At 42.3% G+C, this 138,739-nt stretch overlaps 7 protein-coding genes and 1 non-coding gene across 19 annotated transcripts; 4 read left to right on the plus strand and 4 right to left on the minus strand.

Annotated features, from left to right (window-relative positions):
* Positions 1-17,969: 17,969 nt before the first annotated feature.
* Positions 17,970-27,865, minus strand: SOD2 (superoxide dismutase 2). Its single transcript, XM_075036053.1, has 5 exons — positions 27,724-27,865; positions 26,388-26,590; positions 22,410-22,526; positions 19,865-20,044; positions 17,970-18,484 (listed from the first exon to the last, which is right to left on the minus strand). The coding sequence occupies exons 1-5, from the start codon at positions 27,750-27,752 to the stop codon at positions 18,339-18,341; spliced, it is 675 nt and encodes a 224-aa protein (XP_074892154.1). The 5' UTR covers positions 27,753-27,865; the 3' UTR covers positions 17,970-18,338.
* Positions 27,866-31,829: 3,964 nt separating this feature from the next.
* Positions 31,830-60,450, minus strand: WTAP (WT1 associated protein). Of its 2 annotated transcripts, XR_012651688.1 has the most exons (9): positions 60,180-60,450; positions 56,161-56,198; positions 56,023-56,078; positions 48,124-48,182; positions 46,234-46,361; positions 39,317-39,495; positions 38,759-39,105; positions 34,353-34,507; positions 32,403-32,425 (listed from the first exon to the last, which is right to left on the minus strand). XR_012651688.1 is itself a non-coding variant. In XM_075036054.1 (8 exons), the coding sequence occupies exons 2-8, from the start codon at positions 56,188-56,190 to the stop codon at positions 31,842-31,844; spliced, it is 1,191 nt and encodes a 396-aa protein (XP_074892155.1). In that variant the 5' UTR covers positions 56,191-56,198; positions 60,180-60,441; the 3' UTR covers positions 31,830-31,841. The 2 variants fall into 2 exon arrangements, 1 of the variants encoding a protein (XP_074892155.1); XM_075036054.1 differs by lacking the exon at positions 38,759-39,105 and having other exon boundaries at positions 31,830-32,425; positions 60,180-60,441.
* A 7,646-nt stretch (positions 60,451-68,096) lies between these two features.
* On the plus strand, positions 68,097-76,268 carry ACAT2 (acetyl-CoA acetyltransferase 2). 2 transcript variants are annotated; one of them, XM_075036058.1, is made up of 10 exons: positions 68,097-68,279; positions 68,344-68,459; positions 68,542-68,676; positions 69,896-70,077; positions 70,495-70,612; positions 71,387-71,530; positions 72,595-72,717; positions 73,443-73,597; positions 75,299-75,409; positions 76,023-76,268. In XM_075036058.1, exons 2-10 carry the CDS (start codon positions 68,411-68,413, stop codon positions 76,188-76,190), a joined length of 1,185 nt encoding a protein of 394 aa, XP_074892159.1. In that variant the 5' UTR covers positions 68,097-68,279; positions 68,344-68,410; the 3' UTR covers positions 76,191-76,268. The 2 variants fall into 2 exon arrangements, with proteins under 2 accessions (XP_074892159.1, XP_074892158.1); XM_075036057.1 differs by having other exon boundaries at positions 68,097-68,459.
* Positions 76,269-76,453: 185 nt separating this feature from the next.
* Positions 76,454-85,023, minus strand: TCP1 (t-complex 1). Its single transcript, XM_075036056.1, has 12 exons — positions 84,863-85,023; positions 83,215-83,300; positions 82,356-82,484; positions 81,967-82,064; positions 81,506-81,616; positions 80,636-80,817; positions 79,873-79,999; positions 79,367-79,542; positions 78,499-78,622; positions 77,474-77,666; positions 76,996-77,159; positions 76,454-76,755 (listed from the first exon to the last, which is right to left on the minus strand). Exons 1-12 carry the CDS (start codon positions 84,933-84,935, stop codon positions 76,542-76,544), a joined length of 1,677 nt encoding a protein of 558 aa, XP_074892157.1. The 5' UTR covers positions 84,936-85,023; the 3' UTR covers positions 76,454-76,541.
* LOC142035134 (small nucleolar RNA SNORA29) lies at positions 83,871-84,006 on the minus strand. The gene has a single exon (XR_012651807.1). It is a non-coding gene; the product is annotated as a small nucleolar RNA SNORA29 (small nucleolar RNA).
* Positions 85,024-85,830: 807 nt separating the features above from the next.
* On the plus strand, positions 85,831-88,595 carry MRPL18 (mitochondrial ribosomal protein L18). The gene is made up of 4 exons (XM_075036059.1): positions 85,831-85,998; positions 86,695-86,875; positions 87,894-88,128; positions 88,388-88,595. Exons 1-4 carry the CDS (start codon positions 85,935-85,937, stop codon positions 88,457-88,459), a joined length of 552 nt encoding a protein of 183 aa, XP_074892160.1. The 5' UTR covers positions 85,831-85,934; the 3' UTR covers positions 88,460-88,595.
* A 335-nt stretch (positions 88,596-88,930) lies between these two features.
* PNLDC1 (PARN like ribonuclease domain containing exonuclease 1) lies at positions 88,931-101,314 on the plus strand. Of its 10 annotated transcripts, none has more exons than XM_075036060.1 (19): positions 88,949-89,320; positions 89,898-89,955; positions 90,074-90,147; positions 91,113-91,146; positions 91,270-91,393; positions 92,114-92,202; positions 92,495-92,595; positions 93,895-93,971; positions 94,838-94,975; positions 95,930-95,999; positions 96,255-96,340; positions 96,566-96,621; positions 97,705-97,769; positions 98,637-98,690; positions 98,904-98,946; positions 99,519-99,618; positions 100,100-100,275; positions 100,448-100,546; positions 101,122-101,314. In XM_075036060.1, exons 1-19 carry the CDS (start codon positions 89,245-89,247, stop codon positions 101,192-101,194), a joined length of 1,593 nt encoding a protein of 530 aa, XP_074892161.1. In that variant the 5' UTR covers positions 88,949-89,244; the 3' UTR covers positions 101,195-101,314. The 10 variants fall into 10 exon arrangements, 9 of the variants coding, with proteins under 9 accessions (XP_074892161.1, XP_074892162.1, XP_074892163.1 ...); XM_075036061.1 differs by having other exon boundaries at positions 88,950-89,320; positions 97,708-97,769; XM_075036063.1 differs by lacking the exon at positions 88,949-89,320 and adding an exon at positions 89,340-89,489.
* Positions 101,315-125,888: 24,574 nt separating this feature from the next.
* Positions 125,889-126,878, plus strand: MAS1 (MAS1 proto-oncogene, G protein-coupled receptor). The gene has a single exon (XM_075036824.1). The coding sequence runs from the start codon at positions 125,889-125,891 to the stop codon at positions 126,876-126,878; it is 990 nt and encodes a 329-aa protein (XP_074892925.1).
* Positions 126,879-138,739: the final 11,861 nt, after the last annotated feature.

Consider the following 138,739-nt stretch of genomic DNA (forward strand, 5'->3'; position numbering starts at 1 on the left):
GGCAGGAAACCACCACATTGACTTAATAAAACATAACATTAACTGACACCAAAAAGCAACCTATTTAAGAAGTAGAAAACTTTACAACCTCAGTTATTTGAAAAATACAGAGGTAGCCCAGCTATTAAATCAAAAGGGATCATTAGGGTAATTTGCACTATTTGGTTCACTGCTATTAAACATGATGCCATGAATGCATTGGGTTGGAATTTCTTTGACTCTGTTATTCTCCTGACTACTCCTGCTTGAAAAATAGTAAAAGACTAATTCCCATTTTAAAACCGTACTATGTTTTGCAAGACTCATTTAGAAATATTTCTAGCTGAACCAATCAAGGCTTCAGAGTTTATGGAGCATATATCTTCCCGGTGCATACTGGTATGTACATTCTTCACATACTCCATGGCTCAAACCAGGTAACTAGATGTACTGCCTGGGTCTAACTGAGGCCCTGGAAGCAGGTATTGTTAATCCTTTCTGTCTATTAGCTGGGATTTTGCAAGAACATCTGTGCACAGAAAAGGTGAAAACAATAGTAGGATGCTAACCTAGAAGACAGTTATTTGTTCACACCTATATTTTTGTATTGATGTAGTCCATAGGAACCCTGTGAATGAGCCAGGACTCCAGTACGGCTGGCACTACACAGGTGTGAGACGAATGCAGAGCCTGGGAACAGTCTCCTTGGCGTGCTGTGCTGAGCTCCTGCATCAGATGCATGAAAAAGAAAGGAAAAACAGCTGAAGATGTTCTTAGCCTTTTTTTAACTACTGTGGCCTTCTGGGCAATAGCTCTTAAGAGGCAGCCCTAAAGCACCTCTCAACACAAACAACAAAAACCTTAGTCCTGGCTTAACACCTTGTGCCATGGGGCCCAGGAGAGCATCACAGTCTCTGCTGTTATGCATGTCAGCAGCAGCTTTCTGGAAAATCTCAGGGTGTTCAAACAGCTGGCAAGGTGGGACCAACGTGAAATCACAGAGAGAGGTGAACATCATTGCTCATATTGCAAGCAAGCCCTTGTGACGCTGCAACTGTTCTTATTTTACTTGCAATACCGTGGTCCCAACTCTTGAGTCTTTGGGTTGGGAATTTAGGGTACCAGATCATCTCGATATGACTGGCAGCAAAAGGCTCCGTATAACCTTACCTGAGGTGGTGCATGATTCTAAAGCCTTGCTGAAAAGGCCTATCCCATAACTGGATGGGTCCTGCCCCTATTCCTGTCTATTCTCCTCACTGTCTGAAGCATCTCTGATTTATTATGCCTCCTCTAACAGCACAGTCAGTCATTTGTTCACTTTTAGATGTACAACTCCCCTGGGAGAGTCAGCAATTTCCCCATCTCTTTCTAAAGACAAGCACAGCACGCGGCGGGGTGTCAGGGGCGCCTCCAGCTGCCTCTTCACCAGGCAGACACAATGCTTGAAAGACACCTCACATGCAACAACAAATACAGCTACCATAAACTTTTTTCCCAGTACCTTCTCAGCCACAGAAACAGAGAAAGGTGGGGGATTTTGTTGGTGGTGTGTGTTTTAAGAGTGTCTAGTACCATGGATTATAGCAAGTAACTAAGTCTCCTGACTGGTAAAATAATAGAAAGAAATTAATTGGGAGAACAAAGTAATTATATGGAGTAAATGTATAAGAGCAACTGATTCAGCCATCTCCCTTAAATTCTAAAGTGGTGTGCCATTGCTTTAAAAAGAGGACCCCGAATGCCAACATGCAAAGATTTAATATGGTCTTTCCCTTAGGCTAAACTAAAGAAAAATTGGCTGCACTTTCCTGGAGTTAACAGCAAACAGGTCACATTTATCATCCTGCCACTTATGTTCAAGAACTAGCAATTTAACTGTTCCTGAATGGGTTGGTTTGGCCCTCCTGAAACTGCAGATGGCTTGTGGTTTATATGGAATCTTATCTGCTAGAAGTGACTAATATTAGAATAACATGGCACTGCAATCTTGGCATTCTGGAAAGCTGGTGAGATCCTAGCCCCAAATTCTCCTGCTTAAATGCTGCTGGTAATTTTAGCAGTGTTTGTGTTATAACTATGATTGATGTATATAGATCCCAGATAATTTACCCACAAAGGAAAAAATAATTGACAAATTCTCCACTAGTCTGAGTTGTTTTTTCCCCTCCTGGGATCAAAATTTCTTTAGAAAAAAGATTATTATTCTCTCCCCACAGCTATAAATTCTTCAGCCAGCTCCTCTGTTACCATGCAGTCTGCTGGGCATATTCCAGAATTATTTCTGAAGTTTTCTCAGACTTCCATATAAGTCCAAAAATTCCACAGTCCTGTTCCGTGCCAGTGTGACAGCCGACCCTTACTGTTTGGTATAAATTTTTGAAACGCCCAGTTGTGCTGATGCTGAGCAGCCAGTTACACTGATCGGTAAATTAAGGACATGAAACCCACACAGGACTTTGGGCAAGCACTGCCACAGTAATCACACCCGTCTCTCCAGCAGTTGCAGTGCTTTGTAGCAAACCAACCTGCCCCAGAAACGACGGGGACAGGAAGAATCCAGCCATCCCCTCATGGTCCAGCACTGATCACCTCCAGAGAAAGCAGTGTTGTGAGGCAGTTATAAAAAAGAGGGGGGGGGGAAACCCCAATATCTGTGCAAAAATACATGAATGGTACAAAACAAAATAACACTCCTCCATTGGAGACAAATACATTACTCGCAGGCTCCAAGTCAAGCATGGCTTGAAGCGCTTTGTGAAAATAGATGCAGTGGCCTCAGCGCGGTGGTGTTCATGGTGAGGGTTTCCTACCAGGACCTGGTGTCCCGAGCGTGGTGTGGCTTCCACGCCTGCCACGGGCTGGAGGTGCAAGAAGCATCTGCTCATGGCCTGTGCATCTCTGTTCCCTGCTAAAAGAGTGAATTAGCCAACAATAACAGTGTTTATTTTGTTGCCATCTCAGTAGACGCTCTAATAGAGCTAATAGGAAAAAGAAACCTCATCAGAGAAGGGAAAGGTCAGAAGGCTAATAAAATAAATGCAGCTATTGTGCATTCGCTTGGCAATTCATAAGGGAGTATGATTTTCTTCTCTTTTCTTTTTCAGTAGTGAGAGAGTACGCTGACAAATCCAAAATGAAATTTCAGCTTTCACACAAGGTTTGTTACTGACAGCCATGTCATTGCAGTCAGGAACTTTCATAGGCTGCAGATTTAGGTTTACACTTGCTAGACTCCCCCTTCATTTAATTTTGTTGTTTTTTGAGTTTTTCTTTTAATTAGTTCTGGCTATCAAAGAGAAGCAGTGTCATCGATGAGAAAATGTTGGCCAAAAAGGTAATTTTACACCAAGAACACTATAGTGTTCTTGAAGGGCACAGCTGGCCAGCTGCTGCCCTTTGTTAGTGTTTCCCAGCTAGGTAATTCACGATGTTTAAGGATTCCTCTGCTTATAATCACACACCTGCTAAAGTGTTTGGCTGAACTGGGGCTTCGAGTTGACAAAACACAGTTTGATAAATGGTTTACTTCCGAGCACCCTCCTCTCCAGCACTGTATTGACACCGTGGCACTGATGGATTCAGGAACTCTCATTCCTGTGTGTTTAAGAGTACATGGACACATGAAGACATACACACATTGCGTGTATCTGAGAGTCACCAGGTACACACAGGGCTGGAATTGGATCCTCTTAACAATAGTGAAATCACTGCAGTGCTGGAAGAGATGTCCCCGTGGATAAGGGATTTAAATGGAGCTGTTGCCCCTCTCTGGGAAGGATGCCCCTGCGCTCCCCTGCCTTCCAGCAAGGGCCAGGGCTCTGAAGCAGCAATGGCAGCCTGGGGCTATGGACACGTGGGCACCTCAGGAGGATCTACTGGCACCCAGGCAGGGCACACGACCGAGGCAACGTGTCCTTCTGCGCTGCCAGACCTTGGCTCTCTTCACGGTCAGTGGAGAGAGACAGAAATGACTCTGAAGCAAGGCAGCTGTTGTAAGGCATCTGAACGCAGGCCGCGGTACTTGAAATAGCTGATCGCCAGCACGGCAGAAACTGGGGGAGAAAGTAGCCTGAAAGGCTGCAAAATCAGTTGCATGGCCACACTTAAGACTGCTGGTTTGTTCCCAGGAACCAAGGCAGAAAGTCACCTGCTGCAATGAAATTCTCACAGGTCTGCAGAAGGACACACTCGGGATGGATCCTGCCTTTCACGTCGGCCAGCACGCTTCCCTGCTACGGACTCCTACACAGTCATCAGCTGAAACACCAGCGTCTGCAACTTCCCTAATAGCCCAAAGAAAAAGCCTAGTTTAAAAATCATGGGTTTAAAACACATGAGAAGGCTCCATCCTGACTTCTTGTAGAGCAGGCTGATGCAAGTAAACACCCAGCCCTGTGCCCTGCAGTGGCAGAAGGGCAGTGTTTTGGTGGGATGCACTTCCCTTCCCAGCATACTAGAGAAGAAACTCACCATACTAGAGAAGAAAGAACATCTGTTATGCCAGCCATCCCTCTGCAGCAGTGGAGCTTTTTCCTAGGTGATATGTTTGTTGTTTTAAAGGGTCCACTTTGGGGTTTTCATGTGAACCATTACTGAAGTTATACCACGATCACGAAAAAATACTTTTGCACTCTATCTAGTATATATGTTTCACAGGTAACAATATATCCTGCCTCAACTTCTCTTAACTTTATTTCTCTAAAAAAACCAACAGCTTGAGATTCTCCACCAAGTTAATGGGATGCTGTGTTAAGTAACCTGGGGATTAAGCATCACTCGCAGGTGCTTTTACTCTCTGCACACAGTACTGGTGAAGGCAGGACAAGGAGAGCTGCAAGTACCAGGCTGACAACCATGCATACAAAGGGATGCTGGTAAACTGAAGCAGGCTCATAGATCAGCTACAAGAAAAATCTCATCTTTGGTTGGTGTCCATGTTCATGCAATTGGTGACAGACCATATAGGACATGCCTTTTGGCAGCTCAGTTAAATAAAGCAAAGCATGGGAACACGAAACTGGCTTATGAACATCTTAAGTTTTTACTCTACAGAAAAAACCCATTGCTCACCACACATAACCTAACTTCTTGGCAAACTCAGTCTCCTGCCTACATAAGTACTACAGCTCCTTAGTTTTCCCATGAGAGTTTCCTATCCAAACTCCTTATTCTACTGAAAAATATAGATTATGTTACATCAGTGTGATTCAGATGGAGATTAGTTATTGCTGTCTCTAAAACAGAGGTAACCTTTTTTGAGGTTCTCTTGTATAATTTTTTTGAGTCTCTCTTGTATCATTTTTTTGAGTCTCTCTTGTATCATATGGGATTGTTTGGCCTTGGAAAACCTGGTTGTTCCATACACTTCAGTGCAGAGGCTCAGACTAGCCACAGGAATCCTACTAATCTACAGGGTTACACACATTAGTAAGAGGGAGGCAGGGATTTGATCGAAGGTCTCAACTTCTAGAGAGAGGGAGAACTCAACTTCTCATTGGAGAGAAAAACAAGGAGAGTAAAGCAAATGATGTGGGAATTGAGAAAGGAAAGAAAAATGTATTACATTTACAGGCTTTAAAACACAAAGAGACACTGTGATCATCCATTTCGTATAAATTCCTGCATAAGCCAGGCCATGACATGATTGATTACCTCCAAACAAATACATGGTTAGTTCCTCTACAGCTGTAATTACAGGTATCTTCAGAAAAAGAGCATTTACTTCCATGTCAATATAGCAGTATTTTACCAGCATCACCTATTCACCTTTTGGGAATACATTCCTATACCCCTTGCCAGATGCTAGATGTGAATTCTTGTGTAAAATACCTTGGACATGGTCAATATATTCACTAGAGGACCTCAGAAGAATACAGGATGTCCCAGACCTCATTATTAAAGAACACATATTGCTATTCGAACTTCTTCTAAGTCAACATCCCTCAGAGGAAGAACTGTCTCAGATTTTTCTGCAAGCTCTCATTACTGCAGCGATATTTATGGCTGTACCTTAGGGGAGCAAGCAGACAGCCTAGTCCATCCTACGCACAGCCAGCGGTCCCTGGGCCTTACTTATACAGAGTGTTCTTTTAATACAAATTTCATCTCAGGCCAAAGGTTCAGGCAGTGACCTTCTAGACCCCACCACAGCCCCAACAGTAATCGCTTGAACAGAATTTTACGCCACATTAAATTTCTTAATCTTAATCTGTTAAATGGTACTGAAAGAAGAGCACACAGTCCATTTGCTCATACCTGTTCTAATCCAGCATTATCAATCAGACATTCACAGACTGTCATGCTGGATGGGGTCCCCAAGGACTCTTTCAGTTCCCAGTGAAGAAATACAAAACACTTCTCAAGATATTCAAGCTGTCTCCAAATACGCACAAATCTGCTGTGTTTTCAGAAAGCAGCAGGAGCTGCAGCATTTTTCTGGTCTCTGTTGCTTGTGTCCCTTCTGAAGTATATCAATATCCTGTCTCTTAAGGAAATTACAATTGAAATTTCCCAGAGGACTTGTGAAGAATGAAAGTTTTACATGCTGGGGACACAGGACAAGACCAGCAGGCAGGACCTCATGGACTTCTGCAGCTTTAGAGAAGTGTTGAGACTTGCCTCATATCACGATCGCTGAAATGCAGCTGACTTCTTACTCCGTGACACTCCTGGCTATTAATACCACATGTCAACATTTTAACATAAATTGGAGGTAAATGTATTTGTTCAGAATTTAGACCTCTACATACCGACATCCCAAACTCACCTGTTTCCTGAATTCATTTTTTATCAAAAGTTTCGCTAGCTTCAGGAAATTTTCACCTGCATCTGGGCCAGTTTAAGTTTTTAATTGCAACGCCTTGCTTGGATTAGTTCCAAACCAAATAAAGTTTATTAATTATTCATTGTAAATAGGATCCACACAAAGCTTGAAACTCAAAACCAATTTCAGAGAATAAAGGTGGCGTGCCACATTTGTAGAAAAAATTTCAACTGGCTCTTGGCAACAAAAATATTTTGCAAAGGAAAGATGACATACAAATCAATCATTTTAAATGCAGAATATATATTTCAGGGCAATTTTCTCATTGTTTTCTACATAATGCCATTTTCCCAAAAGTACCACATGATTATTTGCCAACTATATCAAGAACCACTTCCATTCTGTACTATGTTGAGAGACTTCATCCTACTCGGAAGAACACAAGAAACTTTTACAGTCAATTTTTTTTGCATTTTTGGCCACCTTGAATGATGGATGAAGCACAGTATTGTGAAACACCTACGTGTCCTCATAAACCAGAGCATCCTGTTGGTTAATGGTAAAGTTGAATTTGATTTTTATTTGGTCCTGCTAAGAAGCACAGTCCCAATTCAAGGCATACGACAAAGAGCAGAAAACAGTGCACAGAAAGGTTATAGGGAAAGCAGTAGGTCTGCCTAAGTTCCTACCAGAGCAATACAAGGCTAGACTCCAACAAGAATGAAATGAAAGCAGGTCACTTTAGCATGACAGCTCTTACTTTTTTCATGTATTTGAGTTGATAGTGTACCACGAACAACAGTAGGGAGTTCCTGGGTAAAAAGATGAAAAAGATTTTTTGTTCAAAAACTGATTTTTTACTTTGCATGGCACCATCTGCACAGTTTTAGACAGCACAAGAAGCAGCCAGGGGTTATTGTCCTGTTCCCTTCTCTCTTTTGCCACGTGGCAAAGAAAGTGATGTAAAATGGATTATTTTTTTCCTGTGGAAATAAATACCATCTCCTGCTGGAAGTGCTCTTCCCTGCCTATGTAGATCATGTCTCAACAGACAGCTGTCTGCTGGATTCATCCAGCTGCCTGCTTCGCCAGAATCACGGTGATCTGGAGTGTGCAACTGCCGTCAGTCAGGAAAGGTGGACGTTTGAATCTGGACTGTCTATACATCAGACAATAAACCCCAGAAGCAGCTACAGGCTCTTCTGGGAGCATTTTCTTTGGTGAGAAGGAGCAGCTACCTCTAGAAGAGCAGAGAGTCCATGCATACATTAATGCTGCTTAGTTTAATGTTAGTTCAAGTTGTGAACGAAGGTTATTGTGGCAATAGGATATTGTTTGGTGTAGGTAAGGCCTGTCTTATCTGGCATATTTTTCTTAAAGATTAACGTTAGCGAGGTTGAGGCATTCTTGATTATCCTTGACTGCAAGCTGAGAACTTGACAGATGAGGTCAATGGAGATGACCGGTTGTTTCAGGTAGGTGGTGGTGATACCAACTCCTGTGGGCAGCTTTTAAACTTCACCAAAAAAATACCGTAACAGAAAACCAAATAACTGGCTTTCTACAAGCACAGTTTTTTGGTTTCTGTTGTTTTCCAGTTACATCCTTTTTCTGATTCCTTGTTTTTTTCCAGAAATTTTTTACAAGTTTCTCACCATTGTCAAGAACAACATACAAATTAGTACAAAAGAAAAAACAGAGGCTCTCTCCTCTCTCTGCCTCTTCCACTGCATCTGTTTTTCTGGTCAAGGTGAAGGATAAAACCTGATCATTTCTCCAAGAGAAGCTGAGGTTTTCTTGCTTTAAAAAAGAATGTGATTATCGCAATTTTTAGCCTATATTCTTTTTTTTTGCTTTTCCCTGAGAAAAATAACATTAAAAACTGGCACTGTGACTTTCCAATAACTCTCTCCTTTTGATCTGCAGTCTTACAGGTAGTTCTTTCTTCTTTTTCACTTACTTTTCATGTTGCTGATTCCTATTTGGTGCTATATTTAATTTTGTGCTCATTAACATAACCCTAATGTCACTGCCAACTGCCACCAAGACAGTTGTTCTGACTTGAGATGAACAAATTCATTGTGAATTCCTTTGGGAAAAAAAAAACCAAACAACAAACAAAAACCATTCCACAGCCTAAGTATCTGTAGAAGATGAAGTCTAAATTTGATCCTGACGAAAATCAGTAAATCAGAGTTCTTGTTTAGCTGCTGTTACATGTTCTCTGACTCAGTCAATAAATTTATTTCATTCCTGCTCCCCTTTCAAGCCAATAGAAAACAGTTTCATGGAGCTGGAAAATGCTTTGGGCAAGACTGGGGGAAGCAAATAACTTATTTACTGAATACAGGGTGTTGACTGATTCAGAATGTCTTGCCAATTCATCCGAAGTCACCAAACGCTTGGAGCCAGAAAGAGGATGTGGGGCTCAATTAGTGGAATGAGACTATGGTGAGGGCAGATGGCTCCCCTCGAGCAGTCAGGATACTGCCCACAGCATTTTTTTTGAAATCCAGAGTCTCTTTTAGGTGAGCATCTCAGGCACTGGGCTGGAGGCGGTCACCTCTGCCTGACTATCCCAGCTAACGAGCATTTCAGTAATTTTGGCTGCAGGAACTGAAAATGCTCAAAAAACCCTCCAAAATGCTACTGGCACAGCAGACAGGGCACTCCGGTGGGAGATATACGTTCAGGTCCACTTGAGCAGAAGAATAATTCAACGCTGCTTTCCTGCATTTTGGAGGAATGTCCGAACTGCCCACTCAGAAAGCAGAGGCAAAGCTGCAGCACCCGCCTCCTCCCTCCTTGCATGAACAGTGCTGTCATCCCACCCTTTTTCATTCACCCAGAACTAAATCAAGGGGGGCAGACACAAGGTCTTATTTCCTTGGCAGGGGTGGGGGAACAAAACATATTTTTCCTGAATTTCAGTTCAGAGCCTAACAGGAAGCCTTCATTTTTTATGACATTCATAGTGCAGGACTAGCATTTCACCTCTGCGGTACATCTGGGTAACCACAAAAGCAGTTCCAGCCCAAGCAATAGCTCTTTAAGGCCAAGGCTTTAGCGATGAAGCAATATGAGAATGATACACATATACAGCCACTTGGATTAACCTGTAAACAAGGTAATGTAAACAAGGTCTAATGGTGGACACCTTCTGTCCTTCCAACACATTGTCAGCTCGCACTCTGCCACGAGGGGCGAGTTCCTCTCCAGTGCTCGGCCGTAGCAGGGAATCAAAGCATGGAAACCACATGAGCAGAGATTACACAGCCTCTCAAGTCTGGCAGCCAGATGTTTATTTGCAAGAGTGAGCATAACCAGATGGTTTTTCTGCCATTTTTTCTCCAAACACTCAGAAGACGTTAACAGAATAACACACACAGAGATAAGCTCATGATCACATTTGTGTATTTAGCCACATACACGTATTAGCCTCTTCAAAACTGTAATCCCTAAGGATCCATAATTGGATGGCATGGCTAGGATTTTCAGATGTCAGGTCCAGCTCAGACTCTACAAGAAGCTCCAAGTGAGTAACGGCCAGACTAGGACTTCTCCATATTGCTGCCTTGATGCCAGCACCAGCCCGGGGGTGCCGTCCACAGAATCCCTTTGCAGCTGGCTCCAAGCACGCTCCTGGGGACAGGTTCTCAGCTGGCCATGAACAGCTTTGCTCTTTTCTACCCATGCAAAACTGCCCTACAGCGAACTCTTCGGGAACTGGAGTAACAAATACAGCAGGAAGGTCATTGCACTGTTGTGACACACTGGCTGCTGATGCAAAGGGCTCAGGCAAAGGAAAGAGGGCTTTGATGGGATAGTCCTACATCCCAACATGAGCTAGCTCCTTGGATACTTCTCTGAGGCCACAGAAACACGCTTCTTTCTAATGAAGCTGACATCAGAGCTCACTAGGGAGAAATCTGGGCAGGTCAGCCCAGAATCAGTAGATGCAGATGTTACTTTCAAGGACAAGTTTCAGGGCTGAACCCTCATCACCAGCCCACACCTGTATCTGTCCCACGGTGTCTACGCCAGACAGCCACATCCGGAACAAAAACATTTAGTTCCATTTAATATCCTGTGCTTTCTCCCATACAAAACATGGATTTGACACTCGCACACGCAATGTGCGTTGCACAGTCCCACACCAGCTGGAGAGAATGCATTTAGGACAGCAATGAATATCAGCAGGTGGACAACAACCACCACTTAACTGCTATGACTTACATTTAAGATAAAGCAAAATCCCGTAACAACTCCAATTCCCGGCTAGGTAATACAGAAAAGCAGCAGTTCTGGCTCTGAACTGTTTTTAACTGACCTGGATCTCATGAAGGCAAGGGGAAAACTCCCACTGGAGCTTTTGACACTCAGACAGGCTAATTCCAGTTGATTGTTCCCATTTCACTTAGTTATGCAAACAAGCACCAAGCCCTACACTTAAGATCTCATAAATAATACTCCTCCATCTGCAAAACATTCTGGTGAGAGTTTTAGTTTTGTGATCCTTATTCTTTCATAAGAAAAATAAATAAGCAAAAATTCATGATCATTTCTTCCCTGTAAATACCCTACACCTTATTGTAATTAAAGCCAAGAACTTTTGAAATGGCCTGAAATCTTAAGCAGAGGTAGGGGAGCCCAGATGGAAGAAAAGAGTAAAACTCATTCTGACACAAGTTTCTCTCAGCGTCTTGGGAAATGAACTCAAACACTCAAAGGACCCAAGAGTCAAGCTCTTCTCCTGGCAGGCTGGCCAGGTTTGCGTGCATCTTTTACAGGAGGGGGAAGTCAAAGACAGTCTGATGATGCATCCTTTGAAAGCTTGCATTTCCCCTCCTCCCTACAGCCTCTTAACATGATTCTGCTTGAGGGCTAAGAGTGGCTGGATATATCCCAGTGAAGCATTTGGTCAGAAGACAGATATAGAGAGACAGAGAGGGAGAGCTTGCTTAAACACTACCTTGGTGAGCCCAAAGTGCTTTGTTTGAAAGAGCTCTGAGTGACCTTTGGAGAAGCCTAAGGCTTGAAGCCCATGACAGCTGTCCCAACAGACAAGAACATCAGACTTCCCCAGCAGCTGTAAGGCCTGGGGAGCTTCTGGATTCCTGGAAATACTGACAAGTTTTCAATTCTGGCCAGTTTTGACCACAGCCAAATTTTAAAATGCCTGCAAACTGGAAGCCCTTGCTTTTAGCTACCTCAGGTCTGAATTTCTAGAGGCATAACAGGGGTTGCAATATCACCTGTTCCTGTCAAGTCCAAACACTGAAATAGTACAAATCAGCCCTTCTCAGAATTGTGACATTACCTTCAAACCATTACACTTAAAATTAACAGATGTTCTTTACCTTTTGGTTTGCAGACCCCTGATGTGCCAGTGATAATTTTTGCAATAACAGTGTGAAAACTTTTAACCTTCTTTTAAAAAACAAGGAAAAACTGAAATTCTTGTGCAGTAGTCTTCTGATACTGCCAGTGTTGCAAAACTAATGGATAAAAATAGCTGAATTACCATGCTACTTGCTTCTAGATCTGACTTTTTAGAGCTACAGCTCTATTGCCAGTAGTATGAAGGACAAGTCCGTAAGATGCAGGCGCTATGGAGCAGCCGGTGGGAATGAACACAGTTACAAGGAACGAAAGAACAGCAGAATTCACTCTGGAGGAGGTGACCCTCAATAAGGGACCTCAGCAGAGGTAGGGAGAAGCCAGGGAAACAGAGACTTGGTTCCTCCCCAGAAAGAAGGTGGCAAAACCAAGAAAGGACTAAGGAATTGTAGTCCAACTGAAGACAGACTGGGACTTTTGAAAAGTTTTTACCTTCCCTAGCAGGGCAAAACTCCCCCAGAGGAAGTCAGATTTTGGAAGCCCCCAGCCTGTCTGCAAATACCTAGTGCAGTAACCAGCACCTTTTACATGTTTCCCTAGAGTTTTGGAGAAATTAATACTTTCAGAAAACCGTAATTTATTCTGCAAATTTATGTGCAACAGGAGCCCACAACTATGGGACTGGCAGTCATTTCACATAGCTCTAACACCAAGACTTCCCAAGTGCTGTAGGGAGTTCTCTGCATTCCAGGTATTTGCCATTAACCCAGACAGATGCTTAAAAACACTGCAGTAGGACACGTCTGTCAGAGCTGCTTCAGTGCTGTCACAAGGCTATGAGGGTCCACCACCAGCTCTGGCAGGTCCAGGCAGCAGGTTTGCTGACTTGGCTCCGTTCTAATTTGTCCATCCATCTCTTCAGGTGAGAAGATCCAGTGAAAAGCTGGAGTTTCTCTGGGGCAGCAACAGCCCTATGAAGCAGCACAGTTGTAACTGTAAACCTCTGTGCCTCAGGTAGCTGGCCTGCAGTCTTGGCTTAATTATAGCAATGTAACAGACTTCGTCCCCTGCAGTTAAATCTCTGGTCTCTGAGCTTGAAAGACCATTCAGGATATCATGGACATTGTGTGTCCCTACACATAGTTAGAGCCTGATGAGGCAGCGAGGTGGGAACCCTAGAAGCATCTTCATTTTAATTAGAAGTACCTTCATCTAGCTTCTGCCCGTCTGGCTCTAGCTATAGTAAGACCTGTATTTGACTGTATGTATTAAAAGAAACTGTCTTCTCCATAGCAGCATTGCCTCCTCCCCACACGCTGTTTACTGACAGGTAGCTTCATGGACAGGGGTTACCTTCATCATTTAGAAAGTGGAAGCCCAAACAGTTCCCCTCCTGTGCAGTGAGAACACACAAACTGCTGCTTAACCTGCTTCTTGGAAACTCGACGCAGAAGCCCTAGTGACAACCGAGTAAAGCAGATCTACACCCCCACCTAGTGGGAAACGCACAGCTCTGGTTCTCCAGGACAGGAGCAGCTTCAGCTCTGCAGTCAAATAGACACACCTATCACAGACCCCCAGAGCAGCTTTGCTTTTGGAATCAAAGGGGTAATAACAGCTATGATGAAATCTGAGGGTGTTACTTTTAATCATTAAGCAGAAAGCTCTGTGAGGAAAAGGCAGGTTAAGCCTACTGTTACCAGTATTTTACTTGCTCAATATTAGGCACAACTGCAAACACAACTCTTCTGCTTTATACTAGTGTAATGATTAACTTCTGCAAGGTCAACGCAATAGGCATGTAAAATGTTAGCAGAATGGCATAGAAGAATTTTAAACCTATTTTGCTACACTAGAGAGAACTAAATTCTTGAATGCAAAGCAAAGACAAGTAAGTCTTCTGTAAATAAAGAGGTTTTAGTATGTCTGGAAGAGCCTAGCAGCTCACAAGCCGAGTCACTGACAGTATTTTCTGGTAACAGTCTGGGGTTTACTAGTTTTTGGGTTTTTTTTAAATACATGCTCTAGATAAAGGCGAAATAAATAATTGTGAGGTGGAAAGTAGAAGCTGGAGGAAAAAAAGCATCTTTGATCTATTTCCGTTTCTGACTGCTCAGTAAAGACCTGGACAGACCCCTCCGGTCTGAAGAGCAGGATGAAGGCGCCATCCTCCGGGCTCGCTGGGACCGGCCACAGCAGCAGCCCGATTACCCACCACGGAGGGACAGCAGAAAGACTGCAAGAGCTTGGTTTGGCTGGCCTTAAATTACTTTAATCTTTTCCAGTACAGAATGAGACACACATGCTTTGCAATTCGTATTAGCCTTCAAACGTCTTTTCACAGGTCAGAAAAAAAAAAATCACAAACATGCACCTGCATTTCGCAGCAGCATATTGCCCTTTGAGATGCAACTGCATCTGTTTCTGAACAGAAGTTCAGCCACTGAAAACTGTTTGTAGTCTGCAAACCAAAGTCTGTAAGTGCAGCAGCTTTGCCACACATAAGTATTGCTTATGGGATCACCCTGATGCACTTTGTTCTTCTGACTCATAATACGTAATCATTTCCAAGAGGATTTGGGTTAAATGCTGCACTTTGTTCCCCTCTTGAAAATTATTCCAAGTTCTCGTTTTAACATACCGTGGCCTACACACAAATTAACTGTGTATACATACACAGCATCTTCATAAGCAACACAGCTAAGCAAGGACTGACAAAAGCTAGGCTCCAGGGGACTGTCAGGATGCAATTCTTCTGCAACCTGTTTGGCCCAGGTCAAAGCCCAATTCAGCTAGCACTGAAGTTAGAAAACTCACTGTTCCTGTCATGCAGATCAAGCCCACAAGTAATTTCAGGCTTGTTGATGAGAGATACCCTGCACAGTTCAGGTTGGAGATGACTTTACACACACAGTTACTATTTTTACCATTAGGGTCAGGAAGCTCTAGGTAGAACAAACTGCGTTAATCGTTTAGTTTGAGTAATGGGTCTTAGACCCGTCCATTCAGACAGGGCATTTGGCTGTAATGATTTACCTTCCCGTTTCTCAAGACACACCTGCCCACCTCCACAGCAACTTCTGTAATGCAAAGTGCTAGTTCTGAATAGCAACAGCAGTTCCAAGTTTACTGCCTAACACAGATTAGCAAGAGGTTTATGCACTTTCACTGCCCAGACAGCCGACAGCTTTGCTAGCAGACTTGCTAAATTACAGGCACGCACTCCAGCTCCTAGTGTCACAAGGACCACTAGCACTTTTTCCAGTTTTTGTAGAAATTTCGAGTTAAGACAGTTTGACCAAGCCTTTCCTTCAAATGAACCACACAACCAACCTTTGTTTGTCCTTCGTAATTGTCCACCAGAACAAGTATGGAATCATTTTCATTGCTTCAGTGTTCCTACTACTTGCCTTCAACATTTAGTATGTTTTCATCTTCCTATTCCACATTCTATTTGCATACAGCTTTGGACTTTCTAAATTGACTTATAGACAGGATACAAGGCAGCAGGATAAGCTCACCAGCTGACTGTAAGCAGGAGATGAGCAGAGCTGCTTCTTAACCTGGTGCACAGCAGAAACGGAGCCTTACCAGCATGTGTTGCGTCTCACACTACTGGCTTTAAAGCCTCAGCAAGACTGGTCCTGTTTGAGGAGCTCTCCATGATTTACCTCCTCACCACCTGGAGTTAACTCAGGCTTCCTCCATAGCTTAAGTATTCCGTTCCAGAGCACCAGTGTATAGGCACATTTACCTCTCTGTTCTTTAAGAGCATGCAGTACCAAGAAGATGCCCAACATACACATTACAGCACTCGCCAACAAAGCCCTGCCTCAGCATTCACTCATTATGAGGAGGAGCACTCCACTACGGATTTTTGATCTCTGCTATGTAGTATTTCACCATATCATATAGTCTTGAATAAGGAAAGGAAAAAAAAGACTCCGCTGTTTCCTTCATCTTCAGGCAGATTCCACTGTAAACACAACATGCCTCCTCTGTACTTTGAAGGTACTTCTGGAAAGTAAGAAACAAAGGATCTTCTTCATATCTGAAGTGCCTGTTCCTCTAAAAAAATGCCACTGCTTCACCCCCACTCAATCCACCTTATCTGCAGGATTTCAGTAAACTGAAGTCTGACAACTAAAACCTAAGTAATGGCCTTTACTAATCCAGATACCAACCCAACTTGCTTAAATTAAGCTTTGTATCTATAGCTAGCTACACATGATTTACAAGTTATGGTAAATACTGTTCCTTTCTCTCCCTAATAATTATCAACAATATTAATACTAGTTACAGAGTTGATTAAGTCCTTAAAAAGGACTTGCCTCAATGGTCTTGCAACAGGAATATTGTGGGCTACATGATGTATCTTGCATTAATTTAAACATTCTGAAGTGCTTTGAAGGAAACACTCAAGGACAGAGGCTGGGAACTTTAAGTTAGGAAGATGGGTTTCAAAATAAAACTGATCACCTCAGTAAATAATTACAGCAAAGATTTCATTTTGAATTGCTACCTAGGAAGTATAATTCTTTCTGCCAGAAGCTTCTATTGGGGAAAAGAAAAAAAAAATCTATGTGATACTAGTGTTTACTCATCAAGACTCAGGCTTCCTCTCTAAGAAGAAAAGCTGAGCATAGTTTGTGAGAGACTTTATTTACCAGCTCCCCAGACTTGCAGAGGATTTTGCAGATAGCAAGAATATGGATGCTTCAGTAGGCTTTTTTTTTTTTTTCAAATTCAAGTCAAAAGCTGCCAGACTGATTACCAATAATCTTACTTTTCTTCATCACTGCTCTCACCCCCTCAGAGGCAAACCACAGATATGAGGGAGGATGCTACAAGTTTTAAACAAGATTATAAAGCAATTCAGATGTAAGCAGAAGCTCAAGCTGCATATCCGAGATGCGAACTAGACCTAGAGAAAAAATATCCCACAGCAGAAAAAAAAAAACAAACCCACACTTTAAATGTGAAATAAGCCACGTTTGCACAACTCGCTCTCATTCACAACAGAGATTATCTCACCAGACACAGCTTTGGTTAGTGACTAAAGACTTTTCCTATGGTGGTGGTAGTTTCTCTCCCTCCATTTGCTAAGGAAAGGCATTTCTTTCTTCTTCCTTCTCCCGTTAATCTTAATTAATACTTGAAAACAGCAGCCTAGCAGTACAGTAATGTACCCCTATTCCTTGTTTCCCTGAGAATCCATCTTGAACTTAAAGAGGCATACTGAGAAAGCTCAAAGAAAACTTACACACAAGGTACTATGTATACCCAGCAGCATCCAGTCTAAAATCCTTGCAACAAAACTAGCAAAAAAACCAAAACACACCAAACATTTCTTGTATTTTTTAAGACCTTTTGGGCATGCTCCTTTATACCAGACAGTACTTCATTCCCGCCTCAAGCATTAAGTTTAACCTGTTACAACTGCTTCAGGAACACAGCTATGCAGAGACAATTTAGACTTGATATATGCATGTAATCAGTCCCTTAAGTTAAAGGATGTTTTAGGATACACTTGAATAGCTAGTATGAAATGAGTATCACATGCTCTCATTCAGTACCTATATGAACAATTTAGCCTGACCCAGTACTGTAATCTCTTGCCCAAGGTAACACCTCAAAAGCTAGTGCATCAGTGCAATACGTGAAAATCTTGCGTAAGAGATCCAGGAACAGGTAGGGATGACTGAAGACAGTCAAATCAGGCAGGCACAGCAACGCCTATTTCCCACGTCACCCATCTTTCTAATATGTAAGAAGCTCCATAGCCTGTAATACAACAAATTTAAAAAGGTGTTTCTCTTCTCCATTCATTTTTAAATAAAGTAACTGGACCAGCTATTACTAAAAATTAGTCTCTTACAGACAGTTATAGAAGATTCTTGAGTTTTATTTGTTTATAGCAACATTAGTACATGTTTCCACTTAGGTATTTTAGTGCAACAAGGAAATCCATTACCTCACTAAGCTTCAGCAAGGTGATCTATGTTTCTACATGCAATGGAAACAATTAAAGTGTCTCCCTTTGTTGCACAACAGTTTAAAACTTCAAAAATCTAAGTAAATACCTCTCAGAATTACACAAGCAGACACTTTGCTTGATTATGAAATGCTTTGGTTGGATGAGCTAAGTGTTTTCTGCAGTAGAGCAATTCATTTGTAAGCCACGGGCACTACTACAAGAGTGGTATCAGAGTAGAAGTGGTGACATTTTAGTAGTCTGTACAAGAATTCCACTCTACTTTTTGCAAGTTGCATATCTTGAAGATACATTCTCCCAGTTGATCACATTCCAGATGGCTTTCAAATAATCAGGTCGAACATTTTTGTACTGAAGATAATAAGCATGTTCCCATACATCGATTCCTAGCAAAGGAATAAGACCTGTAAAAAAAAAAAAACCACACAATAAATTTTGTAAATCTATGAAATCATGCTTTACATGTAAAGTCTTATATTGCATCCCCAAGTTGTACCCAATTTCTGAGTCTCTATCTGCAGGGAGATAAAAAGCTCTCCAGCACATAAGTGCTTACTGCAACATTTTACAGAACTTTTTGTTCCACACACACACACACACACACACAATTAGCTCTTTCAGTTTATGCAATAAGATAAACACCTATGAATACTCTAGAACTGCCTTGAAGACATAACTGAAACCAGATACAGTGATTTTTGAAAAGTTTACATCTTTTGCAGTTATGCAAACATTTTCATGAAATGTTACACCATGAAGGAGTCTCTTGCTATGCCAGTTTGCTTGCAATATTTTCATTACAAGTTATTCATTAAGTGTCTAATTACTTTCCTTGCTTTTGTGCTAAATATCCTTCTCACTGTCTTTTTAATGGGGAGTTTTCATGGGGGACAGGGGTGAAGTTTACCCCCATTATGCTGTAAGTGCCTATACTAAAATTATTTTTTTTTTCCCCTACTGAGAAGCAATACAGGGACTGCTAACAATACATGAAATTCCTTGCCATTCTCTATGAATTGTACAGAACATCTTTTAAAGATATCTGCAATATGATTTGGACAAAGAGCCACTGCAGGCAGCATTCTTATTGGCCATGATCTCTTCCTTCTGTGGAGGGTGTCCAGCCTGTCATCATCACTTCCATGTCTCTCTAAGCAAGTAAAAATCTCTTCAGAAGGGATCATTGCTAGTATTATGCCGCTTGCCTAGCTGTAAGATTTATCCACATCCAAGGTTGATTTAATTGATACTCATTGCTTCCTTAATATTGGCGAAGAGTAGATTATAAATGTCCCCTTTTAAACCCAGCCCACAGAGTAACAGGAGTTATTATGTACACCTTCCCCTCTCCTGTTGCCTAGCCTACACTGACAGTTCTGTGAATAGCCCCTCTGCCAGAGAAAACAATCTAAAGGCAAGAAGCTTAATCTTCCTTGACAGAGGCAAGCTACTCCAGTTTACTCAAAAATAATCCATAGGAGCCTAAGCTAAAACTATTGTCTAAGAGAGAGCACTTTCACAATATGCCCCATCTATTTCCCCTTGGACTAGACAGATGTCAAACCCTACTGCTCCTCACAGTTTTTAAGTCCTGCTTTACTAATGCTGTTTTAAAAACTGCAACTGTTTTTCACTTCTGCTAGTAGTGATATTCAGTTTTCCAGCCCTATCTATCCAGCAATTTCTTTTCAATTCAATTTGTCCACAAACCCCTTTTCAGATCTCATACACTTGCCTATGAAATCTACAAAGAGAGAAGCAGAAGGGAAGGAAAGAAACCTGACCTGTTGTTCCTTGCAAAGGGTCTTGATTTGCACAAGCTGCTATTTGTAGGCGGCCCTGCTCTTTGTTATAGCCAAGCCACCCCCAGCCTGATCCTTGAACACCAACTGATACAGCTGTCAGCTTCTCCTTGAAACTTGCAAAGGAACCAAAGTCACGCTTGATGGCTTCCATCAATTCTCCTTTAAAAAAGCACAGAAAGATCACAGAATGTCAGGCACTTAACATCTTTCAATTTCCAGATATCACCTGGAAATAGAAGGAAAGAAGATCAGAAGCATTTGGGCCCTATGCGAAGAAAGTATCTAGACAAACAGAGTAGTTGCATCATTAATTAACAGTTCTGTCCCAACCTGCTTAAGAGGGCAAACAGACTGGAAAGAAATTAGTGCAGTAGTCAAATGTGCTGTCCTCAAAGACACAGTCAGGGTGCTATCAACTGGACATTCAGGAGTTGACACTCTTGTCTAAAAGCAAAGTGAACACCACAGAAGACTAGCAAAGAAGGTAAGAAGCTAGTCTGCATACCTAGAAGAACAACACTAAGTGGCTGTGGTTTCTTTGTCTTCATACAAAGAAATATTTGGACATCTTTGGTATCACTATAATAAATATCTCTTATGATGTGTAAGTTCAAGCACTCCCCTCAGATTTTAGATTTACATCTGCTTCTACAGTTAGGTAGTCTATTTGATATGGGTAAGTAGGCTCCATGATTAGATCCCTTTTTATTAAGATAAACTGTGCTGGGGCAAAGGGAACAGAAACTAGGATTTCTTAGTGTAACAATGCGCTGTCAAACTACTTCCTTTCCCCTACACCCTAGCACACTTGTAGTTTTCAGATACTTAAGTGTTTGCTCAAAACCTGAAGGTGTCTACACTCCTTTCTAATTAGCATGTTGTGCTGGTTTTGGCTGGGATAGAGTTAATTTTCTTCATAGTGGCTAATATTGGGTTATGTTTTGGATTTGTGCTGAAATCAGTGTTGGTAACACAGAGATGCCTTCGCTAATGCTGAGCAGTGCTCACACAGAGCCAAGGGCTTTTCTGCTCCTCACCCCACCCCACCCCACCAGTGAGTAGGCTGTGGGGGCACAAGGAGTTGGGAGGGGACACAAACAGGACAGCTGACTGCAACTGACGCAAAGGATAGTTCAGACCATATGGTGTCATGCTCAGAATATAAAGCAGGGGGAGGAAGGAGGAAGGGGGGGACGACACACGCACTTTCAGAGCAATGGCATTTGTCTTCCCAAGTCACCGTTATATGTGATGGAGCCCTGCTTTCCTGGGGATGGCTAAACACCTGCCTGCCCATGGGAAGTGGTGAATGAATTCCTTGTTTTGCTTTGCTTGCACATGTGGCTTCTGCTTTACCTGTTAAACTGTCTTTATCTCAGCCCACGAGTTTTCTCACTTTTACCCTTCCGATTCTCTCCCCCATACCACCAGGGGAGAGTGAGCGAGCAGCTGTGTAGGGCTTAGCTGCTGGCTGGAGTTAAACTACAAGACGTGTAAGAATACTTCATACAGCGCAATGCTGGAGAACTCTTCATTCCTTCCACCTTTGGACAGATGGTTTTGAAAATCTCTTGGCAATAGGTGCAAGTGCATCTTAAGACAGGCTTTAGCAGGCTTCCTACAAAAGCCTTGAACCATTCAGTTCATACTGAAAGATGACATTTCAGACTTGCTGACTTTCACAGAAACTTCACAGAAATTGGGAAACAAAAATCAAGGCTTTAAAGCATCTTTTCTGAGAATGTCATCTGACAACAAGCTCTATCAGAAATGGACTGGTATCAGAACTGCTTGTTGAAATTTCAGCATCAAAGCTTCAAAACTTTATACTCCATTCTTAACTAGATCATCTTCAGAGCATCTTTGTACTTCCATGGTAGAGTCAAAAGTCACAAGCAGATGTCACCTGTGAAGGCTGAACTGGAGTACAAAGCACCTGAAGCCCACCAATTTACAGACAGGCACATAAACCTCATTCAAAAACCCTCAAGTTTATCACAATAGCTTTTGTGAGATCTGTACCATAGGGCCTTTACCTTTAATTGTAGGTCGCTTGTAGATAATCACTACTCTATCCTCCCGAAGGGGATTTCTTCCTTTAGGCTCTAACTGCTAACCTATCCCTATTCAAATTGCAGCATAAATCCAGCCACTAAGTTGGGTGGTCTGCAGCACATTTCCTCCCTTCCTGTGAACCAAGTACATATGGTAACTTAATTAGCATAGCTTTGTACAACTGTTTTCTCTTATGAAGATGGAAACGACAACATACAGCAGTAGCCAAGTATTTTGCAGCGTACACATAATCAGCTTTAGAAATGAAAAGTACTTAGTTAGCTTTTTACATTCTTGGCTTGCATCCAAAAAAACCTGAACTCCTGAGAATTGTGGTAACTGTCATACAGAAAGGCAAATTAACTCTGGAAAATAAAGATCCTTTAAGATTCTTTCAAAGACACACAAGATCATCAGTTCTACTGGTCAGTTAAAACTGATGCAATAAATCATTGTAACAAGCACTTACCTTTAGGCTCTCCTCCTCCATTAGGAGAAAGGTTTGTCCAGAAGATGGTGTGATTGATATGACCTCCACCATTGAACTTCAGTGCAGGCTGAAGTGACACCTGAGCTGTAACATCACCTAAGGATGCAGAAGATAAAAATACATAGATAAATGAAAACATCATCATCACCACAGTAGTCACTAAGTTGCCACTAGGCCTCCATCAATCTCCAAAATCTTTAAGTCTCACTAGCCTATAACATGTCTATGGAAAACATAAGGCTTGTGACTGTTACCCACTTTTTTTGGAGGGAGGTACTTGCAGGAAGAGATAGTGACCCAGATTTTACTCCACATGACAGAACCCTGCATCTCAAATCAAGATCAGACAGCCCTGTATGTCCTCCTGCTCCACAAAATGTCATATTTCTTAAAGAATTCACTGGTGCCTTGTGCCTCTGAATGGTGTTGCACCACTTCAACACAAGTGTTTTGAATGCTATTTTACCTTTTAAAAGAACTGAAACATTTCAAAGGTTTTTGAAGCTTTCTCCACCACTCCAATACATTCTCTAACAAGAAATCAGTGGGGGCAGCTGTTTCCTCCACACTCTCTCAGGAACGAGTGGTAGAAATCTTCCTATAGCAGTAATGAGTCATCTTAACACAGACCTTCAGGCAAGCCACAAAGCAGCAGAACACCTGTTACTAAGGTTTTAATATAGGATTTCATGTTCTCAGCATCTCCTCATACGCTTCAGAAACTACAGACAGGTACAGGACTGGAACAAGGCATCCAAAGCAGTTAGTAAAAACACTATTTGCTGAATTCAGGTATCAGGTTAAGGATGAGACATCTCTTGTACCCACTCAAATGGCATCTTTGGGACATTTTCCTTCAATTTTGCATGCCTTAATGACACTTTTAAGTTCACCCAGAGCATACAGCATATCACAAGCCAGAAATCCAAAAATAACCCAGAATGTCTTTAAAGTCATCACTCTTTATTCCACTATTCCTTAGAGGAACCTATTCCTCAGGACCACTGAGAACCAGAGATGGCATTTGACCATTGTCCTTAAAACACAGTATTTGTGGTGCTGTCAGATCAGTCGTCCTGAACTTTGCACTGGAAAGGGCAATGGGAAAAAAAGTAACTTGCCCTTAAGTTACAGCGAAAGTATCCTTGAATTTATTTGTATACAGAGTCCCCGGCCTTTGCTCCAGCTTACCACACTCCTCAACATAGCTACAGAGGACAATTCAGTAAACCATGACAGGCAGCTTAGAGGTGCTCAAGAGACCAGTCAGCTCAGTTTCACAGTCTACGGAGTCCTTTGTTTCCTTCTAAGAGCAGTTAAGTAAAGCACTACAAGTCACATGACAGTCAGAAATGAACAGGGAAAACTGTGGTAGGCACAAGTTTTCACTGAAAATAAGTTTCAAGTTTATACCCTTCAAGTAGCAAATCTTGCATGTTTTGATGGACCAGCAACCAGAACCAGCTTATGCTGAAACAAAGTCCTCTGCTGCACCCTATCACAGAAGTGCATACCCATTTTCAAATGAGCTGACAACATAAGCCAATGGGACTCACCTCAGGACAACTGTTACTTGAGTTTTCTAAGCAGATATAGATAGGTGAAGAACATGTTAAAGATAATCTGAAGAGAATACTTTACTTTCTATTGCTTAACAAAAGCCATTGAGAAGGTTCTGTTATCCAGAAGAGAAATTAGATAGTGATCAGACACGCTATGTAACCCAACACTGAAATGCAGCACAAAAACATTTTTTATCATGCTCAGTTTTTAAGTATGGAAAAAGAATGACAATACTGAGAGAATGAGGTGGCAGTTCAGGCTTTTACCTTTCCTAAAGCCTGGTCTTAGAAGTTTTTCTAATGAGGGTCAAAATACTACACATAGTAAGCTAGGATACCAGTTAGAAAAAAAAAAAACCCACACACTCACAAATATCTCAAGCAAGTATTTGTCTGCTTTGGTGTGCACAACCACCACCAATACATCATCCATTTGCAAAATAATGCCTACAAAATCCCTAAGGAAAGATTAACCTCTACTTCTAGATAGACGATTTCCAACAGCAAGCGACGAGACACTATCAAAGGACAGTATTTTTAAAAAATACCTCAAAGGATCCACAACACTGCAGGTGTTTCTGCTAACTGGAAATTCCACCACCATTAGTGGCTGAAGCCTTGGTCATTAAACAGCATTAGTAACAGCAGCAACAGATACAGTTTTCTTATAGTTCATGTTCCCTCCTCAGCTCCATTTGCACTGATTAAATCACCGGAATACAACTTTCTTGGATCCACCACTGCAGGACAACAGCAGCCAATCATGACTGCCTGATTCTTAATCAAATGTCATTTTAGTTCATTAATTTAGACTGTAGAAGTTATTGTTAGGCTTACTTAGGCACTTGAAAATCTCTAAACTTTCGTAGGTAATGAACATTCTCTATTCAAGAACACTGGCAATTATCAAGGGATACAGGGTTCAAGTTTACTCAGATACTGACAATTCTCACTTTCATCCATGGCCAAGCAGTTAAATTACACTGTGAAGCCATGTGGCAACCAGACAGAACTGAGTCTATACAGTAATTACTTCTCATAGGTAAATTGGTATTCTTTAGAAAGATCATCATACCAGAAAAAAACTCAGAAAATAATTCCACCTTCTGTTGTGGTTTAACCATGCAGCCGCTCACTCACTCCCCCGCAACCAGTGGGATGGGGGAAAGAATCGGAAGGAAAAGGGTAAAACTTGTGGGTTGGGATAATAACTGTTTAATAGAACAGAAAGGAAGAAACTAATAATCATAACAATAATAAAATGACAACTGATGCCCAGTTAGCTCCTGAGCAGTGATCCCCCCAGGCTAACTCCCTCCAGTTTACATACTGGGCATGACATCACATGGTATGGAATACCCCTTTGGCCAGTTTGGGTCAGCTGTCCTGGCTGCGTCCCCTCCCAACTTCTTGTGCCCCTCCAGCCTTCCTCCTGGCTGGGCATGAGAAGCTGAAAAAAATCCTTGATTCAGTAAAAGCACTACTTGGCAACAACTGAAAACATCAGTGTGTTATCAACATTCTTCTCATACTGAAGCCAAGATATAACGCTATACCAGCTACTAGAAAGAGACTTAACTCTATCCCAGCCAAAACCAGGATACCTTCTTAAAAAGAAGTACATGTTATTTCACACATTTTCATCAGTCCAACTGAAAGATCTGAAAAAAAGTATTTTGTGTGTTTCAGTGTAGTCCTGCTACAACTGTAAAGTCTTCATAAAAGTCAGTATATCTCAGGATTCAATTTGAGATCTTAACAAAAAATTCCATGAAGGGTTGCTAAATATTTTAGTGTCTCACACTGGCATGTGACCTAAATGACCCCTGAATCTGACCCAATGGTACAACTGACACCCAAATTCAGATCTCTTCACTGGGTGTTGTAAACAGTAACTGCACATTTGTCTTACCTCCATTTGTAGGCACCTAAGATTATTTCTCAAGAATCAGCAGAGCATCTGATGTGAAAACCATCAAGGTGCACAAATTTTACTTTATATAAGTTTGTTACTAACCTTTCATCACAAAGTATTTGTTTAGTAAAATGACTGCAATTTCGTATTGACTCAGTCTTTGGTTCAAGTTACTAATGTAAATAGCACTAAATCCACAACAATCAATGAATTATCTTCCAGTTTTACAGTACTCCAGAGAACAGAATTCATGCTTTTTAGTTATATCTGGTTTCCAATTATCAGCACCACTAAAACTTACAATGAAATCTTGTTCCTAGTAATATCTCACTTTATTTAAAAAAAAAAAGCTTGAATTACATAATCCGAAACTTTTAAAAGAAAGTATTTCTCCTGAAAAGAAAGGCTATCTATTTTTTTCTCCTGTATCATCTATGTCAACAAGCTTCCATCTCATCTGTTGACTGTGGATATACAAACCTTTTGCCAGTGCCTCTCTGTATTTCTCCTCTGCAACATTCAGGTTGTTCACGTAGGTGGCATGATGTTTGCTGTGGTGCAGCTGCATGATCTCTGCGTTAATATGAGGTTCCAGAGCACCATAGTCATACGGCAGGTCAGGAAGAGTGTGCTTTTGCCTAGAGACCAAGCATCCCAGTGGTGCTATCAACTTGGCACTGCTTCTAGAGAAGAAAAAACAGAAGGGAGTAGTCTTATTCAGTACTTCAGCTTTACCACTGAAGCAGACTGAAACCATGACTGTTATGATCAGCTGCTTTAAGTAAATGGGGTGGTATCTTAGGTAAAGAAGTCAAATTTCCATTTTTCAAGAGCTCAAACCAAGCACACTCTGTAGCTTAATTGCAAAGATGAATTCACATAAAGGTCACAGATACATGGCTTCGCAAAACAAGCCCCCCAAGCCACTGTAAAGTCACATACCCTCCCATGCATGCAGGCAAGGCAAAGCTGCGGATAGGAATGGAAAGCCAGCGGGTAACGGGCTGACATCCAAAGCTTCACCTAATCTTTACTGATTAAAAACAGAAGCCAAGATGTCCCTGAAGTGTCCTTCCCTCACTACCCGCAAGGTCTCTGTACAGAAAAATAAAAAGGCTGAAAAACCTAGTCACCAGGTTCCCAGGCCTGAACCTCTCTAGCATTAACATCAACACATGTGCTTCCCTGTCCCTACGGTGGGTACTGCGAAACCACACGCTGCGTGATGACAGCGCAGCCGCAATGTCGGGAACAGAAAACCACGCATGTTCTGGTTACCCTTCCCCATTTTAACATCTCGCACTTGTCACAAGACATGACAATGACCACGATGAAAGGAGAACCACTGGGCTGGAGGGAAGGTCAACTCCTGAAGCCCTTTTACGTTTCGCTGGTGACCTTGTCGTAAACCAGGGACAAATCAAGAGCAAAACCCTCGGGGCCCTGAAAAGCGGCCGAGTGCGGCGACCCTGCCTAGCAAAGCCGAGAGGATCTGGCAGCAGCATATCAGGCGACAAGAGTCCCTCGGCGGAGGGTGAGGGCAGAACCGCCAGCAGCCCCCCGGCCGCGCCGCTGCCCGCCCCGGCGCCGAGCCCTCCGGGGCAGTCGGCAGCAGCGCGACCGCCTTCCTCCCGAAATGGCGGGGAGGCGCTGAGGGGCAAGGAGGGGGCGACCCCACCGCCGTCGCCTCCTCCTCCTCCTCCCCTCCCGCCCACCGCTCGGCCGCGGAGGGCGAGGGCGGTCCGGCCGCCCGCCTCACGCTGCGGGGCTCGGACCGACATTACGCTCCCCCAGCCCTCCGCGGCGCAGCTCTCACCTGCCCGCCGAGGCAAAGCGGCACAACATGGCGGCTATCTCGCGGGCGGACCTCACACCGACGGCGCAACCGCGTCTTCGCCCGCCTCCCCTCCAGTGGAGGTGGCGCCGATGGCGGGGCGGGCGGTGCCGAAGGCGGGCAGCTGCGGAGGGCGGGCGGGCCGAGGTTCGCCGAATTGCAGTTGACACAACGCTGCAGTCACCCGATTTCTTCAAATGGAGAGAAATGCCTTTTTTTGAACAATCTATGTAGCGCAGTATTATAAACAGAACCACTATATAAAGCCGTTATCTTAGAACTCAGGCCCTCAGTCCTGCAAGCCGAGGTGAAGTGCCGCTGAGGAGGACTCTACCAAGCAGAAAAATGCCTGCCAGGAGCTTCTGCCTGTAGCGTGGCTGTGGGGCACCAGACGATAGGGCAGCACCAGGCAGCTGTATTAAGCTCTGAAAACCTGCCCGGCGAAGACATGTTTCTGTCAGTTTACTGACAGGACCAGCAGCACTAACAATTACTTTTTCAGCTATTTTGTCTGACTTGTTTTGGTTCATTCCTGTTCTTTTCCTCATTTTTGTGCACATCTTGTTTCCCAACACCTGTTTTCCTCCTGGTAGCAATTCAAACGGCCTTTAGTGCTGATGAAAATCCTTTGTTTGGGTACCTTAACCCCATCAGCTAAATAATTGGTATAGTTAGTGCAAATGAGTTCAAAGACCCATTAAAAATTGGTTCTCCAGAAAGGTCAGTGAGGAGAACTCTCCCCTCAGAGTTAGGAGGAACTCTGCAGACAAGACAAGCAATAGGTAAAACTTGAATTGTATGGAAATCATCTCTGCTACCACAAAACCCTCAATCTTTTGGGTTTTGTCTTTTTCAGTAAACACCGATATTCTAAGATCTTGCAGAACTCACATTTACCAGACTATAAAAACACAAGTTACAAAAAATCAGTAGGGGTTAGGTCTGAACAACCTTGTTGAAAATAAATCACCTTATCTTGGAAATTGCCAGGAAATCCACCTGGAGAGACCCACACAGGCAATCTCAGCCCACAGAGAGGCACAGTACAATAGCATGTGTCCATCCCCCTGCTTCTTGACAGACACGAGAAAACAACATTAATTTAGTCTCACCTATCAGCCAGCAATACTCTCTGGAACACTGAGCAGTGAAAATAACTGCTTTATCAATAGATATGATAAAAGATGAATTGTTCAAAATCAACAGGAGATTTGGAAACAAGATTTTCCCCCAAAAGCTGAAAATATATACAGCAAGATTTAAGCTGTATCTAATTTTAAAAAGGTATGTTGTATTTATTGGTGATCAATAAAATGTAGTTGGTTCATTTTAACAAAAGATGACATTTAAGATTATTAAATGTCATAATAGGCACTGACAGCCAGTCAAGAACATGAGTATTACAGGTTTTAGCATTTCTGTATGTATTATACTGCAATTCACTAATGCTTTGGACTAAGCGTTTCATGAAAGCAAGTCAATTATATGATGCATTTTGTTATTAACTGCTGCAGTTGCTGGGTTGCTTTCATTTTGAAAAAAAATCAAACAAATGAAACACCCAAGCCTGCTTATTTAGAAGATACCCTCTAAGCACAAAATGACAACAGGAATGGCTTACCTTGCCTTACAATTATTTTCTTTCAACAAGTTAAGCTAACTTCTAGTCTGAGGGTATAACTTGTATTTATAATTTTTTTTAGCTCTTCAGCTAAGCTATGATTTTTTACCATTTAAAAATTAAGTACCACAGACTCCTGAGAAAATTAAAATCTTTGTATGAGGTTTTAAGACACGAATGTCCTATAGTAACTGACAGATTTTAAGTAGCAAGTTGTCACCACCTGAAAGCTATGCATATTTTTTAACCTCAGCACAATTAATGGCAGTTACTGTAACTCCAAAGATATTTTATAGCCTCCTAATTCCTTACACTAGGCAAAAAGATGTCTACCATCTTCTTGGCATGAGTTGCTTTCGTATTTCAGACTGAGATTTGAACCACAACCACAGATTTCCCCTCAAGGCTTTTCACCATCTGTATTACCAAACAAAGCCATTGTTAGAATCTATTACCAGCATTTTAAGCTTCTTACAAATATTATATTCTACTACGTACAGGATCCAGGATGTACATATACACACACTATGGATAATCAAGCAATACAATACCAACCCCAAATATAAACCACCAGCAACCACAGATATAGATCACCATCAAGGATTTTTGTAAACTTTGGGTGCCAGATGCTGGTACTTTTTTGTACAGATACTTGTCACTTCCCTTGCATGCATTCAACTAATATCTGCTATTTTTCAGGCAATGAGGGCTAAAGTAATTTTCAAAAAACAACCAGGTATTCCCAATGGAATTTACACTTCCAGTGACAACTACTAAGTGGTTTTAATACATTTAAATGAACCCTATGAAACTAAAATAGCCGTGGTACATGGACTAGCATGTCTCTAACACAGATGACAGCAGCTACTAGTATTTTAATTATATCCATTTGTCTTGGACAATAGTACTGCAGATGCTAATTCTCATGTAATATGCCACTTAAAAATGGTACCACAGAAACCCTTCTATAATCCAGGAATTTATTCTAACTATGTAAATTTGAAACAAATTCAAGTACATCCTAGAACTTTGGAGAAATACTACTTTCAAACCACCTCACTGTTTCCACAGTGAATTGCAAAGCTCTAAGCTATTTACTACTGTTCTACTGACTACATATGAGATAATTTTGTCAGTCATCTGGTAATAAGAAGATTCACAGGTAGAAAAATGTTGAAACTGGACTTAAGTCTACCCAAAAGTATACTAAGTACTTTTATTTCCCCTTTGAACAGTGCTTAAAAGGCAGTGCTTTTTCATCTCCTTGCTTACGTGCTACCATCACTAAACTAGTAGACAGAAAATAAGCACCAGAAATTCAGGTTCTGATTGCTACTGAACAATAAAAGTATGCTTAATTGAAGGTAATTTTTTCATTTTCTGCTCATGTTAAGGAGTCAGTTCCCTCAGGTAGGCATTCAAAACCAACAGGAGTTATACCTGGTTTAAGAGGCTGAATTACTACCCCCTTAAAGTTTTGTAGTTTAATTTGTATGTTTACCTGTTGGATACTTCTAGCTTTTGGGGTTTTGGGGGGCTCTGGGTTTTTTTTTTAATCTTTATAAAAGCCAGGTTCCAACTCAAGGTTTACTTTACTAACTTTCTTTTTTTTTCTTTTTTTTTCCTCTTGTCTGCCAATAAGGACAAAACCTATAGAATAAGCACTCTCAGGCTGGCCTGAAATTAGTATGATAGTACACACCTGTAAACTCTGGGTATTTGGCATAAGCTGTATCAGGTAGGATTGACACAGGAACAAATTCAATAAAAAAAGCAAGTACTGTAAACACACTGTGCATACAAGTAAGCCATGTAAGCCAATGCAGAACAATGAAGAAATTACATTATTAAAAGTTTTTATTTAGGTTTGGTCAGTACAGGTAAGATAATATTGGAGTCACAGAGCAATATGCATAAACAGGATACAACAGTTCTTAAAAACTGAGTAACTATGCACACAATTCATAAACATTCGGTCACCTAAGGAGAAAATGCACAGATGTATGGTGGGAAAAACTGTAATTAACACTGAAACTACTACAGGACTCCTTCAGTAAGTCCATCTTTTAGTGATAAAACTACTGTACTGGGCAAACTTGGCAGTCATAAACCCACAGCTATTATGACAAATCTTGAAGGTGGTATAAGTATAACAGTATGAGTAAGAATGCCCTTACACAGCACAGGTTCTAGATATACACAGATTTGTACAGACATCATTTATGTTATACTTTATGGAAGTAATTTCCATTTCAACTTCACATTAACTCATATAAAAATAACTTGAGCTACACAAACGTCCTTTTAGCAACATTCAACGTAATTAACTGTTAAAATTTCCAAAGTGGCAGAGGTATTGAAGCAAAAAGAAACCCACAAAAAGGCAAAATTGTGACAAGTATGCACTAATTTAAACGGCTTCTGGACAGTATCCTCTCCCAATTTAAATGACACTGTATAAAAATGCTGCAGAAAAATGTTACAAAACTGAACCCTGCACATTTACACTGGAGTCCAAACCATTCTGGACATGACGAGAACCCACAGTTCTGTTACCTTTCATGCTCACTGTTTTCTCCTCTTGAGGATCATGATTGGAGTCTGTGTCATTTGAGTGGTGAGTGAGAGAGTTTTCACTGCCAGTGGGAGAGTCTACACTTTCATACCCAGTACTGAGCTGGTTTATGTAGCTACCACTTCCTCTACCAGTTCTATCTTCAGAGTGGTTGGACAGCTTATTACCATTCCCTGGCGAAGCTGGGAAGTCATCTTCTGTGCCGCTACCCTCCCTATAAAATCCAGGCCCAGACGTCCGCTGGTGGGAGGAGCTACCATTGCTTGGTCCGTTTGCCAGACGGCTGCAATCTTTACCCACAGCCTCTCCCTGGTCTGTGGGCTCAGAAGATGGAGTCCTGCTGGTACCTGGGTTGGAGGCCTGGGACTGCTGCTGCTGGTACTGCGCCAACTGCTGGCGAGTCTCCTTCAACTGCTGCTGAAGAACTAGAATGGTACTCTGCATACCCTCTACCTCCTCATCAAGCTGGATGATGAAGTCATTCAATTCTATGTAAAGAAAACACATTTGTTGCAAATACTTAATAGCCCATATATAGCTTGCATCTCAGACAAAAAATTAAAATCCTGTAACTCAACATTTTATGCCGAAATTTTTCAACAGACTATTTCTCAGCTATCAGGTATGCACTGGTTTTGATACTCTGCCTCTGAAGGAGGAAATGCTTATCATCTACATACTTTCTATACTGTTACTCAGAATATGAGAAGAAATTAACTTCTCAGCAAGAAAGGAGGGTATTTGGAAAACAGCTCAATTCTGGCAATTAATATTTTGCAAGTAGATCCTTGTGTATCTACTTTTAATCAAGTATAAAACCTTAGTAGAAATACTGTAAAATTAACCATGAACCACATCACATCTGTATACAATAGAACTAATAATTACAAAAGCCTATTCAGTGAAAAAAGATTTTAGTCACATTTCAAGCAAGCTTCAGCTCTTACTGTTTTTAATCCTGTAAATCCTGCATAATGTGACACTAGAAGACTTTCTTACCAACAAAACTGTTAACTAATTCCACAGGATTTTTTAGTACTTATGTACCAAGGATTTTACAACTAGGACTGCATTTTGGAGCAAAACAAATTTGACCTGAAAACAGTAAAAGAAACACTGATTCCCTTAGTCTTCAATTCAACTGCACCAGTGATACTGACAGGGCAAATAAAATGCAAACTACTTATTACTGTAAAAAAATTATAAAATTAAAGTATTCTTGCTGCTATGGAAAAAAAATCATCAGGAAAACTGCTATTGCAGGATTATCATCATTGTTCATATGGGAAGAAGCAATAGGAGCTAAAGAACACATCTCAGTTCTGGAGCTTACTTTACTATACCGCATTCAAAAGTGGAAATATTTGAAGAATGTCCACATTTGCTTCAATTATGAACTTGATAAATTTAGATGAAGTGCATTATCTAAATAGCAGTTAAGAAGCAAAAGGGTAACTATTCCAAAACCATGTCATTACAGAAAGAATCATTTACCTTAAGAATTCTAGGTATGATAAAGTATTTTATACTGCTACTTTCTCAAAAATATGATCCTATGGGCAAGGGGGGGAATCTATCCTTAAAAATACTGGATACATCAGACTTAGATAATGCCAAATCAAGTCTATGCTATCTTACAGACTTCAGTTGTAAAACAAACACATATCCAGGTTTGTGTGATGTCTAAATAGCTCATGTTCCAAGACTTACTGTAATAAGATAACGTACTTCGTAACATTCTACCAAAAAACCCACCAATTCTATGCAGAACTCTTAGCTGAAGATTCATTAAATTTGCATTTTCCCCTCCATTTAAATTATGCAAGAGGTCAGAGTTTATAGGTAGAATTCCAACTTAGGTTTACAATGCTGTACAATTTGGACTGTGAAGACAATAATGACATAGTTCATCTGAGTTACCTAAGCGCAACCCCCCCCCACCCCCAAGTATATTTTTCTTATTCTTAGGAATTGTTAAAAAGTTGATTGTTTAAAAAAATAATTTCAAAATCAGAGTGAACAAGAAGCATTCTGTTCTCAGTGCATGCTTAGCTTCATGCAATGTTAACAGCTTTCATCTTACCAATTCACCAATAATGTGTGCCGCCTAAACATGCCCTATTAAATAGCAAGACCTACAGTATGAAATCTGGGAATTTCAAATTCAAATGCTGCATTACTGGAGCTGCAAATCCCACCAGTCCCCCAAAGTTAAGTGTTGTTTGGGGTTTATTTTTTTTCTTTGGGGTCTGTTGTGGTTTTTTTTTTTAATTAAGACTACCAGTGAAGCAACTGTCATATTTTACTTGATACTGCCCTTTCATTCTGGCAAAGACTGTTTTACAGTATGTGCATCATCAGGAAATTAAACTAGAAGTGCAAGGCAACTTCCATTTTCTTAAAAAAATCCCTTACCATCCTGACTGCTTTTAAGTTCCTCACTATATTTCTTCTGTAAAGCCAACTCTGCCTCAAGCTGTGCAATACGTCCTTGGGACAGCTGCCTTCCAAGCTCTTGATTCTCCTGGATAAGCATTCGACACTTCGCCATTAACTTTTTGCCTGTTTGGCTGCAAAGGAAAGAGCCATCTATCACAAAATGAATATAAAACCTTCAGTTATCTTCCTCAATCACAATTACAAACAAAAAGGAGATGCAATTTCTGCATGTCACAATTCAAGGAACATTATGCCTCAACATAATTGTCATAGCAGAAAGTCTCCCTATAGTTACCACATGCTGTTCCAATGCCAGTTGATCTTCTGTCGCTGTCCCATAAAGTGGAAGGCAAGTTTTATTACTGCAAATATGAATAAGCATATTGTTCTTTTTTTGATATCAACATCTGGATTATCAGTATGCACAATCTTGCATGTGCTAATTCTCAATGGAGTTAAATATTTGATTAAAGATGTGCCTTGTAATTCAAAAGATCAAGTACTGCATAAAAATTATACATGTAAGCTGAACTGTAAACAAAAACCTTCTTCATTTATTGTACTAGTAAAATTTAATAATTAAATTTGGGTGAAGAGAAGAAAGTTGTTTGGGGGGAAATATAAAATTCCATGTTAATTTTTCATAGTGACATCCATTTTTCTTTAAGAGGCTTAGACATTCTTTTGAAAGCTGTCCAGGTACTCTTCTTTAAAAAGTTAGATGTCTGTTTTTCAACTCAATTTATATATTTGACAATAACGTACTCAGTCTGTTTCATGATTTCTATGGTCAGCATCTTGCATGGTGAGGATGAAGTAAAATGTAGTTAAAAATTGGCAGGAAATTAAGGAATCTACTTCCTTTAGAATGACAGAATTTGGATCATGAGTAATGAACATTAGGACGTCCAGTTTCTGAAAGAAATGGGAAACCAGCAGGAAAAGAAATTTTGAACTGACAGGATTTTCTTTACTAAATGGGTAATATCACACATCTTTAATCTTCACGATAAAAATGGCATTGTAAAGCATTATAGGAAGTAGTATGCAAATTAATATATAGGCAATACGGCTGACTCCATAAAAGAGAAAAATTAAAATTCTTTAAGATTCTTGGTCTGCCAAAGTCAGGATAGCAACCACAAACAGTTCTCCTTTTAATAGGCTCAGCAACATACTGAAGCTGTTCTCTTTTCTACAGAAGTGTAAGCTCTGCCAAAAAAAGAAAAAAAAAAAGAACCACCCGAACTTGAACAGGTTTATTGTGAATTCAATGGCAGGACTTGCATTACTTTTCAAGACCAAGAAGGTCATTTAATTTTTTGTTTGTTTGCTTTTAAACAAGTGACAAAGATTGAAAGAAATTTTGAGGATTAAAGAGGTAGAACAGGAAATTTCAGCTACAATTCACAGCCACGGTTCTCTCCTGCAACCAAAATACCCAACCAAAAGAATTTAAAATAATAATTTCCTTATCAGCTACCTTTTAAGCATTCAAGCCTTAGACAACTTAAGTTCTGCCAACTCTGCCCCATTTAACATTTTCCGACTGACTCTCCCAAATCTTTCAGATGGGCTGCTCCAGAAGGAATCTGGCTGTGTAAAGTCCTGGAAGCCTGAAACTGCTAAAGGCAGCAACCTGTTTTCTTTCTTGATGTGATGTCCAATGCCAGGTCCTTGAAGTTTAAATTGTGCTGACCTAATACAGTCCAAGTCGCACACTTAAGATGCAAGTTTCCTTAGAGATGTTCATTCTGTGTAAAGCAGGACCACTTTGGAGATAACCAATGTGACATATCCCAAAAGTTATCAGGCAGACATGCAATGATTTTTAGCCATTTGCAAATTCCTGTTACTGTATTCATCATCACTACAAGTTGAAGAAGTTCACAGTGCTTAAGTCATTTAATGCTTTTCTCTTCACAAAACAATGTCAACTGTAGTATTAGCAAGTACCAGTTACCTTGGAATTGGGACCATTTTAGAATCCCATTAATTTCTTCACATTAACTCCTGCCAAAATGTAAAATATTTATTACCTGTATAGAAATTTGCATAGTTACCTATAATGCTATTTCTTCCCATCAAGATTTTTCCAGATGTTCTGAACTAGTACGGCACCAAGTAACCTCCCCTTGCAATTTACAAAAAAGACAACACATGCAAGAATATAAAATCCAGTAACTCTTAAAATAACTCCTATGAGCTGTAAAACTAAGTTTGGCTTTGTTTTCACAAATCCTCTTGAACATACATGCAACAAAACCTGTAAGAATATAAGTGGTTAAGTTTCAGAAGACTAGCGTTTGTTGTACTAGACTTACTGTAAATATTTCTACTATTTTTAATCCAAGTGTATACTCTATGAAAAATGATGGTTGAAATGGCTTAGCATAGCCATTCCTTTAATTACATGCCCTTTTATTTCTCCCTCCAGACATCAACAATGACTATGCTGTACACCCTTACCTATGGTTAAGGCCCAGAACTAACATCGCTTAGGGTTGCAGTTAATATGTTACCCTAAGAACACAAGTTAGGGATCCAAATAGGAGCATCATCTCTTTCAAAAACTAGGTCAGATGCCATGAAGTAAGAGTAGTTGCATACAAGGATGGACAATTAACGCAATTAAAGCGGGGGGATGGGGTGCAAACAGAATGACAAATCCTATAAATACTTTAATATGAGTCTTCATTTCTTTACCCTTCCAGAAATAAAAATCAGTAAGATCTTAACCCAGTTAATGAAGACAGCCTCAATTATTTACCAGGAAATAACTGTAGTTTTCTGTATTCCAGCTACTGCATATATGAATTATGCACATTCACACCACTGACTTAAAATTATATGATGCATATTAGGGTATGTTGTAGCTACAGAAATAACAAAATTTTCTTTTGATACTTTTGCCTGAAAGAAAGTGGCAAGTTACTTGGTCTCTCCTCAGCTGTACACACACATTTAGAGCCTGAGGACTTAAGGAAACAACCAGCCTGTATCTAAATGTATTAAATAATTTTCTGAACTCCAAGTTAAACAAGCAATCTGCACGGCATGCCTCTATCCGCACATTATAGTGAGCTTTACAAATGGCTTGGTAACACGTTAACAATTTTTTAATGCAAGTCTTACCTCTGTTTTGATGCTAGATCATTAAAATCTTAGATACTGCTATAACAAAATCATTCCAGATGTATCACTTTTAAAAAGGTAAAGTTTTTCTGTAGGCTTTTCTTTTGCTGTTAAGTCATTACTCATGCAAAAAAAATAAACCTGCATAAATACACTACTCTTCAATCCCATATTAATCATCTGAAGCACAAACAGTTAAAATACTTCCGACTTAAGGTACTTCCAAGTTAAAAATACGTAATGCCATCTTAATAAAAGACATCAAAACAGTTAGAATACATCACCTTCTGTGACAGCTGGATGCCTTTTTTTTTTTTAATTTAAAACTGAATTTTCTAGGAGCAAACTGAGTCATAAAATGTTGCCCAACTGTTTTGAAAATAAAAATCTCAGATTACTAAATAGAACTCAATTTTCTAAGAAAAAAAAAAAAAAAACACACACACAAATGCTATACCAAATCTGCATTTCACTTTACACACCTCAGACATGCACTCCCAACTGTCCCGGATTGCTACTCTTACAAGTAACTTGGGACAACAGAACAGAGGCATCAATAGAGTAGCAAAGGCTCCTTTCACTGATTCCACCAAGGAAAATGCATGCATTTAAGTATTTTTGCTTTGTTGAAATACTGACTTTGTTTTCAGAGAACGAGACAATGCAGAAATAACAACCTGTTCAATTCTCGTTCATCCCAGGAGTTTCACAATACAACAGATAACCAGTAGTGTTCCTTGAACTATATATTACAACTATTTCAAGGCACATTTTATATAGAAGTGCAATACAAAAAAAACAGGTGTACAAACGAATAAAAACACCCCACCAACACTGAAGACAGTTGCCATTGTGTGCCTTCTGTATTGAGCATTTGAGATCAGTTCTTAGAAGATCGAAAAATTCTCATTTCTGCATGAAAACATGCAGTGAAATACTTATCACAACCAGTTTTTCTTATACATGCTAGTTGTGATCAAATGTGTATTGCTTCCAACAATTTTAAACCTGCAATTAGATAGAATGTACATTTTCGTACAGTCCTAATTTTGAGGCGTCCACAGTATTACCGACCATCCAGAAAACAGTTCATTATTTAGCAACATTGACTTAAGGCTCCATCAAGTGCTAGAGAGCCCAAAGGCTAAACAGTCAAATGTGTACACTACCACTGTTGTGATATCAAATAGCACTCTCATGGCTATTCAAAACTGGTTAGCAAGTAAACTCTTTAACGCAAAATTCACCTCATTGAGTTTTGACCCAGCAGTTCAGTGAACAAGCAGGAAGTCCACAGTCTTATTGGCAAAACTGACTTACAGTGTCTCTAAGTCACTAGGCTCAAGGTTAAGAGCGAAGCATATTCCACTTCTACATTTTACGGGAATTTTACATGTTCAATTCATGATTTATAATCTCTAGGTTCTCTCTCCTCCAAACTGTCTGTAGACACAGTGTGCCACAGACTTAAGACTTCTGTTTCTCCCTCTATTTTCTTCAAATAGAACAATTTTGCAAATGTCTACATGTTCTAGAAAAGATTTTTTTTTCGAAGATGGCCATTTCTTCAGAATAGTCCGACGCCGTCAGGCCTCTGAAGCAAAGGGGGAGAAAAAAGCTGAAACACAAGGTTCATCTGGTAAGTTTTACATTAAGCATTACAAGCTGGACAGTATAAGAATGTGGCTTTTGCCTCAAAACGTCTGAGTCTTGGTGTGGAAACGAGTACTTGGCTGTCCCACCATAGCATTCTCGTAGTGGGACTGTCAGGGAAGTCTTGACTGGGGAGTATTTGTTTTGTTTACCTATCAGGCGTAAATTTCCAGGCACTCAGTTCATTTTGGGCTTGTTCCAGTTTGTCTTTAGTCTGTTCCAGTTCACCTTTCATTTTTAGGAAAAACAAGTTGATGGCTGGGTCCACCATTGTTGATCGCAGTTGGGCAACACTAGGCTGCTGGACTTGCTTGAGGTACTGAATCTGATTCTGCATAAAATAAGAAAAAAGACTGTTAGCCATACAACATTAAATAAAATTTTAAAGTCATTTAGATACAAATAAAAATAGTTATTCCAAAGATAACATCAAGGAAGCTTGCCTTCTTTCAATACTGTAACCTGAAAAAGGCAGGATAAACATTACTTTTGCCCACCTGTATCCTATCACTGTACATATTCACCCAATCCCCCATCCCACCACCTGCCAAGCTCAAACTTTCAAGGCCTTTTTTTTTTTTTAACCCATCCCCCCACTTCAAATTGTTTTCTACATTTCAGTTTGCCAAAGCAATGATTGGACCATTAGAATCCTCCCTTTCTTTTATATCTTTTATACCTGCCTGGACTCTTTTGGGGAAAAAAAAAAGTATATGCAAAAAGTTATCTACTTAAAACAGACAGCTAGTTTCCATGTAACTTCAGTGAAAGTTATTATGGAATATTACAGCTAATATTGACAAATAATATTTTTTAAGCAACTACTAAAAAGGTTTTTACAAACTTCTAAGCTTTTTTTTTACAAATGCAATAATCATGATGTAAGTTTGCATATTTATTTTTTTAAACAAAATAATTTAGAAATATTAACATCAATTAAACAGATTTTTGTTGCATTATATCAATAAATTTGCAATATATAAATATAGCATTCATTAGTCAAAACTTGTATGTATTTAAATAGGATTAACTTTTTTGAAAGTTTCTTATGTTTTAATCCCATCACAGCAGACAGTCTTAAAAGGTACTAAGCAGTACATGTTTAGAATCCAGCTAATCACTAAAATCACATCAGCCTAGACAGAGTGTTCATTCTTAAATTCAATTTATTATACTCCCTGTATCACACACATTTCTTCATCAGCAAGAGGTGAACAAAATTACATGAGATTAAAAAAGAAACATTAATTGAAAGTCAGGGTTTTGCCTCCCACTGCATGACAAACTTGCAACCAGACTGGATAGCAACAGAGTTTCACTGACAAACAGTACAAGGCATCACTAGCAAAATGGAAGGGAAGAGAGTCTCCCTCCATACTTTGCTTTACTTGGAATAAGCAGCACAGTCAAAAGCACTGTCAATTTAACTCTTTTCCTGTATATACAGTTAATTTGTTACGGGGTTCTTACACTTTCTCTTCACCATTGCTGTGTAAGTACAAACATTTTGTTTACCTTAAAAACGTGCAGCAGTGACCTCAGTCACCTCTTGACTGAAGACAATGCATGTTTTAATTTATATATTGTTAAGTAGCAAAAATTCTTGGATTTTATTTCAAGTGAGGGATTTCAAAGTTATTGAAATAACTTAAATACCTCCATTGACTTCTCATTAATTTGCTATTATCAAAATAAAAATATTTGGTTACAAAAAAACCCCTGAAGTAACCATCATACTTTATGTTTTAAGTAGACAAACTTTTATGTGTCCAGAAAGAAATATAATGGGAATAAAACACTGCATAAAAATATTTTCAAGAATTAAAGCACTAAAGAACCCACCTACAACCACTACTTAGAAACAGGAAGTCCAAATAAAGATTATCCTAACATTTCTTGGATGGCATTTTACCCCCACGGCTCCTTTGCCTCACTGAATGCACAATATGTTGTTCACTGAATAAAGATCTATTTAATTTATTGTTACTGGTATACCTTTTCTATCCATTCAACTTTGACGCTTGCACTACTGTAAGTATTTCAACAACCTGTCAATTCTTTGTGAGGGCTAGCACTAGTAGAGGGTGAAACAGCTAGTTTAACAGATGTCTGCACACATACAGACACTCCAGCCGGCAACATATTCCAGGAATATAATTAGGTTACAACAACATGGTTCCCAACCTATTTTTAGACAGGCATCATTGAAGAAATAAAAGACCATGTTCCTTGTCTTACCTAGGCCCAGCTCCCTCCTCCTACTGCCAGCCTAAGAACTGTAACAGATTGCTTGGATCAGTAGCACAAAGAATTGCTGCCACCTGCTCCTCATTCATGCCAGAAATGCACTAGAACACTAAAGAGGACCCAGCTGATTCTGTCCAATGTCAGTTATTTAACAGTCTCATTTGGGTATCTCTAGCTCATGTTCCTAGGCCAAGCAGAAAGCACTTGCGTAGGCTCCACATAACACCTCAACTGTCATTCCTAAAACAGTAATGTAGAAAGAATTTACTTAAGCTGAACAACCCTTGCTTATTCCCTCCCAAAACCTGAAGACCATTTATTCCTCCAGTTTTTCCAACTCAATTTTTCTCCATCCTTCCACAAGCGCTTTCTCTGGTTGTAACTCCAGAGTTCTCACCTGCCAGGCTTTTCATCCACCCAGACCTAAGCAACCTCCCCCCAATATTGCCCACTCCCAAAGCAAGTCCATACCTCTTAACCCTTCTGCCTACTTCCTTATTCCATTCTTCTTCCTGCTTAGCCAGTCCAAGCCTCCCACTCTTGCTCCCTCTAACCACTCTCTAGAAAGTCTCTCCTCCTATTGATATTCCAGGCGGTAAGGGGTGGGGAGCAGAAGAGTTCGCCCGCATTCAGGACCAACTTCAGGCTAGAGCTGAATATACACAAATAGTCATGTCCAATGCTAGACCCGAGGACATGCCTGCTCTAACACTTGAAATGCCTTCTGGCTGTTCATATTCCCAAACATGAAAGCACATTCTAGCTGGTATTTTTCAAAAGCCTGTCAGATGGACAAATAGGGATGAATTTTCACAAACAGAATAAAAACCTTGGTATTGGCTTTCTCTCTGCTCTCACCTAAGGCAGGAGAACACCGAAAGTAGTCTATTTAGAGGACATCAGGCTGTGCAGGGTTTTGTTTGGGGGGATTTTTTTTGTTGTTATTGTTAAGACAATAACATTTTCAACCCCCTGCTTCTCACATTCTTGGAAAAAGCTGAATCCTTTCAGCTGAAGCTGTCCAAAGACATCCACAAAGAACAGACCCTCTGACATGAAGAATTTAACAAAACAGAACGCAGGTGCTTAACAGAAAATGTAAGCAATCCAAGTACAACTATATATCCTTCTTGTAAGGAAAAAGCAGGAGGGAAGAAACTGCATAACAAAGAAGAGAAAAAACACAACAGAGCTGTAACCTAAACCACAAGTAGGCTATTCAGAGTAATGGCTATCTAGGTACTGTATTCCAGCTGCACCCACAGGAAGCTTCCGCTCATTGCTATCTGTTCCATGGAAAACCTATTTGAGAAGCAAATACTTCCAAATGCCTGTCCACTTACTGACCTACAGTAGCTGTGCAGCAGCTTGCGAGGGGGTTAAGACCTTTCCCTAAGTAGCAATAACTTCACCACCACCTCTGCCAGAAACAAAGCTTTATGTAGAAACAGTAGCCAATACCTTACCCACCTTTTGCTAAAAACAGCAACCTCTTTTAGGGGGTTGTTCCTGTAGGGGGAAGGTAACTCAAGGCTGCTGCTGACAATAGGGCACATGAGCTATTAAACACCTAAACTTCAATCAAGCCCTTTAGTTAGCCACCCTAAACTATGCAGAGCAAGTTTGCAACACCAGTCAGACTCTCAGCAAGCTCCTAGCTCCAGAGAAACCCACATATTCTGCTGCTAGACTCTGCAAAGAGCATGAGAGAGAATGGAGCTATGCACTCAGCTACCATCTTTGTTTCTTCAAAGAGTACTGAAATGGAATCAGGACAATGATTCTGCTACTGCTACTCCAACATGCACACCTACACTTTCAAAACGATGACAGGTGACTTTTATAAGCTGAATTAGGTTTTCCTGTGTTTTATCTTTTAAAAAGAAGGGTACAAATTAAAACAGCAGCCAAGACAAAGTCTATAACACCTTATTTTAAAACAGAGCTAGTATATTTTAACTAGCAAGGTATTTTACATATTAGTAATCAGAAAATTCACTTATGTCTTTGTCAACTACTACCATTTGAATATGGTATGGTATTTTTAAGTTTTTATCAATTTACATTTGAATGTGACCTGAATGTGATAACTTTGTAAGTATAAAACATCCCAAAAATACATTAAGAGTAATATGAACAGTAAAGCATTGGTAATATGGTAAATATTAATCTGTAGTTTTCAAAAAACTTGATGCCATAGATGCTCAGTCTTTCTAATCAAGATGTGACAGGAAACATTGAAGGCTTACATATAAATAACCATCACTGGTATATTTTACATGTAAATATGAATTACAAAAAACAGTTAACTATGCTAAAAATAAATGTTATTTTATGGACTAAAAATCAGACACGTCAAATAACTTACCATATGGTGAACAGTTTTTGTTCATTTATGAAATTATTTAGCAACCCATAGCTTAGCTTTGCATCCCATCCAATGTGATTTATTTTGCTACTGTTACTTTACTGGAAAAACCACTATCTAATACAAAGCCGAGTAGTCCTCCAAAGCTTCTTGAAACTACAAGCATTTAAACTTGAAACACTTTAAGGTGCCGATGTCTCCATTATAGCTTTTACCCCCGTTCTTCAAGGGTGCACCTTCCTAACTCTATGCACTATGGAGGAGATTACATCCTTGATGTTATTCATGTGTCAATACCTAGAAAAATATAAGCCACTTGGGTGTGTGTGTGTTTGGGTTTTGTGTCTTTTTGGTGGGTTGTTCCCCTGTTTTTTTTTTTGTTTTGTTTAAGTACACTGAAATTAATAAAAGCTCTTCAGAAGTTCTAAACAGATGTTCTGGGATGCCTATACATCACAGTTATAAACATGTGTAATGAAGTGCAGCCAAAAATCCTATAGTCTTCACAATCTTGTCAAAATTCATAGCCTTAAATACTTGAAATTTTTGTCTTAACTCATTCTTTTAGAAATAGGGAGGGAGAAAGGTGAAAATAGTACAAACAAATTTGGTTTTAGTGGAAAAACTTACATTTAATTTTTTTAGTATTTATTGTTTCAGCTATGTGCTCAGAAGTTCAAAAGAAAAAACCCTCTTATTACTGCTGTTCCTCATAGCAGAATTTATCAGTAAAACTAACAAGAGAAGCAGGATCAATATAGTAGTCTTACTACTAGGGAAGTGTTGTGGTATAGTACCAGAACAGATCTTCATTAGCATCCTGGGCTGCATTAGGAGGAGTGCTGCCAACAGGTCAAGGGAGGTGATCCTTCCTCTCCACTTGGCACTGGTGAGACATCTGGAGTACTGGGTCAGTTCTGGGCTCCCCAGTACAAGAGAGACATGGACATATTAGGGTGAGGCCAACAAAGGGCCATGAAGATGATTAAGGGGTTGGAGCATCTGACATACAAGCAGAGGCTGAGAACACCAGGGCTGTTCAGCCTAGAGAAGGCTCAGGGGGATCTTGTCAATGTGCATAAATACCTGATGGAGGGAGTTAAGGTGGCAGAGCCAGGCTCTTCTCAGTGGTGCCCACTGAAAGCACAGAAGGCAACGGGCACAAACTGAAACACAGGAAATTCCACTTAAACATAAGAAAATGCTTTTTGCTGTGACAGTGGTTGAACGCTGGCACAGGTCACCCAGAGAGGTTTTGGAGTCTCCATTCTAAGAGATGCTCAAAACCCAACTGTGCACAGTCCTTAGTAACCTGGTCCAACTGATCCTGCTCTGAGCAGGCAAGGTTGGACTACACAAACTACAACCCTTCAAGCCTCAGTGATTCTGCGATTCATTTTTTGCCACTGCAAAGTATGCTTTACCCCCTCTTTTTTTCTCTTTATACCAGTGCTTACTATGAACTAAAGTCATCTTATGTCTTAAGAGCAGTGAAAATAATGTGTACAGAGTTAAGTGTCACACTACTATACCTTGACAGCTCTGAACACCTACAGGAAAAAAGAAAGGAAGGCTAAAAGAAAATAACAGAGGAAAGCTACAATACTAGTTATTATTTTTGCACAGAGCTTTTATTTTTCATGAGAGAAGCTCTCAGGAGTATGTTACAGAAACTAGCAATAAGCAGCTTTTTACAATCTTCCCTCAGGAGCTGCCAAATTAAAGCAGCAGGTGAAAATTATGTTAAGAAGGTAATCCAAAAAAGATCAATAGTCCAAAAGTGGTAGAAGATAGCTTCAAGAAACCAAAACCAAACACAGAAGAAAACAGCGTCACAGAAAACCCACAGAAATAAAGGAGAGAGAAACAGAAACAGTAAGAAAAAAAGATATTTAGTATAAAGAACATCAGAAACCCCAAAAAGCAGACCTGCCAAATTTTGAAAGAACTTCCTCTGAAAAAGTCAGTACCTTTTTCCCCTACCTAGCTAAACAGATGGAAAAGATTACAAGTACCTTGTTATCCAAATCCAACTTAAACATCAGACTAAAGCCTCCTAAATGAAACCCTGTAAATTCAATCCTATACTTACACTTCAATTTGTTCCTGCATCCAATGATAGTCAGAAGTAACATTTTTGATATATACACACAATTCATAAATGCTAGATGAAAGTAAGCATGGCTCACATAAGAACTACCTTGGTTCTAAAGCAAAAGTCCTTCCAAGCACAACTGCTGCTGAAAATCAACTGAAGTAACTAATACTAAAAAAAAAGCAAACTTTAAGAAGTGATGTTTACTAATTCAGTGAAAGTTTAAGTGCCCTGCCATTTCTTTAAGCACAGAAAACGTGCTGCTATAGATAACACAAAAAACCTAGCACAAGGCTACTGGCTCAAAAGCTGATACTCTTGTAATAGTCTGAAAACACTTATCCCCTCCAAACACTTACAGTACACTCTTGCATCTCCTGTTCCTTAGTTGCCAGCCTCATCACCAGAATATTTTCTCTTCGGGCAGACTCTTGCTGTTGCTGTTTCAACTTCTCTTCAGATTCTCTCAATCCCGTCACATCATTAGCTAATATAAGTAATAACACACAAAAAGCATACATTTTATAGCATCCTCTCATGAACAGTTTTTAAAGACAGCTAAAAGAGTCTAAAAACCAAATTCATAAACAGCAAGAGTCATAAGTAAGCATAATAAGCATAAATAAGAAAAAAAGAGCAAAATATCATTATTAGAAAAGCTTGATAACAGTTGGTTTTAAGTATCTCTTTCTGATCCTTCCTTAAGACCTACTAAACTTTTGAAAATGTTTTCATGTTTATATAGGCAATAACTTCTAAATTGCTTGTTTAACCAACTATTATTACAACTTGCAGTTTGAAACTCAGGAAGTTGGAACTATCCCGTTATCTATAAGAAATGTTGAGGCCAGAGTAGGGGAGGGGGAAATCTACACTCTGGCAAAAAATTATCTGCAGTCTGTAAAACGGTGCTATTTGTGGTCAATCCTCAAACTGGTCTCAACACTCCATGAGTAAACAGTAAGACACTGGAGAACTTCAGAAATGGCAGTTCAGCCACAACTAGAATTCTTCCGATTCATGAACTTTTATGAAAGTTTATATACAAAATACAAGAGAAGGCAGCACAGTACATTCCAAATTATTCAAACAGGAACACATGCAAGCAGCCTGATACAAACAGTAACCATTCACTCTGCTACTTGTCATGCATAAAACAATGGAAAGTTGGAATAATTAAGATTTTTTATTTTTTCTAACTACTTGAGAATGATCAGCTATAAATGTGAATTCAGAACATCACAAATTGCTTCAGGACAATTATTTCAAAGTAATTCTTTGCAGATAATTCAATAATACTGATTACTACAGCCTGTATTAGGGTTTCAAAAATCGAGAAACTGAGAATGTTAACACAACTTATTTATCTATGTTAGGACAGTTTGAGACTAGAATAAAATCAACTGCTTCCATCTGCTATATTTTAGTCTCTCCAAAACTCAAACGTTATGGGGTGGCAGCAGAAGAGGGATGTAACAACAGAGAAAAGAGAGGACACATCTGTTTGGGTTGACAGAAAAATACCCTTCAAATTCAGTGGTACTAAGTCTTTAAGTATTTAAACTGGAAATGTGAGTGGAAAACAGGAAAGAGCCTATCTCTAGTTGCCAACACAATTTTTAAAAGTGACTTAGGATAGGTGATTCCGTCACTTCCAGAACGTGTTCAGCTTTTCCCATTTGAGAGTAGGATGTTTTTCCCATATTCTCTTTTGAAACACTGAAGTACAGACCAAGTTTTAAAGACCACATAAGACCAACAATCAAACAGTTAATTCACCTAATCAGATCAAACATTACTTGGGGATACATTTTAGACCTTCACCTCTACAAATCCCATGTGATTTAGAATCCTGTGAGACTACTGAAGGCACAAACATTCATGGAGTATTTTGGTAGAGGATAACATTTCCTTTCTAATGGAAAAGTCCTGAAAATACACCTATTTGTGGGGTTATGTTTTGAGACTTCCCCCCTCCCTCCAGCAGTCTGGGTACAGACGGTCCTACAGATGCAAAAATAGACTTTTTAGATACTGTGTGAGATCTGCAAAGAAAAATAAGTGGCTGAGAAAGTTGGGAAAGACTGAAAACTTACACTAGAAAAAACAGGGACTTTTTTTCTGACAAATAACTTACATAGAGATTATCTCATTTCCAAGAGTTTTAGAAAGCACAGACATTACTGAAACATTCTGCTTTATACAAACATTCAGGTAACTCATACCATTTTGAAACTTAGCTAACTTACAATTAAGGTCTGTGTACTTGCCCTCCAGAGCTTGCACATATGCTTCATACTGTTTCCACCTATTGCAGAGACAAAGAGAAAAAAGAATTTTCTGAAGCTTAGTTTATTAAATCAAGGCATCTCATTCCTAAACTTTCAGAGTATATTTTCATACCATAATCAGAAAATGTCAAGAGGGAATCACACAACTGCATAAAAGGCAATTCCAGTTCTAAAATAAGGGGCTTTAAATCATGGAAAAAGTTAAATCCACTTTACATCTCAAAAGGATAAAAAGGTAGCTGTGCATTACACTTAAAACTGCTATCTTAAAACTTATTGTAATATTTTGAACAAACATTGGGATCAAACACTTAGTTATCTGTGTAAAGTACCTAAGGTTCATCTCATTCTCAAAGCAGAACAATTCAAACAGAATTCTGTAACAGAAACCATAATACACAGACAACATTAAGTCTGTTACCAAGCAGACGTGTATTACAATACACTAGAATTGGCAGTCCAGGTTAAGTAGTTATACCAGCTCATTCAAATCAAGACCATACTCTGATTATATTCATCAACCAGAAGCCAAACATTTTAATAACTCTTTGAATGCATGTTATTTCAGCAATTCATACACAGTCAGAAAACCTCACACTTAAAAATAGTATTGCACTTGATACAAACTATCAAATCAGTAGCAAATAAAGTCTGTAGTCAAGCTTAGCATGACATGCCTTACCAACAAAGTTCACAGGACAGTGTTTTGGGGGTTTTTGTTTGTTTGTTTTCAAATAAATACTTTGCTCCAAACTATGTGTCTTCCTCATGGTGGTATAATTCCACAGCATGAAATAAATTCATCTAATAGCTTACCACTATAGAAGGGGAAGGTTTCTGTTCCGTCCTCCCAACTACCCCTTCTCCCTGACACCTATTTTATGCCAGACTCATCGTAACTGCTCTATTTTAACTCCCTAACCTACCAACATCACTATCTCAATCAAAACAATAAAATCTAACTCTAGACCATTTTTGACCATTTAGTGAATTCAAACAGCTTGTTAAAGGGTCTAAAGAGCATCAGGTCTGCAACAGCAAATGAGATCACATTATTGGGAAAAGCAAAAGTAAGCATAAGATCCCTTCCTTCTAGCAGCAACAAAATTTTACATTTCAGCTGAACATGAAATGAGCATGAATGAACTCTCAAGCTCTGTAGAAGTGAGAAGCTGTGTTCCTACTTAATCCTTAACTTATCTCTCTGCTCTAAAAAGAGCATCGTTAGAAACGGAAGTGTCACTGTTTGACCACTAGAAGTTCTATGTTAGTTCAGGAGATTTCAATCCCTCAAAAGTAAAACTGAAACAGTCTACTAAATAGCAAAACAGAAAGAACCTAATTTTTACATGAGAGAATTACATAAAATTAGAGTTGGTCTTCAAATACAGCTGCAGGATTACTTGACTTCTAAGCTACATCTTACAGACTGAAAACAGTAATTCTGTCAAAATCATAATACCACCCCCCCCCTTCCCCCCGGTAATATGAGCTATACAAAGAGCAAGTGAAATGAAGACCTGAAACACTAGTTGACATGACAGACCACCACTGGAGGAAAAAACAAAACAAAAAAAAAAAACCAAAAAACACCACAAACACCCCCCTCTCCCCCTACCACACAGCCCATGGTCACCAAGAACATCAGAGATAATACTTCTAAGTCACCTCTCAACAACAGCTAGTATTTAAGCAAAAACTAAATTCCTGGAAAAGAAAACCCAGCATGCACTAGGCCATATGATGGATTTCTCAAGTCATGTGCCTGCCATCTCTTCTAGAAACATGACTCTTCAGACATAATGTTTTGTCAAAAACCTGGTGAAGACTGTTGCAGTTCATCTTCAAGCAAGCTGTTCTGGGTCTAGCTGGCTGAGATGGAGTCAATTTTCCTCACAGAGCCCTCATAGTGCTGTGCTTTGCATCGGTGGCTAGAAAGGTGTTGATAACACAGCAGTGTTTTGGCCACTGCTGAGCAGTGCTCACACAGCATCAAGGCTATCTCTCCAACAGGACCCCCACAGCAGTAGGCTGCAGGTGGGTAAGATCTTGGGAGGGGACATCACCAGGACAGCGGAGCCAAACTGACTGAAGGGATATTCCATACCACATGTCTTCTCAGCAATAAAAGCTAAGAGAAAGGAGGAGGGAGGCAGGGCATTCATTATTACAATGTTTGTCTTCCAGAGCAACTGTTACACACACTGAAACCCTACTTCCTGGGAAATGGCTGGACATGGCCTGCTGATATGAAGTAAGAGAATAAATCTTTTGTTTTCCTTTGCTTCCGTGCACGGTTTTTGCTTTATTCAGCTGCCTCTATCTTGACCCACGAGTTTTTTTCCATTTTATTTTCTCCCCCCAGTCCTGCTGAGGAGGGGAGTGATAGAGCAGCTTGGTGGGCACCTGGCATCCAGCCAAGGTCAACTCACCACGCAAGTTCATGAAATTGTACGGAATAAACTTGTGACCACCACACTGACATAGTCAGAGAACTCTTCAACAGTCAAGCCATCAGTTTTAAGACAACCTGAACATTTTCTACCACAGTAGCTTTACTTTCACACACATGCACTGCATCTCAGTTTTGCTACAGCTACAGAAGATCTCAGAAGCAATTTTCTCTTCTAGCAATTGAGCTGGTTTTCACCTCACTTCAGGCAAACCAGGAAGCTAGCAACTGGAGACAATTGCTTATTTCATGCAATAGATTTAGGAAAAAAAAATTAAAACAGACAATCAAATAGACTAAAACCATTAAAACAAAAAGTAAAATAGTGAAAATTTAAAAACATTCACATTAATGAAGTAAGCCATTCTTATCAATAACTTTGGCTCAAAAATAAACAAATACATTAGTAGGCCCTTACTGAAAAGGGACTGATTCCTTTCAATTGAACTTGCAGTTGCGATTCTTCATCTGATGTGTATATATTTTTGTAGTGGTCTCAGTAATCCTGAGGACTAACATGTCAAAATATTTACCAAATATATCAACAAAACAGTTTCTCAAAAACTTTCATGAAACCAAGTTAAAAGAATAAAAACAAAGATATTTTTTTTAATATATATATACACACACACACTTTGACTAGTTTTAGGTATATTAAAAACAGTCTTGTGATGGCCCTGATAATTTCACTTTCACTTAAGTGTCTATTTCCTGACTTAAGATTTTAAACACCTTTTGAAATTTTTAAATTAAGTCTCCTCTTGTAGTAACTTTTCTTGCTCAGTGCCTTTAATAATCTATTTTCCTAAACACTGTCTTTCCAGCTTATTTTGCTATGATCATTTTCCCTTGTTTACAGTAGTAGCACAGATCATTAACAAAGGGAATTAAAGTGGAATTCTGATCTTTGAAAATCTGAAGCTACAAAGTTGTAGCTTCTGAAATTACAAAAAACAAAGTAAAAAGGAAGGAACTATGATAGAACAAAGCTTTTTAAAAAAAACAAAGATGCTGAAGATCACTGACAATATTTTTGGTGCTCCAACTCTGAATGCTGTTAACTTTTATCTGTTTACTCCTCCTTCTCTGTTTATTATGTCTACATTGGTAGAAAAGACCAGATGATACTACAAACAGGACAGGTGTAAAACTCTGTATTTCTAGGTCTCAAATGACTACATGAATGGTGTTTGAGTCTGTTAACACCATTCTCTAAATGAACTATTCTCACAGAAAATCTGTTTTTACCTGAACAATAAAAGGGCAGTATTTCCAGATGCACGACTTTGGTCTTACATTGTACAACTGAATCTCCATGCACAACAGTTTTGCTTCTATGCTTTTTTTCATTAATATGGACTCTCAGCTGCTGACATGCAAGGCTGAAGTGTGCCTGCATTCCCATTACATGAATCTCACATGCTAAGTTTTCACACAGAGCCTGAAAGGTGACAAGGACAGCAAGTTTGTGGAATGTTGTAATGACGCTTTTTGCTCAGTGGTGGCATCTCAGCCCGTCATGTTGAAACTAGACAGCAGAAGCTGAGACTAGTCTAGCAGTGGATGTAGTATCACCTAGAAATCCCAGCTACCAAGCACAACTCCAGGACAGTCCAAGGGTTCAGAGCTACAAATTAACAAAAAACCCCACCACACAAGAAAAGGGCATAAAAGCAAGTATGATCTGAAGCCTCCATTAGGCCCTACTGCTATCAGGAAACAGAAGAAGTCAACTCACTGATGTCACCATATGCCACAGAGTAGGTCTTTATTTCAGATCCAGTTAGAAACTTTAATGAAAACTGTATCCAGCAATACTGTAATCCTCTACATAAAAACATGCAGCTTCCCCATAAGACACCAGAACACATTAAAAGACCTCTGATAAATTATGGAAGTTTCCATATAAATAGCATTCCTAAAAATTACATACTTCACACGTTCTCCAGCTAACTCACTTTACAGGCTCTTCAAGGAAAAGATTTTTGCCCCTAAATGTCTTCCAAAGTTCAGTAAAAGAAAACACGTTCAAAAAAAAATCAGTACCGATACAAACAAATATCTTTCTTCCCCCCTGCCCTTATGTCAGAATTAAAATGTGAAGATTACTACTAGCACATCTTCAACTACAGGAGGAAAGCCTTCCCCTCTGGGAAACTGTTTTGCCTTACATGAAGATGATATATCCCTTCTACCAGGTCTCATCTACACATAATACCTGCATTAGTTTAAGCTTTTTTTAATAGACATAGATAAAATCAACACTTACAGTGACATAAAAATCCAGTTTTGGGTTAAACTATTTAAGAATTTGCACATAATTGCAAAAGCTTCTTTAAACCAACCAGTGATTTATAGGAACTCACTGGCCAGACATTAAGCCTGAAGCCTTTCTTCCCAAGATCCAAGAAAGAGATGGCTCTCCTCTTCACACATGTAATCTAAGAGATGCACTGGTTTAAGCAAATGTGAGAGCTGCCTTGACCTACTTGCCCCATATTGCCCTTTCTGGTACATCTGCAGGCAACTCAGGCAGCTCATCGGTGAACTCAAGTGGGAAAAAAAGACAAAGACTAAAAGCCAGCTTTTCTTCCTGCAGTCAGTTTGGTTTCCACTCAGTATTGGCTTCTTGATCTGTTTAGTAGTTCTTGTCAGCAATCTGATGGCTAAACATTGACAATCTGAAGAGCTTCACTAAAGTGCTACTTGCAAAGGTACTAAAGAACAGAAACAGAGCTGTACACAGAACTAGGAAGACAGTCCTGAATTCAATTTACATTCAAGAGGTCACTTACAGTCTCACAAGAACTGGAAGGTAATTGAGCAGCATTATATAGGTTAGTTAATTCCTTACATTCTCTAAAAATATTAAGCAGACTTTAAGACTCCATGGCTTCCAAATACTTCTATAAATCCCACTATTTTTCTTGGAGCACCCCTTTTTTATGCTGAGCTTTGGGGTTCACTTTTTCCAGGAATAAATGATAAGCACTTAGGGGGTAGGGCACACCCAGCATTGCACCTAAGCCATTCCAAAAGTGACTGGTTTTATGTCCATGTTGATTGAAGTTCAGTAAAAGCACTGTATTTCCTCAGAAATGCTCATGTAAATCAGGGTGCTTCAGTGTTTTACAGACTAACCACTAGGCTAAACAATCAGGGCAATACTGATCAGATTTTTAGCTATGATCCACAGAGTGCTTTGTTATCATGTTCCTGGCTCTTCTTCCTTCACAGAAGCTCCTACACCTACACAGAAGCTAAGTAGCTACCGCATTAAAAAGGGGAGGGCAAAGATGAAGGACATGAGACCACAGCAACAAGTAATGAGACAAGCAGAAATTCCCAAAAGGCCAGACTGAAAGGCATGTTGTTGATCCTGCTCATGTTTAGTCAACAGAAGTTAAAATGAGTAAATCTAAATTACGTACTTCGTGAAGAACAGTGAAATTGGGATTCATGGAACAGGAACTGATAAGAAATAATTAATACTTTCTATGTATGTATTTTATCAGGGCAATTGTACAGCAATGATGATATATTACCTAAAAGACCAAAAGCAGATGACACGTGCCTGTATCTTAAAAAGCATTTGCCCCACCAAAACATGGACCCCCAAAAAATGCATTCCAAATCCTAATTTAAGACAATCCAGTAGTGGCCAACACATGCTTTTCTAAGTTTGAAAGTAGTAGAGATGCCTTTGATTAAAACATGATATACCTATTATAGTGTTGTATTTTATTCCAAAATACAAACAAGGCCAGCAGTTAGTGTAGTAACTGCTAGTTTTATGTGAAATCACAATTAAAGGTGGACTTACTATGAATCCATTAAATACGCACCCCATCCAAAGAAAAAACAACAGTATTCATAGGACTGCATAAGGCAAACAAATAAAATGGACATGGCCAAAACGGCATTTAAGCTTCCACTTCTGGGTATTAAGGACAATTATTCCCCTTAAATCAACCTTTTTGCCTCTGAGAGCAGAAGTTGCTTTGTCTACACTAAGAAGAAGATTCGATAGCAACACAGCTGTCATTGGCAAACTCCCTCCAGTCTCTTCATTAACACAGTTTAGCTGCTGACATACTTTACCTCCTTGAGTGTATTCCATCACATTCCCACTTAAATATATACTGGACATAGATCTCTTCTATGGTAGCAACTAATCATCGCAAGTTACAGAAACTGGTTACAGTTGGAAGCCTTTTTTTTGTTTTCACACTATCAGTCAGAAAGCAAGTTGCACAAAATCTATGCTTCAATATTTTGACAGGAATTTTCTAGCTGGAAGTAAGGGCACAGCTTTACAGACTTAGGAGTTCACTCTTCCCAGGGATAATCTTGAGTACAGAAGCTTTCATAAGAAGGTTCACAAGGCATAAAGCACTTAACATCAAAGAAGCATTTTTCTCCTACTGTTTAAACACATTATCCTTTACTACCCCGAAGAGTAGATACTTGGAGGAAGCCAGAAACCAGTTTTAAACATACGAAGCCAGACTATGTTGACTCCCCTGGAAAGAACTGTCATCCCAGAAGTAGCTGGCAGGATAGTCTGCCCAGAAGAGTGAGTAGCTGCTCATAAACATTAAGTGTTGCACTTGTAGCCTCACATTTCTACACAGTTTAGTCTTTGTTCTATGAAATAGCAGCATTTAACTTGAGAGACCCTAATAATGCTAATAACTTACAGTGTACAAAAAGCCAAGAACTAAAGTTTACCAAAATGCACACACAAACTACTCCAGCAGATAACAGATGACCCACATATGCCTAGTTTAGTTAGCTCCTTGTTTACAAATCAGGAAATTCAGGTATACAGAGACAAGTGGCTTGGGTCTGTTTCTTTCAGCAGGTGGTCTGCATGACAGGATTGCCTATTATTTTTTCCATGGTTACACTAAGCTTTCTAAAAGGTGAAAAAGATGGCCAGGCTCTTCTTTATGTAAGTTCTAGGAGATGAAAACTTCATTTTAACATTTTACTGTTAATATCTTAACATGCTGAGAAGATGACTGCGCAGACTAAGAAAACCTAAAACTTATTGTAGGAGAAAGGAGTTGACATTTTTCTGATGTTTAAAAATAACTTGCCATCTAGCAAGGAACATAAGCAACTGTATCTTCTAAAGTTACAAGTGAAGAAAAAAATTCCTACTCAGGTATTACAAAATATTGTTCAGGATTTTATCTCTTTGGAAAAAAGTGTTTTTCCCCCCAAACTATACATAAAAATATTTCAGACAAGATTAGAACTTTACAAAAGAGACATACCATGAAAAGGATAAAACAGTTTTTCAGAACAAGGATGCAAAAAGCAATGGAAGAGAGATGTCACACATCTTCCATTAAAAGTTCACCAAAATGCTGAAATGGAAAAACTGCTTTTTACTTTACCTTAGGATGAGCTCGTCTCTAGGTAAAACCTTAAAATCTGCTTCACTAAGGCGAACCTATGGAGCAAAAGGAAAAGCACACTTACCAAGCTGTCATGATTACCCAGGGGGATAATCTCACAAGTATTTTTAAACATACCTTCTTTGGGAGAGGTTCTTCATTCGTCATTGTGAACTCTGAAGGGGCAGAAAAAAAAGGAGTTTTATTTAGTGTAGTTACTGGTGTATATGAGATACTGAACAAGTCAGAAACTTGTACTTCTAACCTTTTTTTTCTTTTTTTCTTTTTTTTTTAATTTGCAGTATTACACTACTGAAATATTGGCTCCACACAATGCAGAGCCAGAGTACAAAACACTATGACAAGTCTGTTGCTGTAATCTAGATAAAAAGCTAACAGACTTTTCTAAAAGTTCACAAAACTTCCTTTAGATGTCTAAAAAGCCTAACAGTAATCAATTCTTCCTATTTAACTAAGCAAAACCACCCAACTTTGTCCATATACATTTAGATCAAACTGACATTTCCTATGTGCCTGCATCTATTTAACATTGTATTTTATGAGGTAGAGGCTAATCAGGGTCTGAGGAAAGCACATCTATACTACTACTTTGGTATCTCTTTGGAAAAAATGTCAGTCATTTGTGAACATTACCACTAATGTTTGGGTTATGTCAAAATAACATGTTCTTCCGAGTACTTATTCTCTTACTTTTAAGATTCAGATACACAGGAAGCATTAAACAGTTATTTTAAAACCCTTATGAACATTTCTAAGAAATGATGTCAAATAGATGGCTTCGATACACTATCAAATTCAATTCCTCTTGTGTGCATTTGGCATAATAGGACTGCATTGTGCTAGGTTAAATATTCACACTTCCTTGAGTTACAGGACATGCTTCCTTACCTCAAAAGGATAATACATAGTATTTCCTGCAACTATGATTATATCAAAAATATTGAGTTCGCAAAGATTATAAGTATACAAGTAATGAATGCAAGGTTTGCTAGAGGAATGCATCTTTGCAACATGCTTTCCAACAGAAAAGTTGCATATAATGCAAGATTCACGTAAGATATACAAGATATACATATAAGATTCAACAAGCCTGTAACACTGCTGCGATGCACATATACCAGGGAAAGGATGTGTCAGCTCCTTGGCCGTGAACATTTAGCTTCACAAAAACAATGCTCTTAAGTAGTTAAAAAAATACTTTATTTTCTCAAAAAGACTTTCAGACTACCTTAGGTATTTTCACGACAACACCCAATGAACTAATTTAACTTTTCCAAATCCCAAGACAAAAAAATCCTAAAATTGTTTGTCAGCAAGACAAACAAATACACACCAAATGAAGTAGAGCCTCTTCAGCCTACACTAACGACTGACAAATACACAGCACTTTACCAAACAAGGCCCTGGTTAAAAAATAAAAATAATAAAAAAACCCAGCTACCCAAAAAACCCTACCAAAAAACACCACACCAAGTACAGTGCACAGATGAAACAAGTTCTAAGCCTTTCATAAAATAAAAACTGACACTAGAACCCACAGAAAGGTTTCCAAAAAAACATTCAGTAGAAGCATCTCACCGATGAATGGCAGCTTCCTGTTCCTAGTCTTAGCAACACAGAGGCACTTAAGTGCTTCCCTAGCCTGAGTCCCCCCACCACTTTCCCTCTCGCACACAAGAAGTTACTCAAGCATTTTGTTTTAACTTCTGGATGCAGCTCCTTATCTGAGACTGTTATACTGAAAACATACCTTAAATATATTCAAGCGAAGAGGCTATCAATACAAACTGCTGGTGCCCAACTCAGTCATCCAAAATAACACAGAATAACTTCAGATCACAGGGGCAGTGCTCATGACCCCTGTATTTAGGTTGCCTACCTCTCTCACTATAGTTTTCCTAAAGATTTTTAGAATCTTTTAATTCCTTCAGTGTTAGGAAGTAAGTCTTGAAGATCTCAGCAAGATTTAAGTCCTTGACAGACAGAAACATGCTTTTCAGACATCCCACAGAACTACAGCTAACACTGATTAAACTGTGCACAGACGATGTTATTTGTGTGTTCCTCAGAAAAGTACCAGAAGCATACAAATACCAAAAAAGGTGAGTTTCCCCAAAGATTTGGCTTGTGAACCCTGCAGCAGCATAAAACAATGACAAACACTTAATCGCTGCTGCAATCATGACTGAAAGAAATCAAAGGCTGATGCTCCATCTAAGGGTAGTCTACCTCTTATTGTCTGAGTTTGTGCAAGGTTCCAGCACCCAGTTCTCTACAGCAGCACCAAACCTACCTAACTCTAACCTCTACACCCAGCACACCACCATTTACAAAGCCATCTCCTCCTTTCAGACAAGAGCACAAAAGTGCTGAAGACTGAGGTTACAGGCCACTGCATTACAGAAGTTACTGTTACAGTAGGTGGCAGTAAGACTTGTAGTGATAGAACTGTACACTAAAAAAAAAAACAACCCACTAGCTAAAAATATTCTACAGGTTATTTTAGAAAAGCTAGATTGATCACATCTACAGATAAACACTAGCACTCTTTCTGTATGCGCGAATTTCACCTCACTACTCCCATGCAACTTCTTTTTTGGCACCTACAGTAACCTACCAAAAGCTTACAAATTTATTACTGCTATATATTTCTACCATTGTGCTCAGTGTTTTTCAGAAACATTAAGAGCATCAGTTATCACTATGATTTGCTTTAGCTTTCTTTTCATTAACAGATGAATTTGTATGCTACAGGCAATAACAACTGAAATGTTCATCTTTTGAATTTAACACAGTAACTTTTCAAGTACTGTGCAGCAAGAGGTGCTTCTCATCATTCCACTCTCCTCTAAAAGAGATGATCTCCCTCCTACACAGATGAGAAATATTTTGCAAGGGCATGATGAAGTGATATCTTCTACAATAGAAAGAATCAACATAAACAACATTCCTGTATAACTGACTAGAATTAACACGATTATATTTTGCAATTTATATGACGTACAGCTTAACTGTACTATCCTAACTAGGCACTTTCATGATTTTGGGGAAACGACGGCTGCTATGTGCCACTCGTTCCACGTATCTGCTCCTGGCAACGAGCAATATAAAAACCATATTTCATACTTAAAATAACATTGCTATGTTCACTGGAAGAATTTTTTATGTAATCTCATCATGTTTTAGGCTTTTATGGCACTTTAAACATGAAGAGTGGTGAAACGGGCAAAGTGCATTTTAATTTTTGGAACTCCAGTGGTCTGTATACCTTTTGCTACAATGTTTGGAAAACACAGAATTTAAGGATTAAAGAAACCCTAAGAAACAAAGTAATTAAATAATATCAGGTATGCTGCTTTACTAGTTACACCTGAAGTAACCGCCAGGTATTTTAACGATATGAAAAAGAGTTCCGTGGGGAAAACCCCGGCACAGGCTCCAGGCTCTCGAAATATGAAAAAAACCTTTCAAAATAACACCCGGGCTGGGCAGACTCCACACTCGCCTCAGCAACGGCGGTCTGAAGCCGGGTCCCGCAGCCGCGCCCCCCCTCCCCGCACACACTCCCCCGCGAACGGCGAGGCCCCGCCGCGCAGCCCCGCCTCCTGCGCGGAGACCCCGCCGGCGGCGGGCCAGGCGCAGCTGCAGGCCGCTGACCGGCCGGCTCGCCGCAGGCGTTTGACAGACCCCGCGGCTGCTGCCGCCGCCGCCACCCCCCCCCCCAAACCCTTCCCCCTCCCCGCCAAGCTCAGGCACTGCCCGCCCCGCCGGGCCGCCCTCGCTCGCCTTCAACAAGAGAGAAACGCGTCTCCCGCGCCCGCGGCGGGAGGGGGGGGTGAGGGGGGTGGCGGCGGCCGTGCCCTGGCGTGGCGGCTGCCGAAGGGTGAGGGAGGAGGATCCCAGCCGAGCAGCCAGGCCGGGCTCGGGGCCTCGCACAAAATGGCTCTAAGTGCTTCCGCTCCTCCCCCCCGCGGGAGGTGAGGGACGGAGCCGCCGCTGCCAGGGTTTAGCGCCCCGGGACCGCGAGGCGCCCGGTCCCTCCCGCCGGCCCCACTACCTCCCTCCAAGGGGGGGAAGACGGCGGTGCTAGGGGACGGGGTTCGGCGGCGGGAAGGAGCGCTAGCGCGGCCACTCACCTCCCGCCTGCGGTGCCGAGGCCTCGCTCTCCCAGCACACTAGTTGCCTGGGCCGCACCCGTCACATCGAGGGCGAAACGCCGCCACCGCTCACGCCTGCCGCCACCGCTGCGACCGCAACCAGCTCTACGAGGACCGCCGCTCCGGAGCCGGGGACGTCGTCGTCGTCGTCGCTGCCGCGCCGCGCCCCCCCCCCCACCCGGGTTTCCCTTTAGCGCGCCGCTCCCGCCCGCTCTTTATTTGCGGATTCTCTGCGCTACAAAATGGCGCCCAAGGAGGAAATGAGCGCCCGGCCGCCCCGCCCACGGGCCGCCCCCCACGTTAGGGGCGGGGGGGCTGCGCGCGCAGCCAGCGCGGGCCGGCGGGAGCCGCCGCAGTGAGGCGGCGGGCGAGGTACGGCAGGGGCAGCCCGGCAGCGGGCGGCTCGGCCCCCGCCGAGTTCGCCCCTCGCCCGCCCCGCCGGCCGGGCGGTGCCGGAGTACCCCTGCCTGGCCGGTGCGGCGGCTTCCTGGGGTCCTCTGAACGTCGATTTAAAGCCTGTCAAACAGGCAGAGGGGCGGGGCGGGCAGCGAGACGCGGCGCATCCTGGGGCGGGCGGAAGGATACGGGCGCTGCGCGGCTGCCTGGCGGCGGGAGCGGGAATCCCTCTGGGGCGGGCGGGCTGCGCTTCGGCCGCGCCGCCTCGGCCGTGAAACCGGCTGACGGGGAGCAGCGGCGGCGGGAGGGCTCCTGGGAAAGCTGCTTGGCGCCTTCTCGGCAGGCTGACGGAAAAGATGGCATCTTCGTGAGGGAAAACTGCGCGCAGCAGTTCATAGCCTGCAAGATGGGCGCCAGGCTTCTCGGCGTGACTTCTGGAGCTTCCTGCCCGTCTGCCAGGCCGGGGAATGAACGTTTGCACTCGGGTGAACCGAGCTCGGCGGTGCCGGCGCAAGTCGGTGCCATCAATCAACCATGAAAGAAAAGGGAGTTAAATTCCAGCTGCTTCTGAAGAAATTAAGCTTCAGTTTCACCATTTGGCAATAATAGAGCATAGCGTTTGCCCTTAATTGCAGTCTAGCACTGAGCTGCTACTTTAAAATCAAATTTATCATCCCTGCTATCCGTGATTTCTCAAGCAACGCTATTAGGACAAGTAAATGCTTTTCGCCTCTTGCCAGCAAAGTCATAAAGCTTCTGTAGGCTAAGTTAGTCTGTCAGCTGGGTTGCACAGCTGTAATTGATTGTCACTCGCTACATTGCTGATGAAGATGCTCCAGAAATCTCTCATGACTCTCGCTGGTAGCAGAAATAATACATTCACTACAGAATAGATTCCGATGTACTTGTCCCCACATCCATATATACATGTATGAATACACAGATTTTTCAGTGAGAACTTGAAGGATTTTGAAAACCAAGCCACACTACAAGTGATTTGATATCATTACCCATAAAAGGGTAAGGATCCTGTGATTAGTGACCGTGAGGACAGAAGGCTTGAATTACTTCCTTTGAAGTCTTAGCTCATTTCTAAACTGAAAAAGATAAGCTTTGATTACTGTTTGGGGTTTCCTGCTCCTGCCTCTGCTTTCTTCCTCCTTGCAGGTATTTGTTTCAAGCATTCAAGATACTAATTAACAGATGAAGCCATCACAGGTTATGGCAGCATAGAAGAGGTGCTGAAATACCAAAGCAGTCTTTAATATGTACACTAATGTAGCAAATTGACTTGATTTTCCAATGCTCAAAGGTAAACATTACAACACTAAAAATGCACATCAGCCAAGCAGGACAACAAATTGAAACTTTTTCCATGTAAAAGATGGCAGAGATATACTGTGCTGCTTCTATTCCGTGTACTTCTATTCTGTATATAAATTACCTAACATTGTCTATATATCAGTGGTGATTTAAACACAAGATATCCCAATATTTGCCTGGGGCTTGGCTATTTTCTGTTATATTCAGATACTAGGCCTCCCTTATGTCTTTTTAATAGTACAGATCAAGGTCTAGCTCAGACATACCATAAGGTGAGGGACCATAAACCTTCCATCAGCACTTGTTTGTGCTTGTGAGCATGTAGAAGATATTCTTGCAGTTTTTACCCCTTGTCAGCACTTAGTTATTTTTAATTTTTCTTACATGTGTGGATTATATTTATGGGAAAAGCGCTAGCTGAGCAAGAGGTAGCCAGCCAGAGACTCTAGAGACAAGCAGAATCAGTCTGGAGAGTTTTATATTCTGGCCTGCCTTCCTTCTGTCCCTTCAAATTAACATGCGTATTATCAGGCTACACTTAGAATTTTTGTCTGCAAAAATAAGAGCCGCAATTTGTTAACCAGTCCTCTGATACCTTTGGGAAGAGGACATTTAAGTGAAATAGTCTTTTATTCTGTTTGCACATCACCTAATGCAATGAGAACTAACCTGGGACTTTTTGGTGCTACTGGAATAAATGTGTTGACACCTGCATTGGGTTGTGTTTACAGCATGATAACGGGAGTAAATTTGCTTTTCAAATTATAGGTGCTAGCATAACCCCCAGATGCGATGACATGTAACAATCTGTCCAAGCACCAACAAAAAAGCAAACTGTCCTGGTTTCAGCTGGGATAGAGTTAACTGTCTTCCTAGTAGCTGGTGCAGTGCTATGTTTTGAGTTCAGTATGCGAAGAATGTTGATAACACTGATGTTTTCAGTTGTTACTAAGTAATGTTTAGTCTAAAGTCAAGGATTTTTCAGCTTCTCATGCCCAGCCAGCAAGAAGGCTGGAGGGACACAGCCAGGGCAGCTGACCCAAACTGGCCAACGGGGTATTCCATACCATGGGACGTCACATCTAGTGTATAAACTGGGCGGGGAATCACCGCTCGGGGATTAACTGGGTCTTGATCAGCGGGTGGTGAGCAATAGCACTGTGCATCATTTGTATATTCCAATCCTTTTATTATTACTGCTGTCATTTTATTGGTGTTATCATTATCATTATTAGTTTCTTCTTTTCTGTTCTATTAGACAGTTCTTAATTATCCATTAATTGGAAGGCTTGTAATTGTTCTTACCTGCTCAATTCCAGGTTGCAGGAACTAAAGAAAGGCTAATCAGCTCCTGCAAAGGTTCTTGACTTGTAAGGACATGAGGTGGAGGAAGGCAAAAACACAGTGCATCTGCCGCTGGAGCAGAGAATGAGCTCTTGGGTGGGCACTAGAAAAGGCTGCTGTACCCTACAGGTGTGGGGGAAAGGTAAAATGTATGGATTGCTGCACTGTGAAGAAATTGATACAGAGAAGTCTTTCAGGTAACTACAAGGTAAAGATCTGGGCAGCAAAAAGCCCAAATTTGACATCCATGAACTCTCCCTCTCGTACAGAAGCTTCCTGAATACTAGGCTGCAGGCTTAATGCTTTCTTTATATCCCCTGATAAGATGTTTTTAAGGGTCTTAGTGGAATTATCACATATTTTTCTGCATTTTTAAAGCAAGAAGTTACTAAACTCCTTCAGAAAGCTCTTATAAGGGCTTCTCTTTTAATTACCAGTAATTTTTTACAATTTTACATATTATATGACTCTATGAAAGTATATACCATCAACAGTGTGATTATGTACAGCTCCACAGAGCCAATTGGATTTGCAACTCTTGTCTCCAAGATGGCAGCACTTGCGATGCTACTGCACAGCTGTAAATTGGTGTGTGCAACACCATGGTCAGGAAGTTTGTTTCTGTTAGGCGCTGGCCACACCGGTGAGTGAACTCACGAGCCTCTCCTGAAGACATTCCCTGATTGATAATCAATCAAGATACAATTACAGGCAAATGGTGACTCAAGTTAAATTCGGTTTTGGGTTGCTTGATAAATACTGCAAGCTTGCATTTGAAATACAGGTGTGCATATAGTTGCTACAGATATAAATGCAGGTATTTACCTTTTTTTAAGCCATAGAAAGGGCGTGATGGTTTTAATAATGCAAAGGTTTTTCAGTCTGAGGGTGAAGACAGCATTTTTTAGTGAACACTGATTAGATTACGAGCTTTCCCTGACAAAAACAGATTCAAGGAAAACACAGATTGCTCTTAACACGCCCAAGAACATTTCTGCCTATCAGGAACTTGATTTCCAAGGACCCAGTCAGTCAGGTTGAAGTTTAAGGCTGAGGAATTTTAGAAAATTTACATCTCATCACCGCTGGGAAAACAGTTTATTCTTTGAGACATACTTTACGTGCTGAACCTACCCATAGACAAGTGTCAGTCCACTGGTAAGAAAACCTGGAAAAAGAAAGTATTTTCTTTCTAGACCTGAGAAAGGGCCTTAATGTACTAAAGGTGCTCAGCAAGCCTGAGTGCCCTATATATCCTGACACGATGTCACAGTATGTGGAGAAAGGGAAAGGCTTCCTCAGATCTTTTCCACTTGAAAGAGGCTCTGGTTTTCAGGAAATTATGCTTGTTGTAGACCTTACTTGTTTTGGCAGCTGATTTAATTTAAGGAGAGAAAGAAAGGGTGACTTTGCTGTCCCTTTGTCAAAGAGCAAAAAGCTGGCTTTTTGCTTAGACCAATCAAAGAACAATTCCTATTCCCCATCAGGTATAAAAATAATCCCAAATACAGACAAAGCACAGAAAACCTGTATCTAAAGGGTTAATGCCTCTTAAATGCTTTCAGATGAGAACTATGGACCCCCGAAGTATCAAGGATTATGAGATGTCTTATATAATTACTGTGGCAAGGTTTGACTCCTCTCTTTGAAGATGCTGGTTTTTACGCACACTGCTGCAAAAGTAGTCAGGTGTGCTCCATGTTGCTGGCAAAGGATAAAAAACACAAGAGAAACAAGGAAAACCAGGATACTATTATCAGTATTAGTAACATTTTGGTAACAACACTGATCTCTGTAAAGGTTAAATTTAGAAAACATTTTTTGTAGAAGAGTTAATTAGCAAACACTCAAGCACTCTAAATTTTAGCCTATTTCTAATAAAACTGAGCCACCATTACCAAATGAAAATGCCAGAATCTTTGCACTTTGAGTATTTCACATAAGGCATGAGTCCATTTCATTGTGTTCATAGAAAGGTAATAAATAAACTTTGCGCAACATAGCCTTAGCCTTTTACTGATAGCAAGTAAGCTGTCTGTTCTGAATTGACGTCCTAATTTTTACTGACTTACTTAATTTCCCAGAGCTTAGATTTCCAAGAAGTGGTAAAATGTACCAGCACAGGGCAGTAGTTTGCTGTTGAGTATTATGCTGCTCATTGACTACACTGAATTTAAAAGCACAGCTGCCTAGTCACATTCAAGAGGGTTTTTTTCTACATTTAAATAACTTTGATCTGTACCATACATGTTTCATAATTATTTGCCTTTGTGCAATTGCTACGTTATTTTGTTCCTTTACATGTCCCTTTTATCCATTTGGATCTCAATCCTGGACACCGTCCAAGCAGAGTTAAATAGGATACTGCAAGTCTGATAAAGATACCAAGATAAAACTCATTCATCTCTGTTGTTCAGGGTGGCCCAGCATTGCAGCCTGGTCCGTCACTCGTGTTGGGTTGCAAAACAGTCCCGCTGTTTGCGGTTGAGAGCAAAGGTGCAGCAGGTTGTCTCGTTGGGGTGACCTGGCCTGAAGGTCCCTCGGGCTGCTTCACATTCACACTCTTTCCATCTGTTAGTGGATTAAAGGTCAAGTGTGGGGAGGGAAGGGGCTGAAGCCTCACTTTATGTTCTATTCAGTATTTATGGTGATATTTGTGAAGTTTTAAATAGAAAGGCATCTGGTCTATCAGCCTTACTTCAGGTGAAGTGTCATTTTTGGACTTTGCACACCTGCTACCATTTAGTGTTCATCTGAGCTCATCTTACATTATTGATTCTGTATTTGCATTGATGACCTTAAGTTGTAATCAGTCAAATATTACATTAAGAATGACGTATTGGTATATGGTACAGTTGATAAACTAGGTTACTTGGTGCTGCCCTCATACGTCTATATTACTCATTCTCTACTGAATTTTGAAAAAGTGCAGGGACTACAATCAGTGATATCAGGTTGCTCAGGAACTGTACAATATTTTTCTAAAACAATCACTCTGTATTTCTTAAAATCGTATATTCCTGAGTTTTGCTTGTATGGTAGACCTACTAATTACTTACTGATGAGTCTTTTGAAAAGACACCAACCATGTTTTTCCCATCCAGATTTAATCTGAGGTTTTTGTTAGTGTTATCAGCTGCCCTGAGCGCACAGCATCATTAAAGAAAAGCTGTAGTGCATGCTTATTGCCAATTAATGCATCCTTAGGAGACTGGTAGATCAGTCCACCCAAGCATTTGGCTGCCCATGGGATTTTTCCAGAGGTTCCCTTTCCTGAAGATACCTGAGGGGATTCCTCTCTTGCTAAAAGCTGGAAACCCCAAAGTAACTGAAGAAATCTTACGGCACATGGTTCCCTCCTTTGGCCTTATCCTTCAGTCAGACTGAAATATCTAAAAGGAGAAACCTATTCCGAGTGCTGGAGTTACTTTGACCAGCATGGTTTAACAGTTATCGGTGAAATCTAGGTGAACAATCTTGCTTTCCGTAGCTGAAGTGGGTTTTTCTCCTATCTAGTAATACTGTAGCTTTTTATGGTGTAAAGCAAGAATAGTGACTGACAGGAGCCAGAGGAATCCAACCTGGGTACTGTATTGCTCCTCTTTCTCAGTGTTTCCCCACAGAGGGTTCAGATACATTTTATGCATGCAGATTTAATACCACTAAGTTCAGATTAGCCAACATGGAAAATGTGATCACTGGTGTATCGGTGCATTAACAGTCATTTAAGTTTGTCAGTGTTTGTCGTCATGTCCTATGTGCTTTTCTAGGACTTAATTTGTCCTTCTTCCACCCCCCAAAAGAAATGCTACTAAATTTTACTGCATGGTTAAAAAAATGTATCTCCCAACTTTTGTTGATACTCTAGCTAAGGTAGGAGTGACAGCACATTTTCTAACCATCTTTTTGGCCTCCAGTTGCAACTTCAATGCGGTGCTTTGGCTGGCGCTTCTGTTTGTTAGGCTGAGTATCTGTTCTGCAGACAAGTTAGCACAGGACTCGGCCCAGGAAGGAGTAGGGACTGAAGATCTAGTCTGTGAGATAGAGTGATTTCGCCCCATCAATCTTTTTTTTTTTCCCTGCTGTTACTTTCTTTGACTTACGCTCTTGGTTCCTCCCTTTACTCTGTCCCTTCCTCCTCCAAATACCTTAACATTGTTGCTCCCCACCCCACACCTCTAGGCATCCCAGCAACACTTCCCCACAGAGAAACACCTCTGCCTGCCCGCCCTGCTACCGATCGCGGCCATGGCTGCTGCCGCCTCCTCTCCGTCCAGCTGCCGGGGAGCTCCGCCTCGGCCATGCTGCCTTTCCTTTCCTTCCCTTCCCTTCCCTTCCCCCTCGCAGCGTTCGCCTCCGGCCCGGGAGCAGCCCCCTCCTTGCCTCTTTGTGCAGGTCAGACGGGAACGGCTCTTGGGCCGACGGCACGCCACCGCCTATGCTAAAAATGATATATATATATATATATATGTTAGGCTTCTGTTAAATTAAAAAAAAAAAAAGTCCACGTTGGGTGTTGGTAGTCTCTGGGCGTCAGTAATGGTTGCCGAGCAGATCAGCGATAGGCAATTTTGTATAGTTTGATTTAAATCATTCTGTTGGGTTTTCTTCTGCTCCCGTCCACCCGCCGAAATGCCGCCGCGCAATGAACAAAGGGCCCTTAAAGCCGCCGCCTGATAACGGAGCGTTCGGTCTGCGCGTTTTATTTTGTAAAAACAGCTAAACTGAGTACGAGCGGGAGTTGGCAGAGGGCGCTGAACAGACGCCGGGGCTCCGGCGGGCCGGGCGAAGGGCCCGACCCCCCGGTCGCGGCTGCCCCCCCCCGCCCCTCACCGCTCCGCCCGACCCCGCTGCCGGCCGCGGCCCGTCCCGCCCGGCGGCGGGCGAGGGGGCGGGACCGGCAACACGCGAGGGGCGGCCCCGGCGCCGGCTCCGGCTCCGTTCTCCCTCAGGCTTCGGCCGCCGCCGCTGCCGCTCCTGCTCCTCAGCGCCGGCTCCGGCTCCGCTCTCCCTCAGGCTCCGGCCGCTGCCGCTCCTGCTCCTCAGCGCCGGCTCCGGCTCCGGCTCCGCTCTCCCTCAGGCTCCGGCCGCCGCCGCTCCCGCTCCTGCTCCTCAGCGCCGGCTCCGCGCCCGCCACCGCTGCCGCCATGAGCGCGGACCCCGTCGTCTTCGTCTCCGCCGCCAGGACGGCCGTCGGTGAGGGGCCGCGCCGGGCCGGGCGGTGCGGGTGTTCCCGCCCGGGGCCGGCGCTGAGCTCTCTCCCTCTGTGTCCGCCCAGGCTCCTTCAACGGCGGCCTGTCGGCGCTGCCGGCCCACGAGCTGGGGGCCGCCGTCATCCGTGAGGTGCTGCGGCGGGCCGGGCTGGCCCCCGAGGAGGTGTCGGAGGTGATCCTGGGGCAGGTCCTCACGGCAGGTAGGGGGGCGGCGGCGGGGATCCCCCCTTCTCGCTCTGCACGGCCACGTCCCTCCTTAGCTCCCCCGCGGGAAGAGCCCGTGGCGGTGGCTCAGGGCGCGATCGCCGGCCGCTGAGGGCGCGGTTCGTCGTTCACAAAGGGCTTGAGCGGCGGCTCGGCCGCCTCTCCGTGCGCGCCGGGTGACCAGAGCCGCTGCCGGGCTTTTGGGAAGGATGGGGTGGGGGATTAGATCCCCAAAGCGGCTTAACAGTCTACGCGTGAAAGTCGGTTTCTTCTCTCTGTTACAGCATCCCTTCTTTCGCGTTGGTCATCTCCTCTCCTAAATTTAACATCCTAAGCAGCGATAACGCTGAGGTGCGAGGCCCTGCATTTGTGTTTATCCACAAGACCGACCTGCCAGATCTGTGATGCCACTTGCTCCGAGACAAATGTTTTGATTTAAAGGAAATGCAGCTGATAGGGAATTGTTTGTTTTGAACGGTCCCCTGCTTTTGCCAGGGTAATGTTTAATCAGTAGAGTCATAGGGCAGGTTTGTATTTTTAAAGATGGTGGAAGAAAATAAAGGAAATAAATATTTTTGTCTTACTTAAAGCTGATCCAGATATTTTTAGCTTGCTGAATGATGTGCTCTCCTTATCTGTTTCTTTGCATACAAAGAGCTAGCATTACTTTGGCCTGGGGAGATGCAGATGAAGAATGTTTTCTTTGAATGTAGCACTCCTGTTCTCTCCCATCAGTATTACAACAAAGAATGGAAGCTTTGGGGACTGTATTTGCATAATTGTGCCTTTGGTTTCTGTAGGAACTCTTAGGGAGAGTTGTCTGCTGGTGATGTACAGAAGATGTCAGAGAAACCCTTCAGCAAGTAGCAATTTAAATGAGCTCTCATTTTATACACATACAATGGGCTAGTGCTAATTTGAAGTTGGTGTTTCATCTGACCTGCCATCAAAAGCAGCGTTGCAGATATGAAACTATCAGTAGCAAGTCCCTGACCTTGCAGGTGTTTTATTGATCAACAATATACGTGAGTGAGGTAACTGAGCTCCTGTTTACAGATTACTGCTGGAAACTTTTCTCACCAATTTCTCTACCAACTGAAAATAGGAGCGAGTGCTAAATTTTGGTGGAGTCGGGGCACCTGTTGTGAAAAGTGACAAGGCTGACATTTATTTTGTTAAGAACAGACAAAGGAAAAATGCTGCCTGTTCCTGCAGGTGCTGGCCAGAACCCTGTCCGGCAGGCAAGTGTTGCTGCGGGAATCCCTTACTCTGTGCCTGCCTGGAGCTGCCAGATGATCTGCGGGTCAGGCTTGAAAGCAGTATGTCTGGCTGCTCAGTCCATACTGACAGGAGACTCCAGCATCGTGGTTGCAGGAGGCATGGAAAGTATGAGCAAGGTAAAGCAAATGACTGCACTCGTATTGCACTGACTTGCTGGGAGCAAACAGCATTAAGTTGTGTTGAAACCCTGTATTTATAACTCTCTGGAGGCAGATTGAAAGAGTAGCTTTAGTTTCTGTGCTTGGGAATGAATTTACATGTGCAACAATTGACTTCAGTAGCTTTTTTTTTTTTTTAATAAAAAAAAAAAAAAGGCCTGATACTCTAGCTACTGAAAAGGCGCCATGCAAACACACACCACACATGGCTGGCAGACTTCAGAGGGAGAGACAGAGTGCGCAGCCATGGAGACTGCTGGGATTTGGGGTAGCTGCCTACAGCCGCATGGCAGGGGTCTGTCTCTTCAGCTCTCTGACTGTATTGTGCACTGGAGATATAAAACATCTAACTCCTTTCACAATACCTTCTTGCAGGCACCTCATGTGATTCACATGCGAGCTGGGGTGAAAATGGGAGAGGCGTCCTTGCAGGACACTGTAATCCTTGATGGCCTTACAGATGCATTTTATCAGTATCATATGGGTATAACAGGTAAGTGGTGACAGTCCAGAAAATGAAATGGTTAACTGGGAAGGGGGGAAGAATTCACTGACAGGAAATTTCAGAAATCTGAAGTTTCAAATAAGGTGTTTCAAGCTGCCCTTAAGTTGTAGTCATGAAAAAGAAAGAAATCCCTAATACTGAAAGGCATTGAAGGCATTTTCTGCTTTGTTTGTAAAGCTACTGGTTTTTTTTCTGTCTGAGCTAATCTCAATGCATCTCTTTTGCATCTGAGCAATTTATTTAATTTCAGCAAAAATAAGCAAAATAATCCCTGTATGTAACTGAAGCATTCAGCAGCACAGATTTACAGTCGGCAGGAATTGCGTAAAGTGTACTGTGGATACACATGGTTCTGCAACTTCAGATTATTGCATCCTGGATGGGATAGTCAGCCAACTGCTTTTTCAGACCCTGCTTATGAAACAGAATAACTTCCAAACCGTTCCCTCCTCTGAAGTAGCTGTAGAGAGACCTGAGCATAGTAGTCCAGAGAAGGAATAAACTAGAAAAGCTTGTTTGCATTTGTATCTAACTTGGGATACCATCTGGGTGGGAGGAGATCCCACACAGAAATTTTTACCTTCCAAAGAAAATACAGTAGAGAATCATGAGCAAACAAAACGAGGAAATCAGAACGAAAACTGTTCAACAAGCTTGGCTGCTTGCTACAGCAAACATTAATGACTACCTTTTTGCTTACAATTTTACAACTTAAAATTTTAGCATTTCCTGATGGCAATTTGCATTTTGTTCCTATTTCAGCCGAAAATGTGGCCAATCAGTGGCAAGTCAGCAGAGGGGAACAAGACCAATTTGCTGTACAGTCACAAAACAGGGCAGAGGCAGCACAGAAAGCTGGCTATTTTACAAAAGAAATTGTTCCTGTTCTTGTACCTTCTAAAAAAGGTAGGTGCGAATGGATAATGATTTTACAGAAAAAAATCTGTTTTCTACTATGTCTCCTATAAGCAGTGGATGGTTTCCCACTTACACAGCCTTTTCTGTAAGCTGTTCTGTAAGCGTGTAGCCTTTTGCTCTCTTTTTCACCTTTCAGTGGTTATTTTTTAGATAAGAGAGAAGCAACGCAAATGTGGAATATCTAAATGTAGCTCTCTGCAAATACTACTACTATGTTTTATTGGAGATGTGATTACTACCCAGGCAAACTGCTGACTTAACCTAGGCTTGGATGAGGTACAAAAATCAGTATTTTTCATCTTGTTAGAGTCCTGCTGCACCAAACTTAAAACAGTCACGTTGATCTGGCAAACCTTGCCACCTAGTAAAATATGCAGAGACAATAATTAGGGTTACTAGTTAATTAACTAGGTCAAGTTACATATATTAGGTATGCTTCTCTTTAGGTCTGTTAGGGATATAAACAGATCTATTATGGTGCTTGAGCCCAAGGTCTGTTTCTAGAGCAGGGGAATTCCCCCAGCTCCTTGTGAGGTGGATGCAAAAACTGAATTTTCCAAACAGAAATCAAGAATCAGTTGTTCAACATTTACATTGAATAGACCCCGTGGGAAACGTTCTGGCGTTAGGCTGGTTACAAATGAATGAAGGGCTTTCCTGGTACCAGTTTAGATAATAATAATTAATGACACGACTACTCTTTGCGACAAGATTCCTACAAGTATCATTTGGGAGATAGCCTTCTGCTTGGAAGAGAAGCTACTGGCTTAGGAACAGCAAGAATAAGATCTGCTTTTGTACAACTAGACAGTATTTTAGTTGCGAGTGTTTGTCTCAGAAAACCCAGAGCTGTCCTGCTAGAAGCAGCTGGAGGGTTAGAGCAATTGGTTAAACTGCACTGAGTCAGAAGATATCTCCGACACAAGGATGACTTTTTGGTTAAAAGGAATATGGCATATATTCTCGATCAGCCTGTTGTTTGTGGTGGCTTTCTGTTCGAGACCTGTCTGTGTGACTGGACCCTCCTGCAAGTATAACGCTCTGTTTTGCAGGTCCTATAGAAGTTAAAACAGATGAACACCCTCGACATGGGAGCAACTTGGAAACAATGGCAAAGTTAAAGCCCTGTTTCCTGACAGATGGAACTGGGACAGTAACAGCAGCTAATGCTTCAGGTTGGTCCATCTGGCTAAAACCAAAATGGAAAACAGTAGCTGCTTGTGGCTCAAGGCAGGGTCTCTGCGAGGGGTTAGGCTGCCGTGTGGTTACTGCTGAATATATCTTGCAGGAAATGGCAACATATTTGACAATGTAGGTAGTACTTGAATATAACTGTGGTGGAGGAATTCTTTAACAATGAATTGTCTTTTGCTTGCTTTCTATGAAGCAATACAGGTGTTTGGATAACAGCAGCAATATTTGGTAGGCTGAAACAAATAGAAACTACGTCCTCTGTTTCTAAAACTAGCTGTCTAGTGGTTTCTAATACTGCAGGTCTGGACAAAGGAAAACTTAACAATTCATATTTGAAAAATGTTAGTCCTGTGGGACTAAGTCTCCTGCCTCAGGCAGCTTTGAAACTTCTTCCTTGGTCCTCATGCTGCCTCTTCCAAAGTCGACCTAATAAATCTGATGTGGTCCTTTTTCACATTTGCCTCAATTCTTACACCTGTTGGTTTCCAAAGAGAAATCACAAACATCACATTTACGGCAGTATAGATATGTTACCCATTTTAACTGTTTGTGTCAGAGGTCAGACTTGGCTGATCTGAACAATACTGACCTAAACCAATAAAAGATGTGCGATTTTTGTTTTGTCTAGGATGTGAACAAGCAGGAAAAGGTGGTACAGTAAAAGCCATAAACCCAAACAAATGCATACAAGTTTGTCATTCCACAGGTATAAATGATGGAGCTGCAGCTGTAATTCTAATGAAGAAATCGGAAGCTGCTAGGAGAGGTCTTATGCCTTTGGCTCGGATTGTATCTTGGGCTCAGACAGGCATAGATCCATCTATAATGGGAGTAGGGCCCATTTCAGCAATAAAGCAAGCTGTAAGTAATTATCTATGTATCTATTATTTAAAAACTCTTGCTTGTAATTACTTTTCATTTCCTGGCCATGAGTTGTTTTTTCAATATTCTAAGGAAAATTCAGTACAAAAAATAAACTAAGTGAAAACAAGACTTAAAATAGTGGAGCGAATGTAAGATTAAGGGTTCTAGTGCTACCAGGCTAGTGCTTACTCATTGGAAAAAAAAATAAATGTATAGGTCTATGAATAGAGTTCAGAGCATAAACTAGGTGGGTTTGTGAAAGGCCACCTAGATAATCTGCGAGGCTAAAGATCAAGTCTCATGGATGTGTATGCTAACCTAATTTGGGGATGATTTGGTCCTGCCATGATATGGTTCTGATGCTGTCTGGCAGGATTAATTTCAGATCACTGTCTGGTTGTATTTGCAATAGTACAACACTGAGAGAAGGGTCAGTGAGTGCCTCTGCCTTAGCAAATGTGATGGTGCCCTGTTTTAGTTTGCCCTGTGAAAGGGTTGGAGCACGCGAATTGGACTCCTTTCAGATGAAACTAAACAAGAAGGTACACTCCAGAACCACATCTAATGTGCTCAGACCATTATTGCACCCACTGATGCACTCTGTGTTCAGTCCACGGGACAAGGGTCTCGAATAAAATGCCCCACGTGAGCAGCCCCTATGGCACCACACTGCTTGCTAATACAGACGTAGCCCATGGCAACCCCAGCTGGTTATATTAAAACAGCTATGAAATTGAGCATGAAAAGAGCTCTTGTACAGCTGATAAGGATAGATTTGCTTTTAGTATTCCTTCTTAGTTTTATTTATACTGTGAAGGCCTTGTTTTGTTCATCTCTGAAATGTTCTGGCAATGTAGAAGCCTAACTTGAACTCACCCAACCTCTGTGGCTTTTCATGAGAAAAACTGTAATGCTGAAGCTTTTTCTTACCAGATCTCAAACTTCTTTTACATCAAGAATGCTATAAATGTATACACAATACACAGTTTTAGTTTAACTTGTAGAACAGACAACCTGTATTTAACAGTACCTATAATTTTATAGGTACTTTGAAAAAGGGCACACTACTTCATGATGTAAGCTTTGTGTGTTATCAAACACTTCACACCCTCCATGTATTATCAGTATATCTCTTCAGAATTTCGTAGTAGCACTGCACAGTGAAAGAATGACTAGGCCATGCATTTTAGCGTTACAACAACATAGTAAATCTTAAAGACTTTTCCCGGAAGGTGAATGGTTTCCATACTGTCTCTACTAGACAAACTGCACTTGACACCCATCACTAATGGTCATTTCACTATTTCCTGTGTAAAAATCTGATGGAACCAGACTTATGTCCTGAAAAACTTGCTCTTGTATCTGTTAAAACCTACTTTTGAAAACAGTGCTTGTTCTATTAAGGGCGCTACATACAGTTTGATTCCCACAATTGCAGTACCACTATGTATGTAAAATGAATCAACATTTTTTAAGAGCAGCCAGCATTTTATAGCACACTGTACTGACTTCTGCCAACACTGAAATCTTGTCTGTTGTCTTCAAGAATTCTGTCAACGCTAGCTATAAAAAACTTGTTTCCTTCAACTTGTTTTAAGTGGTGACTTCAAATCACCAAATTTGTTTTACAAAAAGCTTCCTCTGGTGCTGAAGAAGACCTAAAAGGTAATAAAGCTTCTCTATATTCTGTTTTCTCAGATTGACAAAGCCAGCTGGACTTTGGAACAAGTTGACCTGTTTGAAATTAATGAAGCCTTTGCATCGCTATCTGTTGCAATAGCAAAAGAACTGAAAGTAAATCCAGAAAAGGTAAGGAGTATGTTTGAGGCCATAATTAGTTTGCCTTCTGTAATTTGAAGTTGTTCTATTCTGTGCATCTGGATTGTATTCCAAAGAGGCGAGCAGGGTCCTCTTGCAATCGCTCTGCCATAAGCAAAAAGGATGGGAATGCCAGTAGGCATTTCTGTATGCTACTCTGCTGTAGCCTGGCTGTGCTGGCAGGCAAATCCTTTCCTAGCTGAACAGCCTGCAACTGTGTTACAGTGCATTTGTATGCAAAGCCAGGTAACTGCTTGAGCATGCTTGTAATTAACTTCAGCAGTTGAACTTGCTGCTGGAAGTGTATTTGCCACTGTATCCTTCCAGCGATGGCAAAAAATGTGGGCATTACCCTCCCCTCCCTAAACATGCCTCAATTATCACCTGAATTATCTTCAGAGAGTAAAGATGGGCCTCTTTCAGAAGAAATACTAATAGGTGTTGCATCCATGTCCAATTTCTCCTTGAAATGGGGGTAGCAGTTTCAGGCTTATTCACAATCAAGGACTATATCCAATGAAGTCATTCACCTTGAAACCAAACTAAGCCAGTTAAATGATTTCTTAACTCAATATTCTGTATTGGCTTTTTTTTTTTTTTTAAGATTAACATCCAAGGTGGAGCTATTGCTCTTGGCCACCCTCTTGGCGCCTCTGGTTGTCGCATCCTTGTTACTCTTCTACACGCCCTGGAACGAACAGGTGGAAAACGTGGTGTTGCTGCTCTCTGTATTGGAGGAGGAATGGGAATAGCCATGTGCGTCGAGAGATGAATGTTAATGAATGAATGAATAGCAAGTGTTAACTAGCTTTGAAACAGTTTACTAATAAACTGCTAATCAAGGAGCTTACATGTGTTTGTTTTGCCTAAAATTAAACAATAAGCTTACTCTATTACTTTTTGCCACTCAATCACTGCCGTGACAAAATGGTTAGTGGCTACTGCAGGCACTCTAGTTACTAGCAGACGCTAAAGTTTAAAGTCTCAACACAAATACCAACCTCACTTCCAAAAATTAATTTGTTCACAAGAAAATAGCAGCAGCATTCAACCACTTGTTTTATTAACATCTTAGTTACAAGAGTGGGAAGTGTAAGTTAGACAAACATAAATAAAACCTAAGTTATTCTTCAAGTGCTCCAGAGTGAACTGCATCTTCATAGCACCCTCTCTCTTCTTTAGTTTCAGGGTGCAGTTTAATAAGATCATCAATTCGAAGAATAGTAATTGCAGCTTCTGTTGCAAACTTCAGGCTCTTAGTTTTAACCATGGTTGGTTCAAAGACACCGGCTTGCTTGTTATCACGAGGTTTCCCATTGATCAAGTCAAGACCAATCCTGCAAATAAGAAATAGTCAGATGGAGAGGTAGAAGAAGCAGAAATACAGCTGGGAGTACGCTTTCTAACTACTACTACTAGGTCCCAGTGACACATGCGTAGGACTGAAGGACAGAGGGAGAAAAGTTCAGTGATAACCTACACCCTTTTTTTACATGCAAATCATGATTCAGTAAACAGGCAGAACAATTTTCCATCTAAGTCACCAACCCACTTGGCCTTCCTACAGAGATACTTGCCATTTCAGATTTTTGCGATCTGGGTTAACTTGAGCCTCATTGTGGAATGCTCTCAACTTTGCAACAAGATCTGTCGCATCTTGAGCGGCATTTACTGCCAATGTGTTTGGAATTATTAAGAGGGATCTTGCAAATTCCGCTATTGCAAGTTGTTCACGTGATCCCTAGAAAGAGAAAAAAGTTTTTAAACCAATTGCTGCAACAAAAGAGGAAACAATACAGCCATGATGAAGAGTGTCAATAGCAGGCAGGGGTTTTGACATGCAAAACCTATTCTTTTGTCAAAGGAACATCTAGCCTAATTATCAGAGAAAGAATAACTCATCCTCCATTTTAAAGCAGCAGCTTGCATTCTCTAAGATGATTAGGTTTTCATGAACCACAGAACCCACTTCTAGAAGAAGAAAATAATTGCTTGAAAATTCACATTGTCCTAGTTTAACACACGCACACTGTTACTTCTTTGTGTAAGGCTTACCATGCTGGTTGCATAATTTTCAAGATATATTGAAAGTGCTGCCTCTACAGCACCACCACCTGGGACAACAGACTTGGATTCCAATACCCTTTTAACAACACAGAGAGCATCATGTATAGATCGTTCCATTTCATCGCACATGAAGTCATTAGCTCCTCGTAAGATAATTGATGCTGAAGTACGAGCCTTTGTACTAGGGGAAAAAAGGAATCCGAAGTTAGCTGTGTTGAACAGAATATAAACTAAACCTCTTCTTGCTACAATTCTTCTAAAGCCAAGTTCAGTTGAGCCAGATTCTTTCAACATTTAAAAGAAAATCTTAATATTGTTATGCACCCTTCCAGGATATGTACATTGTAACTTAGTATTTTAATTTCTAATACGCAAGAACCTAGTTTTAGTCTTAGAGAAAGCTACCTGACAGAAGTATGACAGACAAGATGTTTTCCCATCAAACAGGGGGGAAATGTAACTAGATACTAAAATTTCTCTTCTGCATAGCCATCAAGTGAGCTGATGACTGCCAATGTTACAGTATAAGCAGTCATGTAACTTCCACACAAGTTCCATGGTCAGATTATTTCATTCATGCACAAATGAGAACACAGGAAGCTGAACACTGAGAAGGGATATTGAAGCCGTGGAATAGTTAAAATCCAAGCTATGTTCTTGTTAAACAAGCTGATACTCAAGTCTTCAGGTAGCAGACTGCAGTGGCATACTAAAAACTTAAAGGGAAAATAGAATGTGTGTGGACAGTTAGCAATTGTTGCTCTTCTTACCCATTAAAAAAACCCCAAAAAACAAAAACCAAAAATACCCTTTGATGAAACAGGTGTCCAGCCCCAGCAAAAGAGATTAAATACTGATACTCTCACCTCTAATCTGCAGTGGACTTGTATACTCTTTCCCATGCATATAACTACTCAAACCACTGAGATAGCGTGGAAGTAAATAAATGGGATTTTATCTCAAACGTAGTGGAAAGTGTATACAAAACTGAGTATTTTAAAAAAGATCCTTACTTCTTGATTAGAATCAGCTCATCGTCACAGATTCTCTCTTGAATCACCTCTTCCGCCTGTCCCAGCATTAATGCCTCAAAACTCTCCTCACCTTCAAGGTTTGCAAGGGTCGAACATACCGTTGCTTTAACAAAAAAAAGTGAAATTAGCATTCAATTCCAGCACATCCTTTGCTGACTTCCCAGAACAGGCACACAGGAAGAAAAATAGGAATTGAAAACAGAAATACAAGCAGCCTAAACAGGTTTTTCTTAAATTCAACAGCACTTCTCAGCAATTCAATATTCCACAGTTTATAATCCATACTGTTCTTTTTGCTCAACTTCTACAGCACGTACTTTTCCACAGCTAGTACAGGCTCCTGTGCTTTACCATAATGAAAATGCTTTCTTGTAAATTTAAGAATTGACAGATAAAAATGTCAAGAACCAGAATTTTTTTAAGTATGTATTTAATGATTAGATAGTTCAAGACAAATTAATAACTCCTAAAACAATGTGCTTAACACAACTCTCCAAACAGAGGCTTATCAATGTGTGCTTAATAAAGACTTCTAAGTAACTACAGATTCTGGCTCCCATTTCCACAAGAGGACAGTCTTCCCAGTTCAAGGCACCATTTTTTTTTCCCCACTGTAAATCTTCAGCAGTCAACTCTTACAGTACTCCTCTACCTTGACAGAAGTCCCTTAAACGCAACAGTGAAGTTAAAACCTTAGAAGAGTGCCTCAGCTCTACTCATCCTCCGCTTGCATGGCTTGCATGTTAAGAAGCCATATTTTGAAAATTAGTTACTAATACCATAACAACAGCCTTTACTTTTAAAAAAAAAAAAAAAAAAAAAAAGAGATATTTTTATATATACAAACCTCCAGATGCCTTAGCAATCCGTTTAAGGTCCTTTTTTACAACTCTTCGTACTGCCATAGCACCAGCATCAACAAAATACTTCAGACACATATCATCAATACCTCCAGTGGTGAGAATAACATTGGCACCAGTGGCCAAAATCTTCTGGATCCTTTCTTTGGTAATGTCCGACTCTCTGAGAGGATAAAGACAAAGTTCTAAAAATGTGTTTAAAAACCTACAATCACATTCTGTCAACCCATTTTCTGAAATTTTAACGCAGAGCTCTGCAAGAAGGGACCACTGCACAATCATACTTGGATTTCTTGAAGACTCACCTAATGCTAGTTCTGCCTCCAGAAATGAAGACTTCTACCATTAATATTTGGTATTGTTGGGAAATGTTAACATTTAAGACGTTTCTACCTTTTGCACTCAGCAAAAATTACACCAAGCCACCTCAACTGAAGAGACCAAAACCAGCCTGTGAAACCCTACTGTCTCAGTTACTCAAGCTTCCACACACCTCTGCCTTATCTGGTCCAGCTTCTCAGGGTCTGAGATAACAACCTGAACACCAAGCTTCATTTTGGCTTTCTGGAGGCTGAAGTCAAGGCATGCAATCTTTGCATTAACTATTCTCTTGGTCATGCCTGACGAGAGGAAACAAGAAAGAAAAAGGATTTTGTCAAATCGAGTTAACAGAACATCAAGTTAGCATTAGAGATTAAAACTAACATTAATTTCACATTTCAGATTTCTATTCAGTTTGCTTCTTCACTTCCAGTTCTGCCCTACAACAGAAAAATCCTAATAGACTTTTACAGAAAGGATTTATTTTTTTTAAAAGTCTCTTCTGTAACCTCTGTTACCTTTTTACAGACTCCATCCCCAAAACATGAATTACCACGAAAATCTGACAGCCTCGCATCCGTTACGTTACTTAATCACAACACAGCTCTGCTAAATGTTAACCGTTCTCTACAAACCTGACATTGGCTCCCCACAAGGGAGGCATTTATGTTCCAGAAGATCACAGCATCATGATGCTGCTACCGAGCTAGGGAACCTATAGTCACTCACCAACACTTTGCAGATCACTACTAGCCGGCAGACCCTAGCCGAGAAACCACTGCTGAAGCAGTAAGGTTTTTTTGTGTTTTTGTTTAATTGTTCTAGAATTGAAAACACACGATTTGCTACTAATGCAGTCAGTAAGAAGATCCATGCAGAAAGACTAAGAGGACTGAGTTCACATAAAAGCTTTATGAAACATAGCACGTTCTTACCCTGTGAGCCCACCACGCAGTTCAGAGCGTAACCGTTCACAAGTATGCTCTCTTTTTGGCTGCGGCCATGTGCCTTCAAAACATTAACCGAGTTGATTGGATACCGAGCCTGACCTTTCTGGTCCGTATATTTAACTGCCAGTGCAGCATCCACCACCATATTAGCAAAGAAATCACCATCACTAAAATGTTGTTAAGGTTAAAACTGAATAAGAAAACTAGTATTACGCTGAAGAAAAAAAAGTCACTGATAGTGCCCAAACTAGGAGTCAAATACTGATTCTAAAAAACAAACTCCAGAAAGGCATGGAAGTGCTAGCTTTCTTTACCATTGCCTTAAATGAACGAGAGTAATTCTTAAAGCTGAAACACTGCTAAGAAAATTAGGACAGGCTAACGTGATGTTTGCATTTTACGCACCTTTTGTTCCTTAACAAATATACCTATCCTATGGTCAGTCTGCATTCCCTTGTTAGTGCAAAAGCTAAAAAATGCAGGTTTTTCTGTGACTATCGAGTAAAATGCAACCTTCTTTCCTCTAGTTTCACTCACCAGGTACTTGACATTTGCAACAGGTTCTTCCATTCACACAATTCCTTATCTAGTCTCGCTAACACACCATGTTGTAAGGAAACAATACACTGTTAAAGCTACTGTTACGTGCCTAACCAGGTTTAAATAAATTGGACGAGTCTGAACATGTTCTCCCATGCCACATAACAGTATCTGTGAAATATTTTTCACACCCCTCTTATAAAAACAACAGCTTGCATACTATACCCCATTCATAAAAACTGCTGTGAAAGAAACTAGCCCAGCTACTCAAGCTCTCCAATCCCTCTAACCTAACTTGATCAAATTAAAGGATACATTCCTATAATTTTAGAGGACATTGATGTTTTAGCAGCATTAATTAGGCACTCCCTGCCCAATTCATCTGTGTTAATAATAAGATTTTCATTGATGTAGCGAACTGCTTCCCTGTAGAATAAAGACAAAAACTGGTAAAGAATTCCACCCCCACAAAAAGATAAAAATCTTACATGTTTTCAGCCCTTCTAATTGTTACCTCAAGGAACACAGGGATGAAATTGATTCAGGTTCTAGGACGGGAACGTGACATTTTTATGGGATTACAGAAACACAAAATAGAACCCCCCCCCAAAACCAAACCAACCAAAAAAACCAACACCCCCCCAAATCAAAACACTATATCCACTTTGCACTGAGAAGCCTGTATTAACACAGACACAAATACAGAAATAAACAAAAAGCATGCACTTATTGTACCTTAAAAAATGCAATGTACTTCAACTGTATTAGTTTCTTACTTGCAAGCAAGTCGGTATCCACCAATAATGGAGGTAGGATGAATTTTCTGTTTCACAAGCTCATCTGCATTTTTTAGAAGTTCTGCAGCAATAATTACCTGTTTGAAATACAAACACTAAATACATGTATTCTATATGAGCAAAATAACTATCTATTGCCATTAAGTGGAAAGTAGAATCACAAATAGTTGTCCAACGTCTACTTGGCAGAAACAAGTACTTGCAACCTAGAATTATACTTGCTTATATTCAGTCAACTGCAAGCTTTTTTTATTCTGTATGTATAATTGTTCAACACTGCATCAAGATTCATAACAGATAAATTAAAAGCGGCATTGTGATAATGAAACACTGACTTTTGGTGTACCTGACTAAAACTTTCTACATACCACTGAGGTTGTCCCATCACCAACTTCTTTGTCTTGCAGATCTGCCAGCTCACAAAGAACTTTTGCAGCAGGATGTTCCACTTCTAGCAGCTTCAGAATGGTTGCACCATCATTAGTAATGGTCACATCCTAATTTTCAGAAATCAAATGTTAATACAAAGTATGTTTCTATTATGTTTTGACTGGTGTGTTTCATAACATTGATACAAATGAAAGTTAATTATTCTTCACAAATGTCCATAAAATAACTATTTATACCAAATGTTTACTACTTCTTTTTAAACAGGAGTCCCATTCTACCAACAGAAATGTTACCAGCGCAGAACCGGCACTTTCATTTTATCAGAAAAGTCTTTGTTACAGAAACTCATCAAACATTTTGCACATACCCCCTAACACAGTATTTTATTACAACAGCTTGTAAAATGGCAAACTTTCCTCATTTGCTTGAAATATTTTAAAATACGAAATACTGCTTCAAAATTGTTATAGGATTAATTCTTTTGTTATTTCTTCTAATGTGGAGACCAGGACATACAAGTCAACACCACCATAAGGCCTGACTTTAACGGTGATATTCATTCCTGTGAATTTGACCAATACTTGTAAATGGTGACAAGAACTTACACGTAGAAAAGAGACAACTGTACCACATAAACTACAGTACCAGATTAAACTAAAATGATGTAGCACACATTACCCGATGCTCAATTTTACCACAGTTGTCCTCCTACCCCGTCTCAAAACCATGGAAAAAAACCAGGCACATGCACATTAAACCTATGAAGCACACTAAGCGGAAGCACTTTTACACAGGAATACAAGTCCTCCTGACACTTCTTAAAGAAAGCTTACTTACCCCAATATCATCCACCAACATCTTATCCAGACCAACTGGCCCAAGAGAACTCTTCACAATATTGGCAATAGCAGACGCAGCAGTAACTGCAAAAATGAAAGAAAAAGTTTTATCTTTCCAACTTGAAGGTGATTCAGGTTTACAAGAAAATATTCCAAGAACCTGCAATTCAGAAACTTGAGATAAAGTGACCTAATTTAGGATTAGGTTTCTACCTAGCTAAGCTAGTAATAGTTTGCTGCTATTCAAAAATACAATCTGTGCCAAACCTCACTCGTCCCTCCAAGCTGGTTCAGCTACCTAAGCTGGCAACGCTAACTTATCAGAAAAAAAGAATAGTTTTCTGCTGGCTTGGTAAGATGGAGGACACTACTGAGGTCAGAAGAGCAGTGGTGGTAGCTCAGTAGAGGTTGGTAGCACTGTTTCTTTTGGCAGCAGCAACTCATGGCTTGAAACTTCACTCTCATTTACTCCTCAGTTCTAGGCAGATACAGAACAATGGTATCACCATATATCAATTAGTAACATATTTTTTAGTCCCAACTAGGTCCGTGACTGAAACAAAACACTTCTTCCGTAACTAAGTCAAGGAAGAAAAAAATGACCTTTTAGTCACAACTAAAGTAACATGAAACGTCTAACACAGTTGCTTTTTTAAAAGGATGTTCTGCCAATTTCATATAGGAAAAAGATACAATCAACCTTTTCCTTCAGACCATGGCAAGTTTTCCTTTATCCCACAAGCATAGCCACTTAATCTGGAAACTGAAAAAGTGGTAGTATAATGGGAATAGTTACCACTCAGACCTTCACTCTGAACTCCAAACAAAAGCAACTATTTCTTTGGCTTTAGAGAAGTAATGGCAGCTTTCTGAAAGAAATAACCGTTGTACCAAAGGGTACATTGTCAAGTAGAATCTCAACCGCAGGCTGAAGTAATTTTCATTCTAAGTGCTCCACCTCAAGTATCATCAGAGCTGTGCGACTGTCGCGATCATCAGGAAGCAGGTCTTCAGCTTCTTCCTTTGTCTTTTATCTACTCAGAAACCGAGAACAGTCTCGGAATTTGCAGCCTTCCCCCGGGACTCGACACAAAATCCTCAGAAACGTGGAACGTTTTTGAGAACTACAGCTAAAGACCCCCACCTTGAGGACGGTCCCCACTTTCAGAAGCAGATTATTTCCCTGTGCTCTTGACCAGTAAGCTTCCCCGGCCGCGCCTTCACCACCAAGCCTCCTCAAACAGTCTGCAGGCCTTGCCGGCTCAGGCCCTACGAGCTCGGGATGGAACCGAGCCGGCCTCCGGTCAGCTGCCGCCCCCCCTCCCGCTGGATGCTTCTCCCCAGGAAGGGGGGGGGGGGGACGCGGGATCACTTCGCCACCGAGACGCTGGGGAGCGGCACGGGATGGCGCAAGCCTCTCCTCTCCCCCTGGGCGCTGCGGAGAAAGAGCAGTGCCACCCCCCACCACCCCCCCAGGCTCCTAGCGGCTCGGGGCTGAGGGAAGCCGGCGGCAGGGCGAGACCCTTCCTGGGTGGGGGCAGAGCCGGGTGAGCACATGGCGGCGGGAACGGCCGCGCCATGTTACCTCCTCGCCGCCCCTCCCTCCACCGGTCATCAAGCCCCCGCCGGCAGCGCGCGGCCGTTACCGTTTTGCGTGCGGATCGTGTCGCCGCTGGTCCGCTCGCCGAAGACAGCCAGGGGTCCCTCCATCGCCGCCATCTTCCCGCCCGGCCGCCGCGCCAAGCCCAGCGGGACGGCAGCGCGCGGAGCCACGGAATGGCCAGAGGGGCCGCAGGGAACGCTGGGTACACGCCGCCCCACCCCCCACCACGCGGGAGCGGGTGGAGGGAGAGGGGACGGCCCCGCCCGCGCGAGAGGCGGGGCCGCGCCCTGCCCGCCCAATCCAGGCGCGCGGGGCGGCCCAGCCTCAAGCCGCGATTGGTGGGCGCGGTTGAACAAAGCCGCCACGCCCCGGGAGAGTGGGGTGTGGGGGCAGGAAAGCTTCCAGCAGGTTCTAGAAGGCAGCGCGGACTCGCGCGCGTGCGCGCCCCATCTCTCTCCTCTCATAAGGAGCGGGCCGGGGCGGAGGAGGGCTGCAGCTGCCGCCTTCCCCTCGGCCGAGGGTGCTGGGCTTGTAAGCGGTCGGGATAACCCTGCAGCGGCCGGAGCAGCGGGCTGGGCGGCTCAGCGCCCGCCGCTGCCGTCGGGGGGCTCGGCGGTATCGCACGCCTCCCGGCGCTGCTTGTGCCCGAGTCAGTAGCGGTGGATCCCTAGTCTGCAGCGCGAAAGGCGCGGTTTTGCTTTTAATAACGGTAGGCAGTTTTTGTAGCGGCTCTGGTCTCTCATCCCGTGGCTTTTGAGAGGCGGTGGGAGCCTGCTTCCTGGGCCCGCTGCAGGACACATTGCCCCGGTGTCTGCAGTTCGGTGTCTCCTCGCGCCCCTTTTCCAAGGGGAAAAATCAAATACCATCTCCGAGTCGGGGAAGAGTTTCCCGCTTTATTCTGTAAAACGCGTCAGACACAACCAGGCCCTTCCCTGGACAGCTTGCCGAGGGGGCGCTGGGCCGGCGCTTCTGCCTGACCTCATCGACTGCGGGCGGAAGTCCCTGCGGCCGGCTTCCGGGGGAAGTGCCGCCCTCGCCAAGATGGCGGCGCCCAGCTGCCCGTGAGCGGCGGGGAGGCGACTGCTGCCCGAGGCCGTGGCGGGCACCGGCTCCCCATGGCGCTGAGCAGCCGCAGCCGCCTGCTGCTGGCGGCCGGCGGGCTCCAGGCGCGCAGAGCGGGTAAGCTCAGCCGCTCTGCGGCTCGCCATGCCGGCCCTTCCCGGCAGGGAGGCTCCGCGCCGCCTCACCGCGCCGTGCTGCCGGCAGAGGGGTGATCCCAGGGCTGTTCCGCCGTGCGCAGGCCCCAGTCGGTGCCGGGCTCCCGCCTGTAATAGGCGTTCGGGTTACTGTGGGACTGGGCCGCTGCTGGGGCGTCTCTGGCCGGGGCGGGCGGTCTGACAAGGAGAGACGCTGCCCATCGCTCTGGTGAGCGGTTCCCGCTGCTTCTCTGGACCTAAAAGTTGTGTAGCAGAGTGAGTGTGCGAGCCTAACTCCAGATTCCTCTTTGTTAGGTTAATCAGTGACGATTAGGCTGACAGCATAGAGGATTTTTACCTTGTTATTGTTTTTTTCTGTACTTCCAGTGTTTTGTAAAGCCTTAATCCTAGGGATCTTCTGGTCATGCATGAGTTTATACTTCATGCGTGAGTTTTGAAGCAGTGTTAATATGCTTTTCATTTTTAGCTTACAGTTCACATGATGAATTGCAGAAACAGGTTGACCTCTGGTAATCTATCAAGTGTTTAAAAAACAAAAAACCAGATTTTGCTCTGCTAACTTTTAGAGGCTGCATCAGTCTGTCTTGTATTCGTTCTACTGTCTGCGTTATATTTTTTTTTTAAGTCTGGGGGATTTTATGTTCTGTTTTTCCCCAAGGTCTTCGTTTCGCATCAACTACGGCCACTCCCAAAACTGAGACCGAAGTGGACACAAGCGAAAATGAGGTTGTTGCCCCAGAGTTCACTAACAGGAATCCTCGGAACTTGGAGCAGTTGGCCCTGGCTAGGAAGGAGCGTGGCTGGAAGACAACATGGCCAAAGCGTGAATTCTGGCATAGGTGAGTCAGAAAGTCACCAGCACAACTGAAGACTCCAAAAGAAAACAAACAAATAAGACAAAGCCAAACCCCAGAAACCCGCCAGGTGGAATGTCTCCAAAGTGCACTTTTTGAGTTGTTGAATCAGTTGCCCCCTTAGTTGTTCTTAATCAACAGCTATCTTTTGTGCTTGGAGAACAGTAGGCTCGCATCATGTCAAAGTTAGCATACATGTTGAAGATTTTTCTGTCTGTTGTTAAGGTAGCAGTAATACTGCTTGAGCAACTGCTGTTTAATTTAGGATTCTCCTAGTCCTGTGTTGACCATGCATCATTGTTTTATCTGAGGCACTGTAATAGTCAGTTTGGGGGGGGGTTTTGTTTGTTTTTTAAGAAAATGCTGATTGCTTGTCATGTGGAAAATAAGTTCATTTTAAGCTGAGGATGCAAAATCATTATTTTGTTCTTGAGGGGAGAACCACATCCAGTTTGTTCATACCTGGAACTCTGATTTTGTCTCAATCTGATAAGAAATAGTTGCTCCTAGTATCTGTGGTTATGTGTTACGGCTTATGAAGTACTGCTTGACTACTTGCTGATCCTGACAAGTTGTCACCTGGTGTGTAAGCACAAGCCTTTCAGAGACTGCGTCGCGAACCTGAAGTTACATTTCTGCTGGAGCCGTTCCCCTGGTCTAGCTCATAAGCACCTGTACCGGATTGTGCAGGTGGACAGTGCTTGGTTTGGAGTGCATGCTGGCGTGAGGCAGCGTAGGACTGTGCACCTGAGTAACTGGTGAAAAGTTGCTCTTGGAATTTCACTCTGCTGAACTGGTAATATGAGTCCTATTTTATGTCCTGACAAGCAAAACCCTAGATAATAAAAGCAATATCCAGAATTCATTATTATATTAATAGTTCTAGTACATTCAGTTATGTTTCACAAAGTGAGTTACTTACACGTTTAAGCATTTGAAGGTGTGCTCTCCATACATCTGGAAAAGACATCATAATCCCGTGTTCTTTCTTTCCTTCACTCAGATTACGGCTTGAGCGGACACAGCATTATGTAGAAGCCTTCGTTGAGCGCTGTAACGGGGATGTTGTGGTATCTGCCTCTACCCGAGAGTGGGCCATAAAGAGGCATCTCTACAGTCCCAAGGGAGTAACAGCATGCAGAAACCTTGGCCGTGTAATGGCACAGCGCTGTTTGGAAGCAGGAATCAACTTTGTGAACTTTAAAGCTGTTATCCCCTGGGAATATCGTTGTGACTCGGCAAGTACCCATCTCCTTACGCTTATTTGGCCCTTTTTAAGCATTAATTTTACTCCTCTTCACCATTAATTTTCTTATGTGGCTTGACAATCCCTTCCTGCAACACTCAAAAGGGTAGCTTTGACAAACTGCAGTTCCTGGCATTGTGCTTCAGTGAGGCTGTTAACCTCTGCCCCTCCACATAACGTGTCCCCACTGATACTTTGGTGCTGATGGCTTTTCTTGGTATTTATTCTTGTCTCTCTGTCTTTTAAACAAGATTCAGGAATTTGAAAAAGCTATGCAGGAGGGTGGTGTCATTCTGCGTGAGCCACGAAGAATCCATCAGTAAAAGGGAGACCGTTGGGAAAACTTTCCAAGGCACGACGATCGCTTTTTTAGGTGTGTGTGCTGGCACAGTGAAGGTCCAGAGCTGGAAAAAGGTGGAACGTGGCATCTTACAATAAAATATTTTTAAATGGACAGAAGCATGTCATATTCTTTATTCTAAAATTATCAACACCTTTAAGGCTGGAATAAATTGTTACCATAGTTCAGCCTGACACGTTAACAGCATTTACTTCAAAATTCAGTAATTTTAAGGTATATTTTATTTTTAATATTTGATTTTGTGTCTGTTCTAACCTGACCTCTGGAAATGCTTAGACGTTTGATCCCTGTACACTGCCCATCTAATTTAGTGAAGTGCAGTCATTAGGTGAATATTTAGAACTGTAACACAGTTACGCGCCAAACCTGGTAAAAGCCGCGCAGCTGCCGGCGGCGGCCGGGAGCGAGGTGCCCCTTCCCCTCTTCCTGCCTCCGCCTGCTGCTCGGCCCCCCACCGAGGCCATGCGTCCGTCTGTCCGAGGGATGGGCAGAGCCCCGTAACCCCCGCAGCCCTTCCCGTTCCGGGGCCGAACCTCCGCGGCTTCTCGCTCAGCGTCCCCGCACGCAGCCTGACACTCCCCCCCAGCCCCCCTCACCGTCAACCGCCGGTTCCCGTGCTTGGTTTTTTTTTTCTTATTTCGCCTTTTTTGTTGTTAATCACGCCGGGGTTTTTTGTGTCGGTGTTTTTTTAAAGCCGGGTTAAGACCCCCCCCCGCCGCCGGCGGTGGGGCAGCGGGGAGGCCGGCGATGGAGGTGGGGGCGGCGGACTTCCAGCGGGCCCTGCCGCGCCTGCGGGGCCGCGTCCGCCGCGCCGCCTTCCTGGGTGAGCCCCGGCGGGGCGGGGGGCGGCCGGGCGGCCGGCGGTGGGGCCCCGGGCCGCCGGTGGTGGGGCGGCGGGCCGTTAGCGCTGGCCCCGGGCCGCCCTGCGGTGGCTGAGGCGGGGCGGCGCGGCCCTTGCCCGCTGAGGGGGCGAGGCGGCCGCGGGCGTTGAGGTGTGTTTTAGCAGGTGATGGCGCTGGCGCGCACCAGAAGAGCGAAGGCTGAGGCAGGAGGCGGGCGGCAGAGGGTTGGAAAGGGAGCCCTGGCTGCGGGGCTGGCCTCGGCTGGGCGGGTTGGGGGCTCTGGGTGTTAGTTATGGGCCGGGGGGGGGGAAACACACGTCCTGCAGAGGGTGAGTCGGGGTCCTCCCGGGGGGATGTTTGGATTACCTCAGCCTGCCACAGGGACGAGGGAGCAGGAGACTCCACGGCGGTCGGTTGCCTTTTCTCTTGAGCTTGCTACCGCTGGGTTTGACACAGAGGTTACCGTGGACGGAGGTGTTTCGGAAACCCTTGACCTGATACTGGTGGAACACATGCTTCATATTTAAGTATTTTTTTTTGTTCTTTCCACCTCAACAGCCATTGATATGGAGTTTACTGGCTTACATTCAACTTTCCCACAAAATAACCAGCCCAGGTAAAGCTGTTGGACTTGAAATGTGGGGGAGGCTTGCTGCTCTAGCTCTGTGAGAACCACCTGTGCATTGCAAACCTTGTTTCCATTCCCTTTCCCCCAATTCTGGTTTTGTTCATAGCCTGTTTGATTCCCCTGCGGAGCGGTACCTGAAGGCCAGGCAGAGCGTTCAGCGCTTCACTGTTACTCAGCTTGGTAAGTGCTGTTCTGACACAGAAAAAAATTTCCCAGGGTCCCAGTGGTAACTGGCCTTTTGCCAGCTGGTGAGCCCTGCGGGTAGCTCTGGTCTTGGTTCACTCATCACAGAGCCATTTGTTTGCTGTGGTAGTTTGTTTTTTTGTTGTTGGTTTTTGGTTTTTTCCCCCCTCGGAAGTTTAATACTAACAACTTTTTAGTATTTTAAATAACTTAAAATCAGGTGGGCTGTATACTTTTTGCTGGTCTGAAATTGTTCATATTTAAAGATTGCAGCTACAAATACAGGGCTTTTAAAACAGAAGGTGCAAGCGAGAAATAAGTGACAGCAGCTCCTATTTGTGGCTGTGTCATTTGATACAGTGTATGAGTAAGGTGACTATCAGCGAGGAAAAGGCTAGTATTTCTGATATTCCAAAAATAATAAAAAAATCAACCCAAGAACAGGCCTGTAGTGGTGGTGGAGTGCTATTGACAGTTAAGAACCAGTTAGAGGTCAAGAAACCAGCTCCAAAACTGTTTAAAATATTGTTCAAAGCCTTAGGCATTTTAGGGATTAATAGAAAAAAAAGGAACCTAAGTAGTAAAAAACATGTTTCAGTCCTCTGTGGTTCCTAGCTCCTTCCAAATGCTTTTGGAGTGTAGTTCGATCCGCAGACTTGTGTATGCATAGTTGGAGATTTTCGTCACCAACTTGCCTCTTCTCACCTGTTGCTCAATCCGTTTGCTATTTCATCAGGCTTGAGTCCTTTTCCCACTTAGCACTAGAAGCTTGTCCCTGTTTAGCTCTCCGGGAGCTGGGGAGTAGTCCAGCAGTTGCTGTTAAGATTTGCACTGTGGCTTTAGTGAGTGGAAAACACATACTCCACCAGGGGATCCCCACATCCCTTACCTAATTTTCACAGTATCTGTAGACACCCAGCTAAACATTGCCATTTCAATGGAGGTTTCTCTCTGTCTTGCAGGGCTGGCAATATTCTCAAATGAAAATTCAAACAAGTAAGTAAAAAAGCAGTTTTCTGTTATAATGAAGACAGTGCAGTTGAGATTTTATGCAGAATTCTCTTGGGAGGAGTTATTTCTTGTAATTATCTTCTAGAGAGATTTTTCTTTTCGTTGTAGGTATGTGGTGCATTCGTACAACTTTTTTCTCTTTCCCTCAACACTGGGAGTTACAGATGTCGAATTCACCCTTTCTGCATCTAGCATTCAGTTCCTGTCTCATTATGGCTTTGACTATAATAAGGTATGTAATCTCTCTGCCAGAAATCTAGAACAGAGGAATTCTGTTCTGTTCTGTGCATTACAGGGGAAATTAGGATTAGTATCCCTAAATGGTATGTTTCCGGGGTAAATAGCATCTTACTAAAGCATGAATGCATCATGTGGTTCATTATCAACAGGGGCAGCGAGTGCTGGTTTTTCTGAACGGCTGTAGAGGTGATAACCACATCTTTGTCAGTCTAAGACAGATTTCCCCACCTCAAAAAAAGAAAACCTGTCTCTGGTGAGCTGAGGCATTACTAAACAGAACCCAGTGGGAGTCTTCATTAGCCATGAAGGTGGGGAAGTTTACCTGCAGCTTATGTATTGCCACATTTCCCATAAAATTCAGACTATGTCATCGCATAAGAGCACTGTTTAGCAATTTTGGACAGGAATTGTGATATCTTGACACTTGAAGTATATCATTAAAGGAAAGGTAAAAGCAGAGCAAAAAAACCTGATTACAGTTGACAAAAATCTTTTTCTTTCCTCCATACATAAACACGTCTTCCCATATGTAAGAACGCATCTTGCGTTGCCTACAATTTGTATTTTTGAAGCGGATATTCTGAGAATGAGGAACACCAGCATCTTCTAAGTATATGCCAGTTTTGAACCTGGCTAACCTGCTATTCCCTAATTTGCTGCAAGAAAGTCTAGAGGAGAGTAACTAACCTGGCATTTTCCCCTCCCCCCTCAGTTCCTCAAAGATGGAATCCCATACATGAATGAGGTACAGGAGAAGATCCTTAGCCAGCATCTCTTGGAGGGTAGCTGGAAAGTCAGCAGGTGAGCGCTAGTCAGAGACGTGGATCCTCAGTACTGACTGTATTGACAGCTCACCTTCACTCAGATCACATTTTTTCAAAATATTAAAGTGTATTGGTCTGAATGCCTCACTGCCAGCTGTTCCAGCATGCTGTGGTCTGTCTGAAGGAAGACTGAGATCACAGGATACAATCTGGAGAGTTGGGTGAATGTTGGGAAGTGATGCTATTGCATTCCCACAGGAAGGCACGAGGCTTCATTTGTAAAGAGCTTTTTCTCACACTCTGCCTCGTTCCCCCTGATCCTGCTTTAGTGCCCTGGACAGGGATGTGCTGAAGAAGGCTATTGATGAAGTGACCTCTTGGATAGGTGCAGCAGAGGAAGAGGAGACTATGATTCTGCAGGATCTGAGCGGTATGAAACAGGGTGTCTCCCTTAGGCACCTTGTGCACTCTAAGTGACTTCATCACTTCTCCTGAACCTCTGGGGCAGCTACTGTCCTTTGCTGCCTGTTCTGTTAAACTGCTCTGTTGAGAGTGAAACCATCTGTGCCCATCCTGCCTTTACAACTCTTTGCCCCTGTCTACGCCTCAGTTCCTGTCAGGCATTCATCTCTGGACTCTGCTTTGCTGCTCCATTGGGGTGGTGGGTCTTTCTGTAGTGCTTGGAGCATGCTTTGTGGTAACTGACTTCCATTTTGTGCTGCTTCAGAGCAGCAGCTGGAGAATTTGTAGTTACTCTGGATCAGGACAACTTTTGACTTGTTTTAAATCCTGGGTGATCTGGTTTTTGTTTTCTTCCCCTTGGAGAAAGGAAAGGTGGGTCTCATTTCAGAGTTTGTTTCTTCTCATGTGGAGCAACAAGGAGCCCCATGGAGACACATATATATGCCAGTGGGGATGAACAGGCCACTTACCACCTGTGTTAGCTTTTGGGAGCACTATAGAAGAGCTGAGGAATTTCTGTGCTTTTTTGGAGGAGTTGAGGGACAGGGAATTGTAGCAGAGAATAGTTTCTAGGTTTGCTCACAGAAACCAAATCTTAATCCTCTAGGTCAGGGAGTAAAATACAGAGAAAGTTAGGAAGGACAGAAAGTATTTAAGGCTTTGTCTGTTGATGCTTTTTTGCAGAGTGTGAAATACAGGGGGTGGGGAGTGTGCTGTGTTTTGTCTTTGCTACGTTAACTGTAGTAGATATGATACTGATACTTTAACAGGGTCTGGCAATGGTTGAGTACCTGTGACAAGACAGACATTTATTTAAATAAGCAATAAGACTGATTAAGGTGTCTTTTTTGAATGCTGTTCAGAAGAGGACTAGGTTAGTTCCGTATCAGCTGTGGGGGAAAATGCATTAGTAACTCTCCTATACTTGGCTTCTGGGTGTGTTGCTTTGAAACCTTCCAAAACCACAGAAAAGTCTTTTTCATAGTAGCCTTCCTCCCTCTTCTTTTCAGTTAGTCTTTTCCTTTTCTCTGTGTCCTCACAAAAGCTCATTTGCCTGAAGTTCTTACTGTGACTTTTTTTTTGTTTTGCCTTTTTTTTTTTTTTTTTCTGTCATTGTGTATGGTAATGTACCAAGATCATACATTCAGGAGTATTTTCTGTACACTGGGGGATAAACATCTGGTCAATCCTTCTGTCTAGAAAAATATGTTTTCCTAAATAGGCTTGTCTGCACCTCTGAAGTTTTTACTTTTTTTTTTTTTCTCAGACTCTCAGATGTTTGAAGTTCAGCTGGTTCTGAGACAGGCTCTCCCAAATGTTTGGACACAGCCTCTTGGAGACAAGGTGAGATGGAAATGTGGACCTTTTGAAAAGAGGGTTTGTATCTAGACAGATTAGACTGGCATTCTTGCAGGGACTCTGAAATGTTGCTTGTACTTTTAATGATAGGGTCCAGGAGGAGGAGAAGACAATGACAAAGGAGTGTTCTGGGAAGTGTTGATTGTGGGATCCCAAGAAAAGGGATCCAGAAAACTGAGTAACTTTGGTTTCTGTTTGTCCTGTAGCCACAAAACACCTTGAGCTGGAAGTGCTTGTCCTTGGGGCACTTCCTGAGGGGCGCTCTCTGCATCTCCAGGCTTTTAGATCTCTCCTTCAATACTTCCACAAGAATGTACAGTTTTTAGCCTTTTTTTTTTGTGGTTGTCCTTTGCTGACTTTTGCCATGTAGTTGCTTTGAAGAATTTTACTCTGTCTGTTACATGGCTTGCTGTTTTGCTATTTGCTACTGCTATTTTACATTTGGTGCAATATTTTCTGAATTAAGTGTATTTACCCAGCCTTTTACCTGAGGCATAGCCTTTGGGGACTCAGTTTGTGTGACTGCTGTTTGTTTCTGTTTTTTGGTGACATGAACTTAGCATATTGGTGTGAAGTTAAATTGAATTGTGTCCATCTGTGCTCCAAAAAAACCTGTGGTAGGAACCATCCTCTTAACAAGAGAAGCGTTAATAAGACACCCTTAGAGCAGGTCTCTCGTTACTGGAGCACTGATCTCCATATGGAAGAGAAGTAAGACAGTCCTGATGCACTATTTCTCCATCCTTCATAGCCTAGAAGCTGAACATGTCCTCAGCATTACTGAACCCCAGTAAGCAATGTGCATACAACTAGCATGGGAGGCTGAGATACCCAATGACTGTTCTTTTCAGGTAATGGTGAAAAAAGTGAGTCCACAGCATCGGCAGCTTCTGGAGAACTCCCCTGATGACTGCTGCCAGAAGGAGCTCATTCTCCTGTCTGCCCGGGGCTTCACCAACCTCTTCCAGACACTTGTTAAAGCCAAGAAGGTAAAACGCCTCTTCCCTCCTCTCATTTTTCATCTCTTATGGATTTGCTACACTGGATGTAGAGGGATAATAAAAGATAAAGTAGTAATTTGTATTAAATGACTTGACTTCAGTGGGATCATCCTGTTTGGTTGTCAGTAAAAATGAGATGAATTCTTAGATTGCAGTCATGGTTAGAAAAAATGAGTGTTAAACATTACGTCTTCTTACTGACCAGGTCCCAAAGCATGCTCAGAATTATGGATCCAAACACTAGATTTCCCTGTGTTACTTTTCTATTACTTCTACAAACCAAGTGCAGCTCAGGGAGAGGGAGCCAGAACCCATTCTGCAACGTGTTTCTTACGTCACTTGAGAAAATGCAGGAGTCTGCAATGTTGAAAATCCTTGTGTTACACAGCATAAGTCACCATCTAAGAAAGCTGAGCAGACTCTTGCCTTTTGGGCAAGTTATGCTTCTCAGCATATGACAGATCAGTTTATTGGACCATATGGACCATTGTTCTGATTATGTGTGGAGATTCCTCTGTTCTGATTATGTGTGGAAATTCCTCTGTTCTGGATGCAGATTATTTAATGAATTTCAGCTTCAGAAGACTATGGGTGATGTGCAGGGAAAGGCTGTCCCTCCCCTTGTGATTGAGCCTATAAATCTGATCGCTGGAAGATTTTACCAGTGTTCAGCTGAACTGAGAATCCACCTAGCTCCTTAGGTCCACTCAAACTAGAATGCTGCTGAAAAAATACCCTCCTCAGAGAGTCCACAAGTCTGATTTTCTGAAAGTAGTCTTCCTGTGAGCTTTGCAGCCTGAATGACTTCTGGGTGAGCACATGTGGATGCTGTCCACCAGAGGAAAGGATTACAGCTGTTGAGCATGCCTAAAATTGGGTTATCTCTGAGCTCTCTTCAAAAATATGCTCCAATGGGCTGTTATGTTTATATTCTTCCCATAGCCCCTGGTGGGACATAACATGCTTATGGACCTTATGCATCTTCACGACAAGTTCTACAAGCCCCTTCCAGGTAACGCTTTACATAGCTGCTTTCCTGAGGCTGCTGCCTTTGCAGTGGGGTGGGACAGTAAGCACAGTGGTCATTTGCCACCCTGGCCACCCGCAGTGCTTAGGCAAGCAGCAGTGCTGGTAGCCTCTTCTGAGCTCTAACTGCTGGAGTGGTGCATCGTTGTTCTGACTTCAACTGTCTTTCTTATTAATTTGAAATACCATTGGCTTTTCCTCAGTTTTATGATGTCTTTCTCCACATGTGTTTTGCTTTCAGAAAGCTATGAGGAATTTAAAAGGAACATTCACAACCTGTTTCCTGTCCTCATAGACACCAAGACTGTAACAAAATCCATCTGGAAGGTGAGATGCAAAGGTCTTTCTGTTTGGAGTTAAGGCTTGTCTTTCACCCAAAAGAAGATGTCTTTCCTCAGTGCCCTGTGGTTACAGAACTGTGACCAGTTCTCAGTGTTGCCCTGAGACATTCTGATTTTAGATCTCATGTAATGAATCAGTAGTATCAGTAAATGAGCTCAGTTACCAAGAGGTCTGTCTTGGTTGGTTTTCTAACATGTTCTTCTTTTATAGAAATGTCAGTTTCCTCCAGTATCTAATCTTTTGGAGGTATATGCGGCTTTGTGCAGGTAAGTGGTGGGCTATAAAGCCTTCAGCAATCCTTTTGTTTTCTTGGGAAAGATATTTCAAACTCAGTCACTTCTTATGTTCATACTTTCCCTCCTCCCAAATGTTTTTCAGCTGGTCTCTTGTCTTTCTAAATTTGTGAGCAAAAGGTTTGTTCATCTGTCTTATAAAGTAATTGTGCAGTAAATTATTTGTTCTAAGTCACTTCTCATATTGTACCACCATTACTTCACTGGTCACAAGTTTGGCTTGCAGACAGCCTTACATACAACCTTAGAGTTGTATGTTGCTTATGTCGTGTTACGAAATGAGTGAGTTTCAGTTCTTAGTGAAAATATAACCTAACTTCAAATGCTGGCTCCCAAGAAAGAGCTGCATTGAGCCCAAAGCAGTAACTAAATAAAATGTTCAAGTGGAGCACACGAGTAGATACCAAATCTCATGAGCTTAGCCATGATGTGGTAGAAGAGTTCTCTTTCTTTTTTACACCTCTTCTATGGATAAATTGTTTTCATGTCAATTTTGCCAAGAAAAGGAAAATTTCACCTCTTTCCCCTCACCCCCTGCTCCCAAGAAGGAGATGCAAAATCAGTGCTTATAAAAATAGTACTAGGATTCTGGTTTTTTTTGTTTGGTTTAGCAGTTTCAGACTGGAGATTCTCACAAGTTTTTATACTTGTTTGTTCTGTCTTTTATTTCAGTCATTCCATGGGTATATGTTTATTAATCTGCCCTCCAGAGTTCCCCATTCAAATAGAACAATGTAGTCAACCCCTTTCCTTGGAGTTTTCCATTGATTTTTGGTTCCGTTCGCATTTTTTGTATGCATTTAGAGCAGACTTGCTGCTTAGAAGGTTTGATTGGGGGAAGAGACTGAGGAAGTATTTAGGAGTTAGTTTTCAGGAAGAAAACTGGTAGATACTATTCAGCTAAGTATCTTAGTGTTTGCACAGAATACTACCAAAGTTCCTTTTAAAGTCTTCAGTAGCTTTTTCTGAAATGAAGTCCCAGGTCACTAGAGAAGAGTAACTTGTCTCTAACGTAATGAAGAAAGACAAAAATCTTACACATCCACTTGTCTTCAGCAGCAAAGATCCCAAAGATCCAACGTGCCCCGTGATAGCTCTTGCAAGTGACTGCTCAAAATATGGTATGTTCTTAAGCAAATCTTCAAAGTCAGGTAGCTCAAAAGGGTTTTGTTTTACTCTGTGGATGTCCACATGCAAAGCACGGATCAGTGCCAGTGGGTCTGCTGAATTTCCACTGGGCTGCCAATACACGTTTTTGTCCTGACCCAGAGCCTGGGCTCCCAAAACGTCATGTGTTCTGCATGTCCCTGGTAGCTGCCGAGGGCAATGCAGGGCAGGTTTGTATCAGGCTCCTAGCACAAATGACATTTTAGCTAAGTTGGGTTGAACTGAGCCTGACTTGGGGCTCTGAAGAGTCAGTAGCTCTTGGAAGGGGCAAGGAGAGGTGCAAAACAGTGGTCCTAGAATGGAAAATAGTGGGAGCTAGTGGCAGTGATGTCCCAGAAAGTAGCAGGAGCTCAGTGACTTATGTGCAGGGTTAGTGGTGCTGTGTGTGCAGGAGGGTGTGTTCAGTACATGGTGCGATACTGGCTACAAGGCAGATGTTTCCTGGCTTCTGGCAGCATGGTGTCCTGCAGTGCAGGGCCTCCTGTGTTTTGAAATGGTTCCCATACCATCAATAACGTATACAACACAACTTGGCTTAGATCTTCATGAAAGTTAAAAGTTTTTAATGTGCATCTCACTAAGCTTTTCAGCCATCTGTTTAACTGCTGCCTTTTTGTTGGTATCGTTTTAAAATGCACGGTAGAAGCATAGACTTTCTGTGGGCTGTAAAGGTTTCAGGGTGAGGAAGGAAATATGGCTGAGGGTGGGGGGAAAAAACTCCACAACAGTGGGTCTTATGAATGTTAGGGTTTTGCAGTGGAGCAGTTTCCACAGTGTGCTGAATGTGTTTACTCCTTTTTGACTGTGTTGGACACTGACAGCTGAGAAGAAATCTCCTCACGAGGCAGGCTATGACGCATTTCTCTGTGGTTCAGGTAAAATGCTTCTTAAACACTTCTTCAGAGTTTGTGTTGGGACTTGGCAGTTCTTCTCCTGCTCTGTAGCTCTATTTGATGTTAAGAAATATTTGTTTATATACAGTCTGTTGCTCTTAGTAACTTAGCTGCACTTTAGTGAGTTTTTGCTTTCCATTTGTTTAGTTACATTTCTTTAGCTTTGTTCTAATGCCACCTCATTATTCCTCCTAGTTCTTCTGAAGTCAGCTCATTTGCTACTGTGCAGATTTACAGAGTGAGTGATGTTTAAATGTTTACTGAAAATTACATTACATAGATGGGTTTTACAGAAAACAGTCGTCACTTTGCTGTGGGTGACTTTTTGTTTTGCAGGCTGGCCTTCCTTTTGGATAAGAGAAAGTGTTACTGGAAAGGTCACTGTTCTAATTAGATTTTTATTTTATAAATCTGAAAGTAGTAGCTTTATGTCAAAGCTGACATTTAAAAAAAAGAAATCAGGGGCCATGCAATGGCTCAGAGGTTGGGAAATGGCATTATGACTCCTTTATCCTTGAACAAGCTCTCTCAAGTTCAGTTCACTTGGGTAAGGGTCAAATCATTTTCCATTAGTTTCCATATTTGAAATCTGTGTAATTCAGTGCCTTCAGTTAAGTTCCTAAGAGGCAGCTGTTGGAATCCCTTCCCTTTGCTTGTAGCTTTTTGACTTCTGTAGAAGATACCAAGAGCTGAAATACCTATTTTGTCACTAGTTAAAGAGCTGCTTCAGGACCTCTTGCTCCTGAGACACTGTGCATCAGTGCAGCACTGGAGAAACAAAACTTTGTTCCATTTTGTTTTCTGATGTAGTGATGCAGTGGAGGCTGATCCTTCTTTCTCTCAGTATCTCACCGTGTTAGCCGAGTATCTGAACAAAGTGAATTTCATCCGAGGTGGTGTTTCAAGCATTGTGCGTATGAATTGCAGGTCTGTGACCAGTTTGTGGGGTGTGTAGGTCAGTAGCCTAGTAGATGGCTTCATGAGAGGAGAAAAATCCACCAGTGCCTGAGCCCACCTTGGGAGAAGCTCATACAAACGGCACAACTGACCTTTTAAAATGGCAAATTAGTTGAATTTCTGTTTTGTGAAATGTTTCAATAGTGTTATTCTGTAAGATGGCATTAGTCAGTTTACGTTGCCCTAATTTTTTCTGCTCTGTAAGAGAGCTTGCTGTTTCTCTGGTGGTTTCTCCATGGTAGTCATGACAGTTTGCTTTTATGACTCATGTTTAGAAGAATCTTGGGTCAAAAGAAAAATAATTTTACACCAACAGCTGTGTTGTACAACCTGTCTTATTTACATGTTATGTTTTGCATATTTTCTGATTATATTAATAGTGCTTCTGTAGTATTTCCGAACTCAGATATGTCTCGGTATTGTACATTTTCCAGAATTTTTGTGGGGAAGATGCTCCCTGCCAACATCCCCCTCTCTTGGTTGTCCATGTCCAAGGCTGGCCAGGGCTGAATGAAAGGCAGATTTACCAAGAGTTTAAAGCTCTTTGTCGCTTTGATGTCAGATGGCTTTCAAAGAACCAGTTCATTCTGCTGTCCAATAAATTTAAGCAGTAAGTCACCAGAAAGTCTCAATTTCCTGTCCCTTGATCCTCTTTGATCTAAGTCTTCATCCCACTCTTCCTCTGCTGTGACAACTCTTAGATAAAGAGATTCCTGTCCTGAGCTGTGGGATGCTATAAGCAGCCTGCAAGCCATGGCTTGTGATATCTGCTTTCATTACAGTGTCAGGCTTGTTCTGCGAGATTATAAGCATCACCCTCATCTGCGGATTTCTGTCTATCGCCACTGGAGACACTCTCCACGTGTGAACTGCCTGCTGCAGTGAGTTAGGGAAATCACAGGAATGGAGGGGGGGAAAAGCATTCCTTTCAGCGTGCCTGGCCCTGTCACAGGAGAGTCTGTTGCTCTTTTGCAACGTTCTTCTGCCAGCCCTTCAGGAGAGCAAGGGGTTCAGAAGCAGGTTCACTTGCCAACTGCTGGGTGGCTACTTGTGAGCTTTCAGCCCTGGGCAACTGGACTTTAATGTTGATCCTGATTAACTGGGAAATGTTACCCCATCGATAGCACAAAACTATGTATGTGCTATTATAACAGACAGAGGGTTATCTTAATGAGCTTTAATGCTAGCTTTAATAAGCTTGAGGAGAGAGAGGCAGAGTCTCTCAGGTGTGGGATGGATGTGTTTTTTCTACAGCAGAGTCAAAGGCTTGGTAGTAGGAGAGAATTCCAGATTCCAAGTGCACCTCTCTTGTGGGGTGGTGACAGCGATGCTCATGAATGGTGAATTTCTGGCCTGACACAGTTTGGAAAAGAATCTCAGTGCTTAATAAGAACAAAATTAAGTCTTAAATATAATATAAGTAGCCTAACTGCATTTTATTATGCTTGCCCTTTAGAGTCTCTAGTATTGTGGCACTGTGGTCTCTCTTGGCCTTTGTACTCGGAGGAGCTCCTTGCTGTTCATTCTAAAGGACTGCCTTACAGATGAGACATGAGGAACGCAGATCTTACTTCTTGTATTCATCTATGTTTTGTTTTGTTTCATTTCATTCAATAAATTATGAGGGGAAAAAAAAAAGCTATGAATAGTTTTTTTAATTGCTTTCTTGGAAATGTGTTTTTTTAAAGAGGATGTGTTGGTTTCCAATTTGTGGTGTTTTGTAATCTCTTCAAAGCATAGTCCCCTCCTGAAGAGGGAGAGATGGCTCTTTCAATGCCTAATTTACTTTGATCCTCTGTTGGTTCCTCACAGCTATTCGTAACGCCCTGTTTGTTCCCAGTGCTTGTGCTGCTGCATAACACACATTTCTGATGAAGTTCGGAAAACTATGAAATGAAAGAGGCTATTTTCAGCTTCAGTTGTAGAGCAGGGGAAACATCACTGTTTACCAAATGAAAATGGGCAGAGTTGATGGAGAAACCACTATTGGGGCTCATGAAGGATTCTAGGGAATAGTAAATAATTTGCAGTGCTATCAGTGTCATGCAGTGGTATTTTCAGTGGCAGTGGAGCTGAGGATAGACACAGATAAGCAGAATTTATCAGCTTCCAATTTGTAGAATACACACAGGTCAGGTGAGTTGGCAAGCATTTCTGTTTGCTTCTAGCGCACAGCATGTGAGCAGTCCTTTATCCAAAAATATCATGAGACATGCTTTGTTGATCATTTTCTCTGATATAGCTAGAGTATTTGTCAGTCCAGGGACTGTGGTCTTCAGAAATTTTTCTTAGTAATTTCCTTCTCTTCTTAACAACCTGCTGATCTATGGTTTCCAAATAATGGTCCCTAGATTTCATCAGTCAGACCTAGTTGGATGGGGCCCATGAGCATCTAATATGTAGAATCTGCCTTAAATGGGCTGTAAAATGGGAGTTGCTGCAGGGGACCTTAAAGCAGCAGCACAGTATTGCGTTGTGCCTGAAGATCACGTGCTCTCTGCTGCTAACGGTTTGCTGCTTTGCTGCTCTTTAGGAGAAAAAGGCAGTGTATCTTCAGATGTGGTTCTCGAGTTCTGTGCAGCTTGTGGTTAACAGCTCTTATTTCATAAGCCAGCTAAGTAACTGACTTCTTGATGATGGGTTTTTTATTTTGGTTGGGTTTTGGGGTTTTTTTTTTTTTTTGGTAACCCCTTCCAGTGATGGGGTTCTCTGTCACAGTGTTGCTTCAAATACCAGTAACTATCTTCCTGTTTATTCTGTAATGTTTTTTGTCTTTTAGCATCATTAGACACCCCCATTGTGTCAAGGAGAGCACAGGCTCTGTGTGTTGTGTAGATTGGGAAAATTTTTACTGGGTGTTACACGCAGTAGCATGCATTTTCCCATAAAACCCCTCTTTTTGGCTTATGACCTGGGAAACATAATACCCTTGTTCCCTGGGGTCCATATTCAGCTAGCGGCTTAAACGTGGGGAGGTGCAGCCTGACTTGCATCTAATCTTTACAATCTGGGGATCATGAAGATACAGATGCTGTTACCTTTGAGAAGCACAGCAGTTTTTTAAAGGAGCGTGCACTTTGAAGGAGCCAAGAAATTGTTCTGTCTTTAAATTTTGCTCCCTTCCTCCCATTTTTTTCGAGTGGCACGCAGACAAATAATGAATTAATTCCCTGCAGTACTAGTCTCTCTCTTGGTTCATCCTCTAGAGAAAACACTTCCCTGCAGAAGAAAGCAGAGATCCTTTCACCCCTTTTTGAGAAATATCCCATGGGTCTGACCATGCCTTCCCCCTTTCCAAGGGACAGACCTACCTCATGTAGCAGCAACATAGTGTAGTGAATTGAGAGACTTGGCTTGCTTGCATTAGAGCTGGGAGAACTTATAAATAACAATTGCTGTAGATCTACTAGATATTCCTACTATAAATCAGGTAAGTTTACATGCAGAGTAAATACACGAAGAAGAAATGAGAGAGGGTTGACTATATTCTGATCTCCCTCCTAGGGGAGAATTTACAGAAACAAGTTGCCTGCCTGTAATAACCTAGGGTCACTTGCTGCTCAGAGCCTTTTAAAGAGATCAATCAGATGTACTAGCAGTCAGTTCCCATGAAATGAGTTAGCTGGGGGCTAGTCTAACAAATCAGAGCAGCAACTTTTAGCTGTGGGAACAGATTTACAAGTCTTTCTGAGTGACTGTAGATCAAGACAAAATCTCTCTGAACATGCCAATCTGGCCATTCTGACCTCAGCTGTTGCTTTTGCTCCAGACTAGGGAATTGTTATTAATTGAAGTTGGAAGGATCAAAAGTAGTTCAGGTTATGCCTGTTCCTGCATGTCTTCTGCAAGGAGTGGGGGGTGCTTTTGATTCTTGTGAAGCCAATTCAGGGTGGTGCAACCTGCCTCATAACTCTGGCTCTGGAGAGGTGCATGTCAAAGTTGCTGAGTGACTCTGAGGGCTGGCAGCTTAGAAAATCAAACCTGGCTCCCTAAGACAGTGATTAAAACCACAGCAAAGTCCTTAGCAGCATTTACAGCACACCTGCTTCTCAGCACTATGAGAAACTTGTACTTCAGCTGTAAGGCTTGAAAGGAGAATTCCAACCCTCAATAAAACAAGATGTTAGAATTCAAGTTGTGAAGGTGTGCATTAAAAGTATAGCCCTGCAAATGAAGCATTGCAGATCAGAATATATCTATTTCCGAGAACAATTTGATTTTTGATACACTGACTTTTTTTTTTTAACATGTTCAAGATTAAATATGTGGGTTTTGAGATAACATCTCTACTCTGGTGGGAAGCCTCTCAGGGCACCTCCTGTTGCTGAACAGCCAGAGTGGAAGTCTTGCAATGGAGGAGCTCAGCATTGTCTCAGATTAAAGAAATACTGTCATACCAGACTGTTGTTGAGAAATTTTATTTTTATCATTAATTTTGAAAAAAAAAAAACCAAAAAACAAACCCAGCAAACAACACTGTTCAATTATGCAAAAATGTCTATGGATCCATACATGGAAAAGGCAAAATTATCTCTAAATATTCCTTCAAATGTCATTCTTACTGCTCGTGGCTTCAGTGGTGATATGCCAGATATACTCTGGCATTGGAGGAGAGAAGGATTTACCTCTCTTAAAAGGCAAGGTATTCTTTTTACATAGAAGAAAATTTTATATACTCCTTTGTTTTCTAATGGTGTGAATCAATGATTCCTCTTAATATTATGCATTCATTCAAAATACATCATAGCTGAAAACCTTGGTACATCTTGGAGTGGCAAAGTTGCAAATGTTTTGCTGGACAAATCAAGTGAAACAGCCTGGTGTAAAGTGCTGGCATCGCTCACCCCCTTGATGTGAGGTAGCCTAACAAGCCAGAATGGCTTTGGCTGTATTGCAGCACCGCAGCTGGGTCAGAAAGTTGTGTGCTGATAAAGCGACTGAGGAAATTTCCATATGCCTTTGACGTGGGAAGACCCTGCTGTACAACTGCTCTGTTAACACATTTTTGTGGTGGTCTCCACATGCAGCAGCAGATCTGACTTTTGTTTTCTGGTTTTATCTCCCTTTTTTCCCATGGCTTTACACAACAGCCCTTCTCCAGTGGTTGCTGTAGTCTCTACCACGGGAGAACACCTGCCCAGAAGACTAACTGAGGGAGCAGTGCATGAAATGCTGTGGCCATATTTCTTCCAACAACCCTTACACTTAGGAAAGGGGGTGATTATACCCAGTCTGACACAAGGGACCCTCAGAAGGGGAGTGTTGTGTTGGCCCAGTCGGCCCCGGTCTCTGTAAGGCAGGTGCGTTAAGGAGATACAGACCAGTGATGCTGGGGAGAGCACAAATCTCTGTCTCTGGGTTTGCTGGAGGAGCCCAAAAGCATGGATTAGAGCTGTGCTGGAGGTGTGGCGTGTCTCGTGGAGGGGACGGCTGACAACTGAGACGGCTGGCTCGCAGAGCTGCTGCCTGGGCTCGCCCACACATCCCTAGGAGCACTGGTGGGGAGATACACAGGTGAGTATACGTAAGCACTGTGTATTTTGTTACACAGGCTGTGGCTGAGCAGCAGGGAGGGAGGCGAGCGGCCTCCAAGCCCTACCTGTGCCCCCCGAGACACGTGGAGCTCGTGGGGCAGAAGATGGTCGGGGGTGGCTGCAGGGCACAGGCTGGGGCAGGCAGAAAGGGGACGTCCAGCAGCGATGGAGAACATAGGCTGGCAGAGGGGATGGAAGGGAAGATTTTCTTCCGGAGGCCCCTGAGGAGGTGTGAGTTTGTTGCAAGGCAGGAGGCCATGAAAAGTGGAGAAGAGTCGCGCTGCCAGGTTGTGTGGGGAGAGTTTATGCCCAGTGTCTCACCCAGCTCATCTATGCTTTCCCTGCTGCAGACACTACCTTGTTCAAGTTTGTGTTTTTAATTGGTTTTAACAAAACCAGTACTTCAAGTATTGTGTGAGCACCTTCGGGCTCATCTTCAGGGAAGGAGCACGGGGCAGTCCCAGCTCTGAGGGATTCCTGGGTCAGGATTGCTCACTTTTAAGTGCATGCAGAAACGCTCCTGCCTGACGTTCAGACCCCTGTCCTGCAGCTTGGGCAGGGGAATGAGACCCGGATCCTCAGCATGGGGGGATTCAGATGTGCCTTTCCTGTTGGCATCCTAACAAACAGGCGAGTAGTCGAATTCTCTTGCAGCTTCTCCCCAGCCAGGTGAGCATATAGAGATGAAGAGACACATATTTTACCAAAGGCAAGATGGAGATGGGGCTCCTGCATCCCCTTCTCCTCACATAGGACCGCCAAGGGCCCCCGCCGGACACAGGAGTGATTGATACTGGTTCTTCTGTTTCTGGAGCAAGTGTGTAAACCCACAGACCTGTACAAGACCTTCTGCAGCCAAGCTTTAAAAGAAAATGGAAACAGCAATTCTGTTGGCAAAGAACTTAATGCCAGTTCTGTAAATTAGGCTTGCTTTTAAAATACCTGTGAGATGGAAATCTGCAAGAAGTAATGGTTACGACGGAGGAGAAACACATGGTGTTCTGGCAGAAACACATCCAGTTAAAAAAAAAAAAAAGAAAAAAAAGTGCTATTTACAACATGAAAATGGGTTATCAACACCACCCAGGCACACACAAAATGAGGAAATCCTAAAGTAGTTCTAAGTCTGGACCTGGTCCAGCCCACTGACACCGCTGGAGTTCACCTGGGTTTCTAAGCAGTGGAAGAGTAATTGGCAATCCTCAGTCTGTATTTTGAAGTAATACAAACTATTTTATTTCTCCCATAAAACTTGGCACTAGTGATCGGACAGAGCTGTGGCATGTTCTGAGCTTGCTCTAAAAGATGATGCTAGAAGTTTCTGCCTTGCCTCCAGCTTTTGGTTACCAAAGGTCATGCTGTCTATAATTTCTAATTTCTCATTGTCTAACAAGCTGTTTGCTTACAAGTGCAGCCAGCGTAACCGAAACAGGCAGTCGTTCACTCACCCACTGGAACTCATCTGTCCCGCGCATGAAATGCGTACAGCGGACTTTGCCATTCCTACATAAACACGAGGATTTGCAAACCCACAGGCTCCCACAGCTGCCCGCAGTGCTCGGGGCTTGCCCCCTCCCTTGGGATGTGGGACTGAAGCAGCTTGATGTAATTGTTCCGTAGGGCCGCTGGGTCATGGGAACCGATGCCACAGGAGACGTGCCGGGCTCCTGGACCTCCCCTGCGGTCCTGCAGCCTCCGGCAGCTGGGCAGCCTCCAGGGCTGGGCTGGGGCCGGCCGCTCAGCGAGGGCTGCCCGGGGGCTGTCTGCAGCAGAGGCATCCCCGGGGAGGGGGATGCTCTTGCTCCACAGCTTGCATTGGTGAATGTCCTACACATGACTTAGCCCAAGAGAAAGGCACGGCGATGGGGGACAGAAACACGACCGGATCTCTTCCTAATCCCACGGCACCTGCTGCCGTCTTTAGACTCCCGAATACTTGCACGGTCTGGCTGGCACCTCCGATTCCACACCCGCTCCCTATGGAGCTCAGCCTCCTTTACCTGCGTGTTTCCAGTGGTGGTACTGCCGGAGGAGGCACCTGGAGGAACAAACGTGGCTGCTGGTGGCTGCTGGCCCACGGCGGGTGGTGTCAGTGGAGCGGGAGGCAGGGCTGCTGCTGCACAAAGCGCTGCTCCGTCCCCTTGCCGCAGGCGGTTCCCAAGGAGGATGTGCTTGCCTGTCAGCTATTTTTATTAGCGTTTGTGCTAGAGCAGTGGTCATGAACTCCTGGCACACGTGCCAGGATTAGCAGCCTCGCTGCTGGCAAGGCAAGAGTACAAGAGGACCCTGGTCCCACACTTTCTTCCCAGTTGTTGGCCCGCAGCAGGTCCCAGGGTCAGCAAGCGTAGGAGAGAGACGGGCTCTGCTTCTCCTCAGCAGGGGAGAGGAGCTGGGAGAAGAAGTTGGATTTGGAGAGGACTGAGAGCTGGAGGTGGTACAAAAGGGTTTGCTACTGCTGATCTGCAGGGTGAAACCGGGCTCCAGCCCAAGGCTGGAGATTTTGGCACCTTCACCTGCACATCACTTCCTCCTCGCTGAAGGTTACCACTTCTCTCAGGGTTTTGCACATTCTCTCTAATCTGCCACATCAGCACGAAGCCCACGCAGCCCGCCAGAGACGGGCAAGAGGGCTGGAGCAGCCGACGCGAGGAGCTGGCAACCTGCAGCAAGGGTCAGCGTTTCTTTCCTGCTACTCTCCTCCTCCAGCTCCGAAGTATAAAAATAAATGCAGCTTTCTTTATAAATATGGATTTCCCCCGCCTCCAACACTTTTTCTAGCACAGGGATGATGCTCCGGGCTGGTGTTCTGCTCTCTGGTCGCAGGTCTCTCATCCCCAGGCGGGTGTCCCAGGCCAGCTGAATACAGCCACGGTTGCCCCACTCTGCACCCAGCTCTCCGTGGGCACCAGAGCCAGCCCGGACCCGTGCCAGGGCCCCGGTGCTGGGCAGCCTGCCTGTCCTCGTCCCTCTGTGCTGGAGCTGGTTTCCCTGTCCCCTTTAGTCTTCCTTCCTCAGTAATCTTGCGCAGTGACTCACTAGTTCAAGTGGGGGGCTGGGAGGAAATTTCCCTCAAATCACTCTGGCAGGGACCCTGTGTGATTTTAATTTTCTAGCCAGGGGAAGGGTGGTTTGAACCATAGGGTGGTTTGAATGTTTTTTGCTTCCTTCACTCCTCACCCCTGCAATACCTGAGTGGCAGCTTTCCGTCCTGTAGCCGCTTGCGTTGCATTTTTTGAGATGTGAAATGCTCTGTCTCATTAAAGTTTTGAGGATTTAGTGGGGTTTTTTTCAAGAAATCCCAAATTCACCTACAAATGGAGTTTTCACCACCAAAATGGGGCAATTTTTTGAAAAACAAATAATATGGAGAGTTCACCTTAACTTTTCAAAACCTGCTTTTCTTTGCCAATGGAAAAATATTTTGGTTTTGTCACACTGCGGGTCTGACAACACCACCCGCCAATTGTTTCGCCTCCCCTTCAAATCCGCTTGTGCTGAAGACGTCAAAGTCTTCCTCGGTAATCTCACGTAGTGATTTGCTGTCTTTATAGTCTTCACAAGTCTGAAAAGCTTGTCCACCTGCAGAGTGCATCCCCTTGAGAGGATCTTGTGACTGAACTCCTGGTTTTCCAGCCCTTCCTGGCTCTGTTCCTGCTCTCACCTTGCCCTCCCTGTCCCATCCTTTAAGGCTCTCCGAAGTGCTCTCTGAATGGCTTCCCCGAGTCTCATTTTCCTCCATCCCTCGACACAGAATGAGACCGGGGGGGTGTGTTGCACTGCTTTTGGTGATGTTGAATGAAGCAGAAATGTAAACGAGCCTGATCGGCAGCGATGTAGGAAGTCTGCGTTTCACAGTGCTTGCGAGTCTGATGGGCATGACGAAGATGAGGAATGCCATGACGATGACAACGATGGGGATGCCAGGCCTCATTTGGGGGCCCTGCTGCGGAGGCCTCTTTTGGACAGTGACGAACAAGATCAAACCAGAGAGAACCACGAGAGGGGTAAAAACGAGGTAGTTAATGACAGAAGTGAAGATAGTTATTGCACTGGTGCTCCCAGGGCCCTCGGCAAGCAGAACTTGTGAGTCCTTCATTTGGTGAAATCCCCCATGCCACTGAGCGGGCAGGGCTCCGAAGAAGAGCACACGCGTGGGGTGAGAGGGGCTCAGGCTGACTGCGCCGGTGCCGTGTGGGGGGCAGGACCCTCGGGCACCGCGCTGCACTGGCGGCTGTCAAAAGGAAGGGACCAGCATTGTACCCAGCAGAGAAAACGATGCCCAGCATCAAGTCGAGAGAGCTGAGAAGCTCCCCTGAAACTGCGGGTGACTGCAGGTCATTAGTGTTGGCATGGAGGTCACATCGGCGATGGCCAGGTTTAGGACATACGCAGTCAATTTGCTCCTCTTCATCCTGGAGCACAGAAACCAGAGGATGATACCATTCCCGCTGAATCCCAAAGTGGTGGTGGGAAGTTCTCACCTGACAAAGAATGCCTTCAGAAATAACATGCCATCTTCTCAGCCCTTGGATTCGGTGTCGTTTGGCTTTGCTGGGTCTGTAAGGAGGGACAACGTGGTGTTCGACTCTGTCATGGTGTCACTTGAGCCAAGAGCTGTTTTCTGCCTCAGCAAGTGGGACATGTTCTGCCATCAGTTTGTACTACTGAAGCTGATGGAAAAATATCATCATATTATTATCAAATAGTTTAAAAGTTCATAGGTATTATAATTCAGAGAGATTGTAAATAACTTAATTTCTCATGAGTCCAACATATTAGGAACAGAATAGTCTCTGAATATTACTTTAATTAAAAACTACTTCACCAAAAGAGCAATGGGTTTATCAAACACCTCCAGCTTAAAGCCAATACACATTTTGTACTGCATATTCTATCAATCACAGCTCTTTTACTGAGTGATTCCCAGTTCCCTATTACAGCAAGGTTACAAAGATTTCAGCTCAGGCAGGAAAAGGGGAAGGTAAAAATAGTTTCTTGCAGAGAGAAAGCTGCTTGTTGGAGAGGACTTCTGTAAAGGTTAGAAATAAAATTCTGAAAGTTCTGCAAACGTCCAAGGTGACAGTATTGAGCTAATGGCACAGCAGAGATTCTCTTTTAAATAGCACTGCATGCAAAGAATGAACTAGAAAAAAATAAATATGATGTGGGCCTACAGATCTTACTTTTGTGGATGAGTGTTAGGAATCCACGGCTGCAAAGCAATGAAGGATGCTTCTTCTCTTGTGATAAAGACCCAGCAAATGTGACCACGTTAGCAAATTATCTGTATTACAATGCGCTTTGTCAGCTACTAAGTACTTTTCATGGAAACCAATCTGATAAAATCATAACTATCACAAAGAAAAAAATCACCACAGCTAGATGAAGTCTTGTTTATGTAACCAAAAAGTTTGTAATTTTTTAGAGCACAAAGTCATTGATCAAAATTATTTATGTCCCTCTTTGTTAAAATGGCAATTAATGCATTGTGTTAATACCTAAATATACACAAGTATATATACGTAACTCACGGTATCATTCAATCTTGCACCTTTTGCTTTCTAGTACAGCTTATTCATATTTGTATAGGCTTGGGAAAAAAGTACCAAGTACAAAGTACCAAGCATCTTTTACCTCATTTATGGTAATAACAGCTGATAATGTTCCATGCTTTGAGGGACTACGGCCTACATTTTTCACAAGTCATAAACTTCACTGTAATTTGTCTCCAAGGATCTAACCAGGAGTGCAACACTGATCCCTCCAGCTCTGGTGTCTGGATTTCAGTCGTTTTCCATATCCGACAGAAAATGGGGAGAGCTTGGTTGTGTCACAGGCTTGTGCTCCCTGAGGCTGTGTCTCCTTGCCCTGAGACACAACCTCCATACGGCCGCTGTGAGGAAGGGCTGGGTGCTCAGCTCTGCCACCATGACCTACCCCAGTGTGTCCCGGGTTATCTCCTGTCAACAAAGGCGAAGCACCGCCTTATCGGTCTGCTTTTAGAGAGCTAACAGGGAATGCCCAGGGGCATTTTAAAAGTATATAAATAAGAATAAAACCCTACCATCGCTCTTTAAAAATGAGACTATGAAAACTGAAAAAAAAAAAAAGAAAGATAGATTTTAAGTTTGGGATGAAATCTTTATTCTGGTGCATTTGATCTCTGAGTTTTGAATGAAATGGCAAAAACCCTTTAGGCTGTTTAAATACTTCTTTGTATACCCCATTCATTAAAAAGACACAGAAAAATTTGAGTACTAGATGGCACTGATTTAAAACAATAAGCCAACCAGTATTACAGTTCAAATTACTTTTCTTCTTTTGTAAGCAAAGTAGGCCAGGAGGCATTACAGCGCCCACACCTACCATCCCCATGTTGTCCTTGCTGGGGCAGAACGTGAGCCTTGTGGCAGCCTCACATGCTTTTTCGGCTCCCTTGAAGGAAGAACTGCAGGCACAAGGGCGTACGCTTGCTATTGCAGTTGTTTAAAGCTGCTCTGGTCTCCAGGGAGCCGCAGGAGATGGCCGCCTTCTTTCTCAGACAACTGTCTTGCTTGCAAGACTTGCAAAACGAAGCAAGTGGGATGCTGAAGGCTCCACTGGTTGTACAGGAATGGAAAGTCCCAGACATACCCATGAACTAGATTAAAGCTAAAAAAGCAGACTTTATTAGTACTACTGCTGCAGAAACAGTGCTAGAATCCAGAATTCCCAAGAGCAGAACAGATGGAAAGGAGAATATACTGATTTTTGTTTTGCACTAAACTGAAGTGAGATCATTAATGTGCTGAAGTAAGTGGGAATGCAGGGCTAGAAGGGACGTCTTACTTTCCAAAGCCCAATTTCTTGTTATTACATAAAAATAAAAATCCCATATTTAAGCTGATCATACTTCTTCCTAAAAGTATTCAGGATTTTCTGCCCATTCTTCTCCCAGCTTGTCCAGAAGCCGTGGTACTCTGACGACCAGATCAGTTTCCAGCCCAGATGCACTATCATGCTAGAGGAGATATGATCTTGTCAGCTAGGCCAAGGCGCTCTGACACTTTTAGATAATGTCTGACATAAGTAACCATGTCATTCCTAACGGGAGAAAAAAATGTGCTTCACAGGCAGTTTTCCTCAGTTTTTCAGAACAAAAGTGTAAGTCGAGATTCAAGCAAGTTTCAGGCTGGGTGCTGTTCCCAGCCAAGCCAAGGGGTGTGCTTTGCTGGAGGTTTCAATGGGAGCTGCTGCGGTAATTAAAATATTTAAGACACATGCTTAAAAATAATTACTTTAATCTTGAATAATGCCAGCACGCTAATTTTTTGCAGAATATGGGTGGCTGTGCATGTGAAGAATTGCACACATTCAGTGGCAGCCACCATGCTCGTGGCGAGGGGAGCTCTGGCTAATCCAGCTCATGACTTCTTCGCCAAGCAGGTTAGTGATGTCCCATGGTCTGCAGATGAGCCGTGTGGGAGGAAGAGCAAAAGGCAAAGCCAAAGCAGGTCACCGCGTGCGCTTGGACAAGCTCCAGGGTTGACGTCGTAACTGGAGGGACAGCACAAAGCCTCCAAAAAGGTAACGTTTCCTCAATGCTCAGTGAATCTAAAGGGTTAAGATGAAAGAGAATGTTTTCTTTTCTGCCTAAATTAGGAAAGCAAAGAAACTTCTGAGATTCCCTGTTTCATGTGTATGTCTGTGTCCTGGAAGACCTGTACCAAATAAAGACTTCATGTAAATAATCAGACAAAAATAAATCGTCTGTCTGAGGTAGAAGGAGCACATTGTAAGAGGAGGTGAAGGCAGCCCCCTGGAGCCAGTGGGAGATTTTGGAATGAGCATGTAGTGAGGGAAGAGCTTTATTGCTGGTGGTATGACAGGAGAAGGGCATGAAGCAGGTTATGATTAGACTGAGCGTGGAGACCTGCTGGGTAGAAGTGCAATGATGGGATGTCACAGGGAGATACTGAAGATGCGCCATCTCCATACTAGTTTTACTTGTGCTTTGAGGGTTCTGTGTGCACTGAAGTAAATGAAGAAGTCACGTGGCTTTTTTCCTTAGAGGTTTTTTCCTTTCCGTCATTCTTCTCTTTTCATTTCCCGACCTCTCAAGCCTTGTCTGGCACTTCAAGTGGTCACAAGAAGGAAGTTAACATCTCAAGGGAGAGCTGCAGAGCACATAGGTGATGAGAGAAAGGGCAGACCAAAAAAAAAAAATAATGAAGAAACAGGCATAAAGGAAGAAGAGAGGAAATAAAAAAAAAAAAGCTGTGGACAGAGGAGGCACAACAGTCATTTTAGCACTGCTTATTCTGCTCCTTTTGCTTGGTCCAGTTCAGCACAGGGCTGAAAGTTTGAAGCCAATGCAATGGCAGAAATACTATTTTAAGGTCTGTTTGTTTTCAAATCAGCTGTCAAACAGACGATTTGGCAGCCCAGGCCTTTGCCTAGCCCCAGGAGGGCATCTCTGGCTTCTACATCCATTAGATTGTGAAGTTATCCAAGAGTAAAAGCAACCAGGGCAGAGGCCCAAAAAGCAAATGCTTCCCCTCATTTCCCCAGAAGTGTTTCCAAATCCTCATCTGAAAGAAACAACTTGGCGTTGGCATGTGAGAAAGAAATGACCCTAGAAGGGAGGGGCCACCTGTGCCTATTCCAGAAGAATTTTGACCCTTATGCAACGTTTTGTATGGAAAGGAAGGCTTTTCAAAGCACAAACGCATAATGGCTACAACAGCCATGTCCGAGAGCTATACAAGGGGCTAATCTGCTTGTGATACAAGCGTGTATTTGAGATAGCGAGGAACAAGGGAAAATATGTGTATTGCCACTCTGGAAGATCGTCCCGGTTACTGCAGTCAGGGAGTGCTCTCGGCTGTGAATTAGGGCAGAGAATGTATCTCCTGTTGCATTAACATGAAGGCTTGTTCTTGGAGGCCAGAAGGTATAATTAGGCTTACTCAATCACATGTTTCCACCAGGGAAGTCTGTTTCACCACTGACATGAGGGGATGAATGCTTGAAAAGCCTGGCCTTGTTTTGCCTGGCACGACATGCCTTCAGGAAATCCGCACCTACAGTTTAATGATTGTCACGAGGAAGATTTGCATTTGCAATTACGGGACAGACAGTGCCACTCCCTCAGCTGTTTCTTCCCAGCTGATGAAAATGTGAAGACTGAAGCATTTAAGCCTTGATCAAATAAAGTGCCTCCAGCACAGGCTTGAATTTAGGTGATGTGATTTAAGCCATGCGCTCACATCATGCTGAATTGAGCTTGCCTTTCGGAAGAGTTAGAGGTTTGTATACCATACAAAGCTTTCCTATTCAGAGGCTCCACCCTGATCCCATCCTCAGGTACACATACCAGTTTGCTTAAGTAGCTGAGAAGATGCAAGAATCCCCTGTAAAACTAGTTAGCTGGGATCAAGAAGCATCCTATAGCCTGCGGCTCATTCCCTGTTGTTAGGCTCACAAATTCTGTACCGTAGTTAAACTCTGCCAAAATAGGATTAGTAGATGCACGTGGAGACTATCACAGGTGACAGGAACAAAAAATGCATGTTTACAGGTCCTGGCCAGCATCATCCCATATTGCGTCCCCTGTCACAGCTCAGTCATCAAACTGATTGATGGTCACGATCCAAGAGACACAGACTCCAGTGACTCGTCTGCCGTGTGAGGGATGAACCCCACTGCCTCGTTGTCCTGACATGGTGCTACGTGTGGCTCTTGGGGAAACCGGCCACTGCCTCTGCGGCTCTCCCGGAGCTCCCCATCACGCACAGATCATCACCAGCACATGGAGGCAGGAGAGGATGAGTGCCGTGACCTCCCTCATCATTTCATCACTGTGCAGGGGTACGACTGCTGGTAGACCCTTTAACACCAGCTTCAGAAATTCATTCATCTGCACAGTCCCCGGCACCAAGGCAAGCCGTGGTGGTAGCACGCAGGGCAGGCAGTGCACACCAAGGATGCCACGGCGGCTCAGCACTGGTGCTGGACGTCTGCGCCTTGTCTGCAGGGCCAGTGAGGTGCTGCTGGTCCAGAACGGTGGTGACTTGCCAGGGGCTTACTGCTTTGAGACCATTTCCTTGCTCTGTACTTTTGCAGTTCTGCTCCTCCCCTATTAATTCTAGTACAGCATTTATGTGAAAAGGAAGGGTCAGCCCGTTACCCCTCCGGCGCCTGTTTCAGGACTCTGTCTCTGGAGTCACCCGGCAGCTCTGAAGGATGGCACTCAATCTCTACGCAGTGTCAAAAGACAGCTCTGGTTTTGGTCTTCAGCCATCACAATGTCTCCAGGACTTCACGGTGAAAGAAAGAGATACAGTCCATCTAGTTATTTTACTAATCTCTTTACCTGCTTTTTTAATTGACTAATACGGTTTCTACACCATCAACTATAGTTTAGTCTCTTACTGATTCTTCCCTCCCCCATCATTGTCCCCCCCCAAACCCACCAGAAACTAAGCCTTTCTTCACCCGGGAGAGTAGTAAGTTTAATTTTAGCAAGATATGTGTATATGTATAAATATTATGCATATTTTATGCTATACAGTCATCTGGAGTATTGGTATATTCAGTCTGATGAGGAGGCACTGTCTAGCTCTGTGACTGACACCTCGTTAACTCATTCCATCGATCCATATTTGGAGCAGTACTAAGGAAATAGCTTCGCTGAGAATGTATCTCAGATCAGAGTCTGATTTCTTTGTACCACAGCAGAACAGTCCACATGACAACGTAGGTGGAGAAAACTCAATCTGTTATGGGTATTAAGTGTGCCTTGAGTCGTGCTTGTAAACTCTGCTCCTAAATGAGAATGTATATTCCTGTCAGCGGGAACGTGGGTGCATGTAAACCACAACAAGGTATTAAAAGATTAGGCCAGGGAGAAAAAAATATAGGACAATGAGGCAGAGAAACAGGACAGATGATGCAGAGCTGCCAAGCTTCTAGCTTTTTAACCTAAGCGCCTCGTGAGCAGTTAAAGTGCAGTTAAGTGCTTCCTTGCCAGGGCTATATCCCATGGTTTTTACTGGGACTGTGTTGGCTAGGAGGCTGGTGGTAACCTGAATGTTCTGTGCTACCCCAGCTCTCCTCTGCACAACCAGCTCAGCCCCACTCCATCCCACCGTGGGTGCACAAGCAGACACGACTGCCCACCTGGGACATGCCCTGAAGCCCTTCCTGCTGCTGGCTCCACTGTGGCCAGCAGCACATATTGTATGGCCAAGAGCCACACAGAAATGCTGCTGTGTTGCTCATAGGGCAAGAAAAATCGTGTGTCCTTGACATCAAAAGATGAAGGGAAAGCATGACAAGGAAGAAAAAACCCATAGTCTTAGGAAATGTGTTCAGCAGGAAATAGAGGCAGCAATAGTCCCTGCAGCATCGAAATTCTGAGGAAAATATTTTTTATTAACAAAATACTGAGACTTCAAGTGAGTCTGAACACATTTTAGTTGCTGGAAGTCCCTGTTAAGGGGAGGGAGAATGCAGTGGTGTCTTTAACCTTTCCACCTCAGAGGAAGAAGGAACCTGATGTTTTGATGCAGGAAGAAGTAGAATTCCTAAAAAATGCAGAATTTCAGTTTCTTTATCTCCAGCTGCAGTTCACTTGGCTGTTGTTCACTACCTAACTTATTTTGCATTATCTCAACTCTGCAGAGCAAATGCTGTTACCAAACCAACCTACGAACAGAAGAGGACAAGTCAATACTGTTTCTGGAAGCAAACTGATGACACAGCCAATATAAATGTTCATGCTGAAGCTTTGGCAAGATGCACTACCACATCACTGTGGGAGCTAGAAATCCAGAACCTGGAGTCCTGAAGAGCAGCTTTTGTTCATGTGCAGAGGCTGAATTGTTACCTGGTCTACTGGCACTGATTTCCATGGCTTTGTGATGACTTACCACAGCTGAGCATCTTGTCCCATTTCTGTTGGAGGTATAAAGGAGAAAGTTGGAAAAGGTGGAAAAATAAAAAAAACCAAGACCACTTGTTTTTTCTGTAATAGAATCAAACTCTGTTCTTATTGTATTAGTAAGGTTGAAGTAGTAGGTGAATTCCTTCTATTTTTAATATTTATATTACTATGCTAGCTAAGCATCTCACAGATTTGAAGTTATCCTCCCAGTGCTCCCATGTTACTCCCATTTTGCAGAGGAGGAATTTTGATGAGGGTAAGGAAGTGTGAGACAGAGTAAACACAGGCTTCATGATTTCTACCCTCAGAATCATTGTTTTGTACTCTTGCTACACTTCAGAAATACCCTTTTGCAGAAAATATAATGGCTTTTTTTTATATTTTAAGATTCTAGATCCACTCCATGTATATATGCTTGATAGAAAAGACAGACAGTTCATTGTTTTCATTCAGTGACCTTCTCTGCATGAGCTTGTTTTGCACTTGCATTCAAGCTGGGTCACCTTGAAAAGTACAAATTATCTCTGAGTCTATATTTTGTCTTTGAAAAGAGACTAGTATTAGAAGCAGTTTAAAAATAATATAAAAACTTGACTCAAAGGAAAATGTTTGGCTACTTGAGATTCTTCATTTTAAAAATTCAACATTTGGGAAAAATCCTGAAGTAGAAAGAAGTATTTCCCTTCTGAAATGATGTTTTGATGCAGTGTGCTCTGGTTCATCTCTGTCAGTCAGGCTCCCAATCGGACAGCAAGAGAAAAGAGGATGGTATTACAAAGCCCTATTCCATGGTGCACTGTGGGAGGTTCAGTCCAATAAAGAACAAATGAGACATGAGAAAACTGGGCTACAGTTTCCCTGCAGAATGCCAATGTGATATCCACAATGAAATTTTGATTTTAAAATACTGAATTAATCCATGGACTTTTAGACCACTTTCACAGTTCAGATGGAAATTCCTTTATGAAATCCCAGCATCATATAGCAATACACAGCTCTTTCAGTCATGTCACTACAAAGCTCTTGTTGTTTCTGCTTATTATCTAATTACATCCATAAACAGAAGTTACATTTGCAAGCATGCCATTAGATGACTTGTAAAGGTGTTGCCCTAAGGAGTCACAGACTTATCCTGGCTGAGTCCAAAGACTGTTCAGAAAAGGCTGTCAACAATTCCTGTGTCATCTACCTTGATTTTTTGAAGTACTGGTGCCTCCATACAGCAGTTATCATCCTTTTAAGTAATTTTCCAATACAAGGGATCCTCAGCACTGTAGCTCTTTCTCCTGTGTGTGGGAGCAGAGTGGATGGAGATAGGTGTACCACCAGACTTCAGCTGAAAAATCATGAGAGTTCAGTGAGCCCAACCAGAGAGTAAGGTTTCACAGTAACAGGCATCAAGGATTTTACTTAACCACCTATTCCTGCAGTGCAGAGAGCAAATAAAGAATAATGGCTAACTTCTGTGATAGGTTGGAAATGCATGTAGATGATGAATATGTGATACAGAATAAAAATAAAAAAAGGGGTAAAAGAAAGAAGACAGGCAGATTAGTACAATCAGGAGTAAAGATTACTTCAGGGCAGTCTTTCTTACTATGGCAGGCACTTCACATAACTTAGTCTGACCAGCAACTCTTGTTCTGAGAAGGGTTTGGACATCTGTTGATGGGAACCTCCAGAAACAACACAGGTCCAGGTTGAAGGATAGAGCACCATGGTGTCAGACCCTTCTTTCATTATTTTATCACTAATACAAAATGTCTTAGTCTATATGAGGTAGCTGGATATAACTACACCATCTTATCTCAACCTAAATGAAGTCAAAGCTGAGTTTTCTGGCTACTTGTCACTCAAACTTTTTCTTCCAACCTTTTGTCATGGAAAGCTCTGACTCATCTCTGTCATGTGTCTCTCATATTTTCTAATCCTGTAACTTCTGCTTTGCACAACTAAATCTAAAATGTTCTAAACTGCCTATACTAGTTAATCATAAATGCCAAGTTATTACTTCCAGTCTTATCTTATTCTCTCCCCAGTGGTTTCCTGTATTGTCTACATATATAAAATGGAAATGTAGACTGAAAATAGTTTTCTGTATTGTCTCACGCTACACAGCAGTGGTGGCCCTAATGCTTGGTAGCCGCTGGGGCTGCCAGCAGGCAGGTGCAGTGTATTTTCTCTTCTGATGTGTCATGATGCTGGGTTTGGTGCTAGCGTTTGTAACACTGGTGACTGGCCCAAGAGGCAAATAGAACTCAGAATGATTTCAGCAAGGGTGGATTTCTGCTGGGGGCAGACCCCACTGTCCCCAAGGTAAGAGCTGCCACCTGCGACACATGTTAGGACTGAAGGACAGAGGAGACCTCCTCACATTCAGTGTGAAGACAGGAGCTCTCTGAATAAGCAAGGTTTTGTGAAGGACTCATGGCGATTCTCATGAAGAGGGAGATAGGGAACAAAATGTTAGTGAGGCTTTGCAGGGAACTGAATGCTAATGGCCAAAGACTCAGATAGGTGAAGCCTTACCAAGAGCGGATCAGAGTACAGAAAGAAGCGAGGCTGGTTTGCGAAGAAAGAAGACAGCTGCTCTGTACTTCATGAAGGCCCAGGTTCCCCCTCTCCATGACTTGGTGGTAGGCAGGCAGAGAGCGGGAACACATTACCACTTCTTCTAAACCAACAGATACAGAAATATGTTGTGGAGGTTCTTTGAGAGGCGAACTCATGTGGGTTTTAGCAAAGATATGTGTTCTTTTCCTTGCACAGGAATACTTTTTCTGTTAATTTTTTATAACTTTTAAAATTTTGTATTTTTTCCTTTCCCCCCCAAAACCACAGAAAGATGGGCAATAGAAAACCCTGTTATTTTATGTTAGTTTCTCCCAAGCTGACAGCATCACTAAGAGCTCCTCTCTTCCTGGTACCCTCCCTCCCCTCCCCACCCCTCCGATTTGGGAAACCCCCTGCAATTGCCCTCCGGCTGCTTCCTCACCAGCACCGTGACGGGACACAGCGGTACGAGCTCACATCCAGAACACCACCTCTGCCCCAGCCAGGCGGGTAAACACAGCCAACCTGGTATCGCATGAATGCGTCTGCACAGCCTCTGTCCCCAAACCAGCCGATTCCCCCCTCCGGTTGGGGGGTCACACAAGCGGATCCAGCCTGGGGTGGTCCAGCCCCGGCAGAAGCAATGCCCGGGCAGCGCACCCCTGGCTGCTCCGCTCCTCCTGCCGCCTGGCGTGCCCCGGAGCCCCGGGCCCTGGCGTGAGGAAAACGAAGGTGCAGCTCAGGTCAGGGGCAGGAGCACCTCCGAAGCCTCCCACGCTCACAGGACAGTCAGTCCGTGAAGTTACCTGCAAATAGTTTCTCTAACCTGCCACCAGTCTGGGCAACGGGGTAATGGGCCAGACATCTCACTTTGCTTCTGCAGGTTCCAGAGCCCTGCGCACGGGTTTCGGGGCCATCTACCCCTAGCTTTCTGTCTGCTGTTAACCACCCTTTTCTCATCAGCCATTTCAGAGCAGAACCTAAAACGCACGAGTCATCCAAAACCATCTCTGACAAAGAATAGAAAAGTAATCTGAAAATGGCTTTACCAAACTGTTTTAGGGGCCTGTATGGTCCCAATAGTAACCATAAACTGCCCATCTCTCACTGGCTGCCTTATTCTCACCTCAGGTAAGGTTCTTCACGGGTTCTCAGAGCACACCTAGTTTTCAGGCCCTCTGCCACAGGCCCTAAATCCACTTTCATAAACAACACGCAGCAGGTCTTAACCGCCCAGAAAAAAAATATCACTAATTCACCTCTACCAACTGTAGTTGTCAAAATCTCTCAGTAGGATTTCAGGATTATGCAGCAATCCTTGCTTTTGGAGCCTGCTATTCCACACTGTTCTCAACAAAACATTAACAGGATTCTACAACTGGCCTTACAACAACTGAGCAGCCACCAAGGAGTCTTCATCCTAACCCTGATTGTGGACTTAGTCTTCTTAGTCTTTATCTTCTGTTTTCTTGAATCTTAACTCCTACCATAACCTTACTTTTAACTATGAACAGATGATCCCTGCTGGCCTCAAAACTAGCTGGTGACATGTACTTTCACCTTGCTTTGCAGAAGGCAACAATAAATCCAGCTCTTACGCCTGTTGCCTATAAAACAAAATCCCCCAGTTACTGCCCTTTAGGGAACTGGGCATACGCTAGGATCATGGCTGATAAGAGTAAGGTAAAAATGTCTAGCAAGTTCTGTGGTCGGTTTTGGGTTAGGGTAACCTTAACCCTAAAGTTTACTCTAAGCCTAACTCCTACTTTAATGATATTCTTATATCACCTATTGAGGAGTAACCACAAGTCATTGTGGTTCTTCTAGTACCTGTGAGCCTTAATGGATCTTAAGACATCTGTGACCCAAGCATTTGTCCCTAGTGTGCCCCAGAGTCCTCTGTTTGCTCTCCATGGCACCCTAGAGCCCTCCGGTTGTGCTTTGGTCATCTTACAACCCCTCTGTTTTTCAGCGTGCCACTCAGCCCTCTGTTAGTTGTCTGAGCCCAGCTCTTCAGTCCACACTCCTCTGAAACCTAAGCGCAACTCCTAACCTTTGCTTGAGCTGAATAATTACGGAATGAATTTCAGCTGGAAAGCGGTAATGACTGAATGACCATCAGGAAAAATTGCACTGCCTGAAAGTGCTGCCAAAGCTCATCCCTTAGGGGTTTTTGTTATGACTTGTGTAAGTATATAATTAGGCGATCTGACTCCCAGGTACAAAAAGGGTCTTTTATATACTGGCACCTGTATTGACCACATAAACCCCTCTAATTTGGTTTATAAATCCTAGGTTGTTGGGTTGTGTTTAAAGAATGAATTGTGAGTTCTTTTCAGGTTCCCTTCTACTTCCAGGAGCTGGAGATATAAGAACATGAAATGGCTCAAAGCAAAATAGTAAAAAGGTAACACTGCTAGCTTCATACATACAGGATATTTGAAAGTGTTAGCACATTCAATTTACATCCACTGCAAAGCTGCTCTGTCCCACCAGGTTAGTGTCAGAGAGAAAAGTTCTAGGATAAATTATCATTCATGTCACTTCTTGCTGTATATTCAGTTTAGATTGAAATTAAGAGAGTATCCATATTGTCCATCACATCTTTATTGTTGATACTGACTTCTAGTCCCAAGATCTGTTGGGGTTCCATGCTTTGTTATTGTAGCCCACTTGTTCAAGGTCTTAATAGTTAAACCAGTTTAGAAATAGCCACTCCATCTCTTGGCAGCATCTGATATAAACACTCTAACAGTCAGCAGGCGTGGGATCACCCTGTGCTATTCAACCTTCCTGTTACTCCTGAAGTCACCAAGGATAAGCTGTGTTTGTGACCTATTCCCCTCAAGACCAGGTTTTGCTCTGCTGCCCTGGCCATGTAGGTGATGACTGATGGTGCCCCAGGGACCAGTCATGAAGGAGGTGCTGTGTGCATGGGAGAAAGTTGTCACAAACCACCCGCTCCATGGAGACATGGAGGCCAGGGCTTCCCCGATTTTGGATTGTGTTTGCGCAACAGATTGAGTGGGATATGAACCCACGTACCTGGTCAATCTTGAAATGTTAATGTATTCCTGCAATTACTCTTCTCCTTACTTTTATGCATATTTCATTTTATGGGAAGGGAACAGGTTTTTTTCTTTTTCGGAGGTAGCTTGAAATTTTTGGTCCCATAGCTGTTGAATGTAGGTAGATTACAACTTAAGCCAACAAAAAGCAATTAGAAGTTGTTTTATTTCACTCTGTTTCTTTCCTAATTTTATTCTGACCCTCCCTTTGGGGTCATTTATTTCTCACATTAGTTAGTAGTTTTTCCCATTTGGGGATTTGGTAGTTTTAGCGAAACATCTAAAGGAGAAGACCAAGTAAACTCTCTCCTTTTTTGGCTAAGAATGTTAGTTCTGCTAATATCTGAATATAAAAACAACCTAATACTTGGGGCAAAAGCAGGGGACATCCTCAGGGGACTTTTCAAAGAGTTTATCTGCTCCTAGGCCTGTTTGAACTTTTCAGGGGAGACTGTTTAAGTCTCAAGAACAGATTTTTGGTTCGCATTGCTGGATTTTTTTCGGTAGAGTAATCTCAGGATACGGTTTTTACCAAGAGGAATGGATGTGCGAGACTAACACAATAATGTGGCTATTTTCTTTGCTCTGTGGTTTCTTTCTTTCTGTCCATTTTCTTCATTCTGTGAATTAGTTTTCTCTTCTTCCTTCCTTTCTTCCTTCCTTCCTTCCTCCCTCCCTCCCTTCTTCTCTTTCTTTTCTTTCTCTCTTTCCTTCTCTTTCTTTTTTCTCACCTTCTATCTTTTCTCTTTCTTTCTTTCCTTTCTTTCTTTCCTTCTTATCTTTCACTCTCCCTCTCTGTCCTTCTCACTTTCTTGTTTTCTTATGTCAACAAATGTAAGAAAAATTTACGAATGAACTTGCATTATTTTAGATGGCATGTGGTAGCACAGTTCTAAATTGAGATTTTTCCTTCAGATCTTATCATCTGCAAATAGATTTCCTACTCACTTCACATTTGTTTGTTTAAACTATGTCTCTTGGTATTGTAGCAGCTCAAGACAACTTTCCATATACTGCCATTCAGTTCCCACAAGAGTTAACTCCCAGGCTTTCAGCTAGATGACTTGCCAGTTACTGAGTGATGCCATTTGAAGCACAGCCTCAGATGATGAGCCTGGGGCCCTTTATTTGGCATGCCTCAGACATCTGGAGCAATGGGAGAATTGCACACTTCTTTTTGAGGGAGTCATGGTCAGAGTCACTGTTTGCTCCCCCTCTTACCAAAGGCAAATGGTTGGAGAAGGTAGCCTTCAGCTTCTTCAAGGAAGTTCTTCAATGACTTCAGGGAAATCTGAACAGACCATGGATGTATCTGGAAGAAGAGGATTCTTTCCATTCTCATCTCTGAATGCTCTCATGTGGGAATGACCTTAGTAAGTCCAAAACTTTTTCCTCTTTGTTTTACTTTCCAGAGAGAAACACTCCATTTATACAGAGATACAAATCAAGAACTTTCTTGAGTCTTTTCATACTTTGAGTCCTTTTTTCATACTTGAGTCTTTTCATTCTTTTTTTCCCCTTCCTATTTGTTTTAACTCTTGAAGTAGATAGCTTCTACTCTCCTTTTCTCCTGCAAAGCTTTACTACACGTCCGGCAGCACAGTGTTTGAGCACCTTCTCTCTGCAGTTTTTGCACAACACTGCTTTTGGGAGGCTTGCCACTCATTCTGGTCACTGCATTTACTTGTTGCATTCACATTCACTTCTCTACTACATTTCCAGCTATGTTGTTTGTTCCCTCCAACTGCATCTCAGATGGTGGCATGGTCAACATGCAGGTGGGATCATCATTAACATTTTTGTGCAGGTTCAAATGCCAGCAAGCCCTGAGGCTTCCAAGGTTGTTTACTGAATGCTCTTTTTTAGACTGTGATGTCGTGTCTTAAGAAACTGTTTTGAACCCAGGAAACCCAGGGCTCATGAGAGGAAATTTATGACTGGGGTGAATGGCTCTGTTTAAGTCATCATTGCAAAAGTTGCCCTAGTAAAACTTCTTTACCTTGCATTTGACTTTGTTACCTGCTTGAACATATGGGTAAATTCTCATTATGGCATGTTAATGAACAAGGCTGCTTATATGGATGAACCAAGTCAGCTGGGCAAGCTTATTGCCAACAGTCCCTGTTAACATCAGTAAATCAGCAAGGGTCCTGACTCTGTATCATCACAGGGGCAGCTGGGAAGTAAACAGGGAAGGGGGCATGAAATATTCCTATGAAAATCAGCTGAAGCCAATGCTGCTAATTCTCTGTTATGAGATAAAAGGAGACATACAAAAGGAGAACTCGTTCCATAACTCAGCAGAACAACAGTTAAAACCATTATAATAATGGCAGGGGACCTGAACATCTACTCCTTGCGATGGGTTGGATTTGTAATGTTTGCAGGATATTTGCAGTTGTGCTAAGTGTTCAGAGTGTGTAACCATGGTTAAATTATATTACGCTATGATAAATGACACTTAAAGCTGGTAAAAAATGACTGTCTCAAAACAGTGGCATTTCGCCTTCCCTCCACCTCTGTACTTGGAGGGAATACAGTGCTGAGTAACTACATATTATTTTTACTTACTTAATTAAAGCCCTTCCTGGAAAAGTGATGTTGGTATCAATGTTTTTTTAAAACAAAAAAACTTATAAGCCAAATTCATTTGAAATACATATGTTTAACTTAGAATTCATTAGCTTCATTACTCATTAGCTTCAGGGGGAGCTGAATAGACCTGTCTGGGATCAATACAGGGCTCTAACAAGAACCACCAATGCTATCTGTGACCACTACATCAGGAAACTTGCAATGTGATGGAGACATTGCTTGTCCAAGAGCTCTCTGAGAGTACCTCTTTAGCTGCGGTTTAGCACTTACATGCTGAACCCCATAGAGAAGAAAGCTCAGGATTTCTGCTAGCATGATGGGCTTAGCAATCTTTAACACTGCCAAGAGTAGTCACAACTGGGTTTCAGCTAGCATCAGTATATCAAAGCTGGTTTTCCTTTTGCTAAGGCTTTCAGATATGGCCAGAAATTGAGGGTCCACAAAACAGAAAGAAAAGGGGGAGGGGAGGAGCACACAATGCTCACAGTATATTTTTATACATATTTACAGAAGGAAGAGCTGTGCTATCCAAACTTGAGCTTTCCCCATGGATGAGTCAAACATAACGTTTCATCCCAGCGAAGGCACAGAGAACATCTCAATGCACAGAAACATTTCTACACAGGAAAGGGTCTGGGAGATATTGACCCCACTTTGGGTAATTATGATCATCTCCTTCCTGGGTTTTTGTGAAAATGGAATTGTCCTCTGGTGCCTCTGCTTCCAGATCAAAAGAAACCCGTTCACTGCGTACATCACACACCTGTCCATTGCTGATCTCTCCTTACTGCTTTGTACATTTATTCTGTCAATTGAGTACATTGCTGGTTTTGGATTCGCATATGGTTTTTACTATTATATAACCACCACACTATCTATTGTCTTCCTTCTTGGATATAATACTGGTCTCTATCTCCTGACAGCCATCAGTATTGAGAGGTGTCTGTCTATTGTTTACCCCATCTGGTACCGATGCCACCGGTCACAGCACCAATCGGCAATTGTGTGTGCAATTCTGTGGACTCTGTCTTTTCTGATGACAGTAGCCGAATACTTAACATGCAAAGATGATTCAACGAAGGAACAATTTGACGACGGTAACCATTGCCAAGCACTGCTTATCTTCACGTGGATCCTGACTTTCATGATCTTCATTCCTCTAATGATTCTGTCCAGCCTGATCTTGGTTATCAGGATTCATCGTAACTCCCTGAGACCTCATTCGTCAAAGCTCTACATCATCATTGTCGCCACAGTCATTGTCTTCCTCATCTTTGCCATGCCCATGAGGCTGTTGTATCTTCTGAATTACCACCACTGGTCATCTTTGCTCAGCCAGCAGAACCACGTCACCGTTGTTCTCTCCACTGTTAACAGTAGCATCAACCCCCTTGTTTACTTCTTCGTAGGAAGCAGCAAGAAGAAGAGGTTCAAGGAAAGCCTCAAAGTGGTTCTTAGTAGAGCACTTGCTGATGGGTTGCGGCCGAGAAGCCAGGAAGTTGGCATGAGTTTGGATATAGCTGAAACAATTTTCTAAAGGTTAGGGGGGAAACTCTAGGGGCAAATAATTGGACTTGGAGGTTTAATAAACCACTGCAAAACTAAAAGCATTTTTCTTCCATAGAATGTAAAAAGCAGTGGTGAAATGGTACTGTTATCTTTGGTGGTTGAGCAATGGAAAAATATGGACTAGAATAAAGATAACTTTTATTTGTATTTTCTTAATTATTCAAACACATGCTACATCCTGATGTGACTATGTCAGTCAAAGATACCACAGTGGAAAAGAGACAGGCCAACAGAGAATATAAAAAAAGGACACAGAAATATGTTATAAATAGTGTGACATTTATACAAGCACTGAGCACCCATAAATGCTATTGAAGTCATCAGGGCCTGTGTGTATTTGCATTTTTAAAAGTCAAACCCACTAAACGCAGGACTCGTGTTACATACTGGGATTTAGTTTCAACTGTTTCCAGCTTGTTTAAGTGCGCAAAAGAGCTGCTCCCTGGGGGAAACAGAGGAAGAAATCCACGTATGAGAGTAAGTCTCCATACATACCCAAAAACATATGGTGTAGCTTTGGTCTAGCAAGACATTTAAGTGTATATGAAATGGTCAAGTTCCTCTGTTGTTAACGGGCTACTTCAGAGTCTGTTTTCAAAGTATATGTTGCGTAATTTGCAGTGACATCAACATTTCTCTGGGTCCTTGGATAATTCGGCACCTGACACACAGGAGTAGCTGGCAGTATAGGGATGTTGTCAACTCACAGAGGGCTTCTGCCCTAATTATGAAGGGTGGGGCTGCCTCATCCCCAAAATGTCAGTGTTCCTGTAGGTTTAGTTGTTCAAGGAGTCTATGAGAAACTCAGTCCCAACACTTGCTGTCCCAGCCACTTCCTTATTATTTACCTGTTCTGTGGACAACATATATTCCCCATGTGGTCTCTCTGTTTTATAGCAATCAGTTTTGGACAAACAGAAAAAAAGAAAGGTGCCTCACAAAATGCACGACTGGGGCTACACCCCAGCCACCCTGTTCCAACTGACTCCCTCCTTCTGCTGTATGCCAGGGTACCGGGGCTGTTATTTTGTGCAGTTTAATTCCCAGGATCTCTTGCCCAACTATAGCCAAGCTGCAGACCACAGATGAAGACAACAGCAAGGAGGGGATGGGGCTAGGTCAGGTATCACGCAGACACAGAATATGGGAGGTCAGGGCAGTCAGAGAGCTGTGGCACTTTCAAAGAGATGTCTGGGAGATGTATTTGCCTCTGGCCCCCATGGAGCTCCAAATTCAGCAGGAACTGAGACCTTCTGTCACAGGCAGAAGCAGCATCTTCAGCTTCCCGCCAAGTTTCCATTGGCACACTTAATAGCTAACTGGGGAAAGAAAAATACAACGTACCCCTCCTTTGTTGAAAGATTGCCAGTCCTGGAATAAGGAATATGGTAGGTTATGACTGAGGATTGGATGGGAATTCACACAGAGAAGAGATCTCAGAAGGATAAATATTCCTTCCACACATGTGCCCCTTTCTCCTTGCATTAAAGTGTTGCAGTGTGTCATTGCAGAAAACACTCAGGAACAGGTTACCCTTTTACCTTCCTAATTACCTCACTCCATCAAAACCTTTATCGATGACAGCCCCTCTACTTGTCCCAGTTTTTGTCTTTGAAGCTCCAGTCCCAGGCTAGTCACCTCTATTGATTCAGGTGGTAGATGAGTGCAGTCTGCTTCTGTCTTAGGGCAGTGATCTACCGTACTGCTGGAATGACAAAGCAGCAGAGCAGCTCCCCGTTGTCGATGGTGAGTGGAGGACATGGCAAGCAGGTCTGTGGACACCCTGAGATGGTCAGGGGGAATGAGCGTGTGTGATGTCCACATACGTGTGGCACGTGTGTGCATGCACCCACTGGGGGCTGGGGAGCTGACGGGGAATTTGTCGACACTGATAAATGCCATAAACTTGAATACTAGAGTAGATAATAGCCCAGAAAAACCCCAGACTTTTCTCTAAAGCCATTCCCTACCCCTACCTCAAGACCCTTTACAATAATCACATGGAGAACCAGAGAGAGGGGCAAAGTTGCAGGAAGCATGTTCAAAACATGCTTCCACTGTAACCACGCATGTAACCCAGTTCTCTCAAAGTGATACAGGTGAGACAAGGCATATTATTTACAGTGCTTAAACATGCCCAGATTATTATGACAGGTTTGGGTTAAGGATCATTATGCATGCAGCCAGGGCAGTAGATCTGAAGAGGCAATAATATGCAGCACAGCAATTTGGATGCTCATGAGCTGAATAGCTGCTCTAGGACTTTTAGCTTCTTACCCCTTTTCACCTGTGTCTGGATGTGCCCTCAAATGTTTCAGAATTTGGACAACTGTCCATAAATCAGTTCACAGAGCAGACAAAATTAACATTCAGACTGAGATGAACATCCAGAAGGACGAATGAGCAGCTAGCAGTTGAAAAATGATTAATCTTTCCCAGTCCACAGATAAAAATATCTTACGGATGTTCTTTCTTCTTTATCACGGCACCTGATGACTCTTCTCTGTGCAGAGAGGCTGTAGTACAAGGGCAACTGATAAGCACATTATTCCATGATTTAAAAAAAAAAACAAACCAGGAAAAATGTGACACTCTATTCGTTGCACAAGAATGTGATTCTTCACCAGCTTGCATTTTTAAAAATTATTTGCATCTGTGGGAGAGGGTGAAATAACCATGTGCAGATCAGGCGGTGTTAATAAGCACTTTATAGTGGTGCAGAACAGGAAAGATTGTCATGTGGGTAAAGTACTAGCCATGGAGTTTAGAGATGACGGTTCTGTTTTAATGCAGTCTTGGCATCTAATTTTTCTGTCCTTCCCTTTCCTTCCTATAAAATAAGGATTATTTTATTTTGTTTCCAGTGTTGTGCCTTCACATTTACACTATAGACACTTCAGAACAGCAGCTCTCTCTTGGTTATGTCTTGTAATGTCCAGGGCAATAAGGACTCAGGTTTGCTGTGCAGTCAAGACAAGGAATTATTTGGGGAAGAAATGCCCAGTATAGTGCTTACTTTATTAAAATGCTCTTTACCACACTTCTGATCTACTTGATATTAATGAATGTTGTGGGATATAAAAGCGTGCTCAGAAATGCAGAGAGGGAGGTCACTTCCCTTGGCACTGCACAGAGGTTTTTTGCTGTTGTAGCTACCCCTTGGGTGGAAAGGATGACATGAGGCAGGTTGCTGTACAGGTTCAGGTCCAAAATGATGCCATGAGTTTATGCAGCAGCTTTCCTCTATAACTCATAGACTTTGTGAATGATCCTTGTAACAGCAAGGGCAGAGGGGTGAGGAAGAACATACTACCCAGTTTTACTTCTAGCCTGGAGCTTAGCCTGGGAAATCCTCTAAGGGAAGCTGAAATACTTCCCAGTTGTACTGTTTGCTGACGTAGAAGAAAACCTCCCCTTGCTCCCTTTCCTAGCATGAGAACAATCTACAAGGGCACAGCATTTCCTGGTATAATGTCTCAGGTCGCTTTCTGAGGGGAGGATAGAAGGGACAGTTCAGTTGCAGGGTCCTCCAAAAAATCCTAGATAGATCTCCAGCAAGGTCCTAGGTAATTTCATCCTCCGTGAGCCTGTGATGCTCAGCTCTGTGTGCATCTGGGAGAGACTCCTTCCCAAGTCCTCCAGCTGTGCCAGTCTCAGGGGGAAGGTGATCCACACGCTGGCTTTTGTGAACAGAGAGGTTCAGTACAAGGGATCGTACATGACTCCTTGAATTCCCTGCATCATGTATGCCTGATGAGATGGCGCCCAGAGAGACGGTTTGAATCCTTAGCTGACTTTCATCCTCTACATTCTGCAATTCTTCCCCTGCTCTCCTTTCTTGACCTGCAAATACCCACAGCCCTTATCCTCTTATGCTAGACCTGGACTGCGTACTCCAGTCCTGGAGGTGGGGTGTGCACCCCTTTGGTACCCCCAGTGGGTATCAGGGTGAAACCTAGCCGTGTGCCCACCTCTCCTTCCCCAGCACTGTCTGGTTTCCAGCAGAAAGGACAGCTGCTGCCTGCAGCTTTCAGTTACCCCTTTAGTTCGAGCAGCGGCATTCACAGCCTGCTGATGTTGCAGTGATGATACTGGTCAGCAGAGGATATTCTCTGATGGTACCTCGGTCAAGGGAAAGCACGAAATCAGTGCGAGCTTGTGTGTAGCTGCCACAATATGCTGCCTGCCATGTGTGTACTTTGCTGCTTCTCTTCCTAACTCCATGCAGAAATCATTTATTAAAATCCAATACTCAGGGCTTCTAGGTATCTATGCAACAGGAAGGCGAGTTTGCTTTCCATTTGGTTGCCCAGGCACTTATGTGATGTCCACATGGAATTATTTTCCTCTTCCAGTTGAGTCCTACAAGCCTAAAAGATAAAGCACCAGGATCTACATTCAAAGAAAAGTACTGTAGGTGCAAAATTCCGAGTTCACAGAAGAGGTACTGCGATGAGGTAGCCTGCATGATTCTAATACTACTGCCTTGCATATAATCATTCAATTTTTAATTATATGATTACAACCTATTTTTTCAAAACTGGACTCTTGCCTCATTAAATACACAGTCTGGACCTGCTGCTGGTATATTAGGCATCTCTCGAATCTTTGCTTCAGTTGTTTCAGAAATACGGAGGGTAGGAAATGAGAGGGAGTGGACGAGGCAGTGTCCACCTGGCCCCAAATCCTACCTCCAGCAGTGGTCACAAGCAGATGCCTACAGAGGAGAAGAAACAGGGCAAATACATATCACACTTCCTTCTCATCCTCTCCGAGCCTTCAACAGTTATCAGCTCAGGAACTTCCTGGTCTAGAAATCTTTGTATTTGGTAACTTTCAATGGATTTCTCTTCAACAAATACATATGACCTCTACTGGAGGCCATACAAGTTTTTTTCTGTCTTTGACACTGTTTCACAGCTTAATTAAATATTTCCTGAAAAATATCCTCCTTCAGGTTGTTTTGAGCTGCCACGTTCTAGACCTTTTAATGCCCCTAATTCCTATATTGGAAAAAAACATGAACAATCTGCTCCAACCAGCCTGTCTGTGCCACTTGTCATTGAACAGATTTCTGTTGTACCTCCTAACAGCTATTTTCCCTTCAACTTCTTTCTTTAATAAAAAAACCCTCCTCACTTTTAAGGAGCTCCTTTCTTGACATTGAGTGCAATTGTCCACAATTCCGTTACTCCTGCAAGGATCTGGATATATTATAGTAGCTACTGCGCAGCAATGTTTTGACAGTGGCATTTTGAACCAGGTCCTATGTGCTACTTAGTCAAGTCAGGGGATGCTTTTCTCCTCACCAGGAGTCATTGACCATCTGAAACAGTTGCCTTAGCCCCATGCTCTGACATGACAGTCACTCTCCCATGGGGTAGCCCCCGCCTCACATTGCTGCCCTGTGCTCTGCCTTCACCGCATCTCTGACCTCCCTCAGCTAGGCAGTCAGGGATATAGAAAATAGAATAAATGTATTTTTCTTATTCCAACTGGAATTTTAGTCCATAGGTTTGAAATCTAGACTAACATGTTAATTCGTTACAGTGATTTTTATCCTAAACTTTCTCCAATTTGCTGTAATTATTTCACCACTAACACTGTCTATTTATCTTTCCTCTATAGTTTGTATCTTAGTATTTAATGGTCACTCTGAAGGATTGTCCTCAAGGGTAGGAGAACTAAATTCTTACTTTAATTCTATCATTCTAACATCACTAAGCATGAAGTGACACTAAGGAACTAATTTTGGTTTGGTTTTTGGGTGGGTTTTTTTTGTTTGTTTTTTTTTTTAGAGCTGGACACAAAGTGTCTCTGGAACAGGAGTATCTTTAAATTAAGTATTTATTTATCCCATTAAGAATTTACTTTAAGACAAGCATGGGCCTTGACAATTGGACATAATAGCAAACAAAGAGTAATTTTAATGATAAAAGGTAAGAGACTGTTGAGGTAAAGACTAAATTAAAATATTTACAGAAGCAAGTATTTTTATGTATAAAGAGTCTACAAAGAGACGTAAAACTTTTAACAGCTATGTGCAGAAGATGGAGTGAACACCCTGGTGTCACCGTTCTATCTCAGAAGAAAAAAACATTTGCTTAAATGCACTGGAGGAGGGTGTTTTATGTTCTGTGTTGTCTTTGGTCTATCTGGGTTTATTTTTTGACTCAAAGAGGGACATATGTGCTTCAGATATAACTTTTTAATATTATTTATAGGAAAAAAGTTCTTTTTATTACAAGCGAAGATTTTCAGATGAACCCATACTCTAAGCTCACTGAAGATACTCAATTACATACTACAGCAAAGTGTAATTATTTTGGTGAAAATAAATATATACAACCAGCAATCTTTGTTTTGGCTAATTTTGATCATTTTTTCCCTGGGCTTGGCCTGGAAGGCACCTGCCCCCAGATGGGGGACAGGCTGGGCCAGTGAGGCCAGTGTTGGAGCAATGAATGACGTCTCTATTGCTAACCTTGGCATGGCTGAGGTCCTCTGTAAATATAGCTCTATTCACTAACTATATTCTTCATTATCAGCTCTCTTTTGGTTCATTTATCTGTTAGCATGTATCTTTTTGAGCACAACACTAGCCTCTGTTTCTTAGCAGTCTTCAGCGTTGAGAAAATTGTATCTGTACTTTTCCCCATCTGGATTTGATGTCACCTCCCAAAGCATCATTCCATGTTGACCTGATTGTCTCAGTACATTCACTATTGTATTTACATGTGTTCGGTTCATTTAACTCAGGTTCTGACTGAGAAAAGGTAAGGAAAATCTGGATTACTTCCACTGACTCAGGTGGAGATATTATAGATTCAAAACAGTGCAGTTTGGAGATCTCTTTCTTGTCTTGTGATCTACATGTGCAATCTATTATTATAATCTAATGCGACTCTTTAACTGAACCATTTATACAATATTGTTATTTGGCGTCAATCCTGTAATGGCTTAACTGGGCCTTCATATATACATTGCTATTGATACTTATTTTCCTCTACACTATCTCCTCCAACAACTTGTGAATATAAAATATACAGGGAAATCTGGTATCTATGATCAAAGAAACAGATTGTTACTTTTCTTCTAAATGAGTTTATATGTAACCTTATTTCTTATTCTTCTACTTCAGATATCTTAAAATGTTTTACAGACATATGTAATGGAAATAAAATGCATATCTAGAAGACATCTAATATAGGCCTAAACATATTTATGAATGTGGCTATGAAAACAAATGTGTGTACATGGACAGAATATATGTATTCTCAGAATATATAAATATATTCTAGCAAGACAGGGTGATAGAAGAATCAACTGAATAAAGTATATCACATATTGTAGAGGAATATGAAGAAAGAAAATGTAGGTTGAGCCTTGATGCTTTAAACAAAACTGATTTGGTCATTCCTCTGCTGTGTATGAAGTTTGTCAGTTTTTAAGTGTGATGCTCAAGATGGCATTCTCATTTTAGTGTCCTTCAGTTACAAGGGAAAGAAGTCACACTACACAGAACCAGGAAAAATGAAGCAAAACAGAAATTTATCAGTTACCTCGTAACAATCAAGATGGAACAGATGATAACTTATTGCCATACATAGTACTCATGAATTAGGTGAAATAACTCCTGAATTAGAAAAAGTTGCTTGTTGTCTCAGAATAAAAATACAACACGATGGAGCAGTAAGTCTTCCAGATGTAAGAAGTTTCATTTATTCACTTCAGCTCCACAAGAGATACCTGCAGGTTTTTGCCATGGCAAGTGGTCTTCACATGTCTCGTACTAGCTTGCACTTCTCACAGCAGATGAACCACAACCGTTTTCAGTGACTGTAGCTGAGGGAGTAGGAGGTTATCTTTTCCCATTATCACATCCTTCTGTGCTGAGCTGCAACTTACATTGCGATAATTATGTTACAGATGAGGTCCCAGATGCAGGGAAGAGAAACACTTCAACTCCAGAAGTTAAAAAGTGATTGGAAAAATCAAGTTACTGGAGAGTAAAACATGATAGATTATCATATTTGGAAAGAGCTGGTGATATTTTTGGAGTACATGGTTAATGACAACAGATAACAGCCTGGGAGATTGCTGACAAATGTAAGTCAGTAGGGGGACAGAGGGAACTGTCAGAAAATAATTCCGAAATAACAAATACATTTGGGGACATTTTCATTTCCAAAGCCTGCCTTGCAAGTGGGGGCCGTGTTTGCTACCACCACACTTACATCTGCTCATCTGACAGAATGCTCTCTGGGAACACAGCGAGGTCAGCAAGAGCAGGTTCATGTTGGATGCCCGTCCGGCATCAGCAGAGGTCACAGAACCAAAGGATGGTGGCTAGCTCAAAGATGCTGTCAACAAGAGACCACAGAGATAAAAGCTCCTGGGGGAAGAGCAGACCAAAGTGTGAAGAATAACACTGAAGTAAAAGCGCCCAAGACTGGGTAACAAGGTTTAAAACACTGAAGTCTTTCACTCCACATTTACTCCCATGGTAAGGTGCTTTGAGGTTAAATCATTTGTGATAAATTTCTAGTAGGTGCTTCAAATGAAACAGGATTAGCAGAGAAATCAAATCATATTCCTCTGACATCAAAAACTTGTGCTAGTGAAATTTCATTGACTACCAATGAAAGTACCATTGGTTTACTCTGGTGAAGTGGTTTGTGTTTTACAGTTCTTGCTCTACTTGGTGCAAGTCCACCAAGTAACCTAGGCCCTAGCTGGTGAATCTGATCATTCACCATTATAAAATATTGAGTTCTGACCCAAGCATAAATAGCCAAGAGTCATATTCCTTGAAAACTAGACCAAAGATGTGAAAAGAAATGGAGAAATACAGAAAAGCTGCTATAGACTTGCTCAGGCAATGACTCAGGAATGGCCTTGACTAGGGCCATCTTCTAATCTTCTAAGCCACAGTACAAAACAGTGCCCTTTTCAGTGCATACACCGAGTACAGCATGTAAGGACTTCCCCAACAAGACAAAGATTTCAAATAAGCTCAATGTGTTTAGACAAAGTTGATATTCTTTCACAGTTTCATTGAACAATATCAGCTAGATTAGGAAGTGTCATTATATCTCTAACTGCATTGGGAAGCCTAAACCTAAGTCTGCAAAACAAGGTCAGCAGGCACTGTTTTCCTCAACAGTCTTATTTTTAAATTGTTATAAAGCAGGATAACTCATCATAACAAATCAGGAGGTAGCTCTTATCAAGAGCTTGCCTTTGAAAAACATGAGAAAGAAACAGGGAAGAGTAGAAGCAGAACAGAAAAGGAAGGAAAAGGAGCAGAAAGAATTAGAGAAATGGTGAAAGACTGAATGAGCAGCCAAAAGAACAAGGAGCATTCACAAATAATGGCAATGGGTGTAAGATCAGGAAGACTGAAGTTTAGGTGTAGTGAGCAAGAAAAAGGGAAAAAAGAGAGAACAACCCAGTGAGCAGTGCCTCTGTGCTTTCTGAAGAACAGCACGGCTCCATGGAAGAGCCCTATGAAGTCTTCACGAAGTATAAAGGTAATTATTTTATTATAGTGCAGCTTACAGACAGCTAGAAATAAACTGTCCAAATCTCACTGGACAAAGAATTTCCCACAATCAAATGTAAAACCAGCTCTGGATTCTGAGAGAGTTTTTGTTCCTATTTATTGAAAAGACAGAGATCAGATATGAGTGTTAAGGGAACTGAGACAAGAACAGTAGAAACGAGCTGCCTCTCAGCCAGCCTGTACTGCACAGCTGATACTGGCCACATGAAGCAAGACTGTGAATCAGAAGAACATGAAATGATGTGACATTTGACACCTGGCAAGCTGCAAGGAAGAATCTTAGAGGACCTACATATTCATTACCTATTCACGATACCCTGCCTACTGAAAACCATCCCTAACTTGGAAGTTTCAGCATGAGTTTCAGGTATACTGGGATTTACTGCAACATAACTAGCAGTCACCACGCTGAGCCTCTCCTGAGGAAAAGGAAAAGGTAAGACTATGAGATTATATTTCAGAATATTTTAACACTGTCCCACAGTATCAGGCTAGCTGAGATGCTGATATCATTAAACATGGGTGGTAAATATTTAAATTATTATTTATAAATGATATTCAGAACAAAATTCCTTTCTGCCTATTTGCAAAACATAGTTAAGGATACAAAAATGACTGACACATAGCTCCTGACATTTTTTATGCATGTACTTATCTTTAAACATGGGAGAAAATCCATGGATTTTGAGATAACCACTGGATCCCCCAGATTACAAAAATTAAGGAAAATATATAGGAAATGGAAACAGTCATAGGATTGGAATGTGCATGCTTTGCACAGGATTGGAATCTGCAAACTTTTATTTTATAATTTTATTTTAAAGGTATTTGTATTTACAATGTATATTTCAGTATTTATGCAGCTCCATAGTTATCCTTGCTGTGTTGCAACTTTGATTCATTATTAGGTTGATGCATATGTATTGATACTGCAGATGAAAGTAAAATTTCTGGGTTTTTTCCCTTTCTAACTGGGATTATTTTTCTCATGTTTCAATTTCTTTATTTCTTGTTAGGTAGCTGTTCACATACTTTTCTCTGTATGCAAAGAAACTGCTCTGAAGTCTCTGAGCCTTGTGCATATATAGGGGCCTATGCATACAAAGCAGTATGCAGAATGAAGAATGTAACTTCTTCATTCTTTTGTCAGTAAACAACTTTGAATTAGCTCCTATCAGATAACTGAAATTAACTGTTTCTATGCTGCCAGGCCTCAACACTGCAGATCTTTATATGCATTCTTAATGTCAGCAAGGTGAGCAGTCACATTTTCTTCAGTGGAGTCACTCACATGCTTAAATCTACACAAAGATAATTTCTGGAATAAAGCCCTACTTGCAGAAACTCAGGTAGCTAATAAGATCAGAAGCTACAGTATGCCTGCTTGCAGTGCTGTCTGCAGTGAATTTCCCGGTCAATACATTTTTAATTCAACTTGGTAAGCAGAGACAGTAAGTCTTATGTATTTACACTGCTCTGTCTAGAGTGATGCTGGCACTGCCAGCAGAGCAGCAAAATTTAAGAAACATAACCACAGAAATAATAAACTTGGTATTCCTTTAGTCTACTGCTTTTGTCTTCTTTTGAGCCGTTGAGTTCATGCCATCAAGCTTGTCTTTAAACTATAGAGGTTAGAGTCTTAAAAGCAGACAACAGGGATTTTTGGGTAATCAGATTTGGTGCTTTAAGGAATCCACTAAAAGAGCAAGAGTTGGCAATAATCCATCATATAGTAACAGAAAACTGCTAAGGATAACAGCATTCACCCAGTCCTTTTCATCATTTTTTTTTTCTTTGGTTCTGTGCAAAGTTAGATTGAAAATTGTTTCATGTCACAACTTTCTTTCCAGCACAAAGATTGAAGGTCTTCCTCTCTTCATCAGCTGAGGACATAGCTATTGGGTTAGGCTGTGATAACTCTAAAAGCTAAGCTGCTACCACAGCTGAACAGACCAACCGGTGCAGTCATCTTTCTGCTTTACTTTCTTCTTGATCCTCTGCCCATGTACCAGGATTCATCACTACACAAGGCTGCTACAACTGCTGAGCCAGCAGAAATCTATTCCCTTTTTTTTCAGAAGGTGATTTTTTTCTGTTGGACTAATGAATTGAATTGAGGGGCTTTACACAAGTCCCTACATCATGTGCAAGCAGACAGGCAGAGGGGACCAGGGACTGAGGCCGTGCGTGGCAGTGGGGAACCATTGGCTGGACTTGAGCTGTAACTTCTGGCTTCTCTGGCCGGGTTTAAATTTCACAGCAGC

This window comes from Buteo buteo, chromosome 9 (assembly GCF_964188355.1).
Source record: "Buteo buteo chromosome 9, bButBut1.hap1.1, whole genome shotgun sequence".
NCBI classification, from domain to species: domain Eukaryota; kingdom Metazoa; phylum Chordata; class Aves; order Accipitriformes; family Accipitridae; genus Buteo; species Buteo buteo.

What these genes read in the sequence shown, in the direction of transcription:
- SOD2 (XM_075036053.1), bottom strand. Translation starts at nt 27,752, where the DNA reads ATGTTGTGCCGCTTTGCCTCGGCGGGCAG. An exon ending in CGCTTTGCCTCGGCGGGCAG is followed by an intron (nt 26,591 to 27,723) that starts GTGAGAGCTGCG and finishes TTTCTTCTCTAG; the next exon opens with AAGCAGTGCCAAGTTGATAG. An exon ending in TGGAGGAGGAGAGCCTAAAG is followed by an intron (nt 20,045 to 22,409) that starts GTAAGTGCTTGT and finishes GCTTTTTTAAAG; the next exon opens with GAGAATTGATGGAAGCCATC.
- WTAP (XM_075036054.1), bottom strand. Translation starts at nt 56,190, where the DNA reads ATGACGAATGAAGAACCTCTCCCAAAGAAG. An exon ending in AGAGACGAGCTCATCCTAAG is followed by an intron (nt 48,183 to 56,022) that starts GTAAAGTAAAAA and finishes TCTCTGCAATAG; the next exon opens with GTGGAAACAGTATGAAGCAT. An exon ending in AGGAGATGCAAGAGTGTACT is followed by an intron (nt 39,496 to 46,233) that starts GTAAGTGTTTGG and finishes TATTTTATGCAG; the next exon opens with AATCAGATTCAGTACCTCAA.
- ACAT2 (XM_075036057.1), top strand. Translation starts at nt 68,411, where the DNA reads ATGAGCGCGGACCCCGTCGTCTTCGTCTCCGCCGCCAGGACGGCCGTC. An exon ending in GGGGCAGGTCCTCACGGCAG is followed by an intron (nt 68,677 to 69,895) that starts GTAGGGGGGCGG and finishes CTGTTCCTGCAG; the next exon opens with GTGCTGGCCAGAACCCTGTC. An exon ending in TGAAAGTAAATCCAGAAAAG is followed by an intron (nt 75,410 to 76,022) that starts GTAAGGAGTATG and finishes TTTTTTTTTAAG; the next exon opens with ATTAACATCCAAGGTGGAGC.
- TCP1 (XM_075036056.1), bottom strand. Translation starts at nt 84,935, where the DNA reads ATGGCGGCGATGGAGGGACCCCTGGCTGTCTTCGGCGAGCGGACCAGC. An exon ending in GTGATGGGACAACCTCAGTG is followed by an intron (nt 82,065 to 82,355) that starts GTATGTAGAAAG and finishes TATTTCAAACAG; the next exon opens with GTAATTATTGCTGCAGAACT. An exon ending in GATCGCAAAAATCTGAAATG is followed by an intron (nt 76,756 to 76,995) that starts GCAAGTATCTCT and finishes TCTTATTTGCAG; the next exon opens with GATTGGTCTTGACTTGATCA.
- MRPL18 (XM_075036059.1), top strand. Translation starts at nt 85,935, where the DNA reads ATGGCGCTGAGCAGCCGCAGCCGCCTGCTGCTGGCGGCCGGCGGGCTC. An exon ending in AAGCGTGAATTCTGGCATAG is followed by an intron (nt 86,876 to 87,893) that starts GTGAGTCAGAAA and finishes TCCTTCACTCAG; the next exon opens with ATTACGGCTTGAGCGGACAC. An exon ending in GGGAATATCGTTGTGACTCG is followed by an intron (nt 88,129 to 88,387) that starts GCAAGTACCCAT and finishes CTTTTAAACAAG; the next exon opens with ATTCAGGAATTTGAAAAAGC.
- PNLDC1 (XM_075036060.1), top strand. Translation starts at nt 89,245, where the DNA reads ATGGAGGTGGGGGCGGCGGACTTCCAGCGGGCCCTGCCGCGCCTGCGG. An exon ending in GTTCTACAAGCCCCTTCCAG is followed by an intron (nt 96,000 to 96,254) that starts GTAACGCTTTAC and finishes TTTTGCTTTCAG; the next exon opens with AAAGCTATGAGGAATTTAAA. An exon ending in CGCATTTCTCTGTGGTTCAG is followed by an intron (nt 98,691 to 98,903) that starts GTAAAATGCTTC and finishes TATTCCTCCTAG; the next exon opens with TTCTTCTGAAGTCAGCTCAT.
- MAS1 (XM_075036824.1), top strand. Translation starts at nt 125,889, where the DNA reads ATGGATGAGTCAAACATAACGTTTCATCCCAGCGAAGGCACAGAGAAC.